Genomic DNA, 144,179 nt, shown 5'->3' with positions numbered 1-144,179 from the left:
CCCATTATTTTTGAGAGGGGAAGAAGGTTGCATACCTTTAGCCACTTCCCTAGAGGAATTGGCCTCCGAATCTGTGTTGGCGGGTTTAACCACCAACGCCGGTTCAGGAGAACTTTTAATTCCCCCAATTAACTCTTTAAGCATGTTCTTGACTTCGTTCGTCAAGGACGTCTTGAGGTGGGCCATAGCTGCATTCAAGTCGTCCCTTGTGACCGAAGTCAAGGCCATGGCCTCGGGTTGCCCATGGGGTCCTCCCTCATCATCCTCCATACTCTTCAGGTGGTGAAACCCTTAATAAAGAGACGTGGCTCTGATACCAATTGAAAGGATCGATATGGTTGACTAGAGGGGGGGGGGTGAATAGGCAACGACCACTTTTTAATTATTCTTAACAAGTTAGGGTTAGCAACATAAAGGTTCTCTAAAATGACAACTAGGTGATGAACCTATATGATGCTACCAACTATAATCGCTAAGGCAAGTAAGAAATAGTCTACAACAATAACATACACAATGTAAAGATTAGAGATAACCGCAAGTGGAACCAATGAAGACGAGGATGTGTTACCGAAGTTCCTTCCCTTTGATAGGAAGTACGTCTCCGTTGGAGCGGTGTGGAGGCACAATGCTCCCCAATAAGCCACTAGGGCCACCGTATTCTCCTCACGCCCTCACACAATGCGAGGTGTCGTGATTCCACTATAGGTGCTCTTGAAGGCGGCGACCGAACCTTTACAAACAAGGTTGGGGCAAACTCCAAACAAAGCTTGGAGGCTCCCAACAAGACCACGTAGCTTCACCACAATGGAATGTGGCTCCGAGGTGACCTCAATCGTCTTGGGTGCTCAAACACCCAAGAGTAACAAGATACTCAAGGTATTAGTGGGGGGAATCAATTTTCTCTTGGTGGAAGTGTAGATCTAGGCCTTCTCAAGCAATCCCTAGGAAATCAACAAGTTTGATTGGCTAGGGAGAGAGATGGGGCACTTTTGAGCTTAGGGAGCAACAATGGAGCTTGGGAGGGTCAAAGGTAGGGTTCTTGAGCAAGAAGAACCCTTTATATAGTGGGGGGAATCCAACCGTTTTCCCACTCACAGCACGAGCCCAGCGGTACTACCGCTGGCTGCAGCGGTACTACCCGTGAGCCCATGGTAGCGCAAAGATACTGCCGGGCCAACCACCGCCAAGAAAGTCTTTACAAAAAGTCCGACGTAGTACAGTCGCAAGGATGACGGTACTAAAGTCCTGGAGTGGTACTACCGCTGACCAGGGGCGTTATTACCACTGGGCCAGCGGTACTACCGCCAGCTCTAGCGGTACTACCGCTAGGGCCAACGGTACTACCACGAGCCTTAGCGGTACTACCGCTAGGTCCAGCGGTACTACCGCTAGGGGACCTTTTTGTAAGAGGAGAAAGACCAGAGAGGGGAAAAGCTCCATAGTTGCAGGGGAAAGGAGATGAATAAAAAGTGTGTGCGTGCAAGATTGATTCCACCCAAACCTTCCCAATACGGATCCCCTCTTAATAGAATGACGTTCCTACGACTCTAAACCACCAAATAGAATCATAGAAGACACCGTGCCTCTATTCCATGGAGGGTGTCGAATCGTCTTGTGCCTTTGTCATGCATTATCTGAAATGCTCAATGCACATGATTAGTCCACTAAGGTACTGTCATCAATCACCAAAATTACTTAGGCATAAATATGTCCTAACAAGGAGGCCTCGCCTCGTTCGATCATTGTATCTTTTGTGCTAGCCTTCTCTAAGGCATTGCCATGTTTTATGTTTGTACTAAGATATTTGTTGCTTTTGCTGACTCATGTGTTTATCGAGCTTGTGTATTGTAGCCCTCGAGGCCCGTGGCTTGTAATATGAAGCTTGTATGTTTTTATTTGTGTCTAGAGTTGTGTTGTGATATCTTCCCCTAAGTCCTTGAGCTTGGTCGTACACATTTGCATGTATTGTTAGCGTACGATCAAATCGAGGGCATCACACCCTTCCTCCTATATACAGTGGAGGCTTTGAGGGCAGCCACCACGTGAAAAGCCATGTGCTACCTCTTCTCCATAGATCGTATTCTTCCTCTAGATTAGTTCACCACCACCACCACATAGTTGTGCTGCCAAAGAACTCATCTACCTCTACACCCTCGCTTGCTGGATCAAGGAGGTGGAGATCTTCATCGAGCTGTACGCGTGCTGAACGCGGCGGTGTTGTCCGTACGACACTAGATCGTGATTGGATCGCGGAAGGCTTGCGATTTGGATGCGAATACGTTAAACTACATCTACCGCATTTCTTAATGCTTCTTGCTTAGCGATCTACAAGGGTATGTGGATCCGATCTCTCCTCTCGTAGATGGTCATCACCATGGATAGATCTTGTATGTGCGTAGGAAATTTTTTGTTTCCCATGCAACGTTCCCCAACAAGTGCTAGTACTCAATTGGAGAAGCTGCGAGCTTCAGGTGTTTGACAAAGAGGAAAAAGAAAAGTTAGGAGGGATGCACGCAAACATGACATGCAAAAGAGTGAACTCGGCAGTTCGAGGGGCTTGCCAAAGTTTGAAAAACAAGATGGAATCATTCTTCGGAGAAGAGCAACATAGGCAGAGTTGGTGTGTTTGTGTGCTTAGTTGGAGGGGATATCTCAAGATGATTCTTGTGGGGATTGGTCATGCAGAGCTCAACGACCACTCTGGGAAAGTGTCCCAGTAGTGGACATCAATGGAGTCATCGTAGAGGCAGAGTCCACGTGAGATAGGAGACGAGGTGGTGGGCCCGACTGTCATGGAAAAAAAAGGAAATATAGGAAGAGTTATGCATGACTTCTTTAGATCGGAAGGTGCTTGTGACGCCCCCAATTTTGATCGTACACTAAACATACATGCAATTTGTACGTCCAAGATTAGGGACTCACCGGAAGATATCACAACAAAATTCCAAACACAAATAAAAGCATACAAGCTTCATATTACGAGCCACGGGCCTCGAGGGCTCGAATACAAGCTCGAAAACACATGAGTTAGCGGAAGCAAAAATAGCTGAGTACAGACATAAAACAAGTTAATGCCTTAGAGAAGGCTAGCATGAAATATACATAGATAGAACGAGGCGAGGCCTCCTGCGTGGGAACCACCTGAACTACTCCTGGTCATCAACGGCCTCCACGTAGTAGTAGTTGGCACCATCGGGATAGAAGGCGTCGGCGGCGGGATACGCCATATCGTTAGCTCCATCATTTGGTCGCGGCAATCGTATCAAGGGGAAAAGGGGGAGCAAGGCAATGGTGAGTACTCATCCAAAGTACTCGCAAGACTGACATCAGAACTATGCTAAGTATGCATCATTATCAAAGAAATGGGGGTTATATCTAGACTGACAGCAGCAACACGAGAATAAAGAGAAGGGACTGGTCCTATCGAAGACTAGCTTCTTCAGTGTCTTGCAGCATTAGAAGAGTGTAGAGCAATAACGCATTTATATAGTCATATTGTTGCATCAAATTTAATTAAGTTACACCCACATATTTTTCCTCAACTCTCTGCGAGAAAGCAATCTCGGAGCCAAACATTCCAGTTAAGTAAGAGTTCTAGTTGTATTAGATCGGGATACAATTCCAAGTCGTCCTGTAACCTGGACACGACTATTCAAATGGTTAATTTGTATCCCTGCAGGGGTGCACCAAATTACCCAACAAGGTTGATAAATTCTGGCTAGACACACTTACTTAGGTCATGCACGGCCTCAGAACATCAACATGTCGCAACCCAACCTAGGCTCAATAGAGAGGCCAGCCTCCTGGTCTAAATCATAAGCGCGTAGGCGTCATGGGCCCACCACCCTTTGCACTCCTGCATGATGCGTGGGCGGCCGAGGTCAGTCCTGGCATCTCTTATACAAGATCAATGCTTACACTGACCACTCGGGCGCGCGCCGCTCCATTGCTGACGTGTGAAGAGCTTCGGCTCATACTACATTGTCGAATACCCATTACTTCTCCCACGTGAAGGTTAGTGTGAAAAGGTCTACGACCAACTCAAATCAAATACCCAAATCCCATTAGCATTTTAATTAACACTGCGGCGACAATCAGCAATCCATGATATGTGGTCTCGTCACCCCGTCCCATGATGTGTGGCAAGGGCCAAGAATGCCCGGCCAACCCTCGTCACATCCATGCGGGAATCCACCCGCAACACACCTCATCATGTACCCAGTAAAAAGGTCAAGTAGTTATGTGGTTGTAACATCAAAGGGATCCGAGGTATTACCCTCGATGGATTCTGAACAATGTATCTATGAAGGAGACCAGGGGGAATCACCCTAGATGGTCCACACTTGAGGGGTTTTACGACAGAGCCATTATCGGAAGTGGTGCAGGAGGAATCACCCTCCATGAACCACCGCCAGTTAACTACACTACAAAGCTAACATGAGGAGTACATATAGAGCTGTCACCCTCGGTACTCGATAGTAGATCTACAACTTCGTACAACAAGGGTGTGTCTGAATTGATGTGACGGGTCTTGTCTCGACGATCTGTTGATCTAGACTTGATGATAAAGCGGGGGCAACTGGGACTAAGTGGGGTCAATGGGGATCAGTGCTCCACCTATACTAAGCATTTAAAGTACAATATAGTATAACATCAGTTTATCAAAAACAGGTTATGCATCATAATAGGAGCTATCTACAACAGTAGCAAAATCTAATGCAGGCATGGGGGAGAAAGAATGGGCGATATAGGAATGATCAAGGGGGGGGGTTGCTTCCCTTGTTGCTCTGCTGGAAAAGGCTGATCATCAGTGGCATAGTCGTACCCAGGAGTACCGTCAGCTTCATCGTCTACTAGAGAAAAGAGTGGGAAGAAACTATAAATAAAAGCAGGAAGATGTAACACGATGCATGCCATGGCAATATGCAGTGCTAGGGATGAGCTAACGCAGTACTACACATTGCAAATGGAGCGGGAGAGTATCTAACAATATTTCCCGAGTCTCACGCTTCTACCGGAGAGATGATCCTAATACCAAATGTGCATGTTCATCATGCTAGGAGCATGTGACAGATGAACGAATAGCGTATTCAAATTTGTTTGATTTTTATGTGCAATGTTCTTGTATAAATTAGTTTCATCCGAGTTCTCATTATATTATATGATTTTCTAAAGTTTTAACAATATTCTGGATTTATACATTAATTTGAATTAAATCAGAAAATTCTATGTGTACCCAAGTGTGTATCTTGCACAGAGGCTTACATGTTGGTCTAGGAGGGGGTTGGTTGTTTGTTTAACTAGTCAAAGTTTGACTGGTCAATAGTGTGTGTGGGGGGACCCACATGTCATTGTCAGTGATTTTAATTAAATGTTTAGTTAGCACTAGGGCCCCACATGCAATAGACTAGTTAGCATGGGGGGTCAGCCTAATTGGGGTTAGCACCTAATCTAATCAAGGGTCGGCCCGAGCGGCAGTGGGAGAAACCGTGCCACACTAGTGGCTGGCTAGGCACGCATGACGCACGGTGGAACTGGTGGCCATGGTTCAAGGGGTGAGCATAGCAGCGGCCAAGAGGAGGTGCACGAGTGTGTGCGAGCAAGCGAACGCATGTAATGGCAGTGGCATGGGCAACAATGGGTGGAGGCGGCGCAGGCGGTAATGACAACAACACTAGCAGCGGGGGCAGCTGCGCATCAACAAGCAGCGGCGGGAGGAGAAGGGGAACACACTATAGGGTGGCGCGAGCGGCAGCAGGCGGCAGTGCGCAGCAGTGGCAGGAGCAACGCGCAGGCCACAGCCGCCGGTGGCCGGAGGGTAGCGGCGGGCGAGGCCCGGGGGGGATGCAAGCAGCGTGGAACGGCGGCACGGTGATACGTCCCAAACGTATCTATAATTTCTGCTTGTTCCATGATCTTTTGGGTGACATTGTTATATGTTTTGCTACACTTTTATATCATTTTACACATATTTGGACTAACCTACTAACTCAGTGCACCCAATGCCAGTTTCTGTTTGCTGATGTCTATTTTGCACGAACTTTTACCCAATTTCCCGAAGCCCGAAAAAATCCATAAAAAATATATATAAAATCAGCGAAACTGAAGCTTCCGGATCACCGAATCTGGGCCACAAGGGGGCCAGGGGCCTCCCAGGCAGCCCGCTGGCGGGGCAGGCCCTAGGCCGCGCCAGGAGGTCGCTTGGGTGGGTCCCACCTCCTCCGGTGCCCTCCTTTGTCCTATATTTAGAGTCCCAAGAGGAAACCTTCGCAGACTTTCTGGAATCGCGAATTTCTCCATCGTTCCGCCGCCGTAGTGCTTCCAAGATCGGGAGCGTCAGGAGACCTCTTCCCGACACCGTGCCGGAGGGAGGATTGACCTCCGGGATCTTCTCGACCGCCATGGACGCTTCCCGGACGTGTCGTGAGTAGTCCTCCTTGGACCATGAGTCCATGACCAGTAGCTATGTGATGTCTTCTCTCCAATCTTGTGCTTCAATGGTTAGTCCTTGTGAGCTGCCCTACATGATCAAGGCATCTATGTAATTCTGTTGCTATTGCTATGCTCGGTTTGTTGGGATCCGATGGATTATGAGATTATGTTCAGATTGTTATGAGTTATATATTTTATTATCCTTTTATATTATGTTCCTTAGTGATTCATGCATGTTCTCCATTGCTTTTTATTGCTTTGGCCAAGTAGTAGATTGTAACTCCAAGAGGGAGCGTTATGCATGATTGTGGGTTTATGCCCCTCGATGTCTAGCTTGAGTGACAGAAACATGAGACTAGGTGATGTGATTGTTGCCACCAGGGAGAAAACAATGGTGCTTGTGACTACGGTTGCAAGGACTGTTTACCTTACGCATAGTTTGTTAATGCAGTTGTCGTTGCTTTGAGTTTAAACTTTGGGTGGGGCTCGCAACTTAATGCCGGAGAGATGTTCCGCATAGATATCTCAAGGTGGATGATTAGTATGTAGATGCTCATGAATAAATGGTCTACTTGCCTTGGCGTACTGCCCATTACTATTGAACCTCTAACTATCAAGTATCATAATTAGCATTGCGGTGCGATCATAATTTTGTCAATTGCCCAACTGTGATTTGTTTACCCAAGCATAGTTATTTATCGTCTTTTGGGAGAGAGACATCACTAGTGAACATCATGTGACTCCGGTCCATATCACCATCATTGTTTACACCTCCATCATTTACCGCTTTCATTTACTTCTACGTTGCAATCACTATTACTTTACCGCTTGTGTTTTGATCCTTTGAAAACTACAAGGCCGGAGAGATTCACAACCTCTCTGTACTCGTTGGGAGCAAAGTTATTTGTTGTGTGTGCAGCTCCACGTCTTCTGTTGACAAGCACAGGAGACACCTACTTGTTGATCCTAGGAGTCCTCTTGGTTCGATAAACCTTACAGTCTCCATGTAAGGGAAATTTGCTGCTGACTACATCTCCACCTTCCACTTGGGGTAACCAACGAGGGGAGAGAAGTATATACATCAACTCGTCATCACACGGCGAGCGAGGGTATGGCTAGGCGGGACAGGGGGCACGAGCGGCTCAGGTGAGCGACCGCGGAAGGCACTACGGAGGGGGAGGGGGCGCGCGGTGGCACGACGCCGGACCGGTGTGCGCCGGCGAGGCACGGGGGAGCCGTGTGGGGAGGAGGTGAGGAGGTCTAGTGGGGGCGACGACGGGGCAGCGCCGGCCGACATCGGAGCGACGTGGGAGGGCGTTGGGTCGAAGGAGGCGCAGTGGGGGACGAGGCGTCGCCGGGTCTGTGGGGGAGGATGGGAGAGGGAGTGGGAAAGATCTAGGGTTAGTGAGTGGGTGGCCTTATATAGACACGGGGGAGGGGTGGTGGGCTAGCTGGGGGGGGGGGGGGCTTGGCCGCTTGGTGGCCAGGTGGGCCGAGGCCCACGAAGGGACGGGTTTTCCCTTATTATTTTATTTTATTTTATTTATTTATTTTCTATTTTTTCTAGGATTTTCAATGCAAATGACTTTGTAAAATAGGGCACTTGGTCCTTTAATTTCATGGTCATTTTAGGCACTGCCACAAAGAGTCTGGGAGTTATTTGAAAAGGTTTGGGGATTTTCCATTATTTAAAAAGGGCATTTAAATTATTGTTTGTCCTTGGTTTTAATTATATTAGGGCATTAATAGCGCTTTATAAAAATGTTGGTTCACCACCATAATTAGTTATGGATTAGTTGCAACATTATGACAATTTTTTTTATTTTATGTTTGAAGAAATAATAAATTGACTTTATATTATATTTGAAATTTGGATTTGATTTTTATCAAGTAGAAATTTAGCTTAGTTAAAATTGATGACATGGCACCATTAGTGTGTGGTTACTGTAGCTTAACTATCGGGGCGTCACAACCCTCCACCACTAAAAGAGATTCTCGCATCGAGAATTAGGAGGTATAAGTATGGGGGAATTAATTTGGTTACAAAAATCTAACGAGTCGTCTCAGTCTTGGTTGCTCTTCCTGAAGAAATTGATCCCCCACGTTGATGTCTTCAACTCTGTGTTCAGGTCATCCTGATGAAGTCATGATCCTACCTTCGGGATCTTCATCGTTCTACGAATGCAATAAGAGGAAAAACGCTAAAAGAATGTAGCTACAAAAGGTTGGGCATGTGACAATGAATTCAGAGAAGAAGACATGAATAATTGATCAAGTTGCAACCCACGTAATTCATTGAGTGCAAGATGCGATGGTACAAAGGTTTCCAAAGGGGAGGCAATCATTTGATGCCTGATCACAAGGTGAAAGGGGTTCAGGGCAACGAAAATGAATATTTTGTCTGATACAAGAATAGACCATCCCATTTGACAGTGGCTCGGGAATTTCAAACAAAGGCAAGTACATAGGATACTTTGGAGTCAAAGATGCACATGAGAGTCAAGTTTCAATCTTGTGGAACTATGGGTTATGAGCCAACCATGCGGGCCAAGAGCATGCAAAGCGGTGACATCTTGCACGGTCTTGGTAGCAATACATGTCAGAGGATAGCCTGTCAGTTATGTTGGCAACAACGTCGGTACCAAGGGCGGGGGACGAATCTAACCATTTTCATTCTCATTGGAATGAGGTGGGCCAATAGGCAAAGTTCTCGTCCTGCGGCGGTTACCGGAATGTTATCCACAATAGTAAGAGGGTCTTACTCAGAGAGTTGTACACCGTGGTTTTTACCCAAGCACGGAATTACCACTTCTCAGATAAGTTAGATTGTAACAAGGTTTGAATAGACTAATGGAAAGAGAAATGTGTTTAAACACAATTATAAGGAGTATAACCTTCCCAAGGACAAGCAGAGCATGATGTCCATGAAAGGATAGAAAGCAGACACACATCTAGGTAAAAAGGTAAGGATAATCATGATGTTTACCCTTACAACTATGTTTGGATAATTGATCAAGAACATTTTAGCATGAGCTTCCAATGTTCCTATTGAAATTTGAAGTATCACATTAATGCTTCAAGGCAACATCAACATGGTCATCATATAAAGGTCGGACTTTGGTATACAAAGGATCCATCAAGAACAACTTATAAATTAAGTCATACAATTTCCTCATGGAGAAATGGCGAATCTTGGAGAACAAGATACTATAACAACAGGTCCTCCAGCCAGATATCCTAGACAAGGCATCACCTTACATGATTACATAAGGACCCAACTTATAATTCTTGGAAAAATGTCCCAACCATCATATCTGTCTGAGATTTAGATCTGATTGGTGTTAGGATACCTCAGACTCAGGATGCGTGAGGAGAGAAGGGGTCAACAACAACTGATGAGATGATGACGCAAGATCCTTGGGATATGAACTACGGAAGTAAGCCTTGAATGATGAATTGAATTGCAATACACATGAACAAAATGCCAAGACATTCATGCCCACATGGAATTCTTACAACAAAATGCTTATGAGTTCTGATTTGAGAACCATCTGTAATGACTAAGATGTCGTCCTTTCCTATTTAGGGAACGAGGCCCCAAAATGGAAAGAAGCGCCTCTATGCGTTTCGCAAGCAAGATAAACATAACACATACATAATTTAAGAATGACAAATAGGGAATCATTTGCCATCTCACATAGATTATATCAGAGTTACATCCACACATTTACCCAGACAAGGTAGTTTCGCTACAGACTACATAACATAAGAAAAGGCTATGCTATCCCGCATGCTTGCCCACAATCACGACCACGGCCTCAGTCTTCTAGATAGTTCACGTACATGCGGTCGTTCTCCTCATCGTACTGCCACGCCAGCTGCGTGCCATCGGGATCACCTATGTCGGGCGTACCTGTACCTGTTGGGGTGTTGAAGTAATCTGTGAGCCACGAGGACTCATCAATCTATGACCTCGGTACCGAAACTAGTCAAGTTATTAGGTGATGAAGGTTCAGTGTTTAGATTGCAGCATACTAAGCATTTATGGTGGCCAACTTACGAAGAACAAGTTATTGATGTGGTGGTCTACGCGAGCGGTCGAAGACTAGGTGATCACTAAGTGATCCTGAACACCTACCTACGTCAAACATAACCCCACCGTGTTCCCGATCGAAGAGAGGTCTTCGAAGGGGACAGTCACGGTTATGCACACGGTTGGCAGTTTTATTAGATTAAGTTCAAGTTATCTATAACCAGATGTTAACAAATAATCCATGTTGCCACATAACCGCGGGCACGACTTTCCGAAAGATTAAACCCTGCAGGGGTTCTCCAACTAGTCCATCACAAACGGTCACGGGCCGCAAAGTAATCCTCTATCACAAATCTCGTGATCTCGTCGGATTCCTTAGAGGAAAACCTCAACTCTGGGGAGAACCAAAGCTTCACCACGATTCCTATATGCAAGATATATCGCTAAGGTGAGACAAGACTAGCAGGACCTCCGGTCGTGTCGACGACCCTGATAAGAGCCGCGTATCTCAGTCTCAGGACACGACGGATGAGCTAGACGTCGGGATGGCTAAACCTCTGGGTGACCAGGTGGGCCCCGGACATCACTCACGTGGGACCAACACTCATGAGGAGCACTGGCCCGGGTTTTTGATTAAAATCCTCGGGGTAGCTATTCCCTATGCAAATTATTATTAGGTGATTAGCAAATTAAAACCAATGTTGGGTCCTGTCGGACAAGTCCTAACACTACACGATTTATCAAGGGGGTCCTCATAACAACCCCGAACGTGTTAGGAGCGATCAGTTATGGAATCAAACACCTAGCCGGAAACTAAGGCGGCAATAACGAAACAAATCACCCGGCAAAGTCTAGGCCTTCCGTCATTTACCAAGTATATAGGTGCATTAATTAAATAACAGATTTAAACATAATGATATCGAAACTCATGTTATCACATGAGACATCTGGCACGTGCAACTAGCAACGCTAACATTAGAAGCTGAGCAAGCCTACTTAGCCATTCAATATTAGCTAGGAGGGGAAAGTGTTTGGGTTTCATGGCAATATCAGGAGGCAATTATTTCAGTGCTAGGCAACGAGCATATGACGAAAGAAACGTGAATCTAGGCATAACAAAGCTAGAGACGGTATCAAGGTCATGGTCATCTTGCATGTGATGTCTTTAGCTTGGAACTGCTCTTGTTCGTCCACCACGTACTCGCTCTCCGATCCCGGTGCTACCCAATATAAAAACAACATCCAATGAACAACAACACAACATGATGCAACAAACACGTGATGCATGAGATGCATCTCTATTCTAGTCACTTGCATATGCATGAGAAGAAAAGACAAACTTCTGGACATAACTTCACCCTAAGCTATCTTGACATGCATGAAGATGACATGAACAGGTGCATCACGTGAAAATGATGCAAACACATATAAAGAACATTGAGAACGGAGCTACGGATCAACCGGAAACTATGAAACAAGAAATGGAGTCCTACGGATCAAATCTACCACAAGCACCATCCAATGGCATACTTCTGGTATTACCAGGTTGCCACATGACCAAACAAACAAGTATATGTGGGGTGGTGCAAAGAAACTCACCACACCACCAACTATGCACTCACAAGCTTCAAAACAACAAAACTATGGACTCTGTCCTAAACAACATCATAGCAGTTTGAGAGCTACATGCAAAGCACCTACAACCACCCAAATGTGCCAAACAAGATATGTGGAAAAAGCTATTCAAAAGCTCTACAAGCATGAGAAAAAAGATAATACAAAGGAGTTACACATAGAAAGATCTACAGGTGCTAACTTGGCCAAAAATAACAGATTTCAGGGACTTAGTGAAAATCTCAGATTCTCACCAGCTGTTTATGCTCTGAAGCATTTTGACAGCCCCCAAATCAACATCTACAGGAAGTCAAAGTGAATGAAAATTGGCAGAGAGCTAGACAAACACAAAATCTCCAACTCTCTAGTTGATTGCAAGGGCTGATTCCCAACACATGAACTTTTGCAGCCACAACTACAAGGGAAGAAAATAACAACAGTTTCTCAGACTTAGTGAAAATCACACATTTTCACTAAACTGACAATTTTAGCCACATGCCTACTTTGACAAGGCACAACTTGCACATACAAACTCCTAAGCATAAAACAAAACCACCATGCTGTAGAGGGGCTCACCCACTACTGCCACATCAAGGAATCATCCACTTAGGCTCATCACACCACATGGCACCAAGCTCTAAACATAGATCAAAACAGAAAAAATTACATCTCCGGAAAGTGTCCAAAAGGGAAATCTGATTTCACCAATGGATTCCTGGGATGATTCTACCCCAAAAACATGTATAATACCTAGGTACTTGCATAGAACAAATAGGCAAAAAGATGAAGGGAAAAATCTACATGGAATCACATAGATGCAAATAGTGCCATATCACATGTTGTCGTGGTTTTGTCACGGCAGATTTCCTAGTGAAATGACTTAATGATGGAGCAATCGCACCTTGGTGGCGACTCAAAGGGGTTGAACGGGAGCGGGACTCAGATTTACCCAGGTTCGGCCCCTCGTGAGGAGGTAAAAGCCTACGTCCTGCTTTGTGTTGTATTGATGATGTTTCGATTACAAGGAGGGCGTAACTCGCCTGACCTAGCTCTCGATGATTTCTAACCTGCCCTATCCTCCCCGGGGACTCGCCTTTATATACAGGTCGAGGCCTTAGGGTTTACAAGAGTCCCCACCACGATATAGATCGTAGTTTCCTTTTTCTCTAAGTCGCCGTGCTTTCCAAGACTGAAACCTCCTCGATGGCCTATCCTCTGTGTAGATATTGAACCACCATCCGGCTCCTGGGCCCTCTGGGCCAAAGCTTGAATCGCCAAAGGATGAGTCGCCCACTTGGTGACCCGGCCCAACTAGGGCGGGTCATGTCGCAGATAATATCCCCAACACATGTGTTACACACTAGCTCATCACCTACACATGCACTTGCACACACTCACAACTCTAATGGTGCACATGAGGGGTAGACCTCATGTTCATGTGGCTTAGCACACCACCACACACACACACATACATCAAGCATACATAAACTAGCACCTACACATGCTATTCTAAAACACACACACTTACTTACACGCACATCAACTACCACTAGCACACACACATATATGCTTGCACCCAAGTGCTCACTAAGGAAAACCATGCCTTGGCATGTGGGTGTCACACACACACTTTCACCACATGGATACATACACACTCACACAATACATGGGTGCTTGCACACTCACAAGCACACATCTCATGCACAAGCACTAGTGCACATATACACAAGCACACACACACACACATGGGCACATACACCTACACAAGCTCTTGGGTGCTTGCACCACACAAGCACACATACACATGGAAGCTTGCACATACACATACATCCTACACACATACACTAGCATCACTAACTACACATGCACACTAACTAAAACAAATGGAAAGACCCACTGGTCAGAAATATTAGGCAACAGAATTTGCTGCCCAAGCAACACAACTAACAAACAAAACAAAACAGCAAAAGAAAATAACAAAAATAAAAATAAAAGGGTGGCTTGGGGGATCGAACCCTCAACCTACTGTCACCACACACACATGCACAGCCACTGGCTATCACCTCTGGCTCGACAGAACAGAGGGAGTATACAGGATATGCTTCCCCCTGTTGCTACTGTGCCAGAAAATAAAATCAACAAAAGGGGTGGCGCTGCGGGGCTCAAACCCACGACCTGCCGATAAGCAAAACCCACTGCTACCGCTGCTCTGTGCTATCGAGTGTTAACAGAGAGGGGGGCTTTTCTCTTTTGAGAAACCCCCTCTGGATCTACTACAACCCGATGGTGGTCGGAACATGGGAGGCTCACCGCCGGCGATCCACTACAAATTGAGCATGTGCTCGTTGCTGGAAGGGAGAGGGGACTCTCATGAACCCATTTCAACTCTAAGCTCGACGAGAGAAGCCCTACATCTACTGCTCCACGAGCACGCGGCGGCGCCGGCGACAGAGAGATGCACGCGTCGTAGATATGGCCTAGGCAGGGACCTACACACCGGAATCAGGATGGGACTGCGGGCTAGCTCACCTAGGGAGCGTCAAGGAGGACGAGCTTGACGTGGAGGAAGAAGATGTCGACGAGGAGGAAGAAGCCGCAACAGAACTTGTCGGAGCAGAGGAGAAAGATGACGTCGTGGACGTCGTGGAAGCAGTGGCGATCAGCGCTTCCTTGAAGCGGGGATGGAACCTCCTGAGGTCCCACGTGCTCCTGGGCTGCTCGGAGAGGATGGAGATGCACGGCAACGACGGCGACGAGATCTTCATGGATCGGCCATGGTGAAGGAGGAGTTCGACCCGCCTAGTGTCGATCTGGGGAGAGGGAGGAGGAAGAGGAAGGAGGTGGCAGCGCTGCGAAGGAACCCTAGCCCACTGCCCGGACGCCAATGGTTAAATAGGGGGCGAGGGAGCTGCCTTGACGTCCATGAGCACGGCGTCTCCTCTCTGTCTTGTTGTCTCTGAAGGAACTGACGGTAAGGTGAGGGAAGAAGGAGATGACGTCTACAGGAGAGGCTGCCGCGCTGCGGGGGTTACTCGGCCAGCGAGGGGGAGGAGGCCCACTCGGAGGCGCCAGGTAAGAAAAGAAAAACCCACTGGGGTTTTTCTATTTAAAAACAAACAGAGGCAAATAAAAACACACAACCCTCACTGTTGACTCTAAAATAAAACAAAAATGCCCCTGGTCCTAAGGGAATTATGACCCAACAGAATAAAATGAAAAGAGGATTTTTGGAGCATTTAAATATTTACAAAACAGAATTAAGTAACCTGTTTTGTGAATATTTACCCCACTTAAACAAAGTTTAAAAACGCATTAAACCTAGCACCGCATCCACCACAAATCACTTTAAAATATAAACATTTTTGAATAAGGGATAGAGCAAGTAAAACTTGAGCTTTGAGAAATAGAGAAGGGGGGTTTTAAAACCTAGTTGAAACCCCACATAGTTGCAACCCAATTATCAAACACCACTTCAACAACTCATAGCACATCAACATCACAACCACATACATGGATCCACAACAACAACAATCACAATGAAGGCATGGATGATATGGATGCATGAATGCAAAAGGGGAGACAAGGTAATATCACATGAAATAACACATGCATAAATCTCACAAGGCAATGACAAGATGGACCCACATACATGAAGGTTCCAATATGGCAAGTTACACTCTGGGGCATTACACCATCATCGAGGATATCAAGGTCCTTGTGTAAGCTCGGATTAGCTCTTATGAAGGAACTTATTTTACTTGATCAAATCCGTCAGTGGCTTGGGGTTCTAAGAGAAGTTATGTGGAGTGAAGATAGCAAATCTTCAAAACATATAACACCTCACACATGCGTGAATGATTTGGGATGACCCCAGAGGAAGCGAAACAAAACTTTCTCATATTCACGACGGCAAGAATGCACGTGAACTCTGGGAAAACACTTCTTCTATCAAAACACATTCTTCATGAGCTAGTCACAAGGATAATGCCTTCAAAAGCCTCATCACGAACCATGGAGAAGTTGAGGGTGTGACCGATGGGCTCAGCAACAATCCCTCAAGATTTTGATAGGGATGAATTTCAAAAATGAAAAAGAACAAGGAGATAGCATTTGTCAGATCAAATGATATAATGACGTATGCTCGAGGAAACATCAACAATTAAACATTGATTGAAGGGTGCACTCGGAAATACGGACTGAGTAGCATGACCAATGTTAAAACGGTGATCCAACAACCAACACACTAAGAGTAAAACAATTCGTTATTAACTTCAAAGCAATAGGGTTGGTAGAAGTATTGGAATCACACATCAGAATTAAGTATTGGAATCAAACAACACCGGGAACAAGAAATGAATGGTGATGGCGAGAAGTATCACTATGTAAAAGAATTCTTAAGATGTGTGTAATCCTCACGACATTCTTGACATAAAAGACAGTAATACTCCAAGGTGGAACATAACATAAGCTGGATAACAAGCAACTCAAGGGACAACACAAAACATGATCAAGTTTGTGTTGGAGGGAAGGCAACGAGGTTGCCAATGATGACACAAATCATCGAGGGGAAAGATGGCATTTCTCATCATGAATTCGATCGATATCCTGGAAGAGCTCAGAAAGTTGGTGATGATCACGACACATTTGTCGAGAAGTTACATGAACATGTAATAGATCAGCAACGACATCATGCAAAGGAATGGTGAAATGAAAGGTTTTTGGAACCATCTATAAGACTGCTAGTTTAGAATCGAAATTGCCTTTCAAGACAACCAACATGACGTTGAAAGTACGATACAAACTTAGTGCACTCTGGGAATTGTGTTCCAGAGATAAAGGACATAGATATCATTGTGAAGCTTTAGTGTGACGATGATGATGTCGCCATTCAGCTAGGAATGTCATGATCAAGTACAGACTCATAAGCAGAGCAAATTACTAATAGTTGTTGAATCGCAATGCATACTCGATTCAATTATCGGTTTCCTGAGTGTCCAACAACTCAAAACACGATGAAACTGGAATCAGCGAAATATCATAGTTGATGAGGAGCTCATAAGAATTTATATAGCTCCGTGATATTCTTGATATACCAGGGATAATACTCAGAGGTAGATCAACATTAAAGCTTGGACCGATGTATTGATCTAAAGAAGACAAGTGCTTTAACTTGCCTACATATGGGATCAAAGAAGAACAATCATGGTTGGAACAACGGTTGCAAAGTATCAGATCACATATAGAAGATCAAATCATACAATGAATGATTATTGATACGAGAAGCTTCTATGATAGGATCAACATTGTTTCCATGGGCATGAACACAACGTTCAAGGTCAAATCCCACTTCATCAATGCTTCACCTACCATTTACTCCTCACCTTTGATGAAGTTGTTGCTTGGAAAGATTCTGTGGCAAAACACCAAAAGGGTAAGACTCGTGAAAACACTTGGGATCACACGGATTTAGGAAGTCATAGGTTCAACCCATCAGGGCATCTTAGGAACATATACCACAAACTTCGAGAGTAATTAACACATGCTTGACAACAAAGCATGTCTGACAAAAGCATAGGATACAACTTATCAGAGGGAGAAGACACAGTTTACCAATGGCATCATGTACGAGGGAACGAATATCACAAGAATTTTTAAAAGTAAAGGATGTCATTCGATAATAACCCAACAATGGTTCTGTCAGTCCACAAGGGACATGATGTGAGCATCAGTACCCAATCAAAGGAAGGAAGAATGCAAGGGCATCGAGCTATAGAACATTAGAATAATTCGATGCTTTAACGCAAAGGAATTATGATTCCTAGATCAATGTATCAGATTGAGATGCTCCGATTAAGGATGGGTAAGTTGAATATAAATAAGATTCTTTAATTATACTTTAATTAAAGAATCATAATCTAATCAATCAAGATTAAGGATGCTTTAATTATACTGAATAATGATTAAGGATTAAAGCTCCGATTAAGGATGGGTAAGTTGAATATAATTATACTTTAATTATACTGAATATACTTTGGGTAAGAGGGACAATCAATCAAGATTGATTTCTTGAGAACGAGCTCATGTTTGGAAAGACGTCTAAGCTACACAGTTAATTTAAGAGGATCAATTGATGGTTGTGTGCCTTCACACACATGTTGAACCAATAAGATCAAAGGACAATCACAAAGGATTTTAATGAATGTTGTTAGACATATGCAATTAACCATAATGCAAGAAGGTGAGGAAGGTCAAGAGGAATAGGCTATTGAGGATTTCAGAAGATCGAATAGCAATTCGAAGGACCCACGAAACCCATGACAACTGAGGGTGAACGAAACCCCAGTAACATAATTCGTTGTACCTTGTAAAAACAAGAGGAACTGGAAAGGAAAGTATGGACGAAATTTGTATGTAGTCGTCCATAGGGGTTGATAGAGGAAGGGAATCGCAAATGCGATGAGCACATGTTCTCGGGAGAACATCACAGTGTATCTTCGGAGTCTTCTGACGAATCAAACCACTGTCTCGATTGAGGGGCTCTCTGGGGGGAAATATTTATGAGAACCTAGAGTTAGAGTTAGCAAAATCTTTAACCGGAAAGAGAAGAGAGTTCAGAACCCAAAGTACAGAAGAGGAGTATAAGATTCTAATACAACCCGATTGAGAAGTGGGCCCGCAAGTCACACAACAACGTTAGAAAGTTTTTGAAGTAGTAGACTCAACTTCGGACAAGGAGTTGGAAAGGGGCTACCTATAGGCCCCTGATTTTCAATGTACGCTAAACATACACGCAATGCGTACGACCAAGATTAGGGACTCATGGGAAGATATCGCAACAAAACTCTAGACACAAATAAAAGCATACAAGCTTCATATTACAAGCTAGTGGCTGATATGTCTCCACCGTATCTACTTTTCCAAACTCTTTTGCCCTTGTTTTGGACTCTAATTTGCATGATTTGAATGGAACTAACCCGGACTCACGCTGTTTTCAGCAGAATTGTCATGGTGTTGTTTTTGTGCAGAAATAAAAGTTCTGGGAATGTCCTGAAAACTTACACAGATTTTTTCTAGAATAAAAGAAAAATACCTGCGCAAAGATCCACCGAAGGAGGTGGACCAGTGGGCCACAAGCCCACAGGTCGCGGCCACCCCCCTGGCCGCGCTGTGAGGGCTTGTGGGGCCCACGTGGCTCCACCGCCCCCAAACTCAGCTCTATATCTTCCGTCTCGTCCGGAAAAAAAATCAGAGAGAAGGTTTCATCGCGTTTTACGATACGGAGGCGCCGCCACATCCTGTTCTTCATCTGGAGGGCAGATCTGGAGTCCGTTTCGGGCTCCGAAGAGGGGAAATCGTCACCATCGTTATCATCAACCTTTCTCCATCGACAATTCCATGATGCTCTTCATCGTTCGTGAGTAATATCATCGTAGGCTTGCTGGACGGTGATAAGTTGGATGAGATCTATCATGTAATCGAGTTAGTTCTTGACGGGGATTGATCCCTAGTATCCACTATGTTCTAGATTGATGTTGCTAGTACTTGGCTCTGCTTAATGCTTGTCACTAGGGCCCGAGTACCATGATTTCAGATCTGAACCTATTATGTTGTCGCCAATATATGTGTGTTTTAGATCCTATCTTGCAAGTTGTAGTCACCTACTATGTGTTATGACCCGGAAACCCCGGAGTGACAATAGCCGGAACCTATCCCGTAGATGACCATAGTATGAGGAGTTCATGTATTCACCGCGTGTTAATGCGTTGGTCCTGTTATTTATTAAAAGGAGAACCTCAATATCCTGTAGTTTCCATTAGGACCCCAATGCCACGGGAGGGATGGACAATAGATGTCATGCAAGTTATTTTCCCTAAGCACGTATGAATACATACGGAATACATGCCTACATTAGATTGATGAACGGGGGCTAGTTACATATCTCTCCGTGTTATAGTTGTTACATGATGAATCATATCCGTCACACTCATGCATCACCAATCCACTGCCTACGAGTCTTTTACTACTGGTCCTCGCTATGTTACTTTGTCTAGGCTTGTCCCTTGCTACAAAAGGGATTGGACCACTCTGTTGCTGCTGCTGTCACTTTGCTCTACTGTTGCTACTGCTGTTACTCTGCTGCTGCTGCTACTTCTGTTCCTTGCTACTTTGTTGTTACTTGTTGCAAGATCTTTTTCTGACACCGTTGTCGGGGAAGAATAGTTATTCGCCCACGTGCAACCTACTGGCGCCACTGATACAACAGTTAGGAATAGTCTGCCGTCAAGAGATCGTTTCTGGCACCGTTGCTATCATACTACTTTGCTACTGATACTTTGCTTGTAGACACTAATCTTTTAGGTGTGGTGGAATCTGACACACTCAGCTGCTAATACTTGAGAATATTCTTTCGCTTCTCCTTTGGAAAACCAAGAAATTTGGGTTGAATACTCTACCCTCGAAAACTGTTGCGATCCCCTACACCTGTGGGTTATCAAGGCTTTTTCTGGCGCCGTTGCCGGGGAAGCACAACTATATTCTCTGAGTCACTTGGGATTCACGTCTGCTAATCACTATGAGGAATCCGAAAGATCCAAGAACTATAATCCTACCTTCCAGTATGAGGAGAGGTAAGGAACTACCATCTAGCTCTGCACTTGATTCACCTTCAGTTTTGAGTAAGTTTGCAACATCACCTCCTGCTAGAAATCTGGATATGTCGCCTGTGCTTGATGATGCTACTTCCGCTGCCCATGATGCTTATGATGATGCTATGCTTGATACTATGCCTGATGATGCTATGCTTGATACTGCTTTGCCACTTGGTGCATTCCTTGACGCAAATATTGCTAGAGTTGCTGCTAGATGTGATGATACCTCTGAAACCGCTGATACTATTGAAGTAGAACCTACTATTTTTCCTGCTAGAACTAGCTCTCCTATGCTTGAATTGCCTGATATGCCTCATACGCGCTATGTTATGGAGGGAGAGATAGCTGAGGATTTTCTTGCGTGTAAGGATAGCTATGATGTTGAGAAATTTTTGCGCAAGTGGAAAGAAAAATCTCTGAATGCTAGGATGAAATACGACCCGAAGTTTGCTACTTCGCCTATCTTTGTGACCGATAAGGATTATGAATTCTCTGTCGACCCTGAGTTAATCACTCTAGACTAATCTGATCCTTTTCACGGTTATGAGTCTGAAACGGTTGTAGCCCATCTTACCAAACTGCACGATATAGCCACCCTATTCACTAGTGAGGAAAAGATCCGCCACTACTACATGCTCAAGTTGTTTCCTTTCTCGCTAAAGGATGATGCTAAGACCTGGTTCACTTCTCTTGCTCCTGGTTATGTGCGTAGCCCCCGGGATATGGTCTACTACTTCTCTGAAAAATATTTGCATGCCCATAAGAAGCAAGCTGCCTTGCAGGAAATATACAACTTTGCTCAAGCTGAAGAAGAGAGTCTCCCACAAGCTTGGGGGAGGCTCATCCAGCTACTGAATGCTTTGCCTAATCACCCTCTTGTGAAGAATGAAATACTTGATATCTTCTATAATGGACTTACCGATGCTTCCAAAGACCACCTAGATAGTTGTGCCGGTAGTGTTTTTAGGGAACGAACCGTAGAACAAGCTGAGATTCTACTGAATAACATCTTGTGCAATGAGAATGCTTGGACTATTCCCGAACCACCTCCCAAGCCAACTCCGAAGAAAAGAGGTATTATATTCCTCAGTCCTGAAGATATGCAAGAAGCCAAGAAATCTATGCGAGAGAAAGGCATTAAATCTGAAGATGTCAAAAATCTACCACCTATCGAAGAGATCCATGGTCTCGATAACCCGATACAGGTAGTACAAGTAAATTCTGTGCGTAGGTTGGATGAGAGTGATATTACTTTTCATAAACCTGCTAGCCTATGCCTGGATGAATTTGATAACTTCGTTGCTAAACAACAAAGTTTCAATGATTATGTTAGCAGACAATTGGAAAAGAATGCTCGTATGCTTAGTCATTTAAGTGCTTGTGTGGACAGAAACGTCAATGATCTTAAGCTTATGAGTAAACATGCCTCTATGGTTACTACTCAAGTAGAACAAGTACTTAAAGCTGAGAATAACTTGCTCAATGAGTTGAATGAAAATTCTGTCAGAGTCGTCACTAGAGGCGGTAGAATGACCGATGAACCTTTGTATCCTGAGGGTCATCCGAAGAGAGTTGAACAAGATTCTCAAGGAGTTAGCACTAATGCACCTAGTGTGACAGCCCGATGCCGACGTTCCAGAAGATTCCCCTTCTATTCCGTTTTTGTCGTGTGACTATTTTCTTTTGTCGCGTCATCATCGCATCATGCGCATCATCTGCATTGCATCGGCATCTCCGTTGCCGCCAGTTTTCAAACTTGCATCCGTTGTTAGTTGTCGGTTCTCGTCGTTGTCCGTTGTGAGCCCGACCACACACGCACGCGCCCGCGGCATCGTTTGAAACCCTGTTTTAAAAGTGTGCGTAAAACTTTATCTGATCGGGTTGAGATTTGACGAGCGGTCTTATTTTAATATGGCTAGGCCGCCAGTCGAATTTCGTCGCGATCGGAGACCGTCTGGTACCTGAACGGTCGACCGTAGCAGCACCGTATTCGGTCTACCGTCTGACGTCTGTCGGTGTTTTTAAATACGTTGCCGGGTCGCCCGTTTTCCCTCTCATCTTCGCGTAGCCCCTCTGCACAGTCCATCAACCCTACGCGCGGCCCAGTCCGAAAACCTCCCGAAACCCGAACCGGGCGGTCGTGACCGTTGGGTCCGGATCAACCCCGTTTGACCGCAAACCGTCTTCGGTTTGTCTAGTGGACTTACTAACCTATTTATCTCGACCACTCGATCTAAATCGGAGGGTCGAGATGAACCTACAACTAGCATGCTAGCTATATATTTGGACCGTAGACTATCCACCCAAAACCTAGTATCTAGGGATCCATCCCCTAGCCCCACCTTGTTTTCCCCACCAGGCCAACCAGCAGCAAGAGCCCGAGGCGAACCCTGTAGCCAGCTCACCCGCAGCCCCCTCCTCTCTCGATCTGAGAGCAGGCCCGATCCTAGCCGCAGCGAGGAGTCCTGTGACCGAGTGCCTCTCAAGCCAGCCAGCTGCCGGTAGTTTATTTTCCCGTGTATAGGTTATTTTCTCGCATTTTCGTGTGGCATTATAATGTTGTGCAACCCCACATATTTTATATGTTTTCGGGGTAGAAAAATCCCAACCCCACTAATTGCATGGATTTTTCTATGCAATTAGTTTTAGCTTTTGAGTAAGTTAGATTGCGTGATATTTTGCCGTGATGCCCTTTTGTTTATTTCGTAGGATTTATTCCGTGCTTCGTTTGATGGAGTTGTCAACTAGGAAGTTGTTCTTGGGTGTTTAGACTAGCCCGTGGTATTTTTGGTTGCAATAGAAATGCATGTTTAGGTGTGGTTTGATTGCCCTCAAGTTGCTAGAAATAGTGCCGATTTGGAGGTGCTGAAATATTTCTAAGTCTGAGATCTGTTATATTTTGTTGTTGTCTTGTCTTGCTTGTAACTTGTGATCTGTAGCTCTTTTGAGGTTGGTGCAATGGAGTTAGTTGTACCCCTTGTGTTTCTCTAGCATGCTGTGTGTTTTCATGTCATTTGGAGTCCTGTAGCTATAGGTTTTGTTGCTGTCAATATGGCTTCAGATCGAAAACCACACTTTCATGAGGTGTAATTTCCACCAAGTCTGAAATAGTGTGTGAGATGTCATTTTGTGTCTTCTTTTCCTAGTGTTCCTTGCAGCCATGCTAGTTGTTGTTAGTTGTTTGTAGTAGTGCTTCTTGCCCTCTTCCGTGTCATGCCTTGCTTGAGTTTATCGGAGCTGTGTAGCCCATAGTTGTGGGGCATAGAAGGTGCTATGTGACTGATTTTGGCAGATTGTAGTCAATCATTGTTTTGCTTGTAGTTTCTGAACCGTAGCTCCGATTTGATCGTGTCCTATATGAAACTTGCTTAGAATCTCGTGTAGTTTCATTTTCTCTTGCTGGTTGTATGTTTTGAGGTGCTCACGACCGCCGTTGCTGAAAGTGCGTTATATCGACTAGAGGGGGTGAATAGGAGATTTTTAGAATTTCATCACTGAGGAAATTCCTTTTGAGGAAATTCCTCACTGGTGACTAACTTACAGCGGAAACAGTAAAGGATCAGAAGTGCAACGTTTCACAACAGCAGTTTTTCAGAGTGAAGAATGTGAAAACAGATTGCATAGTGAGCAGGCACGCAGAATACAGATGAGGATTAACTGACGTGAAGAATTTGGGGTTGAGGAAATTCAGAGAAAGTCTTCAACAAATTCTTCAAACAGTCACAGTGAAAGTCATCAACACATAATACGAGGAAAGTAAGGAGTTGAGGAATTAGAACCCGTTTCTCAGAGAAGACAGTCGTTGATGACCCAGTTCCAACTGCTGTGACAGTCGTACATCTGGTTTGGAGCGGCTTAGTATTGAAACCAAAGGACACCCAGTCCCGGGACACACAGTCCCTACCGTATTCTCCTTGAGCTAAGGACACACAGTCCTCGCCCAACACTCGTGGTAAGTCTTCAGGGCAGACTTCCAAACCCTCACAAACTTGGTCACCCGGCGATCCACAATTGACTGCTGGAAAGCTCTAGACCATGACGCCTAACCGTCTGGAGGATGCACAGTCCTCAAAGTTACAAGGCTTCAGTCCCACACAGGAACAACTTCTTCAGTGATGCTCAATCACTAGGTTTGGTTTCTGGTTTCTGTGGGTGGTGTATTTCTTCACTGATGAATTACTCTCGAAGACTCTGGGGAATTTGGGTTGCTCTTATGACAAGTGTCAGTTTCTAACAGAGCAGCCAATCAGCTAGTGGTTGTGGGGGGTGGCTATTTATAGCCTGGGAGCATCCCGACATGATTTGACACTAATGCCCTTAAATAATATGACCGTTGGAGTTGATAAGACCAGTGACTTGGCGTGACTATCGAAACGGTCGGAACCCTCAACTGTGAGAGTCCTCATGTCACTCATATTCCTCACTTGAGGCTTTTGGTAGGATTAGGCTTGGGTTGAGCATCATGAGGAAATTCATTCCATAGTGTAACTTCGACCCCCTTTAACAGTACGGTGTTCCTATTACTCAGATGCGAAGAAAGTAAAACAGAAAGTGTAAACCTTCATGCTTCAAATTCTTCAGAATGATTTTCTTCAGGAACCACCGGACTTCTCAATATCAGTATCTTCATGAGGAAGATCAATTTCATCGCAGATTCCTCGCGATTCATTTCTTCAGCTTCATATCAATTTCTTCAACTGAAGACATATATTTTTAGGGGTCGATATTCTTCAAATATCTCAAACTCCTCAATGACTTATAGATCCTGTGTACACTCACAAACACATTAGATACTTAACCTATAAGTCTTCAAACCACCAAAATCACTAAGGGGCACTAGATGCACTTACAATCTCCCCCTTTTTGGTGGTTGATGACAATTATGTTAAGTCTTCAACAGGGATCAAAAATATGAAGTGTAAATACTCATTTTGAGGAATTTAAAATCAAGATTCAGAGAGACTCCCCCTGAAGATGTGCATATCTTGAGGATTTTGCTTTTATAGCAAATGCACATTGATGATTTATATCAAGGAGATCTCCCCCTGAGTCTTGTAAATCATGCATACATGTAACATATCATATGAAGAAAATGAAGATGCATGATGACAAATGGTATATGACGAATTCCAGCATGCGTGCATTAAAACTTGAGGAATAAGCATGCGAAGAAAAACGTTCAAAAGCGTCAGAGTACCATCGGGCTTAAGTTACAACTCATTACATAAAAACTTCAGAAGAGCCAAGAGTTTGTAACTTAAATTTAGTTCATAAGCCCCAAAAATATCCCGCTTGAAGACTAACTCTCGAGTTTCTCCCCCTTTGTCATCAAGTGACAAAAAGGGACAAACTGAGGACTAACGCCCGTGAAGACTTCACTCCTTGGCAGTTGAGGAAGAGCCGTGATGCTTCTTGGGAGTAGTCTTCTTCCTTGGACCGGTGGTAGTGTCGAGTTGTTCTTCATCAGTCTCAGCAGTGCGGAATGAAGAAAAGGAGCTGTCTTCAAGGTCTGCACTCGAATGGGCTTGAACTTCTTCTTGGGAGGCCACGACCAGTCAAAGTCTCGCTCAAAGTCCATTTCTTCAAGCTCAGTCTGAGTCTTCAGATGTGCAAGTGTAGCCCAGGTGCGATCAAAAACCTCATGCAGATAGTGATGGTTAAGCTTCACAGAGTTCTGTGTTTCAGTGAGGGTTTTCACAATGGCACCAAACTGGCGTTTGACCCATTTTTGGTTGCGATCCACCTTCTGGTGAAGACTGAGGAGGAGCTCTCTGGTATTCAGCACGCGAGGAGGAACGGGGCTTGCTGGACGAGTCTCAGTATCATCCCACGAAGAATAAGCTTCTGGCTCTCTGAACTGGCCATCAAGGGGCCTACTGCCTTCTTCAATCACTGATTTGCCTTTTCCTTCAATGGGCTCGAAAGTCTTCTTGTTGACCCGGATATGAGGCATATAACCAACATGGTTTTGGCAATCAGCGTGAAAGTTGATGCCTGTCCTTGTCCTGATGAATCTCATGATCCATGGGGCATATATCTTGTGATCAAAAGGGCACATAGCATTGTCGGCCAAAGTCCTCAAGAAGAAATCATGGATATTGATAGGAATACCATGAATGATGTTGAAGAGGATATTCTTCATGAGGCCTACAACATCTTCTTCATCGTCATGGCCTTTGATCGGTGTGAGCACACTGCAGAGGATTCTTTAGACAGACCTGGGTGTGTACTTGAGCTCGTGGACGAGGAAGGTTGTTCTTGAAGATTTTCCTTCAGCCAAAGGCTTCATGAGGACTTCCATCATTCCATTTGGCAGCTCACGCTCGCCATAAAGCTTCACAGCCTCATCTGAGGGAATTGGTACGGGCAGTTCTCTGAGGAGTTCAGTAGCAGGAGCCCTGTAGTGAGTGTTTTGTGACATCCAGTCAAAACTTCAGAGGACTGGCTCTGAAGTGTTGATGTCTTCAGGGTTGCCAGATATGTGAAGAGTGGCCTAGAACTGAAGAATTAACTCGATGTTCCAGTCAGATATGTCTGAGCACATTGGGAGTAAACCTGCATCATGGAGTACACTGAGGACTGACTCCAGGCACGGTATTGCTTCAAGCTCAACATGAGGAATATGCCTGTGCTGGAATATCTTGTTTCGTCCATAGAGCACAGAGGCATAGTAGTTCATCTGAGTCCTAGTCCAAAACTTCAGATGCCTCATTTGAGGCTTGTCATAGGGGTTCTCTCCGACGAAGTACATGCGTTCTTCAAAGAAATTTTCCTTTTGAAACTTTGGACGCTTGGAGAATGGCTGACGCTGAACTGGCTCAAGATTTTGCTGAGGAATAGGAGGGGAGACAACAATGGCAGTATCTGGGTTGAGCACGACGAATGCATTTTCCTCAGCATTTTCCTTAGGGTGAGGAATTTCAGCAGCTGGTACTTCAGGCTGACGAGATAGTGCTTGTTGGGCGTCAGGCTGAGGAGCTTGCTCTGGCTGTGCTTCAGGCTGAGGAATTTCTGCTTCTTTCTCAGTTGGAGGAGTTGGATCAGCCTGTTCCTCATCTTGAGGAGTCTGCTCAGAGTGTTTAATTTCGTCAGCTTGAGGATTTTCAGCTTGTTTATCCTCAGCTGGCTTTGTGGCAGAGGCAGTCTCATCAGCTGGTGCAGCTGATGCTTGAACATTTTCTTTCCGAGGAACCAAAGGTTAAGGACTGTCGTCTATCTGAATTTCCTCGTCAGTGTGTTCCTCAGGGGCGACATCCTTCATTTCCTCATATGCCTTTTTCGCTGGATCATCAATGATGACCATCTCATAGGAAGGAGCGACATTCAGGGGCACACGGTCCAGAGGAGCAGATTCTTCAAGTGCTTTGAGGCGCTTCGCCTCTGTTTGTTCTTCTGCTGAGGAGGCCTTTCTCTTTTTGGCTTCCTTTTCAGCAGCCCTGGCTTTCTTCACGTCTGATGCAGACGGAATCATCTTCTTCACCTTTGAAGCTTTTGGTGAAGGGGTTCTCTCTACAGATTCTTCAGTTGGTATTGAGGAACCAGTTGGAACAGAGTCATCGGCCTGCTTTGATGAAGCAGCTGGGTCAGGAGCAGTCTCATCAGCTGCAGCAAATTCATCAGTTGGAGTTTCCATGATGATTTCTTCAATAGCCGGTTCATCAACACGGTGTTCTTTGTGTACTTCCTCAGCTTGAGGAGTTTCCTCATCCTGAGGAGATTCATCTGCTGGCTCCTCAATTAGGGGCTGAGGAGTTGGTGCTGGGGGTGCGGCCTTCTTGTTGTAATCATCAACAACACTAGTGGCCAGCTTGATGAAATTTCTCTCGAGGCTTTTGCGATCTGACAGCTTGGCGTACTTGTCAGTCAATGTCTTCAGCTCTGCCTGTGTTGTCACCAGTGCATCAGGAGTCAATTTGAGGAGATTCTGCCTGAGGAATTTCTCCTTTTTGATCTTTGCAACTTTGGCCTGCCTGGCCTGCTGTTCTTTCCACTTGGCTTCATTGATGAAAGTGGTCACCATGTGACTGATGCCAGGCGAAAGCTTCAAGTCATCAATTGGAGTGTTTGGGTCCTCATAACATATGTTGATGTAGTCAAGGAGGATCTTGGGGTCCATGGCCAGAGGAATGGCACTGCCTAATGCTTGAGCTACTCTTTCTTGCTTGTTTCTGATGATTGCTTGCAGGGTTTCATCATCAAATTCATCACTTCCCTCTGATGCGGATGGGACTGTGATGATTTTGCTGGGGCTTGGCAGAGTTGCACGTTCAGTAGTTACCAAAGTCTTCGCAGGAGGTGTTGAAGACTTTGTCTCCGAGCTGGTTGCAGCTGGGAGTGAGGAGCTGGAGCTGGCAGTCATAGGCTTCATGACTTGCTTCTGTACTGGTTTCTCTTGAGGCTTTGGAGGTGGAGCTGAGGATTTTGGTGCTGAGGAGATTGGTACTGAGGGCTTTGGCGCTGATGGTTTGGTGTTGAAGGTTTTGGTACTGAGGGTTTTGGTGCTGAGGGTTTTGTGACAGAAGCCTGAGCAGACTTCTCTTGAGGCTTTGGAGCCCGTGGCTTTGATGGCACAGACTGCATTTGAGGAATTTCTGAGCCTGAGGTTTCTGCGGCAGAGGAAGTAGCAGCACCTGAGGCAGCAGCTGAGGATTCATTGAATTTCCTCACTGCAACTTCTGCCTGCTTCTTGAACTTGGCCAGATGCTTTTCTTTCTCATCTGGATAGTCATCAATGGTCATGAGGCTTGAGGGATGTGCTACTTGATGATCCTCAAGTGGGGCCCTTCTGCCAGGAGGCTTCAGAGCGAATTTCTTCGCATATTTGGGAGTCACAAACCTGTACTCCTTCCATTCCTTCGCCCATCGGCGTTCTATCTTCTGCAGCCGTATCTTTCTCTTGGCCATTGTCTCATTTTCATCAGGCGTGCAATAGTCCAAGTAAATGTCCTCAGGGATATCCGCAGCTGTGTTCTGCTCAAGTTTCTTTCCTCCCTTCTGTTTTCTGTCTTCCTCCATTTTCTTCATTTGAGGATTTTGCTGATGAGTTTGAACTCTTGAGAATTCTGATGAGCCTTCAAGAGTTTCTTCCAGAAACGCTGCAAATGAGTTAATGTGATGAGAACCGAGAGATTGATCAACTGACATGTGTGTACCTATGAACAGAGTATAGTTGCGAGGAATTTCGAGAGGTCATATGCGTTCTCAGATTTGAAGAAAATGAAAAAGTTTGACAGTTTGAGGAATATAACCAGTGGTTGAGGAATTTGCCTAAGCATACTGTTCTTGGGTTCCAGAGTTGTACAGATCCGAAAATTTGCACAATTGAGGAATCTCGTGAAAATCTTAGATGCTTAGCATAGTTCATCAATGATGTGGTGATAGGCAGTGATTGAGGAATCAAGTGCGTATCGTATCTTGAGGAAAAACAGATTTCACATAGAGGATGTAAAATTTTAGATCTAACTTGTTGTAAAAATGAGATATATTTACCTTGGAAGGTGCGCACGAAGAACACAGAAAGTTATGTGTGGAGAGGCTCTTCGTTCGAGTATCCAATGCACCCTAACCCGGCGACAGAGGACGTCTACGGTGGCGGCGAACGAAGATGGTCCGACTCCAGCGTGGTTCCGGCGATGGAGAAGTCGAGGCAGTGAAGCTCTTCCTCACCGGCGACAAGACTACCAGCGATGGCGCTAGGGTTCGGTGGTGTATGCTCTGGCAGGAGAGTGATGGGGCGACGAAGAGGATGCCGAGGGGGATAAGGACATATTTATACCCAAAAGTTACCGTTGGCGCGAGAATGTCGGACCAAATAGCCCCTGCCTCTACGTCTCCGCAGGACACGTGTAGCTCCCGTACGATGCGGTGGAGATAGTGGAGATCGTGGTTATCCGATTGTGGGAAGTGGGGGTTCAGTTACTGTGTCTTAAAGAAACAATTTTTTTGAAGATATGAGGATTTTCGTTACAAAATCATCAGCTGACAAGGACGCAGTGAGGATTTTGAACAAAGTTTCAAGTAGAACGCATATGAAGAATTGAATAGACTGGATGAGTATAGCATAGAGGGAAAGTAGGGTCCGATCACATTCACTTAGCAGAAATATCAACTTGAAGAAATAGCAATAAGTGAATGCTGTTGAGGACTTGAAATCACAGTCTATCTAGTCAAATGAAAGTCATCAAGTATTTTTGAAGATTTTGTGATAAATCATCACAATGAAGAACAACTATTTTGAAGAAAAACACACTGTGAGGAAATTGATCATTTGAAGAAAATCAACTTGAGGAATTTCACATTGGGCGGTGGCGTGACCCACCATATAAGAATGTTGATTACAAACACCGCATACAATTGTCGTAGGGCCCTGAGAATCAATTTCTTTGTTAATTTCTTCACATTCAGAGTGACATTCTTCATCAGTTGAAGAAAATCGATTCATCATGTGTTGCACATCTAAGTCATCAATCTTTGCATAAGTGTTAGGGTGTGTGCATGTTTTTACAAAACATTTGAAGATTCTAAGATATTTAGCTCACACCGCAACTTGCAAAACCTTTTCTCATCCAAGGGCTTAGTGAAGATATCTGCCAGTTGATCATCAGTCTTCACATGGTCGATGAGGATATTGCCCTTGAGGACATGGTCCCGAAGAAAATGATGACGAATCTGGATGTGCTTGGTCTTCGAGTGCTGTACTGGGTTGTATGCAATCTTGATAGCACTCTCATTGTCATAGTAGAGAGGCACATTCTTCATGTTGATGCCGTAGTCCTTGAGGGTTTGCTTCATCCATAGCAATTGAGCACAGCAAGAACCAGCAGCAATGTACTCAGCTTCGACAGTGGAGAGTGATACGCAGTTCTGCTTCTTTGAGGACCAGCAAACCAGTGATCTTCCGAGGAAATGGCATGTGTCAGAAGTTGACTTGCGACCCACACGCTCACGAGCATAGTCAGAATCAGAATACCCTACCAGATGAAGATTGAAGCCCTTGGGATACCATAATCCTAGTGTTGGTGTGTGAGCTAAGTATCGAAGAATATGTTTCACAGCCTTATGGTGTGATTCCTTCGGTTTTGCTTGAAAACGTGCACACATGAACACACTAAGCATTATATCTGGCCTAGATGCACATAGATACAATAAAGAGCCAATCATAGAATGATATACCTGCTGATCGAAATCTTTACCATTTTCATCAGTGCCGAGGTGGCCGTTGGTAGGCATTGGAGTCTTGGCACCTTTGCATTCGTGCATGTCGAATTTCCTCAGAAAATCCTTGAGGTATTTCTCCTGTGATATGAAGATTCCATTGCTTTGTTGACGAATTTGAAGACCTAAGAAGAATTTCAGCTCCCCCATCATGGACATCTGATATTCTTCACTCATCATGTAGGAAAATTCATCAGTGTATCGTTTGTCAGTACAGCCAAATATGATATCATCGACATATATTTGACATACAAATAGCTCATTATCATAGGATTTTGTGAAAAGAGTTGGATCGAGTGAACCAGGTTTGAAGCCTTTCTTCACAAGGAATTCCTTCAATGTATCATACCATGCCCGAGGGGCTTGCTTGAGGCCATAAAGAGCCTTTTTGAGTCTGAAGACTTTGTCTGGATTCTTTGGATCCTCAAAACCTGGGGGCTGAGCAACATATACTTCTTCCTCAAGCTTACCATTGAGGAATGCACTTTTCACATCCATTTGATATAAGGTGATGTTATGATGATTAGCATAAGCAAGTAGTATTCGAATAGCTTCAAGTCTAGCAACAGGTGCAAAAGTTTCATCGAAATCTATTCCTTCAACCTGGGTGTAGCCTTGGGCTACAAGTCGTGCCTTGTTCCTCACCACTTGACCGTCCTCATCTTGCTTGTTTCAGAAAATCCACTTGGTGCCGATGATGTTGTGCTTGCGAGGATCTGGTCGTTTGACGAGCTCCCATACGTCATTCAGCTTGAATTGAAGAAGTTCGTCTTGCATAGCTTGGATCCACTCCGGTTCCAGAAAAGCCTCAGCAACTTTTGAGGGTTCTGTGATGGATACAAAAGAAAAATGCCCACAAAATTTAACTAAGTGTGAAGCTTTTGAGCGAGTGAGAGGACCTGGCGCGTTGATGTCGTTGAGGATTTTGTCAAGTTCTACTTCATTTGCAATCCTCGGATGAGCTGGTTGAGGATTTTGTCTGGGCTGAGGAAGTGGTGCTGGTGCAATTTCCTCAGGAGCATTTTCTTGGTTTTTATCAGTGATGGGGATCGTTTCTTCACCAATTTCCTCAGTGGGGACAATGTCTTCAGTAGGCTTGAGCTTTATTGCTTCCTCAGGAGACAGTTTATCTGGATCAGAAGGCAGTTGCTCTCTTTGCGAGGCATTAGTTTCATCGAACCGCACATCTACAGTCTCAACAACTTTGTTGTGATAGTTGTTGAAGACTCTGTAAGTGTGCGAGTCCATTCCATAACCGAGCATAAAACCTTCATGTGCCTTAGGTGCAAATTTTGAGCTATGGTGAGGATCTCTAATCCAGCATTTTGCACCGAAGACTTTGAAATAACTTACATTGGGTTTCTTGTCAGCGAGGAGTTCATATGAGGTTTTCTTGAGGAATTTGTGAAGATATACCCTGTTGATGATATGGCATGTAGTGTTGATTGCTTCAGGCCAAAAGCGACGAGGAGTCTGATATTCTTCAAGCATAGTTGTTGCCATTTCAACCAGAGTCCCGTTCTTCCTTTCGACGACACCATTCTGCTGAGGAGTATAAGGAGCAGACAATTCGTGAGTAATACCAAGTTCATCAAGATAATCATCAAGACCAGTGTTTTTGAACTCGGTTCCATTATCACTCTTGATATGTTTGATCTTGATGCCAAAGTTCGTCGAGGCCCTTGAAGAAAATCGTTTGAAGATTTCCTGCACTTCAGTTTTATACACTATGATATGCACCCAAGTATATCTGGAATAATCATCAACTATGACGAAGCCATATAAAGATGTTGCATTGGTTAGTGTGGCATAGTGAGTAGGTCCAAATAAATCCATATGAAGCAATTCGAATAGACGTGTAGTGGTCATGATAGTCTTAGAGGGATGCTTGGATCTGGTCATTTTCCTAGATTCACAAGCACCACAGAGATGATCCTTGAGGAATTTGACTGATTCGATGCCGATGACATGCTTCTTCTTCGCGAGCGTGTGCAAATTCCTCATGCCTGCATGACCTAGTCTTCGGTGCCACAACCATCCTTCTGAGGTTTTTGCTAGTAAGCAAGTGGCTGGTTGAGGACCTGTAGAGAAATCAACAATGTACAAATCCCCTCTTCTTACACCTTCGAAGACTTTGGATCTGTCGGATTCCATGATGACTACACATCTATATCTACCAAAGATAACAATCATATCAAGATCACAAAGCATCGAGACTGACATAAGGTTAAAACCAAGGGATTCAACAAGCATCACTTTGTCCATATGCCTATCCTTGGAAATAGCCACTTTGCCAAGTCCCTATACCTTGCTTTTACCTTTGTCAGCATATGTGATTTGCTTCCAGGTGATGGAGTTAGTGGCATATTCATCAGTAAGCTTTTATCACCAGTCATGTGATGTGTGCAGCCACTATCAAGAACCCACTCAGTATTCTTGGGTTTGTCATCCTGCAGATAAATTAGTACAGCTTACCAGCTCATATGCTTCAGATTTGAAGAATATGATACTAATTTCATCAGATCATTAATTTCATCAAAACAGAAATGTAAGGACGTGTGAAATATTTCTATTTCATCAATCATTAGCTTGCGTCCTATCAAGCATTTCTCAGGTCTCCAGCAAATTTTTCAGAAGATGATTTTCATCTGGAGACCTGACCTGCAGAAGTGATTAGTTCGATTTCTTCACCACCCACATCTGAAGGGGTGGCAAAGCGTTCATCATCCTGCGAGCACCATATGAGAAAGGTGGCATTGAAGCCAATGCACTTCTCTTAACAGTAGGGGGATTAAAGTACTCATATGAATATGCAGAGAACTGGTTTGAGGATTTATGAACATAATGATTTGAGGAGTAACGCTCATATTCATATTCCTTGTAGTTTCCCTACATGTTAGATGCATAAGCACGGGTACGAGCATAGTTTTGACCAGTTGAGAATTTTGATCCTCTTGAAGACTTTGGTCCTCCTGAGGAATTTGATCTGGGGTTCAGATTCTTCAGTGGTGGTGTCATGAGGATATTCACCTGAAGATTTTCAAGACAGTTTTTGGGAACCCAGATTTTTCCTCACAGGAGGGCCATTCCTGCAGTTAGTTCCAACATATCGAGCAAATACTTCACCAGATTGATTTTTGAACAATTTATAGTTGGAGTCAAATGACTCATCTGGGGAATAGGATAATTCACATGAAAAGCCAGTTAGATTAGATGGATCAAAAGGAGGCCCAGTAGCAGCAACCCATGAGGTTTTGGGATACTGCTCAGGTTTCCAATAAGATCCATCAGCATTTAATTTCCTCTCAAAGGAAATTCCTTCTTTCCTCGGGTTCCTGTTCAAGATCTGCTTTTTGAGCACATCACAAAGGGTTTGATGTCCTTTGAGGCTTTTGTACATGCCTGTCACGTACAATTCCTTCAACCTGCATTTTCATCAGTAACATTTGTGTTTTCCTCAAGTGAGGAAATAGACACAGCAGGTGCAGTTGAAGAATTTGTAGCAATGGTAGCATTTGATGATTCTGGTGAGGAATTAGCAGTTTCGCGTTCAATGCATTTAAGACATGGAGGAATAAATTCAACTTGACTAGCGCTGATCTGTTGAGCTAGTAATGAATCATTTTCCATACGAAGATCATCATGAGACATCCTCAGCTTCTCAAGATCAAGCTTCCTTTGAAGAAATTCATAGGAAAGCTTCTCATGATCAGTGAGGAGTGTATCATAATGATCCTGAAGATTATCAAATCTAGACTGAAGACTTTTCATGTCATCAGTGAGGATTTGGGTAAGGTTCATTTCGTCATTCAACAGATCATCACTTTTGTCTAGCAGTTTCTGAAGTTTTTCCAGAGCAGTTTGTTGTTTAGTGGCAATGATAGCAAGTTTACTGTAACTGGGTTTCTTATAATCATTAGGCTCACAGTCACTTGAATCAGAGGAGGAGGCATTATTTGGTACCTTCGAACCCTTTGCCATGAAGCAATTGGTTGGAGCGAAGTCATCAGCATAGTCATCAGTATGGATGGTGCAATCATTTTCTTCAAGATTGAAGATTGACTTGCTGACGAAAGTGGTTGCTAGTGCAAGACTAGCCTGTCCGGATTCTGAGTCTTCTTCAGAACCCTCTTCATCATCACATTCCTCTGATTCTGCCTCGGAGTCCATTTCCTTGCCAATAAGTGCCCGAGCCTTTCTGAAACTAGTCTTTTTGTGTGATGAGGGCTTTGAAGATGAGGATTTTGAAGATTTCTTCTTCTTCTTCGAGTCATCAGAACTGTCATCCTTGTATTTCTTCTTCTTTGATTCCTTTCCCCAACAGGGACAATCAGCAATGTAATGACCTGATTTCTTGCACTTGTGATAGGTTCGTTTCTTGTAGTCCTCAGATGAAGATTCTGATTTCCTCATGTCTCTTCTTGAAGATTTACCGAACTGGCCACGTCGTGTAAATCTTTGGAATTTCCTCACGAGCATTGCAAGCTCCTGTCCACATTCTTTAGGGTCACAAATGTTGTCATCTGTGTCTTCTTCTTCAGATGAGGAAATTGCTCTAGCCTTCAGTGCACGTGGTCTGGAATAGCTTTGTCCATATAGATCTCTCTTTTCTTCTAGCTGGAATTCATGAGTATTTAGCCTTTCAAGTATATCAGCTGGATCCAGCATCTTGTAGTCTGGTCTTTCTTGAATCATCAGAACTAAAGTGTCAAATGAAGAATCCAAACATCTCAACAGTTTCATCACAACTTCGTGATCAGTGATGTCTCGAGCTCCCAGTGCTTGCAGTTCATCTGATATGTCAGTGAGGCGATCAAAGGTGTCTTGGCAGCTTTCATTGTCATGTCTCTTGAAGCGATTGAAGAGATTGCGAAGAATATCAACACGAGAGTCATGCTGGGTTGATACTCCTTCATTTACCTTGCACAGTCTCTCCCAGATCAGTGTTGCAGAACCCAAAGCACTTACTCTTCCAAACTGGCCTGGGCTCAGATGGCCACAGATGATGTTCTTCGCTTGAGAATCGAGTTGCTTGAATTTCTTCACATCAGCCGCAGTGACACTGGCAGAGCTGATGGGGACGCCATTTTCCACAATATACCAGAGATCATTATCAATAGCTTGTAGATGCATTTGCATTTTGTTCTTCCAAAATGGAAAGTTCTTTCCTTCGTAGGTAGGACATGTTGTAGTCACCTTAAACATGCCTGCAGTCGACATAACTAAAACTCCAGGTGGTTAAACCAAAATCACACAGAACAAGGGAGTACCTTGCTCTGATACCAATTGAAAGTGTGTTATATCGACTAGAGGGGGGTGAATAGGAGATTTTTAGAATTTCATCACTAAGGAAATTCCTTTTGAGGAAATTCCTCACTGATGACTAACTTACAGCAGAAACAGTAAAGGATCAGAAGTGCAACGTTTCACAACAACAGTTTTTCAGAGTGAAGAATGTGAAAACAGATTGCACAGTGAGCAGGCACGCAGAATAGAGACGAGGATTAACTGACGTGAAGAATTTGGGGTTGAGGAAATTCAGAGAAATTCTTCAACAAATTCTTCAAACAGTCACAGTGAAAGTCATCAACACATAATACGAGGAAAGTAAGGAGTTGAGGAATTAGAACCCGTTTCTCAGAGAAGATAGTCGTTGATGACCCAGTTCTAACTGTTGTGACGTACATCTGGTTTGTTTATGCTTGGTATTGAAACCAAAGGACACACAGTCCCTACCGTATTCTCCTTGAGCAAAGGACACACAGTCCTCGCCCAACACTTGTGGTAAGTCTTCACGGCAGACTTCCAAACCCTCACAAACTTGGTCACCCGGCGATCCACAATTGACTGCTGGAAAGCTCTAGACCATGATGCCTAACCGTCTGGAGGATGCACAGTCCTCAAAGGTAAAAGGCTTCAGTCCCACACAGGAACAACTTCTTCAGTGATGCTCAATCACTAGGTTTGGTTTGTGGTTTCGCTGGGTGGTGTATTTCCTCACTGATGAATTACTCTCGAAGACTCTGAGGAATTTGGGTTGCTCTTATGACAAGTGTCAGTTTCCAATGAGCAGCCAACCAGCTAGTGGTTGTGGGGGGTGGCTATTTATAGCCTAGGAGCATCCCGACATGATTTGACACTAATGCCCTTAAATAATATGACCGTTGGAGTGGATAAGACCAGTGACTTGGTGTGACTATCGAAACGGTCGGAACCCTCAACTATGAGAGTCCTTATGTCACTCATATTCCTCACTTGAGGCTTTTGGTAGGATTAGGCCTGGGTTGAGCATCATGAGGAAATTCATTCCATAGTGTAACTTCGACCCCCTTTAACAGTACGGTGTTCCTATTACTCACATGAGAAGAAAGTAAAACAGAAAGTGTAAATCTTCATGCTTCAAATTCTTCAGAATGATTTTCTTCAGCAACCACCAGACTTCTCAATATCAGTATCTTCATCAGGAATATCAATTTCATCGCAGATTCCTCGCGATTCATTTCTTCAGCTTCAGATCAATTTCTTCAACTGAAGACATATATTTTTAGGGGTCGATATTCTTCAAATATCTCAAACTCCTGAATGACTTATAGATCATGTGTACACTCACAAACACATTAGATACTTAACCTATAAGTCTTCAAACCACCAAAATCACTAAGGGGCACTAGATGCACTTAAAGTTGCACACATATTGCATTCATGCCATCATATCTTGCGGTGCTTGTATCTTTTGATCCGTAGCTCCGTTGGAGATGTTCTTTATGTGTAGATTGCTTGAAATGACGCGTAGAATCACGTGAACCTATTTGTTTTGCTGTTTAACAACTAATTAAATGTGTTAATTCAGATCTGGACAGAATTGTAAATTAACATGTGAGGTCGTCTCGGAGATGCTATATGTCATTTCCGACCTCATTTAAAAGGTCTAGATAGGTAGTTTAATTTCTGCTTCACCTCTTGCCATGTTTAACCACATTTAATATTGTCTTGTGTCTAATCGGGATAGAACTAAATAATTAACGTAGAGTTTCATCGATATGCAACTCGTTGCAAATTGAACTTCACTTAATGTGTAGTATTTGGTTGTTGTGAATTGTCAATACGTGACTTGCATATATTCAGCTGCTCATGCATCATATGTGTTGTGCATTGTGTGGTGAATTCCGTGTGATGATTTGTGTTTCCGTTTTGCTTCGTCTTGATAGAGTTCCGCAGCGTGCCGGATTGTGAGGAACCGTTCGACTACGTCGGTTCATCTGCTTCACGGAGGCATTCTTCTTCCAAGCGGGATCTCAGGCAAGATGTCCATTTCCCCAGATACCATTACTATCATTGCCATGCTAGATTACCGTTTCTATCGAGTATGTCTCGTTGCCTACCCCATGTTAAATATCGGCCTCTCAACAATGCCATGAAAACCTTCAACCTGTTCAACCTAGCAAACCACTGGTTGGCTATGTTACCGCTTGCTTAACCCTGTGTTAGTGTTGCTAGTTGCAGGTGCAGTTGCTTCCATGTGAAAACATGGGTCCCTTGTCATATCACCATATTAATTCTATTTAATTTAATGCACCTATATACTTGGTAAAAGGTGGAAGGCTCGACCTTTCTAGCCTGGTGTTTTGTTCCACCTTTGCCCCCTTAGTTTCGGCTACCGGTGTTATGTTCCATAATTGAGCGCTCCTAACACGATCGGGGTTGTTATGGGGACCCCCTTGATAATTCGTTTTAGGTTAAAGCTGGTCTGGCAAGGTCCAACATTGGTTCTACATTTGCCCAACATAATATTTTTATAACACTGAAATGCATAGGGAGTTAGCGCTACCCAGGAGTAATTTTACATAAACAGGGGGGCCAGTGCTGATGGTGTTGGTCCCAAAAGGACAGACTGCGGGGCCACCATGGGGTAACTCGAGGTTTGGTACCTGTAGGCTTTTCCATCCGTCGTGTCCTAAGAACGAGATACCCGGCTCCTATCGGGTTCGTCGACACGTCGGGCGGCCTTGCTGGATTAGTTTTACCTTTAACGAGATATCTTGTGCATCGGGATTCCGGTGATGCTTTGGGTAATCTCAGAGTTGAGGTTTTCCACTAGGGAATCCGACGAGATCGCAAGCTTCGTGATTGAGGATTTCTATGCGGCTTGTGGTAATTTGTGATGGACTAGCTGGAGCACCCCTGCAGGGTTAAATATTTTCAGAAAGCCGTGCCCGTGGTTATGTGGCAACATGGAAACTTTGTTTAACACTAGTTCTAGATAACTTGAAGTTAACTTAATTAAAATATGCCAACTGTGTGCGTAGCCATGATTGTCTCTTTTGCGAGTTCTTACTCCGATCGTGGGGACACGATGGGGTTATGTCTGACGTAGGTAGGTGTTCAGGATCATTCATTTGATCATCAGTAGCTCACGTCCGTTATGCGTAGATCTTCCCCTTCTTACTTCTTGTACTCGTAAGTTTAGCCACCAAATATATGCTTAGCCGCTGCTGCAACCTCACCACTTAACCTTGCCTCACCCATTAAGCTTTGCTAGTCTTGATACCAATGGAAATGACATTGCTGAGTCCCCTGTGGCTCACGGATTACTACAACACCAGTTGCAGGTACATGTAAAGGTTACTTGACGCGAGCGCATTGATTGTTCATTTGGAGTTGCTTCTTCTTCCTCTTCTTCATCGATCTAGGATGGGTTCCAGGCCGGCAGCCTGGGATAGCAAGGATGGACGTCATTCTTCTTTTCTCGTTTGTTTCCGTCTGTAGTCGGACCCTGCTCTTACTCTCGATGATTATGTATTGTACTGATGTGACTCTGATGTAGCTTGTGGCGAGTGTAAGCCAATTCTATTATATATCTCTTCTTTTCAGTACATGTACTAGTAACGATATCCATTCTTGCGAGACGGCGAGATGCGCTTCTATCCCTGACGAGGCCTTCGTGCCAAATTGAGGATAGGGTTGCATCTTGGGCGTGACAAGTTGGTATCAGAGCAGTATCGACCTAGGAGCCCCCTTGATTGATCGAACTTGGCCGAGTCGAGTCTAGTGAAAAACTGCTTTGAGTCTAGTTATATATCGGAGAGTAGGATTCTTTTTTCTCCTCTTCTATGCTCTGGTGAGGAATCTTGATGTAATATTTAATTCTACTCCTCTTCTCACTCAAAAAAAATTTTAGGATCACGCGGATATTTTTGAGATCTATATGATGTCGATGTGACGGAGTTCTGTCTTGGTGCCTCCTATCTGCTCTAAGTCTCAGGGGAGTTGAGCTCCAGGGGATTCTTGAGCACATCGTTATCATTCAGATTTCTTAATATCTCAGAACGAAGGATGTTCGTAATTGCTTCAATACTAGTAGTGGCAAGATAACCCCGATCTCCCCATTACTGGTGCAGATTGTTCGGGAGTACTGCCATACTTTGTATCGTTGTAGATGAAGGTCCGAGATTCTGGTTGTGTGTTGACGGATGTGATACAGGTGACGGGTTAGTATAGGAGTTGTGTGATATTACTCCTTGTATCCGTGTACCAGATTGCATGACCAGATATTTCGGGAATTCGTAGGTGGGAATTCAAGTTGTTGCTTATAGGACAATCTTCCAACAAATACATGATGTTAGGTTGGGGTTCGACATCTAGTGGATTCCTGTCCATGAAAATATCGGACGAAATCTTTCTCATGAGTTTGTTCTGGCTTGTTTCATAAGCCTCACCCTTTGTTTGTTGGAATATGGTAATTCGCGTTGCTTTGATGTCAAGTGGTGATTTCAGATCTTTCCTAAGAGGTGTTCTCATATTTTTTATGTGAATGCAAATTCTTTGCTCAATCAATCGTCTTAGCAATTCTTGTCAACCGGAGTCGTCATGTCAATTCTTTTTCAACCGGTGTGTTTCTCTTCAAGTGAATTCCATCCTCTCCTATTTTGCAAGATCATTCTCTCTTTATTCCGAAGTTCATCTCATCTGTCCCAAGCTGTCTTTGTTTTTCCCCACCCTCCCGCCCTTTTTCTCAGTGATTCAATTTTCATCCAAGAGTTTTCTTTCATGTGCTTCCGTTATCTGTTCTTTTCTCTCTCACCCGGTGATTCATTGTGAAGATTCTCAGGACCTTCGTGTTCATATTTATTCATTCTTGTCATCCTTACTGGTGAATTTAATTCAGTGTCCGTGTTCATTATATCCTATTCATCCTTGTAATTCTTTCCTATGTTGGAAATTCTGATCAGCCTATCTTGTTTATTAATTCCTCTCTCTTTCTATCCGGAGTGTTAAAGATATTTCAGTAGTTTCTTGTTTTCAATTCTTTTAATTATTTCGAGGTTCTCAACCTCATCTACTTCTCTTCATACCGGTGCAATATCTCTCGCTCTAGCAATCTTTTCTAACGGTGGTTTCTTTGAGTGGGCCCATAACCCACAGGTTTTCCCAGGATCTTTCCTGGCTCTTTTAATCTTTTCCCGGAGATCATTAAATCTTTTCAGCTATGACGTGAGTATGGATTTCATCAGTCATATTCCTTCTTCAGGATGAATTAGAATTAATTCTCTTATTTGGCTCAACCTTTCATTCTTCTCCCAATCATGAGTAATCCCTTTCTTGCTATCCGGTGCATTTCTGTGTTGTTTTCATTCTCGTTCCTCCGAAGGCCATCATTTCAGAAGATTCTTCGTTCTCAGCTTTCAGCTTCATCCTCAATTCTTCTCAATTGTTGTCTCTTTGTTCGTCTCTCGATTATCCGGTGCCTTGTTCTAGTTTTCTCTCAGGTGGCTCATGATCTCTTCATTCTCATGTATCTCCAGTCATTCATGGTTGCCTCATTCATTTCAATTCTCACCGGTGCCTCTTTCAAGATTTCTTCTAGTTTGTGCTCATATCTCTCCTTAATCATTTCAAGAAGAATAAGTTGTATGCTAGATCCGTTGCTTGTCATCAATTTAGCTTGATGAAGGATAAGCATAACATAATTCTTATTCTTGTTAATAGTAATCTGAATTCTTCTTACGGAGTGGCTCATGATATCAATTCTTTTCTCAAGTGCTTATCTTTCTTTTCCGAAGTTCCAAGTCTATCAGTATCTCTTTGTGAAGCTTCATCTAAATCTTGGCAAGGCCATAATCTTATTCTTTTCTACCTTCATGTCGTTGCGTCATTCATTTTGATACGGAGGCTCGCCATGCTGGTTCTTCAAGGATGTGATTCATTCTCATGTGTTCTTCAAGATTCCTCTTGGAGTACCTCAAGTATTCTTTCTCTTCCATTCTATGTGCAATTGTTCTCCGTTATCCTTTGAGGTGGTATTATAGCATTCTTGTTAGTGTAGGAGTCTCGAAGAGATTTTCTTTCAGGAATGTTATAATTAAAGCCACCAATTCTATGATCATGAGATATTTTCAACCCATGATTCCTTCATTGAGCTATCTTGGTTTGGATTTCACCTAAAGCTTTTCCTATAGGTTGTTGCTATCATGGTGCTTGTCATTAATCCAACTTCTCAATGTATCCTCTTGGTGTAAGAATTGTTCATATCTTGTTTCTCCCAATCAATCCTTGTTCTGTTAGTGGCTGGTTGTCACTTCATTAGTTTGAAAAGGTTTCCATAAGCCCACTACTATCTTGTTATTTTCGTTGTTGTTTCCAACAACTCCGTCCAATTCTTCTTGCAAGGATGCTTGCCAAGTTCATTGGAGTTAGTAGTTGTCATTCTTTTCTTCATTCTCTTCTTCCGTATGAGCTAGTTCCTATTCTATTGTTCCGGAGGCATTGTGATGTTGCTCTTTTCGGTCTATTATGCTGTTCTATCAAGATCATGGTGTTTCCTTGCTCTACTTAGTTGTTTGTCGTGCATATTGTCTATTTCTTCTACCTTTTTGATTTTTTGTCCCATTTTCCTCCCGAAGTGCTGCCGAAATTTTCCATGAATTCTTGCTTCTTTCTATTTTCATTCCTCATCGCCTTGCAACTTTCAAGGATCATTGGGTTCACTTGTTTGTCAAAGAAGCGACTAAGTTTTTACCTCTTGTTCTTTCTCATCCTCTCCCCCTTTCATTCTTGGATCTCGGGGCGAGACCCTCTTGTAGTGTAGGAGAGTTGTGACAGCCCAATGCCGATGTTCCAGAAGATTCCCCTTCTATTCCGTTTTCGCCATGTGACTATTTTCTTTTGTTGCATCATCAGCGCATCATGCGCATCATCTGCATTGCATCGGCATCTCCGTTGCCGCCAGTTTTCAAACTTGCATCCGTTGTTAGTTGCCGGTTCTCGTCGTTGTCCGTTCTAAGCCCGACCACACACGCACGCGCCCGCGGCATCATTCGAACCCCTGTTTTAAAAGTGTGCATAAAACTTTCTCTAGTCGGGTTGAGGTTTGACGTGCGGTCTTATTTTAATATTGCTAGGCCGCCTGTCGAATTTCGTCGCGATCGGAGACCGTCTGGTACCTGAACGGTCGACCATAGCGGCACCGTATTCGGTCTACCGTCTGACGTCTGTCGGTGTTTTTAAATACGTTGCTGGGTCGCCCGTTTTCCCTCTCATCTTCGCCTAGCCCCTCTGCACAGTGCGTCGACCCTACGCGCGGCCCAGTCCGAAAACCTCCCGAAACCCGAACCGGGCGGTCGTGACCGTTGGGTCCAGATCAACCCCGTTTGACCGCAAACCGTCTTCGGTTTGTCTAGTGGACTTCCTAACCTATTTATCTCGACCACTCGATCTAAATCGGAGGGTCGAGATGAACCTACAACTAGCATGCTAGCTATATATTTGGACCGTAGACTATCCACCCAAAACCTAGTATCTAGGGATCCATCCCCTAGCCCCACCTTGTTTTCCCCACCAGGCCAACCAGCAGCGAGAGCCTGAGGCGAACCCTGTAGCCAGCTCACCCGCAGCCCCCTCCTCTCTCGATCTGAGAGCTGGCCCGATCCTGGCCGCAGCAAGGAGTCCTGTGACTGAGTGCCTCCCAAGCCAGCCAGCTGCCCGTGCTTTCAGCACCGCCCCCTACCGCCAGTCAGCGCCGCGCTTGCCTCCTCCCCGCGATCTGGATCAGGGATCCAGATCGGGAGCCATTCACCGCGCCGCCCGAGGCTGCGCTTGCCTCGCCTCCGCTCGCCAGCTCCCGCGCAGCGGCGCTAGGCCGGCTCAGATCCAGCGTTGCCCCGTGGGCCCCGTGCCGGCCCAGCGTCCGCGCCGCAGCGGTCCCAGGCCGCCTCCCCTCTGCTCTGCCAGATCCCGGCCGAGTCGGCCTCCTTCCCCGCCGCCAGGCCTGCCTCCTCCCGAGATCCGGCCCAGCCCGCGAAGGTAACCCCCAAATCCCTATGTTGCGCCCTCAGCGTGATTTAGTTGTTCAGCGCTGCCCAGTTTCGGCCCGGTAGAACAGATAAGGCGCGTTACCTATTTTTATTAGGATTTCGAATTTATTTAATTCCAGGTTTTGCTAGATATTAGAATGCCCGTAGATTATTATCTGTATGTCGGATCGCGATGCATTAAATATGTATTTCGTGTAGAATTTCGCATAGATTACGAATTTACAACTTGCATATTTGTTTGATGTAGTTTTGCATGCCGAATGCCTAGATATGTGTGCTGTTTATATTGTTTTGGTCCCGTGTTATTTTCTCGTGCGTGTCCGGGTTGCTCGTATGCCTTAGATAAAATGCCCATGTTTTAGGAACCTATTTTCCATGTATTTTAGAGCGGTCATTGGTATTTTTGCGTGAAGGGTTTGCCGGTAGTTTATTTTCCCGTGTATAGGTTATTTTCTTGGATTTTCGTGTGGCATTATAATGTTGTGCAACCCCACATATTTTATATGTTTTCGGGGTAGAAAAATCCCATGGATTTTATGTGCAATTAGTTTTAGCTCTTGAGTAAGTTAGATCGTGCGATATTTTGCCGTGATGCCCTTTTGTTTATTTCGTAGGATTTATTCCGTGCTTCGTTTGACGGAGTTGTCAACTAGGGAGTTGTTCTTGGGTGTTTAGACTAGCCGCTGGTATTTTTGGTTGCAATAGAAATGCATGTTTAGGTGTGGTTTGATTGCCCTCAAGTTGCTAGAAATAGTGCTGATTTGGAGGTGCTGAAATATTTCTAAGTCTGCGATCTGTTATATTTTGTTGCTGTCTTGTCTTGCTTGTAACTTGTGATTTGTAGCTCTTTTGAGGTTGGTGCAATGGAGTTAGTTGTACCCCTTGTGTTTCTCTAGCATGCTGTGAATTTTCATGCCATTTGGAATCCTGTAGCTATAGGTTTTGTTGCTGTCAATATGGCTTCAGATCGAAACCTGCATTTTCATGAGGTGTAATTTTCACTAAGTCTGAAATAGTGTGTGAGATGCCATTTTGTGTCTTCTTTTCCTAGTGTTCCTTGCTTCCATGCTAGTTATTGTTAGTTGTTTGTAGTAGTGCTTCTTGCCCTTTTCCGTGTCATGCCTTGCTTGAGTTTATCGGACTTGTGTAGCCCGTAGTTGTGGGGCGTAGAAGATGCTATGTGGCTGATTTTGGCAGATTGTAGTGAGTCATTGTTTTGCTCGTACTTGTTGAACCGTAGCTCCGATTTGATCTTGTACTATATGAAACTTGCTTAGAATCTCGTGTAATTTCATTTTCTCTTGCTGTTTGTATGTTTTGAGGTGCTCATGACCGCCGTTGCACACATATTGCATTCATGCCATCATATCTTGCGGTGCTTGTATCTTTTGATCCGTAGCTCCGTTGGAGATGTTCTTTATGTGTAGATTGCTTAAAATGATGCATAGAATCACGTGAACCTATTTGTCTTGCTGTTGAACAACTAATTAAATGTGTTAATTCAGATCTGGACAGAATTGTAAATTAACATGTGAGGTCGTCTCGGAGATGCTATATGTCATTTCCGACCTCATTTAAAAGGTCTAGATAGGTAGTTTAATTTCCGCTTCACCTCTTGCCATGTTTAACCACATTTAATATTGTCTTGTGTCTAATCGGGATAGAACTAAATAATTAACGTGGAGTTTCGTCGATATGCAACTCGTTACAAATTGAACTTCACTTAATGTGTAGTATTTGGTTGTTGTGAATTGTCATGCCGTGACTTGCATATATACAGGTGCTCATGCATCATATTTGTTGTGCATCGTGTGGTGAATTCTGTGTGATGATTTGTGTTTCCGTTTTGCTTCGTCTCGATAGAGTTCCGCAGCGTGCCGGATTGTGAGGACCCGTTCGACTATGTCGGTTCGTCTGCTTCACCTGCATTCTTCTTCCAAGCGGGATCTCAGGCAAGATGTCCATTTCCCCAGATACCATTACTATCATTGCCATGCTAGATTACCGTTTCTATCGAGTTTGTCTCGTTGCCTACCACATGTTAAATATCAGCCTCTCAACAATGCCATGAAAACCTTCAACCTGTTCAACCTAGCAAACCACTGATTGGCATGTGTTACGGCTTGCTTAACCCTGTGTTAGCATTGCTAGTTGCAGGTGCAGTTGCTTCCATGTGAAAACATGGGTCCCTTGTCATATCACCATATTAATGCTATTTAATTTAATGCACCTATATACTTGGTAAAAGGTGGAAGGCTCGGCCTTTCTAGCCTGGTGTTTTGTTCCACCTTTGCCCCCTTAGTTTCGGCTACTGGTGTTATGTTCCATAATTGAGCGCTCCTAACACGGTCGGGGTTGTTATGGGGACCCCCTTGATAATTCTTTTTAGTTTAAAGCTGGTTTGGCAAGGCCCAACATTGGTTCTACATTTGCCCAACATAATAATTTTTATAACACTGAAATGCATAGGGAGTTAGCGCTACCCGAGGAGTTATTTTACATAAACAGGGGGGCCAGTGCTGATGGTGTTGGTCCCAAAAGGACAGACTGCGGGGCCACCACGGGGCAACTCGAGGATTGGTACCTGTAGGCTTTTCCATCCGTCGTGTCCTAAGAACGAGATACGCGGCTCCTATCGGGTTCGTCGACACGTCGGGCGGCCTTGCTGGATTAGTTTTACCTTTAACGAGATATCTTGTGCATCGGGATTCCAGTGATGCTTTGGGTAATCTCAGAGTAGAGGTTTTCGACTAGGGAATCCAACGAGATCGCGAGCTTCGTGATTGAGGATTTCTATGCGGCTTGTGGTAATTTGTGATGGACTAGCTGGAGCACCCCTGCAGGGTTAAATCTTTTCGGAAAGCCGTGCTCGTGGTTATGTGGCAACGTGGAAACTTTGTTTAACACTGGTTCTAGATAACTTGAAGTTAACTTAATTAAAATATGCCAACTGTGTGCGTAACCGTGAGTGTCTCTTTCGCGAGTTCTTACTCCGATCGAGGACACGGTGGGGTTATGTCTGACGTAGGTAGGTGTTCAGGATCATTCATTTGATCATCAGTAGCTCACGTCCGTTATGCGTAGATCTTCCCCTTCTTACTTCTTGTACTCGTAAGTTTAGCCACCAAATATATGCTTAGCCGTTGCTGCAACCTCACCACTTAACCTTGCCTCACCCATTAAGCTTTGCTAGTCTTGATACCTTTGGAAATGAGATTGTTGAGTCCCTTGTGGCTCACAGATAACTACAACACCAGTTGCAGGTACAGGTAAAGGTTACTTGACGCGAGCGCGTTTATTGTTCATTTGGAGTTGCTTCTTCTTCCTCTTCTTCATCGATCTAGGGTGGGTTTCACGCCGGCAGCCTGGGATAGCAAGGATGGACGTCGTTCTTCTTTTCTCGTTTGTTTTTGTCTGTAGTCGGAGCCTGCTCTTACTCTTGATGATTATGTAATGAACTGATGTGACTCTGATGTAGCTTGTGGCGAGTGTAAGCCAATTCTATTATATCTCTCTTCTTTTCAGTACATGTACTTTTAACGATATCCATTCTTGCGACACGGCGAGATGCGCTTCTATCCCTGACGAGGCCTTCGTGCCAAATTGAGGATAGGGTCGCATCTTGGGCGTGACACCTAGTCATCCTAGAAAGAAGAAGAAAGATGATAGGAACCTGCACGCTAGCAACCCTGTTGCTGCTACACCTGAGAGTCCAAACGATGCCTCTGTCTCTGATGCTGAAACACAATCTGGTGATGAACATGAGCCTAATGATAATATCAATAGTGATGTTCATGTTGATGCTCAACCTAGCAACGATAAGGATGTGGAGATTGAACCCGATCTTGATAACCCACAGCTTAAGAATAGAAGATACGATAAGAATGACTTCGCTGCTAGGAAGCATGGTAAAGAAAGGGAACCATGGGTTCAGAAACCTATGCCCTTTCCTCCCAAACCATCCAAGAAAAAGGATGATGAGGATTTTGAGCGATTCATTGAAATGATTAGACATGTCTTTCTGCAAATGCGTTTGACGGATATGCTCAAGATGTCTCCGTATGCTAAGTACATGAAAGATATTGTGACTAATAAGAGGAGGATACCTGAGGTTGAGATTTCCACCATGCTTGCTAACTATACCTTGCTCCCAAGAAACTAGGTCATCCCGGTGTGCCCACTATACCTTGCTCCATTAAAGGCAACTGCGTTATGCGATCTTGGAGCCGGTGTTAGTGTTATGCCTCTCTCTCTCTTTATCGTAGACTTGAACTGGATAAGTTGACACCCACTGAAATCTCTCTGCAAATGGCCGACAAATCAACTGCTTCCCCTATCGGCATTTGCGAGGATGTGCCTGTTGTGGTTGCTAACACCACTATCTTAACAGACTTGGTTATCTTGGATATTCCCGAGGACGATGCCATGGCTGTCATCCTCGGAAGACCCTTTTTAAACACTGCAGGGGCTGTTATAGATTGCAACAAAGGCAATGCCATTTTCCATGTCAACGGTAATGAGCATACGGTGCACTTTCCGAAGAAACAATATCGAGTACATTGCATCAATGCAATCGAAAAAACTTCATCAATTCTTATTGGGAGCTTTGAATGCCCTATTCCTCGTGTCAAGATGAAGTATGATTTGCTTGTTGGGGATATACACATCCCCATTGAGGTGACCTAGTGACTATTCGAAAATTCTCTGTCTTCTTTTGCGATTCGAGAAAGTTTTGTCGAGGGGATTTGATCAACCACATTGATGGATTTCTTTCAATGACCATGAGATGGATGAATCGAGGAGTCACAAACTTCTGTTCCAAGCTTTCACTTTAGGTTGCTTAGAAGAAAAATGATAGATTTAGTTTAGTTTTCCCTGTTTTCTGTTTTAGCGTCCGGTAGAAAAGTACCCCGAAAATAAAAGTTCTCCGAACGCTGTGAAAATCAAGTATGATTTTTCTGGATTTTTTGAAAAATACTGGGAAAAAGAGTCTGTCTGGGGGCCACACCAGTGGACCACAAGCCCTAGGGGCGCGGGCACCCCCCTGGCCGTGCCACCCAGGCTTGTGGGGCCCACAGGCACCCCCTCCACTCATTCTTGCTCTCATCCGCTTCTCCTACCTCCAGAAAAAACCGTTTCATAGCTCAAACCCGTGTTCTTGCTCCTCTTGCTGGGATTTTCGATCTCTTTGCTCGAATCACCATTCTCCGAACTGTTTTGGGGAAATTACTCCTTGGTAAGTGACTCCTCTATTGGTCCAGTTAGTTTTTGTTCTAGTGCCATATACTCCGCGTGTTTTTGCTGCATTGGTGACCATGTTCTTGAGCTTTGCATGCTAATTCTAGATGGTCCCAAGTAGTTTTGATGCGTAATATGGACTCTAGGCACTTGTTGGAGTAGTTGCTACGAGTTTCGTTGAGCCTTATTCACTTTTCCTTAGAATCACTAAAAATTTCAGAAATTTTCAGAGATAGAAAAGGGAAAAGATGAGGAGGTTCTTAAGAGGCTCTTCAAGCCGTGACCCCAAGGATGATGGGAGTGAGAAGAAGCCCAAGTATTTGGTCCCTCGAGTCGCGGATGTTCGAGCGTGCGAGTGGCCAAGCGTGGTGTTCTTACGCGCCGCTGGAATTTATGAGGACTTTTATCACATGGTGGAGAACGCAGGCCTTACCGCCTTCGTTGAAGATAAGAGTCCACAATACCTCCTCCTCACTAATATCTTCATACAAAGCTTTAACTTCTATACGAGGAAGAATCCTCCTATGATTGAGTTCAAACTTTATGATATCCCCCAGCGCATGTCACTCCAGGATTTTTGCACTGTTTGCAAATTACCTTACGTTGGGGATATTCATGAACCTCGTCCACGAGACTTGGAAGCTTTCATCGATACAATTGTTGTAGGAGAGGAGAAAGGAGTGTCTTGCGCTAGAGCTGCTAGCATACATTTTCCCGTGCTTCGGTACTTCTCACTATTTGTGGGGAAATGTTTGATTGGCCGTGGGAAAGCTGGGTCACTTAGTTCCCCAGATCTTGCGGTATTGCGCGAAGCCCTTTATAATAATAAAACTTATAGCTTGGGCGCTATAGTAGCTCAACGGTTGAACCTGAACCGTTCTAAAGGTGTTGTCTATGGAGGTATCTATGCTACCCGTCTTGCGAGACACTTTGAGATACCTATTAGACTAGAGGAGGAAGAAGAGATTCTTCTTCCCGAGAGATATCTAGATTACGATAGCATGGTTCGCCATGACTTTCTTGATAGAGATATAAATAGAAGGATGATTTATAACCTGGTATTTAGTTAGGGTACTCGTGAGACTATTACTTTGCCTGCTCCTTCTTTGTTCAATCTTCATGTAGGCAGGTGATACGTCTGAAACGTATCTATAATTTTGATGTTTTCACGCTGTTATCTTGTCTTCTTTGCTTGTTTTATGTACCTTTTATATCTTTTTTGGGACTAACTTATTAATTCAGTGCCAAGTGCCAGTTCCTGTTTTTTCCGTGTTTTTGACTCTTTTCAGATCTGATTTTGGAACGGAGTCCAAACGGAATAAAAACCCCAAAATGTTTTTTCCCGAACGGAAGAAGACCAGGGGGCCTTTGGGCCAAGCCAGGTGGGCTCCAGGGAGCCCACAAGCTCCCACCACGCCACCAGGGGGGAGGCGGCGGTGGGCAAGCTTGTGGCCTCCCTGGCCGCCCCCTGACCTAGGTCTTTGGCCTAAAATTCCCAAATATTCCGCAAAAAATCAGGGGAGCCTCAAAAATACTTTTCCGCCGCCGCAAGCTTCCGTTTCCGCGAGATCTCATCTGAAGACCCTTCCCGACACCCTGCCGGAGGGGACTTTGGAGTTGGAGGGCTTCTTCATCATCATCATCGCCCCTCCAATGACTCGTGAGTAGTTCACTTCAGACCTACGGGTCCGTAGTTAGTAGCTAGATGGCTTCTTCTCTCTCTTGGATCTTCAATACAAAGTTCTCCGTGATCTTCATGGAGATCTATCCGATGTAATCTTCTTTGGCGGTGTGTTTGTCGAGATCCGATGAAATGTGGACTTCTGATAAGATTATCTATGATATATATTTGAGTCTTTGCTGATTTCTTATATGCATGATTTGATATCCTTGTAAGTCTATCCGAGTCTTGGGTTTTGTTTGGCCAACTAGATCTATGATTCTTGCAATGGGAGAAGTGCTTGGTTTTGGGTTCTGCCATGTGGTGACCTTTCCCAGTGACAGTAGGGGCAGCAAGGCACACATCAAGCAGTTGCCATCAAGGGTAAAAAGATGGGGTTTTATCATTGGTTTGAGATTATCCCTCTAAATCATGTGATCTAGCTTAAGGCGTTACTCTGTTCTTATGGACTTAATACACTAGATGCATGCTGGATAGCGGTCGACGTGTGGAGTAATAGTAGTAGATGCAGAAAGTATCTGTCTACTTGTTTCGGACGTGATGCCTATAGAAATAATCATTGCATAGATATTGTCACGACTCTGCACAGTTCTATCAATTGCTCGACAGTGATTTGTTCACCCACCGTCTACTTGCTTTCATGAGAGAAACCACTAGTAAAAACTACGGCTCCCGGGTCTATTCACATCCATCGTTTACATCTCCGCTTTTACTTTGCTTTGTTACTTTGTTGCTTTCAGTTCTCACTTGGCAAACAATCTATAAGGGATTGACAACCCCTTCATAGAGTTGGGTGCAAGCTTTTGTGTTTGTGCAGGATCTTGAGATACTCTTCCACCGGATTGATACCTTGGTTCTCAAACTGAGGGAAATACTTACCGTCACTGTGCTACATCACACTTTCCGCTTCGAGGGAACACCAAAGCAAGGCTCGAAGGCCACGGGGGAAATCCTTTGCATACTTGCCTAGGAAGTCCCTTAAGGCGTAGCCGTAGCTGAAGGATTCATGGTGCCGTCGACATAACTATTTCTGGTGCCGTTGCAAGGGATATACAACAGAAGTATTTCTGGCGCCGTTGCCGAGGAAGAGAAATCAAGATCTATCCAAGTAGGTCTCACAAACTCTTCTCTTGCATTTACTTTTTTTGCCAGTTGCCTCCTGTTTTCTTCTCCCCCACTTCACATTTTCCGTTTTCATTTGTGTTTCTCCTTTGCCGTTTTCTTTTGCCTTTGTCGTTTCCCTTTGCCAGTTTTCTCGCTCGCTTGTGTGCCATGTGCCTTCAATATGCTTGCATCTTCGCTTGCTGAAAATCTATTGATATGGATCCTCATCCACTAGCTAGTCTCTTTAAGAGACCCACTCATGTGGAACAAATTGCTAGTGAGTTGAGGGAAATTGACTATTTCTTTGGAGTTTTGCGTAAGATGCGTGAATCTGAAAATTGTGAGGAAGAAATTCATGGAGTGATTCACGAGGGCTCCTTGGATGAAAAGCATGATTGCAATGATTTCACTATAAATCCTATTAGTGACAATCATGCTAAAAATATGCAAAATCCTAAGCTTGGGGATGCTAGTCTTGCTATGACCACTACTTGTTGCAAAGATCATGATCGGGGTGATGATTTTTCTTTTGATCTTGAAAATTTGTTGAAGCCTCAAGATGAATATGATATTTGCAATATTATTGAAAGTGGGTTTGGAGAAGTCATGACTTTAGATGATAATCCCACTATTTTTGAAGAGCGTCAACTTTGCATGCATGTGGATCATGAAAAGAATAATCTATGTGATAGTTACATTGTTGAATTCGAATATGATCCCACATGTAATTGCTATGAGAGAGGAAAATATTTTGGTAGAAACTTTCATGTTACCAAATTACCCCTCGTTATGTGGAGATTGCTATTGTCTCTTTCTTCTTCCTTGCATATGGCAACTATTGGTTGTCTTGACAATCTGTTTTCCTATAGAATTCCTATGCATAGGAAGTATGTTAGACTTAGATGTGATTTTCACATGCCTTAGGATGCTCTCATTGTGCTTCAATTCTTGTCTTTTGTGTGAGCATCATTGAATGCCTAGCTAAGGGCATTAAACAATAGCGCTTGTTGGGAGGCAACCCAACGAATCTATCCTTTTTGTTTCTGTTTTGTGTTTTCCACACTTTCATAATTCTGTTATGATTGTTTTTTTGTGTGTTTCTTTTTGCGTTTGTGCCAAGCAAAACCGTTATGATTAGTCTTGAGGATGATCCTTTGGTCACGCTGGAAAAGATAGAAACTTTCTGCTCACGAAAAGAATTTGCATTTTTTTTCTGTAAGAGATTTTGAGTTGATTCTTTTTGCTTCTGATTGCTACGCAAATTCTTCAGACTTTGGTAATGTTTCAGAATTTTTTAAGTACCAGAGGTATACGAAACATACAGATTGCTACAGACTGGTCTGCTGTTAACAGATTTTGTTTTTGTTGTGTTGGTTGCTTATTTTGATGGAACTATGTATAGTATCGGGGGGTATTAGCCATGGAAGATTGAAAGTACAGTAACCCAACATCAGCACAAGTAGAATTTAAGTTTGCTACAGTATCTAAGGAAGTGGTGGTTTGCTTTCTTGTACTAATGTTATCACGAGTTTCTGTTTAAGTTTCGTGTTGTGAAGTTTTCAAGTTTTGGGTGAAGTTCTTATGGACAAAAAGATAAAGAGTGGCAAGAGCTCAATCTTGGGGATGCCCAAGGCACCCCAAGATATTCAAGGATGCCGTAAAATCCTAAGCTTGGGGATGCCCCGGGAGGGCATCCCCTCTCTTGTCTTCAATCCATCGGTAATGTTACTTGGGGCTATATTTTTATTCACCACATGTTATGCATTTTTGCTTGGGGCGTCTTGTATCGTAGGAGTCTATTTTTGTTGCTGTGTCACAATCATCCTTGCTGCACACCTAGAGAGAGAGACATGCACACACCGTGATTTTGTCGAGCTTCACTTATATCTTTTGGTAGACAATTCAGCTCACATGTGCTTCACTTATTTCTTTTGAGCTAGATACTTTTGCTCTGTGTGCTTCACTTATATCTTTTAGAGCACAGCGGTGCATGGATTGGTAGTTGATCTATGCTTCGAAAGTAGTCTCAAAAGGGGTAGTTATCCAAAGGGATACGAAAACTTCCACCTTCATGTGCATTGAATAGTTAGAGAAGTTTGATTCATCTCAATTAGTTTTGAGTTGTGGTTATGGTAATATTAAAGTCATGATAGTAAAGTGTTGTGGATCTAGAAATACTTGTGTTGAAGTTAGTGATTCCCGTAGCATGCACGTATGGTGAACCGCTATGTGATGAAGTCTGAGCATGATTAGTATATTGATTGTCATCCTTTGCGTGGCGGTCGGGATCGCGCGAAGGTTTATACCTACCAACCCTTCCCCTAGGAGTATGCGTCGAATGCTTTGTTTTGATTACTAATAAAACTTTTGCAACAAGTATATGAGTTCTTCATGACTAATGTTGATTCCATGGTTTAGATGCACTTTCACCTTCCACCATCACTATCTTCTTAGTGTCGCGCAACTTTCGCCGGTGCACAAAACCCACCATTAGCCTCCCTCAAAACAGCCACCATACCTACCTACTATGGCTTTTTCAAAGTCATTCCGAGATATATTGCCATGCAACTACCACCATGATATGTTTCACCACGTCTACATTGCCATTGCATGATCGTAAGATAGCTAGCATGATGTTTCGATTGATGTCTATGCCATGCTAGATCATTGCCATGGTACACTACCGAAGGCATTCCATATAGAGTCATAGTTGCTCTAAGTTTTGAGTTGAAAGTGTGATGATCATCATTATTGGAGCATTGTCCCATGTGAGGAAATAAAAGAGGCCAAATAAGCCCATAAAAAAAAGCCAAAGAGCCCAACAAAATAAAAGAAAATAAAAAAAATGAGAGAAAAAAGAGAGAAGGGACAATGCTACCACTTTTTCCACACTTGTGCATTTTGAGCACCATGATCTTCATGATTGAGAGTCTCTCATTTTGTCACCACCATATAGCTAGTGGGAAATTTTCATTATTTAACTTGGCTTGTATATTCCAATGATAGGCTTCCTCAAAATTGCCTTAGGTCTTCGTGAGCAAGCAAGTTGGATGCACACCCACTAGTTTTCTTTAAGAGTTGTCACATACTTGTAGCTCTAGTGCATCATTTGTATGGCAATCCCTACTCATTCACATTGATATATATTGATGAGCATCTCCACAGCTCATTGATATGCCTAGTTAATGTGACTATCTTCTCCTTTTTGTCTTGCAACCTCCACCACATTCCACACCATCTATAGTGCTATAACCATGGCTCACGCTCATGTATTGCGTGAGAGTTGAAAATGTTTGAGAAAGTAAAGATGTGAAACAATTACTTGGCCAATACCGGGGTTGTGCCTGATTTAAACTCGTTGTGCAATGATGATAGAGCATAGCCAGACTATATGCTTTTATAGGGATAACTTTCTTTTGGCCTTGTTATTTTGAAAGTTCATGATTACTTTGCTAGTTTGCTTGAATTATTATTGTTTCCACATCAATAGCAAACTACTGTTTTGAATCTAATGGATCTGAACATTCACGTCACATAAGAGGAATTACAAAGGACACCTATGCTAGGTAGCATGAAAGCATCAAAAATTCATTCTTATCACTTCCCTACTCGAGGACGAGCAGGAGTTAAGCTTGGGGATGCTTGATACGTCTCAAACGTATCTATAATTTTTGATGTTTTCACGCTGTTATCTTGTCTTCTTTGGTTGTTTTATGTACCTTTTATATCTTTTCTGGGACTACTTATTAATTTAGTGCCAAGTGCCAGTTCCTATTTTTTCGTGTTTTTGACTCTTTTCAGATCTGATTTTGGAACGGAGTCCAAACGGAATAAAAAATCCGAAATGATTTTTTCCCGAACGGAAGAAGACAAGGGGGCCTTTGGGCCAAGCCAGGTGGGCTCTAGGGAGCACACAAGCTCCCACAACGCCACCAGGGGGAGGCGGTGGTGGGCAAGCTTGTGGCCTCCCTGGTCGCCCCCTGACCTAGGTCTTTGGCCTATAAATTCCCAAATATTCCGCAAAAAATCAGGGGATCCTCGAAAATACTTTTCCGCCGCCGCAATCTTCCGTTTCCGTGAGATCTCATCTGGAGACCCTTCCCGGCACCCTGCCGGAGGGGACTTTGGAGTTGGAGGGCTTCTTCATCATCATCATCGCCCCTCCAATGACTCGTGAGTAGTTCACTTCAGACCTACGGGTCCGTAGTTAGTAGCTAGATGGCTTCTTCTCTCTCTTGGATCTTCAATACAAAGTTCTCCATGATCTTCATGGAGATCTATCCGATGTAATCTTCTTTGGCGGTGTGTTTGTCGAGACCCGATGAATTGTGGACTTGTGATCAGATTATCTATGATATATATTTGAGTCTTTGTTGATTTCTTATATGCATGATTTGATATCCTTGTAAGTCTCTCCAAGTCTTGGGTTTTGTTTGGCCAACTAGATCTATGATTCTTGCAATGGGAGAAGTGCTTGGTTTTGGGTTATGCCATGTGTTGACCTTTCCCAGTGACCATAGGGGCAGCAAGGCACACATCAAGCAGTTGCCATCAAGGGTAAAAAGATGGGGTTTTTATCATTGATTTGAGATTATCCCTCTACATCATGTCATCTTGCTTAAGGCGTTACTCTATTCTTATGGACTTCATACACTAGATGCATGCTAGATAGCGGTCGACGTGTGGAGTAATAGTAGTAGATGCAGAAAGTATCGGTCTACTTGTTTCGGACGTGATGCCTATAGAAATAATTATTGCATAGATATCGTCACGGCTCTGCACAGTTCTATCAATTGCTCGACAGTAATTTGTTCACCCACCGTCTACTTGCTTTCATGACAGAAGCCACTAGTAAATACTACGGCCCCGGGTCTATCCACATCAATCGTTTACATCTCCGCTTTTACTTTGCTTTGTTACTTTGTTGCTTTCAGTTCTCACTTAGCAAACAATCTATAAGGGATTGACAACCCTTTCATAGCGTTGGGTGTAAGATTTTGTGTTTGTGCAGGATCTTGAGATACTCTTCCGCCCGATTGATACCTTGGTTCTCAAACTGAGGGAAATACTTATCGTCGATGTGCTACATCACCCTTTCCGCTTCGAGGGAACACCAAGCAAGGCTCCAAGGCCACGGGGGAAATCCTTTGCATACTTGCCTAGGAAGTCCCTTAAGGCGTAGCCGTAGCTGAAGGATTCCTGGTGCCGTCGACACAACTATTCCTGGCGCCGTTGCAAGGGATACACAGCAACCATCAGCAGGTACACTATTATGCCCTCGGACATCTACGCATATTGGGGCTTAGCCCAACCACAGATGCCCGTGCCCGAGCCGCCAGTCGAGTACCAGACGACAGTTTATCAGTGGAGCCAGAGGAGCTCACACAGCAGTGGCATCCTCAGTCCACTCCGGAGTACCCAGGATCTGGTTATTTCCCTCCTTGGGAGTAGACCAACTTAGGCCAAAAGCCTAAGCTTGGGGGAGTACGTGTTCTCACCGACTTTACATTCTTGCTTGTGCTTTCACTTTGTTCATCGGTGTTCACACTTTGCCACTGTATCATCCATGCTAGTTTATTTTCTTTTTCTCGTTTTCTTTTCATGTGTCTGTCTAGTTTGATAAAACCCAAAAAAGATTTTCTTTTCTTCTTTTGCTTGTTGGGAGCTTTCCCGTGTAGATAGTTTTCTTTTTCTTTGGGTCAAGGTAGAAGATATTGGTTACAATGTTTAGTGGCTCTTGCATGCATATCTGTTTAGCTTTCAAAGAGCCATATTACTTTGTCTTCTCCTTTGTGTTTGCCTGCAGATTCCAGCTTTAGTCCAATGCACGAGCACTCTTATTATTGTTCACATCATTCGGTCGTGCAAGTGAAAGGCAATAATGACGATATATGATGAAGTGACTGAGCCTCGAAAAGCTGGTATGAACTCGATCTATTTTGTTTTTGTAAATATGACTAGCTCATCATTCCTAGTTCACCTTTGTTGTGAGAGAAACATGTTTGCAATGACAACTTAGAGATCATAGTTGCTTATGCCATGCTTATTTAACTAGGAGCTTATAATGGTCTGTCTTGGTTGCCAACATTAATGTTGAGATAACTATGATGTAGTATGATAGGATGGTATCCTGCTTTGAATGTTTCAAGTGGCTTGACTTGGCGCATGTTCACGCATGTAGTTGAAACAAAATCAACATAGCCTCTATGATGTTCATGTTCATGGTGATTTATGTTCTACTCATGCTTGCACTCAATGTTAGTTACTCTCAATGCATTTTGATGACTGTTGTCTCTCTCTAGTTGGTCGCTTCCCAGTCTTTTGCTAGCCTTCACTTGTACTAAGCGGGAATACTGCTTGTGCATCCACCTCCATAAACCCAAAGTTGTGCCATATGAGTCCACCATACCTACCTATGTGTGGTATCTACCTGCCGTTCCAAGTAAATTTGCATGTGCCACTCTCTAAATCTTCAAGAAATAATCTGTTTTGCATGCCCGAACCGCTCATGTGGTGACAGGGGGCTATTGGTATCTTCCATGCTAGGCGTGTTATCCTCGATATGTGTTTATTCACTATCATTCACGAGAAAGGGGCCGGTAATTGGAATTCCCAGTTCCATGCTCAAATCGAAAAGAAAATTGCAAACAAAACTCCCCAAGATTGATGTTGGTATGGACGATACCCGAGGATTCGGCTAGCCGTGGAGTGTGATTGATTGGTGGTGGGGGAGTCAAAACTTTACTTTTCTATTTGGGAACCGCCTATAGCATGTGTAGCATGGAAGATGTTGAGAACTCTTAGTCATTGCATTGACAATGAAAGCATGCCACCCAAAATTATTATCTCTGTTTTCAAAGCTTGAGCTCTGGCACCTCTGCAAATCAATGCTTCCCTCTGTGAAGGGTCTGTCTATTTATGTTCCTCTTGAGTCATCCTCCTCTTACAAAAGCACCAATTAGAGAGCACCTTTGTCATTTTTATGCTTTGCTTTTAACTGTGTTGAGTATCACTATGACTGGATCTTCATTGCCATGAATTACAATATTTAGTCAGCCCTTGGTCTTTGAAGGTGCTTTGCATTTATGTTTTGCGGTCTCAGAAAGAGCTAGCGAGATACCATCTATTCGTACTGCTTCATGTTGTTTTGATTGAAGTGTTGACATTTGAGGCTTATTATTATTTACTTGCTAGTTGATTATGCCATTGATATGAGTTTACCGTGAGACCTGGATGTCATTTGCTTATGTGGTTTGCTCGTGATCTTGCTTAAATTCTGGTTATGAGTTAGACATAATTGCAACAACAAGATCAAACAGAGTTCGTCAAAGTTTTTCTTTTGTCTCTTTCAGTTTGTCAACTGAATTGCTTGAGGACAAGCAAGGCTTTAAGCTTGGGGGAGTTGATACGTCTCCGTCGTATCTACTTTTTCGAACTCTTTTGCCCTTGTTTTGGACTCTAATTTGCATGATTTGAATGGAACTAACCCGGACTGACGCTGTTTTGAGCAGAATTGCCATGGTGTTGTTTTTGTGCACAAATAAAAGTTCTCGGAATGTCCTGAAAATTTACGGAGATTTTTTCTTGAATAAAAGAAAAATACCTGCGCAAAGATCCACCGGAGGAGGTGGCCTAGTGGGCCACAAGCCCACAGGCTGCGACCACCCCCCTGGCCACGCCGTGAGGGCTTGTGGGGCCCATGTGGCTCCACCGCCCCCAAACTCAGCTCTATATCTTTTGTCTCGCCCGAAAAAAATCAGAGAGAAGGTTTCATCGCGTTTTACGATATGGAGGCGCCGCCACATCATGTTCTTCATCTCGAGGGCAGATCTGGAGTCCGTTTCGGGCTCCGAAGAGGGGAAATCGTCGCCATCGTCATCATCAACCTTTCTCCATCGACAATTCCATGATGCTCTTCATCGTTCGTGAGTAATCTCATCGTAGGCTTGCTGGACGGTGATGAGTTGGATGAGATCTATCATGTAATCGAGTTAGTTCTTAACGGGGATTGATCCCTAGTATCCACTATTTTCTAGATTGATGTTGCTACTACTTGGCTATGCTTAATGCTTGTCACTAGGGCCCGAGTGCCATGATTTCAGATCTAAACCTATTATGTTGTCGCCAATATATGTGTGTTTTAGATCCTATCTTGCAAGTTGTAGTCATCTACAATGTGTTATGACCCGGCAACCCCGGAGTGACAATAGCCGGAACCACTCCCGGAGATGACCATAGTATGAGGAGTTCATGTCTTCACCGTGTGTTAATGCATTGGTACGGTTCTTTATTAAAAGGAGAACCTTAATATCCCGTGGTTTCCATTAGGACCCCGCTGCCACGGGAGGGATGGACAATAGATGTCATGCAAGTTCTTTTCCCTAAGCACGTATGACTACATACGGAATACATGCCTACATTAGATTGATGAACGGGAGCTAGTCACATATCTCTTCGTGTTATAGTTGTTACATGATGAATCATATCCGTCACACTCATCCATCACCGATCCACTGCCTACGAGTCTTTTACTACTGGTCCTCGCTACGTTACTTTGTCTAGGCTTGTCCCTTCCTACAAAAGGGATTGGGCCACTCTGTTGCTGCTCCTGTCACTTTGCTGCTACTGTTGCTACTGCTGTTACTCTGCTGCTGCTGCTACTGCTGTTCCTTGCTACTTCGCTGTTACTTGTTGCAAGATCCTTTTCCGACACTGTTGTCGGGGAAGAATAGTTATTCGCCCACGTGCAACCTACTGGCACCATTGATACAACAGTTAGGAATAGTTTGCCATCAACAGATCGTTTCTGGCACCGTTGCTATCATACTACTTTGCTACTGATACTTTGCTTGCAGACACTAATCTATCAGGTGTGGTTGAATCTGACACACTCAGCTGCTAATACTTGAGAATATTCTTTCGCTTCTCCTTTGGCGAACCAACAAATTTGGGTTGAATACTCTACCCTCGAAAACTGTTGCGATCCCCTACACCTGTGGGTTATCAGTGGCCTCGAGGGCTCGAATACAAGCTCAGAAACACACGAGTTAGCGGAAGCAAAGATATATGAGTACAAACATAAAACAAGTTAATGTCTTAGAGAAGGCTAACACAAAAGATATATAGATCGAACGAGGCGAGGCCTCCTTCCTGGGAACCTACTGAACTACTCCTTGTCGTCAGCGGCCTCCACGTAGTGGTAGGCACCGTTGGGGTAGAAGACTTTGTTGGTGGGATATGCTATCTCCTTGGCTCCATCATCTGGTCACGACAATCGTATCAAGGGGAAAAGGGGGAGCAAAGCAATAGTGATTACTCATCCAAAGTACTCGCAAGACTGACATCAGAACTATGCTAAGTATGCTTCAGTATCAAAGAAATGGGTGTTATATCCGGAGTGACTGCAGCAATGCGAGAATAGAGAGATGGGACTAGTACTATCAAAAACTAGGATCTTGAGTGTCTTGCACACTAGAAGAGTGTAGAGCAATAACACATTCATATAGTCATATTGTTGCAACAAATTTAATTAAGTCACGCCGAGAAATTCTTCCTCGATTCCCTGCGAGAAAGCAATCTTGGAGCCAAACATTCCAGTTAAGTAAGAGTTCTAGTTGTATTAGATCTGGATAGAATTCCAAGTAGTCCTATAACCGTGGACACGACTATTCAAATAGTTAATTTTCATCCCTCCACGGGCGCACCGAATTACCCAACACGCTTGATAAACTCTGGCCGGACACAGTTTCCTCGGTCATGCCCGGCCTCCAAACATCAACACGTCGCAGCCCTACCTAGGATCAACAAAGAGGCTAGCCCGCCGGTCTCAATCCTAAGCGCGCAGGGGTCATGGCCCCATCACCCTTTGCACCCCTGCATGATGCATGGGCGGCTGAGGTTAGTCCGGCGGGCTACTAAATCCTAAATCCTAAGAACAATGCTTACGCGGAACACTCGGGCACGCGCCGCTCCATTGCTAATGTCTAAAGAGCTTCGGCTGATACTACGACATCGAGCACCTATAAATTCTCCCACATGAAGGTTAGTGCGAAAAGGTCTACAACCAACTTAGATCAAATACCCAAATCCCATTAGCATTTTATTTAACATTGTAGCGACGATCAACAATCCATGATATGTGGTCTCGTCGCTCCGTCTCGAGGATGTGTGGCAAGGGCTAAGAATGCCCGACCACGCCTCATCACATCCATGCGAGAATCCAGCTGCAACACACCTCATCATGCACCCAGTAGTAAGGTCAAGTAGCTGTGTGGTCGCAACATCAGAGGGATCCGAGGTATCACCCTCGATGGATTCCGAACGATGTATCCATCAAGGAGACTAGGCGGAATCACCTTCGATGGTCGACGCTTGATGAGTGTACGATAGAGCCGTTATCGAAAGTGGTGTAGGAGGAATCACCCTCCGTGAACCACCGCCAGTTAACTACACTACAGAGCTAACATCACGAGTACGTATCGAAGTGTCACCCTCGGTACTCGATAGTAGCTCTGCAGCGTCGTACAACAAGGGTGTGTGTGAAGTGATGTGACGGGTCTTGGCTCATCGATCAGTTGATCGAGAGTTGATGATAAAGCGGGGGCAAGTGGGTTTAAGGGGGGTGTCAATGGGGATCACTGCTCCACTATACTAAGCATTTAAAGTACAATAGAGTATAACAACAGTTTATCAAAAACATGTTATGCATCACAATAGGTGCTATCTACAACAGTAGCAAAATCTAATGCAAGCATGGGGGAGAAAGAATGGGCGATATAGGAACTATCGATGGGGTTGGTTGCCTTGTTGCTCTGCTGAAAAAGGCTGATCATCAGTGGCGTAGTCGTACCCGGGAGCTGCGTCAGCTTCGGCGTCTACCGGAGAGAACAGGGGAAGAAATAATAAATAAAAGCAGGCATACGTAACATGATGCATGGCATAGCAATACGCAGTGCTAGGGATGAGCTAACACGGTACTACACGTTACAAATGGAGCGGCATAATATTTGGCGATATTTTCCGGGTCTCAAGCTTCTACTTGACAGATGATCCTAATGCCAAATGTGCATGTTCATAATGCTAGGAGCACGTGACAGATGAACGAATAGCGTATCATGTATAAATTAATTTTATCGGAGTTATGGATTATTTTATATGGGTTTCTAAAGTTTTAACAATATTCTGGATTTATATATTAATTCGAATTAAATCAGAAAATGCTATGTTTACCCAAGTGTGTATCTTGCACACAGGCTTACATGTGGGTCCACGAGGGGTTTGTCGAATGTTTAACAAGTCATAGTTTGACTGGTCAATAGTGTGGGGGACCCACATGTCATTGTCACCGATTTTAATTAAATGTTTAGTTAGCACTAGGGCCCCACATGTAATAGACTAGTTAGCATGGGGGCTCAGCCTAATGGGGGTTAGCACCTAATCTAATCAAGGGCTCACCCTAGCGGCAGTGGTACAAGTTGTGCCACACTAGTGGCTGGTTGGGCACGCACGGCACGTAGGGGAACCGGCAGCCATGGCTCGAGGGGCGAGCACGACAGCGGCCAAGAGGAGGCGCGTGAGTGCGCAACGACAGTGGCACGTGCCACAACGGGTGGAGGCGGTGCAGGCGGCAGCGACAGTAGTACTAGCAACAGGGGCGGCGGCGCATCAACATGCATCGGCGGGAGGAGCAGGGTAACGCGGTAGGGGGCGACGCGAGAGGCAGCACGCGGCGGTGCGCAGGAGCAGCAGGAGCAACAAGCGGGGCACGGCAGCCGTAGGCTGGAGGGTAGCGGCAGGCGAGGCCTGGGGCGACGCAAGCGACGTGGAACGGCGGCACGTCGGGCGGGGGCATAGCCAGACAGGGCCGGGGGGGCACAAGGCGGCTCAGGTGAGCGACCGCGGCGGGGAGAGCGAGCACCGGGGGCACAACGGCTCCGGGGAAGCTCGTCGGAGGAGGAGGGGGCACACAGCGGTGTGACATCAGACCGGGACGGGAGGGTGGTTGTTGCAGCAGTTCTCTCACTCTCAGCTCGGCGACGAACGCCCCGACCGCACGTACAGGCGTTTCGACTACAAAGACGTAACAGCCATGCTTCTCGTGCATGATCTGCATGCGGCGATCCGTCCAGCAGTGCCCGCGACGCGCACAACGAGCATGACCTGGCTAGCTCCATGCCCGCTGCTAACGGCCTACTCCTACCACCACGAGCACGACCTGGCCAGCTCCACGATTCCACAAGCACACACACGCCACACATACATGCACATACACGTACGCCGTGTTGCCGTGACCCAGCCTACGGATCCGACCCAACACACCGACGTCGGTCGCACCGCCACGGACCCGACCTGGCGTATCGATGCCGGTCGCACCGTGCTCTGTCATGACTTATTTCCAACAATCACCCCCTAAGCCGTGACCTAAGTCGTGACCTAGAGGAGCGCCGGCCCGACGTCGTCGTCGACCGCCGCGACAAGCGTGTGCTCCGCCGCCTCCGCCTGACGCGGCTTCGGGCACTCCCGTCGGAAGTGTCCACGCTGGCCGCAGTTGTAGCAGCGCCCGCGGCTTCCTCGCCGCTTTCCTAGGCCGCCCGACGTCGTGCTGCCCACGCCGTCATCATCGTGGTCTAAGCCGCCGCCGTGCTGACGTTGCCTTGCCGCCCATTGAGCCGCCATGAGTAGGAGCTGGTCGCCGCCACGTCCACCGTTGTCTTGAGTGCGCCGCCTCGTCCGCTCCTCGAACGCCTTCAGCCGGTCGAGCGCCTCCTCGAACGGCATCTTGTCGACGTCGCAGAACTGCTCAATTCCGGCCACCGCTGCGTACAGCCGGTCCGGCGCGGTGTCGAGCACTTTCTTCACCATTGCCACGTCATCGAGCGTCGCTCCGAGGGCCGCATACCTTGCTGCCATGCTGCTGATCCTCCCGGCATACGCGTCCAGCTCGTCACCGTCCTCCATGCGTAGGCGATCGAACTCACCGCGGAGAGTGGAGAGCCGCGCCGCCCTCACCCGGTCCGCACCGACGAACCGCGTCTTCAGGCTCGCCCACAGCTCCGCCGCCGTCTTCTTCAACGACACCTGCAGCAAGATGTCTTTGGAGAGCGCTTCGAGGAGGTATGCCCTCGCCGGCTTGTCCTTCTTCGCGATGACCGCCGTCGCCGAGTCCTCCGCCGGAACCACCGCTTCCCACAGCCCTTGCGCGTCGAGGTTCGCCTCCACCTTGATCGCCCACACGGTGTAGTTGTCACCGGTGAGCATCGAGACGGGGAGCGACACCGTGCTCCCTCCGGCGCCGTACGGGGCGATGGACATGGTCGACGTAGTGGATCGTAATGAAGCTCTATATACCAAATGTTGGAGCAGTTCTCTCACTCTCAGCTGGACGGAGGTAGAAGAACGAGCTGAACACAGAGAGTTTCGGCGACGAACGCCCCGGCCGCACGTACAGCCGTTTCAGTTCTTCGGTGCTCAAACTGGCTCAGCTAACACATGCATCTTGCTGTAGCTTTATAGGACTACAAAGACGCAACATCCACGCTTCTCCTGCATGATCTGCATGCGGCGATCCGTCCGGCCGTGCCCGCGACGCGCACAACGAGCATGACCTGGCCAGCTCCATGCCCGCTGCTAACGGCCTACTCCTACCACCACGAGCACGACCGGGCCAGCTCCACGATTCCACAAGCACACACACGCCACACATACATGCACATACACGTACGCCGTGTTGCCGTGACCCAGCCTACGGATTTGACCCAAGGCACCGACGTCGGTCGCACCGCCACGGACCCGACCTGGCGTATCGACACCGGTCGCACCGTGCTCCGTCACAACTTATTCCCAACACTGGTGAGGAGGGAAAGAGGGGGGGACCTCACCCCCGTGGCCGATGTGCGCCAGCGAGGCGCGGGGGAGCCGCGTGGGGAGGAGGTGAGGAGGTCCGGTGGGGGCGACGGCGGGGTGACGCCGGAGTGGCGCGGGAGGGCGTCAAGTCTAAGAAGGCACGGTGGGGGCCGAGGCATCGCCGGTTCCATGGGGAGGAGGGGAGAGGGAGTGGGGAAAGAGCTAGGGTTAGTGGATGGGTGGCCATATATAGGCCTGGGGGAAGAGGGGTACTAAGCGAGCTAGGGGGTGGCCGGTTGGTTGCCACCTAGTCCGAGGCCTAGGAAGGGAAGGGTTTTCCCTTTTTATTTTATTTTTATTTTTTTCCTTTCCATTTTTCTAGTATTTTAATGCAAATGACTTTGTAAAATATGGCACTTGATCTTTTAATTACATGGCCATTTTAGGCACTACCAAAAAAAGTTTGGAAGTTATTTGAAAAGGTTCGGGGATTTTTCATAGTTTAAAAAGGGCATTTAAATTATTGCTTGCGTCGGTTCTAGTTATATTAGGGCATTAAAAGCACTTTATAAAATGTTGGTTCACAACCATAATTAGTTATGAATTAATTGCAACATTATGAACACTTTTGTTTTTTATGTTTGAAGAAATAATAAATTTAATTTAATTTAAATTTGAAATTTGACTTTGATTTTTATCAAGTAGAAATTTAGCTTAGTTAAACTTGATGACGTGGCATCATTAATGTGTGATTACTGTAGCTTAATAATCGGGGCATCACACTGCTCTTCGTGCACACCGCTTTGAGGTTTATATGGGCCATGGGCCACGTGCAGTCATGTTAGGCTGGTGTGTTATTTCTGGGTTTGGCCCATTATCGTTCAATTCTTTGAATTTGGAAATCATTGCAAAGCAATTTGAAAAAATCAAGAAATTCTCTGAAAAGAAAACACATTATTTAGACTGTAGGAATGATATTTCAAAACCATAATTAAAATAACAAAATATTCTTTGGAAAATAATATGCAGGTCTTTTAAATAGTTTATGGAAATAGTTTTATGTTATATAATTCCAAAAGAAAATTCAGGTCCAAATCACTCAAACTAACAATATATGAAACATTTCCAATCCTTTAATATTGGAAATAGTTGGATATGATTTTCAAACATGAAATAAACAATCAATTAAAGATCCAATTAAATATTCAAGCATGTCATGCATTCTTATTCAAAGAAGACATGCTATCATCTCTCTTGTTTTTTTTGTAGATATCATCTCTCATGTTTAATTTGGGGTTGGATTTTTTGAATACCTAAAGAAGCAAAGAAATTCTCAAATTGAATATTTGAAAACGTCATTTTATTTTCTCTCGTTAAAATATTCAATTCAAAAAGCTTTAAATCCTCCTCATATTCAAGAAATGAAGCAATCATACATATTTTATCAATATTTCAATACTTGAAAGTTTTTATCATGTTACACATGCAGACGAGCTTATTTTTCTTGCAGGCACATGCAAGCGAGCCTATATCTAATTTTATTTTCGCATGCGAGCTTCTACTAATTAATTAAGCCAAACAGTTGCTGACAACACTAGCATTTTTTTTAAGCACAAACTGTAAAACAACATTATATAAAAAACAAATAAATAAAGTACAAATACAAGGATCAGAGTGATCCAGAAAAGGAATATTTAACCAGTGCCTGTTTTAGTAAACATAGAAACTAAGAAATTAGAAGTTACTACCTCCGTCTCAAAATTCATGTCTTAGATTTGTCTAAAGATAAATGTACCTAGTTACGTTTTAGTATTTAGATACCTTCACTTTTAGACAAACGTAAGACAAAAACTTTAGGACGGGGGAGTATTATTCAACCACTGATTGAATTTCTCTGAATGCTTTTTTTGATCTTGTATTGAAGAAACTTTAGATCTTTTTTGGAATGAAATCTCCAAGATTAAAGTGTGTGTTGAACTCCTCTTAAAATTCTGTCATTTCTCTGATTCCAAGTGATGATGTGATGCCATTCCGTCCGTTCAACATATCTTTCTGAGCGCTGCCCAGTGAATAGTACTTATACACTAGAAGAACAGGAATTCAGTGGGAATTTATGGGAGACAAGCAAAGGAAATGCATTAAACGTGCTGGACAAAAAACTAATCAATCTCAACCCCACAATGAAAATACAGGCGTTGGCTTCTGAACCTACATGCCACTTCCTTCCCTTTAGCAGCTCATTTCTTCACTCACTTGATGATTCATAGCTAAATACGAACCGCAAAAACGTCTTATATTTAAGCTAATGTGTAGAGTTGCGGTGTGGGAAAATTACTTATCTTGTACTCATACCTTATCCCTCACGTATTCCATATGCACCTGATGTCAAGGTAGAACAACAGCAGAAATATTCAGACATTTGCGAACTAAATGCAGTTTAGATGGTTATACCGTATTCATTATGATGGAACCAACCAATCGAAGTTTAAGTTCTAGATTTGACTTTGATGATCACATTTTCTCAAATTTATTTCAGATCTTTTGACAATGTGTGTTTAGTGAAAGGAGATCTTTTCATCAACTCCGGCTTCTTCAATTTTAAGATATTCCTGTCGTCTCAGTATTTTGAAGGTGCCGAATGTACAGACATGTGTTGATAGGGTTGAATATACGTGTATATATGTGAGTATCTGTGTGTTTGACAAAATATTCAGCCGTCCTGTATTCTGTACACAGTGTGCCCTCTTGCTCTCTTTCTGCCTCGAAATCAAGTTGAGCTGTTCTCCTCGTTTTTAGCAAACCGAGTAGAGTTGTCACTTGCTGTGTCACCCACGACTGACCGCGACTCGACTCACTACCGACGTAAATATGACGTCTCTACTACTAATAACATCTCTTATCAACGCTTTGATCATGCATATCTCTACCTAATATTAAAGTAAGGATTGTTTCTCATTTTTTTGGTTCACGATGGGACCAAAATGATTATCGTCCGTCTGCACATAGACCTTTTTTTGCTTCGGGCGTGTACTCCTTCTCCCGATTTGTTGCTGCCAAGAAAACGTAGTTCAAAAAAATAAAAAATGCGCCTTGCTGGAATCGACCAAGGGAGCTCACGTTGGACAACTGGAAATCCTAGCCATTGAATTACACGGTCACTATACTTTAAATGGAACGCTCCGATACTGAAAACAAAAGTAAAACATTTTGCTTGGACAAAATGAATATATTTTAGAACGTGAAATTTTTAGAAAGGTGTCGAAAAGAAAATTAGGCTCGAATATTTTTTGCATTTTATTTTTTTGGAACCTGAATATTTTTTTAAAACATCAACAATTTTTGGAAACTAGGAGGTAGTGTAGTGAGTGTTTTTTCTGAATTTGCGAACATGTTTTAATAACATAAGCCTTTTAAAACTTTGGATATGAAAAGGCAAATATTTTTTTAAAACATGAACTATTTTTCTAAACGGGGGGTATTGTAGGTACCATTTTTTAAATCCATATCTACTAACAAAATTGGATGAATTTTTGAAATATGCCCACATATGCATTGTTTAGTTCGATTTATTAAACAAGGGATATGGAAGGAACCTTTTTCTCCAACACGTCTTCATGTACGACCAACATCACTTGGTCAAGTGACACCCGTCACAATGTGTGAAGAATCCAACTAAGCTTTCATGGTCTATCTCAGAAAAACTACTCAATTTACATGATATACATGCATATATTATGTGCATTGGTTTTTCCTATTATATTAGCCGGATGATAAAAGAAACTTTGCTCAACGCTCTTGATCTCCCGTACACACTGAGGAGGCTCATTGATCCAGCTATTGAACCTAATCAACCTTGGTTACTGACAACTAGTACGGTGACTACCGGAACGAGGACGACAAAGAGGACAAATATAAACATGAATATGATGTCATATTGAAATGAAGTATGTAACCTGAGGATGAGGTATTACTTAAGTTTATTATGTTTGGGGCATGATGATGAGGTATTTAGCTATGTTCAGTGGGTAAAGATTTGTGATGGTTGATTTCTCCCGTTGCAATGCATGCGCATGTTTACTAGTAACGGAGAACCGATGGAATTAGAGAAACACAACGGACCATCGTACTATCAACGTCACTGCTAAATAAACGTTTCCTACATCTGTGTGTCAGCTATTTTGTATTGTATGTTATTTTGAAAACTCTCGCATGGTTCGTATATAGTCGTTACTTCGCGTTTGGACGCACAGAGGCACGTGGCCTTTGCACGAAAGTTGAATATGATGTCATATTGAAATGAAGTATGTAACCCGAGGATGAGGTATTACTTAAGTTTATTATGTTCGGGGCATGATGATGAGGTATTTAGCTATGTTTAGTGGGTACATATTTGTGAGGGTTGATTTCTTCTGTTACAATGCATGGGCATGTTTGCTAGCAATGGAGAACCGATGGAATTAGAGAAACACAACGGACCATCGTACTATCAACATCACTGCTAAATGAACGTTTGCTACATCTATGTGTCAGCTATTTTGTATTGTATGTTATTTTGAAAACTGTCGCATGGTTCGTATATAGTCATTACTTCGCGTTCGGACGCTTCAATTGATTTGGCTAGCGTGTCATTAATAATAAATTGATTTCTACTTTGGAATGAATTACTGAAAACCAGCATATTGAAGAGTAGGTTTGCAGAAAAGACTCCTATACAAATTCGGGAAAAAAGACTACTTCTCGGTCTAATCTTTTGCAGGAAACACTGATAATCACTTTAGGTATTTTAACCACGATTATGACATGTGCCCCCATTTAATGACATGACGTAACGGTTCACAATAGACGATGCTAGAGGAGGAATTTCTAGATTTACAAAACAGTCTCTTTAATTTTACACGGACAACCTTCAAGCAAAAAAACAAAAAGCAACCTTCAAGCGTGCAGCTGCTACGAGCTCACCTCGTCGAAGCTCTTAGGCGGCTACGAGCTCACCTCACATGGATCAACGCACCACCGCTGCTACGCGCTGCCGTCTCTGCTTGCACCGTTCACGGCCGCGCCGCCGCTGGTGCTCGTGGCCGTGCCGTCGCCGCGCGTCGTTGCCTCTGCTCGCAATGCTCGCGGTCGCACTATCGCTGCTGCTCGTGGCCGCACTGCCACCGCTGCTTGCATTGCTCGCTCAGGCCGTGGTGGCGGTGGCGTCCGATCCTGATTGGACTAGGTGGGGGTTGGGGGATTTGTTTTTTCTTGAAGGGAAGCTGCGAACCGTTATGCCATGTCATCAAAACCGGGCCCCATCTATCATAATAGCGCGTAAAATGCCCGAACAGACGGTTCAGTGTTTGTTTTACAAATGATTAGGTCCAAAATCAGTGTTTTTTATAACATATTTGTACAAAAGTCTTTTTTGTAAACCTACATTTTAATGTGATGATTTTCTGCAATTCACTTTCTATTTTGTGATCGGCTGTTGTCCTTTTTTCTATTTGCATTTTTATGTAAGCTTGTGGAACATCTAAACTTTTTTAATAAAGATGTATGTATGCATCACAATAATGCATATGTTAGGATTATTATTTTTTAAAAGAAAAGATATCTATGTACTGTCTCTGCAATGCTTAACCATAATGGGCTTTTCATCATAGATAAAAAAAGACGACTGCTAGACATCATGCAAATGTATAAAATAAAACAACATCCGTCTTCCGAGCCATAGGACAAAATCGCGAGCGATCGGATAAAGTTGCTCCCAACCACTACTTGTTGAATGGAAGTCAATGCATCATGCTCTTTTCTCTGGTGTCTTCCATCGCAGAACGCCGCATACATATCACGCACGTTTGCTCAAACTCCACCACAACCATATCACTATCTTATTTCTACGATCTCAAAGCAACTTCGCCCGTCGCAGCAACTCTGGATGGCCTCATAGCAACGCTGACGTTGTAGCAACTCTATCGCCCTCGAAGCATCGGGTCGTAACATGGCAACTCTATCGCAGCACCGGTTGCCCTGTCACAAAATGCCACCGCAGCACACCTTGCAGCACGAGGGCCCCCGTTGCAGCACGACACCCCCCTCACGGCACTAGCAGCCCGATTCTCAAAACATCGTTGCAGCACCACTCACAACACAACGCCCCATCGAACCACCCGCTCGCATCACAGTGGCGCCGACTCAACACCAACTCACAGCACCGGCGACCTGATCCGTGGAACACCGTCGCATCACCGCTCGCATCACGACGGCGCTGATGCAGCACCGGCTTGCACCGACAGAACAACCCAGCCACCGTCCTAGCTCAGGCACGCAGTTGAGCCGTTGTTGCGGCACTAGCTCATAGCACAAGGAGCTGACACGGCATCGTCAGAGCAACCGAGTTGTCATCGCAGCAGTTGATCCGTCGTCACAGCAAACGTCGGTCCATCATTGGCCGCAACACGTCGTCGCATCACACCGGAGCAGCTAGGGACACCGTCACAACACTCCTCAAAACAGCTCTCCGATGAGATCCTGCTGGACAGAGGACAAGAATGACAGAGAAAGTACGGTACAGGTGCAACCACGGAGATGTGGGATCGACGTGATGCGTGTCCAGCGAAGGATGCGGCTGCGCAGGAGGTTGTTTACATTTAGGTGTTTATAAGCAGTTTCGATTAAAATATCTTAATGTACCTAATTCATAGGAAATTCCCTGTTCAAAAAAAAATTCATAGGAAATTCAGGCACATAGTTTGTTGGAGGAAAAATCTAAAGAAAATGATATACACTAAGGCTCTGATTGGATTAATGTTTCACAATGCCATACACGTGTAAATTATACAGACCTACATCATCGTTTCTTTTTAAAGACGAAAATCAACTAAAACCGATATAGTACCTCTGTAAATACATATAGGTGTATAAAAGTACAAATGATGCCAAGCGGGACCTAAGCGGCAATGCATGGGATCTGAGTTGCTCAACTTTCTTTCCGTTTGTGTACAATCACCCGAGGAGAAAGGGAAGACGCTAGCGAACTTCTCCTCGCAGAGAAGGAAAAGGAAAACACCCCTGTCCGTTAGCTTCTGCGTAGTGATGTCCGTTTCAGCCGGAGCTGGGTTCCTTTGGTTGGGCTACCCGCCTACCCCTACTCGTGCACAACTTCTTGAGGCAACCAGAAAGTACAAAAGATATGCTTTGCTCGATATCTGTCTTTCCATTCCCATGGCTTGCAAAATGTGCTCGTCTCGGTGCGGCGGCGCCGCCTAAACTCATCACCGCAACCAAAAACAAAATGTGCACATAGACAACATGTTTTTTTTTTTTTGCGAAGAGACAACATGCATTGCATGCGAAGCAAAATGACACGACTAATTTATTGATGCAAAGCTACCGAATCTGAGATCGACGGTCGGAGGAAATTCAACAATCGTACATACGCTTTTCTCGACGACATGTGTTGTCATCTTCTTTTATACTACTACCTGTACTTGAGAATAAGATGCGGTGGTTAGAATATCTACAATCACACTCCTTAAATCCGTCTCAAATGTCCAGGCAAAATGACCCATCATTGTCCGGTTACGAAAATTCAACTCAAACCGGACTCAAACGCACGGACTGACCGACATCCCTTATTTTCAGCTTAAATATGAGACGGGTAAGGAAAAGCCTGAACGGTCAGACCCGACATCCCAACCCTACTGCAAATTGCAACAATTTCACCCCGTAAAACTGCAGGATCCATTTCTTGCTATCTTCTCTTCCTCCTCCTCGCGTCGTTCGTCTCGCAGCTCCACCGCCGCGCGCGCTCCGTCACCTAGTAGCCTCTGCCCCGTGAGGCGCTCGGTCAGAGGGATCATCTCTCCCGACCTCGCCACGCAGGACGTCGTCGCCGGCCCGGAAGACACCGTGGTATGTCCGACAACTCTCTGGCTCTACCTTTCGCCGGATGTGTTCGACAGAATGTCTGACCGGATTTGTTGGTCAAATTTCTAAAGAAAACAATGAATTCCGATGATTCATCCAGCCAGGAGTATGGACGGACGGAAGTTGATCAAATGATCGAAGGTCAATTCTTGGACGAGTGTGATGAGGGCATGGCTACCTTGGATACGACCAAAAATATTTTCATATTTACATATTTGTGAGGCGATTTCTTATAATAATTATGCAATAATTTATTTATGTTATCCGAAACAAAAATACGTCATCTATTTTTACTTCATGCCTAAGTGCAGAATTGTAGAACGCTTGCACGAACCACGTGTGAAGATAAAGAAAGAGAAAATAATTAAGTGTTGTTCAAGAAGTTGTCTCACATCAAAGAAAATGATTATGTGCTGTTTAAGAAGTCCTCTCACATCAAAGGAAATGATTATGTGCTGAGAATAAGATGTAGTGGTTAGAACATCTACTATCATACTTCTCAAACCCGTCTTTAACGTCCGGACAGGACGACTGATCATTGTCCGGTCATGAAAATACAACCCAGACGGAACTTTCAAATATGCCTCAAACGTCCGGACTAACCGACATTCCTCATTTGCAACCCAAATATGAAGCGAATATGGGAAGGCCCGAATGCGCCCGGGCACGCCCGCCACGTCGGACCCGACATCCTGACCCTGTCACAAATTGCAATAAATTCACCCTGCAAAACTGTGGGACCCATTTGTTGTTATCCTCTCTTCTTCCTCCTCGCGTCGTTCGTCTCCTAGCTCCATCATCGCACGCTCTCCGTCGCCTAGTAGCCTCTGCCTCCCGGGCCGCTCGGTTAGAGGAATCATCTCTCCCGACCTCGCCGCAGTGGACGTTGTCGCCGGCCCGGAAGACACCGTGGTACGTCCGACAACTCTCTGGCTCTGCCTTGCGCCAGATGTGTTCGACAGAATGTCTAACCGGATTTGTTGATCAAATTTTTAAGGGAAATGATGGATTCCGATGCTTCGTCCGGCGAGGATTATGGACAGACGGAGGTTGATCAAATGATTGAAGAGCAATTCTTCGATTCATCGGATTTTGACAAAGAAGTGGACATGATCATGCTTATGAGCATGTAAGAGGAAATGGACGACAAGTGCAGCATATTCTCAATTTCAAGGGCCCAATCAAAGGGAGAAGAGTCATTGATGAGGATAGGGTATTCAGAGCAAAGCTACTGCAGAGGGATTACTTTGATCCGAACCCAACTTTCTAGGATGATCCATTGTTACGTCGTCGTGTTTTTGCACATTGTGGAGGGAGTGGAGGCACACAATGACTACTTCAATCTCACAAGGGATTGTTACGGTCAACTATCTTTCTCTGTCAAGCAAAAGGGCACGGCTGCTATGAGAATGTTTGCACTTGGTACTACGGCAGATGCCGTTGGTGAGATGGTCGGGATGGGGAAGAGCACATGTCTGAAAACTACTGTCAAGTTTGCCCGTGTTGTGGTGGAGGTGTTTAGAGCAGAGTATCTGAGAGAGACAAATGCATAGGACACAAAGAATTGGGGAGTCCATAGGGTTTCCAGGAATACTCGGATCAATCGATTGCATAGGACACAAAGAGGAAATGCCCGTGTTGTTGGCTATTGGGGAGTCCATAGGGTTTCCAGGAATGCTGGGATCAATCGATTGCATGCATTGACAATGAAAAAATGTCCCAAATGTTTGCGAGAAATGTACCAAGGTCACACAAGAGAGGACACCATCATTCTAGGGGCGGTGACATCACATGACTTACGGATTTCTCATGCTTTATTTGGAATGCCAGGTTCTCACAACGACATCGACGTGCTTCAACGATCTCCGGTGTTCAAGAGGCTTTGCAATAGGGAATCACCTCTGTGCAACTACACTATCAACGACCTAGACTACGACATGTGATACTATCTTGCCGATGACATATATTCTCAGTGGGCTGTATTTGTAAAGACCATATCCTAACCACATGGCAACAAAGAAACCACTTCGAGAGGGCATTCAGAGTGATGCAAGCGCGTTGGGAAATTGTTCGTGGGGCTGCAATGATGTGAGAATCAGAAACTTTGTGGCAGCTGATGACTTGTTGTCTTATTTTGCAAAATATGATCGTTGAGAATGTGGGTGATGGTGTAGCCGAAACCAATGATTTTGAAGCACTTGGAGAACAAGTTGAAATCTCCGAAGATCCAGATGCAGTTCAACTTATGAACTTTCCGCAAATGCCTCAGAATCTTCGAGATTATCACGTGTACGCGGAACTACTTAATGATCTGGTGAAGTATATGTGAACCCACAATGGAAATCAAAGAACATATGATTGATTGTGCACTTCAAATAAATTTGATGTAAACACTTCTTATGTTCGGTACCAACATTTGTTCTACGTGCGACATTTAGTTTCTGCGATCGACGTGCATGGCTTTGTATGGATTCGAAAATGCAGATATGAGGTATGTGGATGCACGGAGCAAAATACGAGGGGTCATCCGGATGCGTTCGCGGGCGTGTCCGGGCGCGTACGCGGGCGTATGGGGTGGGGGGATTTGCCCAGTCCGGCTGTAGATGCTTGTAGAGAGACTGTGGTATTCTTTGTTCACCAGGGTTTAAGTCCTCGTGCTCGTATTTATTTCTGAATTTATTTCAGGATTTTTGTCAACACGCATTCAGTGCGAGGAGACGTTCCCATCGACGACGAGTCGCCTATGATGACTTCGTAAATTTCAAGATGATATGCCGTCTTAGTATCTCGGAGGTGCTCATAAGGCCAACTCCACCGCATGACCCCAAATGGACGTCCGGTTTGGCCGGATTTTGTCCGTTTGGGGCGGCAATGGTTTCGCCCATGTCCTCTTCTGTCTGTTGGGTCGTGCGTGCGCCCACCGCGCGGCCGCACCCCAAATCATGTTTGTGTTGGACGTGATTAAAAAAATAGAAAAACTTAAATAAAAAATAAATAAACGCAGTTAAAAAAACTTAAAACATAAAATTAAGGGTCACGACCATCAAACGGCCCAGTTTCACCGTCGTTGACATAATTAACATAAAAAATAAATTAAAAAACACCCGTCGATGACGTGGCCGTCACCGTCTTCAGTGGCCGCCAGTGTCGTCGTCGTCGCTGACGCGGTCGACGTAGGCCGGTGGCGTCTAGAGGTGGGCCGGTGGTCCGTGGTGCGCAGGGGCGGGATGGAAGCTGGCAAGTGCCTGCAGCACGTCCTCCCGTGGCAAGGCATCCCGCTCCGGTGACCTCGGCGGCGTGGGGCACCAGTTCACGCCCCCCCCACTACGTGCGCCATCGCCGGAGCCGTGCACGACCAGCTCCACTGCTGGCCCACCAGATCCGGGTGGAACGTGGCCACCGGGGCGTCCTCCATCACCTCCTCTGCCTCCATCAGCTCAGGGATGGCGATGTCGCCGACCGCAGAGAGGGCCATCGCGTCCTCTAGGCCCGGCCATTGGCGTTCATCATGCGTGATCATGGAGTCTTCCATGACACGCTGCATGAGCCGGGCCTCCTCCTGCGCTGTCATGCGAGGAGGTGGAGGTGGTGACGGAGACGGGGAAGGCAACAGTGTGGGCGTGAGGCCGAGCACCCGTGTACGCCCGCGCACCTTCCGACGTGGCCGCCACGTCCCCGACACCGTGTCGGCGAAGTACAAGGCGCGCCGCACGTCGTGCTCGTCCCCTAAGCCATGTGTCCCAGAGCACGGAATCGGGGGCGTACCTGTCGTCGTAGTAGAGGTCGTCGGGGAGGAGGCGGCGGCGGCGCTCGATCTCGTCGTGGCGCGCACGGCCGCTTGTCGGCACCTGCGGGATCGGGACCCGGTCGACGGAGAGATGCCAGTTGTTCGGGAGGTGCACGTCGCTCCACGAGACCGGCGTCCTCGTCTCCCAGTAGCGCCGGCATACCTAGGGCCGATGGTGAAGGGAGCAGGCGCGGAGGCCCGACGCGATGGCGATGCGGCCTCCTCCTTCACGGAGCCGCGGCGGCGTCCCGACGAGGAGCCAGCTTCGCGACCGTAGTTCCAGAGCCCCATGGCCGTGAGGCGGCCGGCCAACGAGTTCGAGGCTAGGGTTTGGGGTGTCGGGTTTCGAGGAGGCCGCGGGGTGTAGTGGGAAGTGTGGACGACGACCGGTCCACAGCTTCCCCATTTAAGAAGGGCCGCGACCGTTCCCTGGGCGGATGATAGGCGGGCCCGGCCGCTCGTGTGCATTGATGTGGGCGAATGGGAGGTAGGTGGCCGCCTGTCACGCGGTCCCGACGCGGGCGAGCGCCGTTTGCTGTCCGCCGCGACCCAAACCCCGCGCAAGTTTGCGCTCGAAATGGATCGCCCCGGACACAAAACAGACAAGATGGGTGCGGGCCGTCTCGCGCTCAGCCGACCGGTTTGTCATTTTTACCCTAAACGGACGGGGCCGGACATGATGGGGTCGCGCGATGGAATTGGCCTAAGTATAGTCTATGTGTTTTTACGTATATAGTGATAAATGTATACGAGTGTATATGAATTCTTACATCTGTACTGTATTAAAAAAATGCAGGTCCAGTTGTTTCCCCCGCCCTGCGTGTCTCTTTACCATTGGGTACTGCAGGTCCAGTTGTTTCCCCTGCCCTGCGTGTCTCCTTACCATTGGGTACTACAGGTCCAGTATCATTTATACTAGTATATCAGGTGATTCTGAGTTCTGGCTGAGACGCCGTGCAATGGTTTTCGTCAGGTAAACCTTGTCTTTCTTTGCCCTTCTCCAACCGCAGAATACTCCAACGCCCAAAGAAAGACTGCAGTGCGAATTTCTGTGGCAAATCAAAGGCCTTTTAAACGTGCGTGCTGCGACTCCCATGAATCAAGATGTGATAGTACTAAAATGCGGCTGGCGTGCTGTCCTCAGTTCATGTCTGAACTTGCATTTGTTTTCCCTTCCTTCTTCGCAGCGCCGCCTTTATGTTGCCATGTTTCAAACCTCCTTGTACCAACAATCCTATGGAACACGTTTCCTTCTTCCATGTTCCATCACGTCCGTAAGGGTAATGGCCAGTCATGTAGCGTTTGTAGCTCAAATTTTAAAAGTTGGGAGGTGATCGAGCTGGTGCTCTTTGTTTAGTAGCTTGTCCTCTGTTACCTGCTGCGTCACTCACCACTCACCCCTCCAGTCATCAGTCATCGCCTACGCAAACTACCACATTACATAGTACTAGCTCCCGCATGACGACTAACCGATGGCACTAGAGGAGCACACAACGGGCGCATCACGTCAATATGAAACATATGTTTATTCCGGAAGATGTCCAAATCAAAACCTGTTTTAGATAACGCATCCAAAGAAACCGATGGTTATAAATATACATATACTAGCCGCATAATATGTGATGTGTACGCATGTGTATGCCGGTTGGTTGATCGAGCTTCTTTCCTCTTGTGCCCAGTCACTCATGCTAGCTCAAAATAAAGAAAGTTCCAGCTAGCAGGAGGGGAACGTTTGGAACCTCGAGTAGGTGAATCAGTTTTTTGCTAATAGCAATTGCAAAATAAAAGGTCAAAAAATCATGAAACTTTTTGGAAACAATCTTGATCAAGCGTTACACTATTGTAAATATTTTTGCAAAGAAATGACTTTCATGGTATTGTGGGCGAAAAAAAAATTCAGCACTATGATAGAGTTACTGTCACTCTTTTTTTGCCCCGAATTTTTAGGGGAAATTTTCGTTCCCTTAATTTTTGTACGAATGTGCTAGTTGGTCAAGTTTGTTGGAATTTTTTTTCGAAATGTTTTGACTTTTTTCTTTTCTGAATTGCTATTTCCTTCCCCTATGTCAGGTTCATCTACCCACATGTTACGAGGGGTATTTCCCTGACTAGCACTTCTATCTACAACTAGTGTTTCAGTTGGAGAGGCCTAAGAGTTGGATATTTGGGCCAGGAGTTTCTACTCCCGGGTGCTTGTGTACCCAGATGAAGAGCTAAAGTTAATTTATAAAATGAAAAAAATATTTTTATTTTGATAAATGGTGAGTGTTTATCTGTATCTGAAATTTGTAATCGAATGGCATTCCTGATGGTCTGGGAAAAAAAATCAATACTCTAAAATAACTCCCCCCTCCTCCCCCACAAACACATCCATGGATGTCACTTCATCGCCACAATTTACATGTAGGTCAAAAACTAATCAATGTTTGTTGTCCAAAAAAATCATAATGTTTTGAATGTTTTCATTATTTCAGATTTTACAGTTTATAGCAAGTGCTTATGAACTCGACACTAGAATGTCAATTCAATTTGTTCACAACTACTTCACGCGTATATATTTTGGTTCCAAAACAAAGAAAATTACAAGTTATAATTTGTTTTCATATATTTAATCCAATTAAAACTCAAACAAATTAGCAAGCTAAACCATTTTGATACCAAAACGGACATCACAAGCCCACATCAGTGCAAAATAGACTATATTTAGCGCTTCAAAACCCCTTTTATGACAGTTTTCTAACCATTACATCCCAAGCCATACTATTAAACTTCTCGGGTTCCCCTAAAAAAGGAGGTTTTAAAATCCAGGTCTGCATCATTGCGATGCACAAAACAAATCTAATTAATTATTAAGAAAAATATAGAACAAAAGTAACCATAATTAACCAATATGAAATTAACACGTATGGCTAAACCAACTTCTTTCATAGCAACACCATCAACAAAGGATAAACGTCCTCGCGCCATCTCACCATGTTCTACTAGAGATGGCTTAGACAAAGATTTTTCATCTTGATTGACGAGACCATCCAATTAAGATTAACACAGCAAGTAAACTACACCTTAAACAAGGTAATGACACAAGCTCATCGCGAGTGAGCCCGACCAAAAAAGACAGGAGTTTTCACCATGATATGAATCGATTTTCAATTAACATCTTGATGAATGATTATGTAAAAGTTGCAATCGCACCTACTAGTACTCACCCAAAGCAAAAGAGACACTAGCAGACCAATGAGATGTTTTCTCACCTTAGTACATCAGTGATGTCTACTACGCAACTTTATTCGTATAGACGTTGTTGGGCCTCCAAGTGCGGAGTTTTATAGGACAACAACAAATTTTCCTCAAGTGGATGACCTAAGGTTTATCAATCCGTTGGAGGTGTAGGATGAAGATGGTCTCTCTCAAATAGCAATCCAATATAAGAAATCACTTGTGTCCCCAACACACCCAATGCAATGGCAAATTATATAGGTGCACTAGTTCGACGAAGAGATGGTGATATAAATGCAATATGGATGATAGATATAGGTTTTTGCAATCTGAAGATATAAAAACAACAAGGTAGCAAATGGAAAATAGCGAGCAAACCATTTTATAAATGCTTGGAAATAAGGCCTAGGGTTCATACTTTCACTAGTGCAATCTTTCAATAATGCTAACATAGTAGAATCATACGACCATCCCTCAACGTGCAACAAAGAATCACTTCAAAGTTCATATCTAGAGAAGAACATAAGATGAAATTATTGTAGGTAGTAGAACCACCTCAAAGTTATTATTTTCGATCAATCTTTTGGTCTATTCATATAAGTGTCACAAACAGCCCTAGAGTTCGCACTAGAATAACACCCATGATACATATCAATCAACCATAATGTCACCTAGATACTCCAATATCACCTCAAGTATCCATGGGTTAATTATAAGATATGCAACAAACAATTTCAGATTCATCATATTCAATCCGACATAAAGAACTTCAAAGAGTACCCCAAGATTTCTGTCGGAGAACGTAATATGAAAACATTCAATCAACCCTTATGCATAGATCCCAAGGTCACCGAAATTCGCAAGTTGGTGCCATAATATATATCAAGTGAATCAATAGAATACCCCATTGTCACCACGTGTATCCACATGCAAGACATACATCAAGTGTTCTCAAATCCAAATATTCAATCCAACATAACGAGATCTCAAAGGAAAAGATTCAATTCATCACAACAAGATAGCAAGGGACAAACACCATATGATCCAACTAAATTAACAAAGCCCGTGATACATCAATATCGTGACATTTCAAGAACACGAGAGAGAGAGAGAGAGAGATTGAACACATAGCTACTGATACATACCCTCACCCCCGAGGGTGAATTAGTCGCTTGTCGTCATGGCCTTCGACGGGACGATGAACATGGCCACTAGAGCTGAATTCCCCCTCCGTCAGGGTACTTGAAAGGCTCCAGATGGGGGTTTCATCAATATAGAGAGTTACAGCGGTGGAGTGGAAGTTATGTGTTTGTTTCTAAGGATTTATGTATATATAGGATTTTTAATGTTGGAATCACGCTAAATGAAGCCACATGGGCCCCACAAGTGAGCAGGGCGTGCCCTTTTGGCTTGTGGCCCGCATGTGGCTCCCCTCCGGTGGTTCTTTGCTCTGTTATTTCTTATTTTCTCTAAAAAATCATAAAATAGTTTTGGGCGATTCTGAGAACCTTTATTTTATGCACAAAAACAACACCATGATTATTCTACTGAAAACAACGTCACTCTGGGTTCGTTCTAAATAAATCATATAAAGTGCATCAAAACCATATAAAAGTATTGTAAACATAGGCAAATATGGCATGCATACTTCATAAATTATCGATACGTTAGAGACATATCAACAACCACGACCGTGAGGTGGCCGCCCAGGTCTCGTGCTGGATCTGGACGGTGTCACTCCGTGCAAGACACGAGTCACACTAGAAAGTTCACCAAAACACCAGAGGTGTTTCCCTAGTGGTAGATGCCGGTAAGGAAATATCGGTGTGTCCTAGAAGATATGTCAGTTATATTGCATTAAATGTGCTAAAAATCTAACACAACGCCTCCTCCTCAAAATGTTAGACATGCTTGACTTTGCATGGTCTCTGAATGGGACCAACCACACACGCACGTGCCCACAACATAGCTAAAATATAATTTTTAAAAGTGTTCTTAAAAATTTCACGAATGGGTTGAAAGTTGGCATGCGGTCTGAATATAATTTAAATACACCGCGTGTTAAATTTTATCACATTAGGAGTCGTTTGATACCCAAACCGTTAAACATATAACGACACTATAGTAGGTTTAATTCGCACACGATTTCGGTTTCTAAAACTTTGTCACGAGCCACAAACCTCCCTCTCTTCTTGGCCCAACCCCCTCTACCTAGACCACTAGCCCAGCTAGCCCCCTCTCCGCTTTTGGACCGTCCGATTGAGATTAAACGGTCCGAATTCAGACAAAAACTGCTAACCCTAGCCCCATTGGCTGTAAATAGACCCTGATACGCCTCCGTCGTATATACTTTTCCAAACTCTTTTGCCCTTGTTTTGGACTCTAATTTGCATGATTTGAATGGAACTAACCCGGACTAACGCTGTTTTCAGCAGAATTGCCATGGTGTTGTTTTTGTGCGGAAATAAAAGTTCTCGGAATGACCTGGAAATTTACGAGGATTTTTTGTGGAATATATAAAAAATACTGGCACAAGAATCAACCGGAGAAGTGGAGCGTGGAGCCCACAAGCCCACCAGGCACGGCCCCCCTGGCCGCGCCTAGCAGGCTTGTGGGGCCCACGTAGCTCCACCGCCTCCAATTCCAGCTCTATTTAGTCCCTTTCGTCCGAAAAAAAATCAAGGAGAAGAGTTCATTGCGTTTTACGATACGGAGGCGCCGCCACCTCCTGTTCTTCCTCTGAAGGGCAGATCTCGAGTCCGTTCTGGGCTCCGGAGAGGGGAGATCATCGCCATCGTCACCACCAACCTTCCTTCATCGCTAATTCCATGATGCTCTTCATCGTTCGTGAGTAATCTCATCGTAGGCTTGCTGGATGGTGATGGGTTGGATGAGATCTATCATGTAATCGAGTTAGTTTTGATGGGGATTGATCCCTAGTATCCACCTGTTCTGAGATTGATGTTGATACTACTTTGCCATGCTTAATGCTTGTCACTAGGGCCCGAGTGCCATGATTTCAGATCTGAACCTATTATGTTCTCGTCAATATATGTCTGTTCTAGATCCTATCTTGCAAGTTGTAGTCACCTACTATGTGTTATGACCCGACAGCCCCGGAGTGACAATAGCCGGAACCACTCTCGGAGATGACCATAGTATGAGGAGTTCATGTATTCACCAAGTGTTAATGCGTTGGCCCGGTTCTCTATTAAAAGGAGAACCTTAATATCCCGTAGTTTCCATTAGGACCCCGCTGCCACGGGAGGGATGGACAATAGATGTCATGCAAGTTCTTTTCCCTAAGCACGTATGACTACATACGGAATACATGCCTACATTACATTGACGAACTGGAGCTAGTTACATATCTCTCCGTGTTATAACTGTTGCATGATGAATATCATCCGGCATAATTATCCATCACCGATACAATGCCTATGAGTCTTTTCCTACTGGTCCTTGCTACGTTACTTTGCCGCTACTGCTGTCACTGCTGCTACTGTTACTCTGTCGCTACTGCTGTCACTGCTGCTACTGTTACTCTATCGTTACTGCTGTCACTATTGCTACTGGTTACTGTTGCTACTGTTGCTATCACACTACTCTGCTACTAATACCTTGCTGCAGATACTAAGTCTTTCAGGTGTGGTTGAATTGACAACTCAACTGCTAATACTCGAGAATATTCTTTGTCTTCCCCTTGCGTCGAATCAACAAATTTGGGTTGAATACTCTACCCTCGAAAACTGTTGCGATCCTCTATACTTGTGGGTTATCAATACTATTTTTTGGCGCCGTTGTCGGGGAGGCATAGCTCTATTCTCTGAGTCACTTGGGATTTACGTCTGCTGATCACTATGAGGAATCCGAAAGATCCAAGAACTAAAGTCTTGCCCTCAACTACGAGGATAGGTAAGGAACTGCCATCTAGCTCTGCACTTGATTCACCTTCAGTTATGAGTAACTTTGCAACACCACCTCCTGCTAGAAATTTTGATGTGTCGCCTGTGCTTGATGATGCTACTTCTGCTGTCCATGATGCTTGTGATGAAGCTATGCTTGATACTGCTTTACCACTAGGTGCATTCCTAGATGCACAAATTGCTAGAGTTGCTGCTAGATGTGATGATACTTCTGAAACTGCCGAGATTATTGAAGTAGAACCTGCTATTTCACCTGTTAGAACTAGCTCTCCTAGATATGAATTGCCTGATATGCCTGAGGGTTATGTTATGGAGGGAGAGATAGCTGAGGACTTTCTTGCTTGTAAGGATAGCTATGATGTTGAGAAATTACTGCGCAAGTGGAATGAAAAATCTTTGAACGCTAGGATGAAATACGACCCGAAGTTTGCTGCTTCGCCTATATTTGTGACCACTAAGGATTATGAATTCTCTGTCGACCCTGAGTTAATCAGTCTGGTCGAATCTGATCCTTTTCATGGTTATGAGTCTGAAACGGTTGTAGCACATCTTACCAAACTGCACGATATAGCCACCCTATTCACGAGTGAGGAAAAGATCCGCCACTACTATATTCTTAAGCTGTTTCCTTTCTCGCTAAAGGATGATGCTAACACTTGGTTCACTTCTCTTGCTACTGGTTGTGTGCATAGCCCCGAGGATATGATCTACTACTTCTCTGGAAAATATTTCCCTGCCCATAAGAAGCAAGCTGCCTTGCAGGAAATATTCAACTTTGCGCAAGTTGAAGAAGAGAGTCTCCCACAAGCTTGGGGAGGCTCGTCCAGCTGCTGAATGCTTTGCCTGATCACCCTCTTGAAAAGAATGAAATACTTGATATCTTCTATAATGGACTAACCGATGCTTCTAAGGACCACCTAGATAGTTGTGTCGGTTGTGTTTTGAGGGAACCAACCGTAGAACAAGCTGAGATCCTATTGAATAATATCTTGTGCAATGAGAATGCTTGGACTATTCCCGAACCACCTCCGAAGCCAACTCCAAAGAAAAGAGGTATTCTATTCCTCAGTCCTGAAGATATGCAAGAAGCTAAGAAATCTATGAAAGAGAAATGCATTAAATCTGAAGGTGTCAAAAATCTACCACCTATCAAAGAGATCCATGGTCTTGATAACCCGATACAGGTAGTAGAGGTAAATTCTCTTCGTAGATTCAATGAGAGCGATATTCCTTTTGATAAACCTACTAGCTTATGCCTGGATGAATTTGATAACTTTGTTGCCAAACAACAAAGTTTCAATGATTATGTTAGCAAACAGTTGGAATAGAATGCTCGTATGCTTAGTCATTTAAGTGCTTGTGTGGACAGACACGTCAATGATCTTAAGCTCTTGAGTAAACATGCTTCTATGGTTACTACTCAGGTAGAACAAGTACTTAAGGCTCAGAATGACTTGCTCAATGAGTTGAATGACAATTCTGTTAGAGTCGTCACTAGAGGCGGTAGAATGACCCATGAACTTTGTATCCCGAGGGTCATCCTAAGAGAATTGAACACGATTCTGAAGGAGTTAGCACTGATGCACCTAGTCATCCTAGGAAGAAGAAGAAAGATGATAGGAACTTGCATGCTAGAAACCCTGTTGCTGTTACACCCGAGAGTCCAAACGATGTCTCTGTTTCTAATGCTGAAACACAATATGGTGATGAACATGAGCCTAATGAAAATATCGATAGTGGTGTTCATGATGCTGCTCAACTTTGCAATGATAAGGATGTGGAGATTGAACCTGTTGATCTTGATAACCCACAACCTAATAATAGAAAATACGATAAGAACGATTTCCTTGCTAGGAAGCATGGTAAAGAAAGGGAACCAGGGGTTCAGAAACCCATGCCCTTTCCTCCCAAACCATCCAAGAAAAAGGATGATGAGGATTTTGAGCGATTTCTTGAAATGATTAGACCTGTCTTTCTGCAAATGTGTTTGATAGATATGCTCAAAATGTCTCTGTATGCTAAGTACATGAGGGATATTGTGACTAATAAGAGGAGGATACCCGAGGTTGAGATTTCCACCATGCTTGCCAATTATACCTTCAAGGGTGGAACTCCTAAGAAACTAGGTGATCCCGGAGTGCCCACTATACCTTGCTCCATTAAAGGCAACTACGTTAGAACTGCTTTATGCGACCTTGGAGCCGGTGTTAGTGTTATGCCTATCTCTCTTTATCGTATACTTGAATTGGACAAGTTGACACCCACTTAAATCTCTCTGCAAATGACCGACAAATCAACTTCTTTCCCTATCAGCATTTGCGAGGATGTGCCTGTTGTGGTTGCTAACGTTATTATCTTAACGGACTTTGTTATCCCGGATATTCCCGAGGATTATGCCATGGCGGTCATCCTTGGAAGACCCTTTTTAAACACTACAGGGGCTGTTATTGATTGCAACAAAGGCAATGTCACTTTCCATGTCAATGGTAATGAGCATACGGTGCACTTTCCGAAGAAACAATATCGAGTACATTGCATCAATGCTATTGAAAAAACTTCATCGATTCTTATTGGGAGCTTTGAATGCCCTATACCTACTGTTAAGATGAAGTATGATTTACTTGTTGGGGATATGCACATCCCCATTGAGGTTACCTAGTGACTATTCGAAAATTCTCCATTCCTTTTTATGCGATTCGAAAAAGTTTGTTAAGGAGACTTGATCAACCTCATTGACGGATTTCTTTTGATGACCATGGGATGGATGAATCGAGGAGTTACAACCCTCTGTTCCAAGCTTTCACCTTCGGTTGCTTAGAAGGAAAATGATAGATTTAGCTTTAGTTTTCCCTGTTTTCTGCTTTTTGCGTCCCGTAGAAAAGTGTCCCGAAAATAAAAGTTCTCCGAATGCCGTGAAAATCAAGTATGATTTTTTCTGGAATTTTTGAAAAATTCTGAGACGGAGAGCTAGTCAGGGGGATGCACCAATGGGCCACAAGCCCTGGAGGCGCGGGCACCCCCTGGCCGCGCCTACAAGGCTTGTGGGGCCCACGTGTCCCCCCTTCACTTATTCTAGCTCCCATCTCCTTCTCCTACCTCAAGAAAAAATCGTTTCACAGCTCAAACCCGTGTTCTTGCTCTTCTTGCTGCGATTTTCGATCTCCTTGTGCAAAGCCCCATTCACCAAACTGTTTTGGGGGAATTGTTCCTTGGTATGTGACTCCTCCATTGGTCCATTTAGTTTTTGCTCTAGTGCCTTATTCGTTGCGTATTATTGCTGCCTTGGTGACCTTGTTCTTGAGCTTTGCATGCTAATTTTAGCTGGTCCCAAGTAGTTTTGATGTCTGATATGACCTCTAGGCACTTGTCGGAGTAGTTGCTACGAGTTTCGTTGGGCCTTGTTCACTTTTCCTTAGAGTCACTAAAAATTTCAGAAACTTTCATAGATAGGAAAAGGAAAGGATGAGGAGGTTCTTAAGAGGCTCTTCAAGCCGTGACCCCAAGGATGATGGAAATGAGAAGAAGAAACCCAAGTATCCAGTCCCCCGAGTTGCAGAAGTTTGAGCGTGCGAGTGGCCAAGCGATGTGTTCTTACGCGCCGCCGGGCTTTATGAGGACTTTTATTACTTGGTGGAGAACGCAGGCCTTACCGCCTTCGTTGAAGATAAGTGTCCACAATACCTCCTCCTCACTAATATTTTCATGCAAAGCTTTAAATTCTATCCAAGGAAGAGTCCTCCTATGGTTGAGTTCAAATTATATGATATCCCCCAGCGCATGTCACTTCAGGATTTTTGCAATGTTTGCAAATTACTTTATGTTGGGGATATTCATGAACCTCGTTCACGAGACTTGGAGGCTTTCATAGATACTATTGCTGTAGGAGAGGAGAGAGGAGTGTCTTGTGCTAGAGCTGCTAGCATACATTTTCCCTTGCTTCGGTACTTCTCATTATTCGTGGGAAAATGTTTGATTGGCCGTGGGAAAGTTGGGGCCCTTAGCTCCCTAGATCTTGCGGTTTTGCGCAAAGCCCTTTATAATGATAAAACTTATAGCTTGCGTGCTATAGTGGCTCAACGGTTGAACACGAACCGTTCTAAAGGCGTTGTTTATGGAGGTATCTATGCTACCCGTCTTGCGAGACATTTTGAGATACCTATTAGACGGCACGAGGAAGAAGAGATTCTTCTTCCTGAGAGATATCTAGATTATGATAGCATGGTTCGCCATGACTTTCTTGATAAAGATATAAATAAGAGGATGATTTATAACCTCGTATTTTGTCAGGGTACTCGTGAGACTATTACTTTGCCTGCTCCTTCTTTGTTCAATCTTCATCTAGGCAGGTACATTATTATGCCCTCGAATATCTACGCATATTGGGGTATAGCACCACCACAGACGCCCGTGCCCGAGCTACCAGTCAAGTACCAGACGCCAGTTTATTAGTGGGAGCCAGAGGAGCTCACACAGCAGTGGCACCCTCAGTACACTCCGGAGTACCCCGGAGACGGTTACTTCCCACCTTGGGAGTAGACCAACTTAGGTCAAAAGCCTAAGCTTGGGGGAGTACGTGTTTCTCATCGACTTTACATTCATGCTTACACTTTCACTTTGATAGTCGGTGTTCACACTTTGCCACTGTATCATCCATGCTAGTTTATTTCTTTTTCTCGTTTTCTTCTCGTGTGTTTGTCTAGTTTGAGAAAACCCAAAAATATTTCTCGTTCTTCTTTTGCTTGTTGGGAGCTTTCCCATGTAAATAGTTTTCTTTTTCTTTGGGTCAAGGTAGAAGACCATGGTTACAATGTTTAGTGGCTCTCGCATGCATATCTGTTTATCTGTCAAAGAGCCATATTACTTTGTCTTCTCCTTTGTGTTTGCGTGCAGATTCTAGCTTAGTCCAATGCACGAGCACTCTTATTATTGTTCACATCATTCGGTCGTGCAAGTGAAAGGCAATAATGACGATATATGATGAAGTGACTGAGCCTGGAAATGCTGGTATGAACTCGATCTATTTTGTTTTTGTAAATATGACTAGCTCATCGTTCCAGATTCAGCTTTGTTGTGAGAGAAACATGTTTGCAATGACAACTTAGAGATCATAGTTTCTCATGCCATGCTTAATTAGCTAGGAGCTTATAATGGTTTGTCTTGGATGCCAACATGAATTTTGAGATGATTATGATGTAGTATGATAGGATGGTATCCTCCTTTGAATGATTCAAGTGGCTTGACTTGGCGCATGTTCACGCATGTAGTTGAAACAAAATCAACATAGCCTCTATGATATTCATGTTTATGGTGACTTATGTCCTACTCATGCTTGCACTCAATGTTGGTTAACCTCAATGCATTTTGATGACTATTGTCGCTTCCCAGTCTTTTGCTAGCCTTCACTTGTACTAAGCGGGAATACTGCTTGTGCATCCACTTCCATAAACCCAAAGTTGTTCCATGTGAGTCCACCATACCTACCTATATGCGGTATCTACCTGCCGTTCCAAGTAAATTTGCATGTGCCAATCTCTAAATCTTCAAGAAATAGTCTGCTTTGCATGCCCGAACCGCTCATGTGGTGATAAGGGGCGATCAGGATCTTCCATGCTAGGCGTGTTATCCTTGATATGTGTTTATTCACTATCATTCATGACAAAGGGGCCGGTAATTGGAATGCCTAGTTCCATGCTAAAATCGAAAAGATAATTGCAAACAAAACTCCCCTGGATTGTTGTTGGTATGGACGACACCCGACTATTCGGCTAGTCGTGGAGTGTGATTGATTGGTGGTGGGGGAGCCAAAACTTTACTTTTCTGTTTGGGAACCACCTATAGTATGTGTAGCATGGAATATGGTGAAAACTCTTGGTCATTGCGTTGACAATGAAAGCATGCCACCCAAAATTATTTATCTCTGTCTTCAAAGCTTGAGCTTTGGCACCTCTGCAAATCAATGCTTCCCACTGCGAAGGGCCTATCTATTTATGTTTCTGTTGAGTCATCCTCTTCTTATAAAAGCACCAATTAGAGAGCACCTGTGTCATTTTTATGCTTTGCTTTTAATTGTTATTGAGTATGACTGTGACTGGATCTTCTTTGCCATGAATTACAATGTTCAGTCAGCCCTTGCTCTTTGAAGGTGCTCTGCATTTATGTTTTGCGGTCTCAGAAAGAGCTAGTGAGATACCATCTGTTCATATTGCTTCATGATTGTTTTGATTGAAGTGTTGACGTTTGAAACTTGTTATTATTGCTCGTTAGTTGATTATGCCATTGATATGAGTTTACCTTGAGACCTAGATGTCATTGCTTATGTGGTTTGCTTATGATCTTGCTGAAAATCTGAATATGAGTTAGACATAATTGCAACAACAAGATCAAACAGAGTTCATAAAAGTTTTTATTTTTGTCTCTTTCAGTTTGTCAACTGAATTGCTTGAGGACAAGCAAGGCTTTAAGCTTGGGGGAGTTGATACGTCTCCGTCGTATCTAGTTTTCCAAACTCTTTTGCCCTTGTTTTGGACTCTAATTTGCTTGATTTGAATGGAACTAACCCGGACTAACGTTGTTTTCAGCAGAATTGCCATGGTGTTGTTTTTGTGCAGAAATAAAAGTTCTCGGAATGACCTGGAAATTTACGAGGATTTTTTGTGGAATATATAAAAAATACTGGCGCAAGAATCAACCGGAGAAATGGAGCGTGGAGCCCACAAGCCTACCAGGCGCGCCCCCCTGGCCGCGCCTAGCAGGCTTGTGGGGCCCACGTAGCTCCACCGCCTCCAATTCCAGCTCTATTTAGTCCCTTTCGTCCAGAAAAAAAATCAAGGAGAAGAGTTCATCGCGTTTTACGATACGGAGGCGCCGCCACCTCCTGTTCTTCCTCTAGAGGGCAGATCTCGAGTCCGTTCTGGGCTCCGGAGAGGGGAGATCGTCGCCATCGTCATCACCAACCTTCCTTCATCGCCAATTCCATGATGCTCTTCATCGTTCGTGAGTAATCTCATCGTAGGCTTGCTGGACGGTGATGGGTTGGATGAGATCTATCATGTAATCGAGTTAGTTTTGATGGGGATTGATCCCTAGTATCCACTATGTTCTGAGATTGATGTTGCTACTACTTTGCCATGCTTAATGCTTGTCACTAGGGCCCGAGTGCCATGATTTCAGAGCTGAACCTATTATGTTCTCGTCAATATATGTGTGTTCTAGATCCTATCTTGCAAGTTGTAGTCACCTACTATGTGCTATGACCCGGCAACCCCGGAGTGACAATAGCCGGAAACACTCCCGGAGATGACCATAGTATGAGGAGTTCATGTATTCACCAAGTATTAATGCGTTGGTCCGGTTCTCTATTAAAACGAGAACCTTAATATCCCGTAGTTTCCATTAGGACCCCACTGCCACGGGAGGGATGGACAATAGATGTCATGCATGTTCTTTTCCCTAAGCACATATGACTACATACGGAATACATGCCTACATTACATTGACGAACTAGTGCTAGTTACATATCTCTCCGTGTTATAACTGTTGCATGATGAATATCATCGGCATAATTATCCATCACCGATACAATGCGTGCGAGTCTTTTTCTACTAGTCCTTGCTATGTTACTTTGCCGGTACTGCTGTCACTGCTGCTACTGTTACTCTGTCGCTACTGGTGTCGGTGCTGCTACTGTTACTCTGTCGCTACTGCTGTCACTATTGCTACTGGTTACTGTTGCTACTGTTGCTATCACACTACTCTGCTACTGATACCTTGCTGCAGATACTAAGTCTATCAGGTGTGGTTGAATTGACAACTCAACTGCTAATACTCGAGAATATTCTTTGGCTTCCCCTTGTGTCAAATCAACAAATTTGGGTTGAATACTCTACCCTCGAAAACTGTTGCGATCGCCTATACTTGTGGGTTATCAACCCCTCGCGTGACATTTTGGAAACGCTAGCCTAGCCTCCTCCAAATCCGCGCTGGATCAACCCCAGCCGCCACGTGTTACGAAACCCCTCCTCCCACCCCCTGACCACAGCACGCCTGAGGCCATGTGCGGCCCTTGCGAAGCTTGCTTGGGCCAAGCAGCCGACTTCCATGCCAAAACGCGTCGTCGCCAGCCTCCTGCCGCCACTGTTGTTCACTGTCGAGGAGGGATACGACGAGCAGAGCCTTAAATGGCATCCCCGCCATGTGGGCCTTGGCTCGCCATCGCCAGCCCAGCCTTGAGCCGGCATGATGTGCGTGTGGTGAGCGAACTGATACGTCTTCGTCGTATCTAGTTTCCCGAATTCTTTTGCCCTTGTTTTGGACTCTAATTTGCATGATTCGAATGGAACTAACCCGGACGGACGCTGTTTTCAGCAGAATTGCCATGGTGTTGTTTTTGTGCAGAAATAAAAGTTCTCGGAATGTCCTGAAAAATTACGGAGATTTTTTTTGGAATAAAATAAAAATACATGCGCAAAGATCCACCGGAGGAGGTGGACCAGTGGGCCACAAGACCACAGGCCGCAGCCACCCCGCTGGCCGCACCGTGAGGGCTTGTGAGGCCCACGTGGCTCCTTCGCCCCCAAACTCAGCTTTATATCTGCTGTCTCGCCCGGAAAAAAAAAATCAGAGGGAAGGTTTCATCGCGTTTTGCGATACGGAGGCGCCGCCACATCCTGTTCTTCATCTGGAGGGCAGATCTGGAGTCCGTTGCGGGCTCCGGAGAGGGGAAATCGTCGCCATCGTCATCATCAACCTTTCTCCATCGACAATTCCATGATGCTCTTCATCGTTCGTGAGTAATCTCATCGTAGGCTTGCTGGACAGTGATGAGTTGGATGAGATCTATCATGTAATCGAGTTAGTTCTTGACGGGGATTGATCCCTAGTATCCACTATGTTCTAGATTGATGTTGCTACTACTTGGCTATGCTTAATGCTTGTCACTAGGGCCCGAGTGCCATGATTTCAGATCTGAACCTATTATGTTGTCGCCAATATATGTGTGTTTTAAATCCTATCTTGCAAGTTGTAGTCACCTACTATGTGTTATGACCCGGCAACCCCGGAGTGACAATAGCCGGAACCACTCCCGGAGATGACCATAGTATGAGGAGTTCATGTATTCACCGCATGTTAATGCGTTGGTCCAGTTCTTTATTAAAAGGAGAACCTTAATATCCCATAGTTTCCATTAGGACCGCGCTGCCACAGGAGGGATGGACAATAGATGTCATGCAAGTTCTTTTCCCTAAGCACGTATGACTACATACGGAATACATGCCTACATTAGATTGACGAACGGGAGCTAGTTACATATCTCTCCGTGTTATAGCTGTTACATGATGAATGACATCCTCATACTCATCCATCACCGATCCACTGCCTACGAGTCTTTTACTAGTGGTCCTCGCTATGTTACTTTGTCTAGGCTTGTCCCTTGCTACAAAAGGGATTGGGCCACTTTGTTGCTACTGTTGCTACTGCTGTTACTCTGCTGCTACTGCTACTGTTTTTCTTTGCTACTTAGGTGTTACTTGTTGCAAGACCTTTTCCGACACCGTTGCCAGGGAAGATTATTTCCCGTCCACGTGCAACCTACTGGCGCCATTAATACAACAGTTAGGAATAGTGTGCCGTCAACATATCGTTTCTGGCACTGTTGCCATCATACTACTTTGCTACTGACACTTTGCTTGCAGACACTAATCTTTCAGGTGTGGTTGAATCTGACAAACTCAGCTGCTAATACTTGAGAATATTATTTCGCTTCTTCTTTGGCGAACCAACAAATTTGGGTTGAATACTCTACCCTCGAAAACTGTTGCGATCCCCTACACGTGTGGGTTATCAAGGCTTTTTGTGGCGCCGTTGCCTGGGAAGAATAGCTATATTCTCTGAGTCACTTGGGATTGACGTCTGCTGGTCACTATGAGGAATCCGAAAGATCCAAGAACTAAAATCTTGCCTTCCACTACGAGAGAGGTAAGGAACTGTCATCTAGCTCTTCACTTGATTCACCTTCAGTTTTGAGTTAGTTTGCGACTTCGCCTCCTAATAGAAATCTTCATATGTCGCCTGTGCTTGATGATGCTACTTCTACTGCTTATGATGCTATGCTTGATACTATGCCTGCTGATGCTATGCCTGATACTGCTTTGCCACTTGGTGCATTCCTTGATGCACATATTGCTAGAGTTGCTGCTAGATGTGATGATACTTCTGAAACTGCTGATACTATTTAAGTGGAACCTGCTATTTTGCCTACTAGAACTAGATCTCCTATGCCTGAATTGCCTGCTATGCTTGATACTGCTTTGCCACTTGGTGCATTCCTTAATGCACATATTTCTAGAGCTGCTGCTAGATGTGATGATACTTCTGAAACTGCTGATACTATTGAAGTAGAACCTGCTACTATGCCTGAATTGCCTGTTATGCCTGATACGTGTTATGTTATGGAGGGAGAGATAGCTGAGGAATTTCTTGCGTGTAAGGATAGCTATGATGTTGAGAAATTACTGCGCAAGTGGAAAGAAAAATCTTTCAACGCTAGGATGAAATACGACCCGAAGTTTGCTACTTTGCCTATCTTTGTGACCGATAAGGATTATGAATTCTCTGTCGACCCTGAGTTAATCAGTCTAGTCAAATCTGATCCTTTTCACGGTTATGAGTCTGAAATGGTTGTAGCCCATCTTACCAAACTGCACGATATAGCCACCCTATTCACTAGTGAGGAAAACATCCGCCACTACTATATCCTCAAGTTGTTTCCTTTCTCGCTAAATGATGATGCTAAGGCCTGGTTCACTTCTCTTGCTCCTGGTTGTGTGCGTAGCCCCGAGGATATGGTCTACTACTTCTCTGAAAAATAATTCCCCGCCCATAAGAAGAAAGCTGCCTTGCAGGAAATATACAACTTTGCTCAAGCTGAGGAAGAGAGTCTCCCACAAGCTTGGGGGAGGCTCATCCAGCTACTGAATGCTTTGCCTGATCACCCTCTCGAGAAGAATGAAGTACTTGATATCTTCTATAATGGACTTACCAATGCTTCCAAGGACCACCTAGATAGTTGTACCGGTAGTGTTTTTAGGGAACGAACCGTAGAACAAGCTGAGATTCTACTGAATAACATCTTGTGCAATGAGAATGCTTGGACTATTCCCGAACCACCTCCTAAGACAACTCCGAAGAAAAGAGGTATTCTATTCCTCAGTCCTGAAGATATGCAAGAAGCCAAGAAATCTATGCGAGAAAAAGGCATTAAATCTGAAGATGTCAAAAATCTACCACCTATAGAAGAGATCCATGGTCTCGATAACCTGATAGAGGTAGTAGAAGTAAACTCTCTGCGTAGGTTTGATGAGAGTGATATTCCTTTTGATAAACCTGCTAGCTTATGCATGGATGAATTTGATAACTTCGCTGCCAAACAACAGTCAATGATTATGTTAGCAGACAATTGGAACAGAATGCTCGTATGCTCAGTCATTTAAGTGCTTGTGTGGACAGAAATGTCAATGATCTTAAGCTTCTGAGTAAACATGCCTCTATGGTTACTACACAGGTAGAACAAGTACTTAAAGCTGAAAATGACTTGCTCAATTAGTTGAATGACAATTCCGTCAGAGTCGTCACTAGAGGCGGTAGAATGACCCAGGAACCTTCGTATCCTGAGGGTCATCCGAAGAGAGTTGAACAAGATTCTCAAGGAGTTAGCACTGATGCACCTAGTCATCCTAGAAAGAAGAAGAAAGATGACACAAACCTGCACGCTAGCAATCCTGTTGCTGCTACACCTAAGAGTCCAAACGATGCCTCTGTCTGTGATGCTGAAACTCAATCTGGTGATGAACATTAGCCTAATGATAATATCAATAGTGATGTTCATGAAGATGCTCACCTAGCAATGAAAAGGATGTGGAGATTTAACCTAGTGTTGATCTTGATAACCCACAACCTAAGAATAGAAGATACGGTAAGAATGACTTCGCTGCTAGGAAGCACGGTAAAGAAAGGGAACCATGGGTTCAGAAACCTATGCCCTTTCCTCCCAAACCATCCAAGAAAAGGATGATGAGGATTTTGAGCACTTCGCTGAAATGATCAGACCTGTCTTTCTGCAAATGCGTTTCACGATATGCTCAAGATGCCTCCGTATGCTAAGTACATGAAAGATATTGTGACTAATAAGAGGAGGATACCTGAGGTTGAGATTTCCACCATGCTCGCTAATTATACCTTCAAGGGTGGAACTCCTAAGAAAGTAGGTGATCCCGGTGTGCCCACTATACCTTGCTCCATTAAAGGTAACTACGTTAGAATTGCTTTATGCGACCTTGGAGCCGGTGTTAGTATTATGCCTCTCTCTCTTTATTGTAGACTTGAATTGGATAAGTTGATACCCACTGAAATCTCTCTGCAAATGGCCGACAAATCAACTGCTTTCCCTATCGGCATTTGCGAGGATGTGCATGTTGTGATTGCTAACACCACTATCTTAACAGACTTTGTTATTCTGGATATTCCCGAGGACGATGCCATGGCTGTCATCCTCGGAAGACCCTTTTTAAACACTGCAGGGGCTGTTATAGATTGCAACAAAGGCAATGTCACTTTCCATGTCAACGGTAATGAGCATACGGTGCACTTTCCGAATAAACAATATCGAGTACATTGCATCAATGCTATCGAAAAGACTTCATCGATTCTTATTGGGAGCTTTGAATGCCCTATTCCTCATGTCAAGATGAAGTATGATTTGCTTGTTGGGGAGATACACATCCCCATTGAGGTGACCTAGTGACTATTCGAAAATTCTCCGTCTTCTTTTGCGTTTCGAGAAAGTTTTGTCGAGGGGATTTGATCAATCCCATTGACGGATTTCTTTCGATGACCATGAGATGGATGAATCAAGGAGTCACAAACCTCTGTTTTAAGCTTTCACCTTCGGTTGCTTTAGAACAAAAATGATAGATTTAGTTTAGTTTTCCTTGTTTTCTGTTTTAGCGTCTAGTAGAAAAGTACCCCAAAAATAAAAGTTCTCCGAACGTCCTGAAAATCAAGTATGATTTTTCTGGATTTTTTGAAAAATTCTGGGACAAAGAGTTTGTCTGGGCCCCACACCAGTGGGCCACATGCCCTAGGGGCGCGGGCACCCCCCTGTCCGCGCCACCCAGGCTTATGGGGCCCACAGACACCCCCACTCATTCTTGCTCTCATCTGGTTCTCCTACCTCCAGAAAAAATCGTTTCGCAGCTCAAACCCGTGTTCTTGCTCCTCTTGCTGGGATTTTCGATCTCTTTGCTCAAATCACCATTCTCCGAATTGTTTTGGGGAAATTACTCCTTGGTAAGTGACTCCTCCATTGGTCCAATTTGTTTTTGCTGTAGTGCCTTATACTCCGCGTATTTTTGCTGCCTTGGTGACCATGTTCTTGAGCTTTGCATCCTGATTTTAGCTGGTCCCAAGTAGTTTTGATGCGTAATATGGCCTCTAGGCACTTATTGGAGTAGTTGCTATGAGTTTTGTTGAGCCTTATTCACTTTTCCTTAGAATCACTAAAAATTTCAGAAATTTTCAGAGATAGGAAAGGGAAAAGATGAAGAGGTTTTTAAGAGGCCCGTCAAGGCGTGACCCCAAGGATGATGGGCGTGAGAATAAGCCCAAGTATCCGGTCCCTCGAGTCGCAGAAGTTCGAGCGTGTGAGTGGCCAAGCGACGTGTTCTTACGCGCCGTTGGAATTTATGAGGACTTTTATGACTTGGTGGAGAACGCAGGCCTTACCGTCTTCGTTGAAGATAAGTGTCCGCAATACCTCCTCCTCACTAATATCTTCGTACAAAGCTTTAACTTCTATCCGAGGAAGATTCCTCCTATGGTTGAGTTCAAACTTTATGATATCCCCCAGCGCATGTCACTCCAGGATTTTTGCAATGTTTGCAAATTGCCTTTTGCTGGGGATATTCATGAACCTCGTCCACGGGACTTGGAAGCTTTCATCGGTACAATTGTTGTAGGAGAGGAGAGAGGAGTGTCTTGCGCTAGAGCTGCTAGCATTCATTTTCCCGTGCTTCGGTACTTCTCATTATTTGTGGGAAAATGTTTGATTGGCCGTGGGAAAGCTGGGTCACTTAGTTCCCCAGATCTTGAGGTCTTGTGCGAAGCCCTTTATAACGATAAAACTTATAGCTTGGGCGCTATAGTAGCTCAACGGTTGAACCTGAACCATTCTAAAGGTGTTGTCTATGGAGGTATCTATGCTACCCGTCTTGCCAGACACTTTGAGATACCTATTATACTGGACGAGGAGGAAGAGGTCCTTCTTCCCGAGAGATATCTAGATTACGATAGCATGGTTCTCCATGACTTTCTTGATAGAGATATAAATAGAAGGATGATTTATAACCTGGTATTTAGTCAGGGTACTCGTGAGACTTTTACTTCGCCTGCTCCTTCTTTGTTAAATCTTCATGCATGCAGGTACACTATTATGCCCTCGGACATCTACGCATATTGGGGCCTAGCCCAACCACAGGTGCTCGTGCCCGAGCCACTAGTCGAGTACCAGACGCCATTTTATCACTGGGAGCCGGAGGAGCTCACACAGCAGTGGCATCCTCAATCCACTCCGGAGTACCTCGGAGCTGGTTATTTCCCTCCTTGGGAGTAGACCAAGTTAGGCCAAAAGCCTAAGCTTGGGGGAGTATGTGTTCTCACCAACTTTACATTCTTGCTTATGCTTTCACCTTGTTAGCCGGTGTTCACACTTTGCCACTGTATCATCCATGCTAGTTTATTTTCTTTTTCTCGTTTTCTTTTCGTGTGTCTGTCTAGTTTGAGAAAAACAAAAAAGATTTATTTTTCTTCTTTTGCTTGTTGGGAGCTTCCTGTGTAGATAGTTTTATTTTTCTTTGGGTCAAGGTAGAATATATTGGTTACAATGTTTAGTGGCTCTTGCATGCATATCTGTTTATCTATCAAAGAGCGATGTTACTTTGTCTTCTCCTTTATGTTTGCCTGCAGATTCCAGGTTTATTCCAATGCACGAGCATGCTTATTATTGTTCACAACATTCGGTCGTGCAAGTGAAAGACAATAATGACGATATATGATGAAGTGAGTGAGCCTGGAAAAGCTGGTATGAACTTGATCTATTTTGTTTTTGTAAATATGACTAGCTCATCGTGCCCGATTCAGCTTTGTTGTGAGAGAAACATGTTTGCAATGACAATTTAGATATCATAGTTGCTTATGCCATGCTTACTTAGCTAGGAGCTTATAATGGTTTGACTTGGATACCCACATGAATGTTGAGATGACTATGATGTAGTATGAAAGGATGGTATCCTCCTTTGAATGTTTCAAGTGGCTTGACTTTGCGCATGTTTATGCATGTAGTTGAAACAAAATCAACATAGCCTCTATGATGTTCATGTTCATGGTGATTTATGTCCTACTCATGCTTGCACTCAATGTTAGTTAATCTCAATGCATTTTGATGACTATTATCGCTCTCTAGTTGGTCGCTTCCCAGCCTTCTGCTAGTCTTCACTTGTACTAAGCGGGAATACTGCTTGTGCATCCACTCCCATAAACTCAAAGTTGTGCCATATGAGTCCACCATACCTACCTATGTGCGGTATCTACCTGCCGTTCCAAGTAAATTTGCATGTGCCACTCTCTAAACCTTCAAGAAATGATCTGTTTTGCATGCCCGAACCGCTCATGTGGTGACAGGGGGCTATTGGTATCTTCCATGCTAGGCGTGTTATCCTTGATATGTGTTTATTCACTATCATTCACGAGAAAGGGGCCGGTAATTGGAATTCCCAGTTCCATGCTCAAATCGAAAAGATAATTGCAAACAAAACTCCCCCAGGATTGATGTTGGTATGGACGGTACCCGAGGATTCAGCTAGCCGTGGAGTGTGATTGATTGGTGGTGGGGGAGTCAAAACTTTACTTTTCTGTTTGGGAACCGCCTATAGCATGTGTAGCATGGAAGATGTTGAGAACTCTTAGTCATTGCGTTGACAATGAAAGCATGCCACCCAAAATTATTATCTCTCTTTTCAAAGCTTGAGCTCTATCACCTCTGCAAATCAATGCTTCCCTCTGCGAAGGGCATGTCTACTTATGTTCATGTTGAGTCATCCTCCTCTTACAAAAGCACCAATTAGAAAGCACCTCTGTCATTTTTATGCTTTGCTTTTAACTGTGTTGAGTATGACTATGACTGGATCTTCATTGCCTTGAGTTACAATGTTTAGTCAGCCCTTGGTCTTTGAAAGTGCTCTGCATTTATGTTTTGCGGTCTCAGAAAGAGCTAGCGAGATACCATCTATTCGTACTGCTTCATGTTGTTTTGATTGAAGTGTTGACGTTTGAGACTTATTATTATTTACTCGCTAGTTGATTATGCCATTGATATGAGTTTACCGTGAGACCTAGATGTGATTTCCTTATGTGGTTTCCTTGTGATCTTGCTGAAACTCTGGATATGAGTTAGACATAGTTGCAACAACAAGATCGAACAGAGTTCGTCAAAGTTTTTATTTTGTCTCTTTCAGTTTGGCAACTGAATTTCTTGAGGATAAGAAAGGCTTTAAGCTTTGGGGAGTTGATACGTCTCCTTTGTATCTACTTTTCCGAACTCTTTTGCCCTTGTTTTGGACTCTAATTTGCATGATTTGAATGGAACTAACCCGGACTGACGCTGTTTTCAGCAGAATTGCCATGGTGTTGTTTTTGTGCAGAAATAAAAGTTCTCAGAATGACCTGAAAATTTATGGAGATTTTTTCTGGAATAAAAGAAAAATACCTGCACAAAGATCCACCGGAGGAGGTGGACTAGTGGGCCACAAGCCCACAGGCCGTGGCCACCCCCCTGCCCGCGTCGTGAGGGCTTGTGGGGCCCATGTGGCTCCACCGCCCCCAAACTCAGCTCTATATCTACCGTCTCGCCCAGAAAAAAAAATCAGAGAGAAGGTTTCATCGCATTTTGCGATACGGAGGCGCCGCCACATCCTGTTCTTCATCTGCAGGGCAGATCTGGAGTCCGCTCCGGGCTCCGGAGAGGGGAAATCGTCGCCATCGTCATCATCAACCTTTCTCCATCGACAATTCCATGATGCTCTTCATCGTTCGTGAGTAATATCATCATAGGCTTGCTAGACGGTGATGAGTTGGATGAGATCTATCATGTAATCGAGTTAGTTCTTGATGGGGATTGATCCCTAGTATCCACTATGTTCTAGATTGATGTTGCTACTACTTGGCTATGCTTAATGCTTGTCACTAGGGCCCGAGTGCCATGATTTCAGATCTGAACCTATTATGTTGTCACCAATATATGTGTGTTTTAGATCCTATCTTGCAAGTTGTAGTCACCTACTATGTGTTATGACCAGGCAACCCTGGAGTGACAATAGCCGGAACCACTCCCGGAGATGACCATAGTATGAGGAGTTCATGTATTCACCGCGTGTTAATGCGTTGGTCCGGTTCTTTATTAAAAGGAGAACCTTAATATCCCGTAGTTTCCATTAGGACCCCGCTTCCATGGGAGGGATGGACAGTAGATGTCATGCAAGTTCTTTTCCCTAAGCACGTATGACTACATACGGAATACATGCCTACATTAGATTGACGAACGAGATCTAGTTACACATCTCTCCATGTTATAGCTGTTACATGATGAATCACATCCTCATACTCATCCATCACCGATCCACTGCCTACGAGTCTTTTACTACTGGTCCTCGCTACGTTACTTTGTCTAGGCTTGTCCCTTGCTACAAAAGGGATTGGGCCACTTTGTTGCTACTGCTGTTACTCTGCTGCTGCTGCTGCTACTGCTGTTCCTTGCTGCTTCCCTGTTACTTGTTGCAAGACCTTTTTCCGACACTGTTGCCGGGGAAGAATATTTCCCGTCCACGTGCAATCTACTGGCGCCATTGATACAACAGTTAGGAATAGTCTGCCGTCAACAGATCGTTTCTGGCACCGTTGCTATCTTACTACTTTGCTACTGATACTTTGCTTGCAGACACTAATATTTCAGGTGTGGTTGAATCTGACAAACTCAGCTGCTAACACTTGAGAATATTCTTTCGCTTCTTCTTTGGCGAACCAACAAATTTGGGTTGAATACTCTACCCTCGAAACCTGTTGCGGTCCCCTACACCTGTGGGTTATCACGAACCCACTATCCCGCGCCCGTTCGTCGTTTAAGACTATTTTGCGCACGTGCTCAGTTTGACTATCCTGTGAACATTCGCTATTTTAGCTAACTAACAAAGAGTTCGAAAATGACTAATTCCCCGATAACTCCATGTTTTAACAAGATCATGGCATTTTGTGTTTCTTGTTCCTCATAAAGTGTGCATCACATTGTAATGAGTTATATATGAAAAATGATCTGCACAACATGCTCTACATTATAGCATTGTTTGCACGCATATTAGAATTTATATAAGTGCTCAAATCTGCGTTGCAAAAGTGCTTCACATCGTACTCGTCAAAATTGATATTTTATTCAAACTTGTGTGGATGCTTGCATCTAATCCGTAGGTATTTTGCATATGGCTCCCTCATGAGATTTGTTCTATGTGATGTCTACTTTGATGCCATGCCTCTAGTTGCCATGGACACCATCTCTATCATGTCAATATGTTGTTCTAAAGGTTCTATCATGTTAAAACTGCCAATCTGTTAATGTTATGTTCCATTTTGTGAAGCTCGAATTAAGCAAACCGTGCCTCTTTTGAATGTGTGCGAATGGAGTGATTTGCAGTATGCCATGTGTTAGAGCATATTTCATCATATGTGATTTTGGTAATTGAGGACAATTCCTTTGGACTAATGGTTGCCTTGAGTTATATTCAAAGGATTTGTCCATATGCACTTCTTGAAGTCCATCTCTTGGTTTCAAGGAGTTTATATGATGACCAAGGTGGTGCTCAAGGTTTTCTTCAAATATTGGTCATAAAAACACAAGGTTGATCAAGACTAAGTCAAAGAGTGAATCAAGTTGATCAACACACAAAGCATACAAGATGTATCGAGAGGGATCAAGTGATCCCATGGTATGTAAGCATTGTCCATTACTCTTAGAGCATATTTCTCCATGTGTGGTTTTGGTAATTGATGAAAATCCGTATGGACTAATTGGTGTCTTAAGTTATATTTGTAGGATTTGTCCATAGGCATTTCTTGTACTCCATTTGTCGGTTTCAAGGAGTTTATATGATGACCAAGGTGGCATTCAAACTTTTATCCAAAGATTGGTCATAAAGACACAAGGTTGATCAAGACTAAGTCAAAGAGTGAATCAAGTTGATCAACACACAAAAGAGTACAAGATGTACCAAGAGGTATCCAGTGATCCCATGATATGGTAAGCATTGTCCATTACGCTCTGTGTACTAACCCATGGTCTTTGTGAGAGTTCTGTGTGGGGTTGTGCGTGTTTTGATGGGCTTGCGTCAAGAGAAATATCTCATACAACACATGGAGGATGACGACAAGTGGTGATTGTCATCAAGTTTGCAGTGTGCAAGTTCAAGTGGAGCATCACGAAGATATCATGCTTGAAGCTTGTCGTCCATTTGGTGGCAATGGACTTGTGAAGATGTGTTGAAGAATGGCTCACCCATAGTGGAGTATGGGGAGCAGTTTACAAGTCTTCATCGAGCCAGCGCAATCAAGAAAGGTGGTCCATCCTGAGGATGAAAACATAGTCATCATCTAGCTCAAGTGGATGATGCACAAGGTATAGGTTAGGTTTTCTATTTTAGGATAGATTGTTGTACTATCAAGGGGACCTCTCAAGTGAGTAGCTTGATCGTATCGCTCGCTGAGAGCTCAAACCATTTGCATCCTTGCATCATATTTCTTGGTTCTTGTTTGTGGTTCTCTTTGTGAGGTGTATAGCTTATGGTCATCTTTATGACAAGCTCGAGTTCATCGAAAACGGAGTTCATGTGCATCTTATATGATGTTTTCGATGTTGGAGTTTTTATCGGTTCTTCATTCATAGAGGTTTCACATCTCTATATCATTGGAATTTTTCTACTACCTCTTCTTTCTATAAACATTCATTGTTTGGATAGTACTTGTCGTCTGCTATCCAACAAGCTTGAGTTTGCTCAATTCGGAGCTTGTATGTGAAAGTTATGGCGGTTTTTGTCTTGTTTTTCACTCACAGGTTGTACCGCCCCTAACACAGGTTGTATCGCTCAACCGGTACAATCGGTGTTTGTAGCGGTCGTACCGCTCCAGAATTGGTCCGGAGGTTATATCGACCATGTACCGCTCTACCACCGGACTAGGTTCTGCTATGGAGCGGTTCTTGGGCGGTTGTGGGCCGGTTGTACCGTTATATTACATTGACCAGTTGCACCGCCCACATCACAAGAAAATTTGTGGGGACCTATTTAAGGGGATATTCTTCCCAAATGGTTCCTCAACTCTTGAGCTCGTTTCCCCCCATTGTTGACCTTCTTAGAGTTTGCTAACTCTCAATCCCTCCAATGATTCTTGCTCCTTTTTGAGGGAAAAGAGAGAGGAGATCTAGATCCACATTTCCACCAATCACCTTCTCCTCTATGTGAGGGGGACCCCTTGGATCTAGTTCTTAGAGTTCTTGGTGTTCTTCTTCGTTCTTCCTCTCATTATCCACCATAGCATTAGTTATTGTGGTGGGATTTGGGAGAGAAGGACTTGGGCACTCCTTGTGCCCCTGCCATTGCATTTGGTGCATAGGTTTGAGTTCTCCACTGTGATACGTGGAAGTGAAGTTTGACAAGCCTATTACTCTTGGGTGCTTGGTACCCTAATACTTGTTCTTCTTGGGTGCTTTGGCATCCTAGAAACTTGGTGGTGCCTGAGAGCTCAATCATTGTGGTGCTAAGCTCCAGGCAAGCGTCGAGGTCTCCAATTAGGTTGTGGAGATTGCCCTGAGCATTTGAGGTTACCTCGAAGCCATATTCCATTGTGGTGAAGCTTCGGGGTGTTGTTGGGACCCTCCAATTAAGTTGTGGAGATTGCCCCAACCTTGTTTGTACGGGTTCGGTGACCGCCTTCAAGGGTCCCTTAGTGAAATCACGACATCTTGCATTGTGTGAGGGCGTGAGGTGATTACGGTGGCCCTAGTGGCTTCTTGGAGAGCATTGTGCCTACACACTGCTCCAAACAAAGATTAGCATCCGCAAGGGTGTGAACTTGGCGATACATCATCGTCTTTGCGTGCCTCGGTTATCTCTTACCCGAGACCTTTACTTATGCACTTTACTTTGTGATAGCCATTTTGTTTCTTGTTATATATCTTGCTATCACTTAGTTGTTTATCTTGCTTAGCATATGTGTTTGGTGCAGATAGGTGAGCCTAGTTGTTTTAGGTTTTGTGCTTGATAAATTAAACGTTAGTTTTATTCTGCATTTGTTCAAGCCTAAACCGTAACTATTTTAAAGCGCCTATTCACCCCCTTGCTACCTCTTGAGCTTGCGTTGGTTTTCCCTTGAAGAGGAAAGGGTGATGCAGAGAACTAGATTACTATTTCCCTCAATTTGTTGAGAACCAAGGTATCAATCTAGTAGGAGGAACAAGCAACACTCCAATAGTAGTACCTACACAAATAATCAAACACTTGCACCCAACGCTATAAAGCAGTTGTCAATCCTTTCAGAATTATTTTCAAGGATAAGATCTGATAGAGATAGATATAAAATATTGATAGATCTGAAAGTAAAACTAAAGTAAATAAATTACAACAAAGTATTTTATGTATTTTTGGTTTATAGATATGAAAATATGATATGGAAATAGACCTGGGGGCATAGGTTTCACTAGAGGCTTCTCTCATAAAGGAAAATAATACGGCGGGTGAACAAATTACTGTCGAGCAATTGATAGAAAAACAAATTATTATGACGATATCCAAGGCAATGATTATGCATATAGGCATCACATCCGTATCAAGTAGACCGAAACGATTCTGCATCTACTATTATTACTCCACACATCGACCGACTGCTGCGTGCATCTAGAGTATTAAGTTCATGAAGAACAGAGTAACGCATTAAGTAATATGACATGATGTAGAGAGATAAACTCAAGCAATATGATGAAACCCCCATCTTTTTACCCTTGATGGCAACAATACAATACGTGCCTCACTACCTCTACTGTCAGTGTGTGAGGACACCGCAAGATTGAAACCAAAACTAAGCACTGCTCCCATTGCAAGAATTACCCATCTAGTTGGCCAAACCAAACAAATAATTCAAAGAGACTTGTGAAGATATGAAAGCATGCATATAAAAATTCAGAAGAGACTCAAATAATATTCATAGATAACCTGAACATAAACTCACAATTAATCAGATCTCGATAAACACACCGCAATAGAGCATTACATCGGATAGATCTCCATGAAGATCATGAAGAATATGGTATTGAAGATCAAAGAGAGAGAAGAAGCCATCTAACTACTAGCTATGGACCCGTAGGTGTGTGGTGAACTACTCACACATAATCGGAGGGGCAATTGAGTTGATGTAGATGCCCTCCGTGATTAATCCCCACTCCGGCAGATTACCGAAAAAGGCTCCCAAATTGGATCTCTCAGGAACAGAGGCTCCCGGTGGCGTAAAAGTATTTTCGTGGCTCTCTCCGGCGTTTCTAGAACATTTGGGATTTTATAGGCCAAGAATTAGGGTTAGGAGACCTGCATGGGGCCCACAAGCCAGGGGGCGCGGCCACCCCCAGGGCGCGCCCTGCAGCCTTGTGGCCTCCTGGCAACTGCCTTGCCCCCTACTCCAACTCTGTTGCATGTCTTCTGGTCCAAGAAAAATCTTTCCGGAGATTTTATTCTGTTTGGACTCCGTTTAATATTCCTTATCTGCAATATTCAAAAATGTGGAAAAAACAGAAATTGGCACTAGGCTTTAGATTAGTAGGTTAGTCCCAAAATAATATAAAACAACATATAAATGCACATAAAACATCCAAAACATATAATATAATAGCATGGAACAATCAAAAACTATAGATACGTTGGAGACGTATCAACACCCCCAAGCCTAATTCCTGCTCATCCTCGAGTAGGTAAATGATAAAAATAGATTTTTTGATGTTGAATGCTACATAACATATTTATCCATGTAATATTCTCTAATGTGGCATGAATATTCAGATCCATAAGACTCAAAACAAAAGTCTATATTGACATAAAAACAATAATACTTCAAGCATACTAATAAGGTAATTGCTTCCTTTCGAAATAACATGGTCTTAGAAATTTATCCCTACAAAATCATATGGTCTGGCTATGCTCCATCTTCACCACACAAAGTATCTAAATCATGCACAACCCCGGTGAAAATCAAGCAATTGTTTCACACATTTTATGTTCTCAAATCTTTTCAACTCTCACGCAATACATGAGCATGAGCCATGGATATAACATTATAGGTGGAATAGAATGTGGTGGAGGTTGCAATCAACGGAAGAAGATAGTCTCGCATCTACTAGGCATATCAACGGGCTATGGAGATGCCCATCAATAGATATTAATGTGAGTGAGTAGGGATTGCCATGCAACAAATGCACTAGAGCTATAAGTGTATGAAAGATCCAAAATAAAACTAAGTGGTTGTGCCAAAGATGTATACCACTAGTTATATGAAAGTGAAAACATAGGAGACTCTCTATGAAGAACATGGTGCTACTTTGAAGAACAAGTGTGGAAAAAGATAGTAGCATTGTCCCTTCTCTCTTTCTCTCATTTTTTTGTGGGCTTCTATGGCCTCTTTGGCCTCTTTTTTTAAAAGTTCGGAGACTCATCCCAACTTGTGAGGGAATCATAGCTTCCATCATCCATTTTCTCACACGGGACAATGCTCTAATAATGCAAATCATCACACTTTTATTTACTTACAACTCAAAAGATTACAACTTAATATCTAGAAGAAAGTATGACTCTACAAGCAATATGGAAGTGATGGTGCGTGTCATAAAAACGGGACGGTGGTCTTTCATGGCAATATATCTCGGAATGGCTATGAAAATGCCATAATAGGTAGGTATGGTGGCTGTTTTGAGGAAAATATATGGTGGCTGTTTTGAGGAAGGTGGGTTTAATAAAACGAAAGTTGTGCGGTACTACATAGGCTAGCAAATGTGGAAGGGTGAGAGTGTTATAACCCATGAACTCAACATTAGTCATAAAGAACTCACAAACTTATAGCAAAATCCTATTAGTTATCGAAGCAAAGTGTTAGACGCGTGCTCCTAGGAGAAGGGTTGGTAGGAGTAAACTGTCACATGATCCTGACCTTCACACAAAGGTTGACAATCATTAAACAAGTCATGCTCCGACTTCATCACACAACGGTTCACCATATGTGCATGCTATGAGAATCACAATCTTCAACACAAGTATTTTTTATAATTCACTATTACTTACTAGCATGACTCTCATATCACCATCCTCATATGTCAAAACTATATGAAAGGAATCAAACTTCTCATCATATTCAATGCACCTAATATGAAAGTTTTTATTATATCCCTCTTGGATGCCTATTATATTAGGACTACATTCATAACCTAAACTAATTATCATGCTGTTTAAAGAACTCTCAAAATAATATAAGTGAAGTAAGAGAGTTTAATAATTCCACAACACCGCCGTACTCTAAAAGATATAAGTGAAGTACTAGAGCAACATTGCCTAGCTCAAAAGGTATAAGTGAAGCATAAAGAGTATTCTAATAAATTCATGATTTAGTGTGTCTCTCTGTCTCAAAAGATGTTTGCAGCAAGGATTATTGTGGCAAACTAAAAAGTAAAGACTCATATCATACAAGACGCTCCAAGCAAAACACATATCATGTGGTGAATACAAATATAGCCTCAAGTAAATTTACCGATGGATTGAAGACGAAAGAGGGGATGCCTTCCGGGGCATCCCCAAGCTTAGGCTCTTTGGTATCCTTGAATATGGCTTGGGGTGCCTTGGGCATCCCCAAGCTTAGGTTCTTGCCACTCCTCATTCCATAGTCCACCAAATCTTTACCCAAAACTTGAAAATTTCACAACACAAAACTCAACAGAAAACTCATGACATCTGTTAGTATAATAAAGATAAATCACCACTTAGGTACTGTTGTGAACTCATTCTTTATTTATATTGATGTAATATTTACTGTATTCTAACTTCTCCATGGTTCATACCTGTAACGCCCAAGATGCGGTCCTATCCTTATTTTGGCGCGAGGGCCTTGACACGGATAGAAGCGCATCTCGTCGTTTCGCAAGAATGGATATCGTTACAAGTACACGTATAGAATAGATGAGTATATGGAATTGGCTTTCACTCGCCACAGGCTACATCAGAGTCACATCAATACAACAACATAATTAGTCATCATGAAGAAGAGCAGGGCCCGACTACGGACAAAAACAAACGATAAAAGAACGACGTGCATCCTTGCTATTCCAGGCTGCCGGCCTCGAACCCATCCAAGATCGCAGAAGAAGAAGAAGAAACTCCAAATAGCACAATCAAAGCACTCACATCAAAGTAACTCTTTACATGTACCTGCAACTTGTGCATAGTAATCTGTGAGCCACAGGGACTCATCAAACTCATTTCCAAAGGTATCAAGTCTAGCAAAGCTTAATGGGTGAGGTATGGTTAAGTGGTGAGGCTGCAGCAAGCGACTAAGCATTTATTTGAGATGGCTAACTTACGAGTACAAGAATAAAAGAGGGGGATGATCTACGCATAGCGGACATGAACTACTGATGATCAAATGAATGATCCTAAACACCTACCTACGTCAGACATAACCCCACCGTGTCCTCGATTGGAGAAGGAGCTCACGAAAGAGACAATCACAGTTACGCACTCAGTTGGCAAGTTTTAATTTAGTTAACTTCAAGTTATCTAGAATCGGATGTTAAACAAAGTTTCCACGTTGCCACATAACCGCGGGCACGACTCTTCAAAAGATTTAAGCTGCAGGGGTGCTCCAACTAGTCCATCACAAACTACCACACACTGCGACGGAATGACCTCGATTAGGAAAACCTGTTATCTCCTCGGGTTCCTATTGGAAAACCTCAACCTCGAGATAGCCCAAAGCATCCTCAGAATCCCTCGTACAATACGCTAGAATAAGGTAAAAACAAGTCCAGCAAGGCCGCCCAGCGTGTCGACAAGCCTGATAGGAGTCGCGTATCTCGTTCTGAGGACACGACGGATAAGCACAATGTACGGTGGCCTGATAGACATCTCCCGAGTTGCCCCAGGTTGGCCCCGCAAACGGCTCTAGTTTGGACCAGCACCAGCAGCACTGGCCCCCTTGTATTATGTTGAATTACTCCTCGGGTTCATGACGCCCTATGTTTTCAGTATTATCAGGATTATTATGTTGGGCAAATATAGTACCAATGTTGGGCCTTGCCAGACAAGCTTTATCCCGAAATGAAAGTCAAGGGGGTCCTCATAACAACCCCAAGCATGTTAGGAGCGCTCATTTATGGAACATAACACCGGCAGCCGAAACTAAGGCGGAAAAGGTGGAACAAAACACCAGGCTATAAAGGCCGAGAGTTCCACCTTTTACCAAGGATATAGGTGCATTAAATTAATTAGCAATAATATGGTGATATAACAAGTAACCCATGTAATCACATGGAAGCGATTGCATCTGCAACTAGCAATGCTAACACATGGTTAAGCAAGCGATAACATAGCCAATCAGTTTTTTGCTAGGTTGTAGAAAGGTTGACGGTTTTCATGGCAACGTTTGGAGGCTGATACTTAATAGGTGGTAGGCAGCGATACATAATGATAGAAACGAAACAACTAGCATGGCAATGATAGTAATGGTATCTAGGGAAATGATCATCTTGCATGAGATCCTTCTTGGAAGAAGAACGACTCCTTGAAGCACACGAACCGACGTACTCGAATGGATCCTCGCATTCCGACACGCTCGCGGAACCAAAGTTGTTAGAATTGCGATTCTGAATCGGATCAGAACTGTTTTGCTAGGATCATGAATTGTAGAATCATACCTATTAGGATCGTAAAATCTTAGATTCTATGAGCAAAATCATAGAATCGAAGAGCCTAGTTTGGATCGTAAGATCGTAAGATACTAAGACTTGAGTCGCGATTCTGACAACTTTGTACGGAACTCTATCGAGACGAAGCAAACTGGAAACATGAATCAACACACGATATTCACCATAGCACATGCATGACATGATGCTATTCACATATGATGCATGAACAATTTCAAATATGCAAGGCCGGGCATGGCAATTCACACAGTCAAACACTACACATTAAGTGAAGCTCAATATGCAACGAGTTGCATATTGACCGAACTCCACATTTAATTTTTAGTTCACTCCCGTTTATTTCCGTGGCAATATTAAATGTTGTTAAACATGGCAAGGGGTGAAGCACAAATTAAACTACCTATCTAGGCATTTTAAATGAGGCCGAAAATGACATATAGCATTTCCGAAAGGACCCCATGTGTTAACTTTGTAATCTGTTCAGATATGTCCTAACCACATTTTATGTTTGTTAAACGGCAAAACAAAGTGGTTCACGTGATTCTAATCGTCATTATAGTTCATTTACATATATGGATCATCTCCAACGGAGCTATGACTAAATAACTACGAACTAAACTGTTTTAACCCGTTGTCACGCAAACCAATGCAAAGAAAACATCTAACAGTTTTGAAAATGCACGAGAGCCGAAAAATATTATTCTACGTGAAATTCTACACGTTCTACAGATGTAATTTGTTGCGATCCGATGCACGCTTTAAAAAATACACGCGTTTGAAAATATGTTTTTCTTCATGAAATTCCTCATAATAGCTAAAATCGCAGAACTGAAAAAAGGGCATGGGTCGAATCTGTACATGGGCCTAGCAGGTCATGGGTGCAACATTAAAAAAACACACATGGCGCGGTTAGTGGGGCTCCTCACCTCGGGCCTGGCCCGGTTCGGTGGAGAGGTGGAGCTGGGCCGCGGTGAAGCTGGGCCGGTCTTGGGGAGCACGGGAAACTAGGTGGATTAGGGTTTTGTTCCGAATTGCGCAGGGATGGGTGTCTATATATAGCCATGTGGCTAGGGTAGCAGATGTTTTTCGAATTCGGGCTGCAGGATCGCGATCGGATGGCACCGGCGATAGCTAGGGGTTTGGCTAGGTTATTAGGCTATGTAGAGTGTTAGTGGCTAAGGAGAGAGGGAAGTTTGCGGCCCGGCACAATATTTTAAAACACAAAAAAACGTCCGACGATAAATCGATGACCGTGCCGCTACGATTGACCGTTCGGGTATCAAACGGTATCCGGTTGCGACAAAATTTGGCACACGGTCTACCTACCCTAAAATAAGACCGCATGCCAAGTTTCAATCCAATCCGAAAAAGTTCTATACACACTTTTAAAAACAAGAATTTAACGATGCCACGGACGCGTGTGTGTGGTCGGGCTCAACATGGTCAACGACGAACATGGAGAGAACCGGCAACTAATAACGGATGCAAGTTTTTGAAAAACTGGCGGCAACGGAGTACCGATGCAATGCAGATGATGCGCATGATGCGATGATGAATGCGACAGACAATCTAATCACACACTGGCAATGGAATCAGAGGGGCATCTTCTGGAGCTTCGGTCTCGGGCTGTCACAATACCCCCCAATACAACCCATAGATTCGTCAAAATAAGCAAACAACACAAAGAAAACAGAATCTGTCAAAAACAGAACAATGTGTAGCAATCTGTTTACTTCGAATACTTGTGTAAGTCCAAACATTCAGAAAAATTAGTACTATCTCGCAAATTTTTAAACCAATCTTGTGTAAAAAAATTAGATCAAAATCACGTTCCAGCCAATTTATAAAGTTCATGGACTAAGAGCAAAAGTTTCTGTTTTTCAGCAAAATCAACTTGCAAGCACCATAGACCATCCCAAAGGTTTTACTTGGCTCAAACACTAATTGAAACAATAAAACACAATTATTAGAGAGGTAATAATATGTGCAGCACAAAAAAATAGAAACAAAGACGAAAGCAAAACAAATAATATGGGGTTGCCTCCCAACAAGCGGTATTGTTTAACGCCCCTAGCTAGGCATATTGCAATAGATCTAGGTACTATCATCTTTGGTATGCAATCCATAAGTATCTATCATTATAGATTCATAAGGTAATCTTATTTTCTTTCTAGGAAAGTGCTCCATGCCTTTCCTTCCGTGGGAATTGGAATCTAATATTATCTTCCTTCATGTCAATAATTGTACAAATCGTTCTAAGGAAGGGTCTACCAAGAATAATATGACATGTAGGATTGCATTGTATATCAAGAACAATGAAATATACGGGCACATAATTCCTATTAGCAACAACAAGAACATCATTAATCCTTCCCACATGTTTCTTAATTGTGGAATCCGCTAGATGCAAATTTAGAGAACAATCATCAAATTCATGGAATCCTAACACATCACATAAAGTATTTGGAATTGTGGAAACGCTAGCACCTAAATCTCACAAAGCATGGCACTCATAATCTTTAATTTTAATTTTAATAGTAGGTTCCCACTCATCATAAAGTTTTCTAGGTAGAGAGACCTCCAACTCAAGTTTCTCTTCAAAAGATTTCATCATGGCATCCACAATATGTTTAGTAAAAGCTTTATTTTGACTATAAGCATGTGAAGAATTTAACATGGATGTCAACAAGGAAACACAATCAATTAAAGAGCAACTATCATAATTAAAATCCTTGAAATCCGAAAGAGTGGGCTCGTTGCTATTTAAAGTTTTGACCTCTTCCATCCCACTTTTATCAATCTTATAACTAAGATCTATGAACTTCGAATCATTGGGACGCCTCTTAGATAAATTTGACTCATCTACAGTCCCATTTTTTCAGGTTTTATGCTAGAAAACAAAGATTCAATAGGTGCCACACCAATCACTTTTAGATCTTCATGAATATCATCTCGAGAAAACACCTTTTCAAGCCATTCACGCTTAGCACATATTCTAGCGGTTCTTTCTTTACACCCATCAATAGAAATTCTCGTAGCTTTTAAAGACTCATTAATATCATGCTTGGGTGGAATAGATCTAATTTTTAAAGAATCAATATCAAGAGAAATTCTATCAACATTCCTAGCCAAATCATCAATCTTGAGCAATTTTTCTTCCTTCATAGCATTGCAACCTTTTTTGAGCTAATGCATTCTTTAATATTATTCTCAAGATAAGAGGGCATCTTATTATAATTTCCATAAGAATTGTTGTAGGAATTACCATAATTATTAGAGGAATTACTAGGAAACGGACTAGGATTATAACTACCTCTATATGCATTATTGCCAAAATTGTTCCTACCAACAAAATTCACATCCATAGATTCATTATTATTTGCAATAAAAAAAGACAAAGGCATGTCATTGGGATCAATAGGAGCACTCTTACTAGCAAAAAATTTCATTAATTCATCCATTTTTCCACTCAAAGTATTTATTTCTTTCATAGCATGCACTTTTTTACTAGTAGGAGATCTTTTGGTATGCCATTGAGTGTAATTTGCCATAATATTATATAGGACTTTAGTAGATTCTCTTAATGTGATTTCCATAAAAGTACCACCCGCGGCTAAATCTAAAAGATTTCTAGAAGGAAAATTCAATCTCGTATAACAAATTTGTTTAATCATCCATAAGCTCAAACCATGCGCGGGGCAATTTCTAACCATTAGTTTCGTTCTCTCCCAAGATTGTGCAACAAGCTCATGATCAAGTTGCTCAAAATTCATTATATCATTCCTAAGGGAGATAATCTTAGCGGGAGTAAAGTACTTGGAAATAAAATAATATTTACAATTATTCCATGAATCAATACTATTTTCAGGGAAAGATGAAAACCAAGTTTTGGCACGATCTCGTAGTGAGAAAGGAAATAGCTATAGTTTAACAATTTCATTATCCACATATTTATTCTTTTGCATATCACACAACTCTACGGAAGTATTTAGATGGGATGTGACATCTTCACTAGGAAGGACGGAAAATTGTTCTTTCATAACAAGATTGAGCAAAGCGGCAATAGTTTCACAAGATTCCGCACTAGTGGCAGGAGCAATCAGAGTACTAATAAAATCATTATTATTAGTAGTGGAAAAATCACATAACTTGGTATTCTCTTTAGCCATTGTGACAAAGCAAGCAATCTAGCACACAAGCAAGCAAACAAAAAGACGAACAAAAAAGGGAAAACTAAAAAGGCAAATCTTTTTGGTATTTTCTGAAAATATTTTTATAAGTGGGGGAGAGGAAAACGAGAGGCAAACGTCAAATAAAGTAAATGCAAGATATGAGTTTGTGATGGATACTTGGTGATCTTGCTATGTATCCTCCCCAGCAACGGCGCCAGAAATCATTCTTGCTACCTCTTGAGCTTGCGTTGGTTTTCCCTTGAAGAGGAAAGGGTGATGCAGCGAAGTAGATAAGTATTTCCCTCAGTTTGTTGAGAACCAAGGTATCAATCCAGTAGGATGAACAAGCGAGACTCCAATAGTAGTACCTACACAAATAATCAAACACTTGCACCCAACGCTATAAAGCGGTTGTCAATCCCTCCATAGTTATTTGCAAGGATGGGATCTGATAGAGATACATATAAAATATTGATAGAACCGACAGTAAAACTAAAGTAAATAAATTGCAGCAAAGTATTTTATATATTTTTGGTTTATTGATCTGAAAATATGATATGGAAAATAGACCTGGGGGCCATAGGTTTCACTAGACGCTTCTCTCATAAAGGAAAATAATACGGTGGGTGAACAAATTACTGTCGAGCAAGTGATAGAAAAGCAAATAGTTATGAAGATATCAAAGGCAACGATTATGCATATAGACATCACATCCGTATCAAGTAGACCGAAACGATTCTGCATCTACTATTATTACTCCACACATCGACCGACTCCCGCCTGCATCTAGAGTATTAAGTTCATGAAGAACAGAGTAATGCATTAAGTAAGATGACATGATGTAGAGGGATAAACTCAAGCAATATGATGGAAACCCCATCTTTTTACCCTTGATGGAAACAATACAATACGTGCCTCGCTACCCCTACTATCAATGGGTGAGGACACCGCAAGATTAGACCCAAAACTAAGCAGTTCTCCCATTGCAAGAATTACCTATCTAGTTGACCAAACCAAACAAATAATTCAAAGAGACTTGCAAAGATATGAAATCATGCATATAAGAATTCAGAAGAGACTCAAATAATATTCATGGATAATCTGAACATAAACTCACAATTCATTGGATCTCGACAAACACACCGTAAAAGAGCATTACATTGGATAGATCTCCATGAAGATCATGAAGAACATGGTATTGAAGATCAAAGAGAGAGAAGAAACCATCTAGCTACTAGATATGGACCCGCAGGTCTGTGGTGAACTACTCACACATCATCGGAGTGGCAATGGAGTTGATGTAGATGCCCTCTGTGATCAATTCCCTCTCCAACATATTACTAGAAAAGTCTCCCAGATTGGTTCTCTCGGGAATAGAGGCTCCCAGCGGCGTAAAAGTATTTTCGTGGCTCTCTGTGGTGTTTTTGGAATATTTGGGATTTATAGGATAAGAATTAGGGTTAGGAGACCTACACGGGGCCCACAAGACATAGGGGCGCGACCACCCCCGAGGGTGTGCCGTGCAGGCTTGTGGCCTCCCGGCAACTGCCTTGCCCCCTACTCCAAGTGTGTTGCGTGTCTTCTGGTCCAAGAAAAATCTTTCCGGAGATTTTATTCCGTTTGGACTCCGTTTAATATTCCTTATCTGCAAGATTCAAAAATGTGGAAAAAAACAAAAACTCGCACTAGGCTCTAGATTCGTAGGTTAGTCCCAAAAATAATATAAAACATCATATAAATGCATATAAAACATCCAAAACATATAATATAATAGCATGGAACAATCAAAAATGATAGATACGTTGGAGATGTATCACCCCTCTAGGCGACATCCACATCCTTTCCATTGGTATCACAACTAGGTCTCTCATTATTAGGTTTAACCACCTAGAGAGTAAGGATGTCGACTAGGGGATTAGGATTGTCCGACACTCTTAGTTTCGATGGCATAAATTTTGATGTTTGGGTAATTCACATGCTTAATCTCCTTAGGGTCATGGACCCAAATTTAGAGTGAATTGTAGATATGGGGTTTTCTCCTCCAAAGGATTCTCAAGATATATGTTTAGAGGATGAGTAAAACTCTTGTCTCAATACTCAAGATTCTAATGTGATTTTTGATGCGGTTGAGCAATGTAGTTATATTTAAACTCATGCCATTCCGGGATGCTCATGAGTTGTGGACAAAGCTTCAAGATAAATATGGCATGTCCCAGATTTGTGGGAATGATTGTTCTCCCTCCACCTCCGGTCGTGTGGTCTTCTCAACTTAATCTACTTCACCTACATGTGGATTGCCACAAGGTAATGATATGGTCAGTAGTGGTGATCGTTGCAGTGATGATAGTGGGTTTCTTGTTGATAATCCTTAATCATGATCTTGTTGTAATGCTTCATCTTTGGGCATTAACACTTCGAGCACTCTAAATGTTTTACATGCTTGTGTTGATAGTCATTGCATATCATGTAAAAAAATGCTTGACTAAATCTCATGATGATATGCTTTCTATATCTTGTTGTCATGATAAAAATGTATCTATTTCCTCGAGTTGTTGTGCTAACAATGTAAAGGAAATCCATCACTCCATGGAACAAGATGTGGCCTTGAATGATGCTTCAAGGGATCCAACATCATCATCTATTGTTTCTCACTATTGTCTTATGGCTAAGGCTTCAAAGGTATCTGCTACTTTGAATCACAATATATCTCATGATGATGAGGATGATGATAATGATGAAGAGAGTGAAAATGATTTTTAAAGCTCTTCATAAGAATAATATTGCTCGTTGCAACTTCATGGAAATCATGTCTATTGACATTGAGGGCAAGAAATATATTGAAGAGTTGGAAGCTCATCTAGAGGAGCATGAGGCCACCATTGAGACAATGGAAGGTCATGGGTGTGATTACACTGATGAGATCGTGGAGCTATCTCAAGCTCTTGAAAATGAACAAACCACCAAGGAATCTATTGAGGAGACCTTTGCTCTAGAATTATCTAGATTAAAGGAATCCCATGATAGAGCGCTCGAGGTGGCTAATGATTTCGAGCTAAAAATGATAAGCTTGGAGTTGCACATGCTAAACTCCTCGAGGACTATGTGACAGGGTTATAGCCCTACGGTAGGGTCATAGGCCTGACCTATAAGTCCTACCCAAGGGCACCTCATTATTAGCTTGAAGACCACGAGAGACCTACCGACTGGATGAAGAAAACCTCTTGTCCACTCGGTAGGAAAGAACTCGGAGAATGATCATGCACTGGACGACTGGATTCCACTCGGTGAAGACCAGAAGCCAGTCGACATCGAAGGCCCGGAGCCACCCCGGGGAGGCCAACGGGCATACATTAGACTACCGTAGTTATTGTCATTAATAGCATACGTTACCTAAAACGTATACATTTATCCTCACTTATTGCACCCTCGTATGCTGGACACTTATGAGGGGCAGCCCACTCTATATAAGCCACCCCTCCCCTCTGGCACAAGGGTTCGCATTCTGTAACACCTATATTCCACTCGACACTAAACTCCAGAGCACTGAGACGTAGAGCTATTACCTCCACCGCAGAGGGGCCTGAACTCATACAACCTTGCCGTAGCTAGGACTCTGCCCTCTACTTTCATACCCTATTCATCTACTGTCAGGCTTATTCCCACGACAGTTGGCGCCCACCATGGGGAGTCGTCTAGGCGACTTCCGGCAAGTTTGCGTTTTCAGTCCTTCACCATGTCTTCGGGCGGTGATTTGTGCTTGAGCAATGAGATCTTCTTCGACACACTCGTTTTTCGCAGACGATTCGGCATGGCTTCAGGAGGCGCTTCCGATTTGCAGAGCAACACACTTTCGTGCTAGTTCCCGAGGAGTTTTTCTCCACCATCCATCGACTACGCTCCCCATCGCGCGTCACAACAAGCGATCTGGTTGCTCGCGGCTCTAGCGCTCGGTGGGTCATGCACTCGCGCGGCAGGCATCTTCGCCACAGGTGGCAGCCATCGAGCCTGCTACTCCCTCGCGCGCTGCCCCCCACTCGTTGTCAGATCTGTCTGGCTCCTCTTTTGAGTGTGAGAGCTGCAGCCCGGTTGCGGAGATCTTCATGACCGGCTCACACGAGAGCCCGCCAAAGTCCAGTCGGGGCAAGCGGGAAACCGGAGAGGCATCGGGCGGATGTCCTTATCAGCGCCCTCCTGCTTCTGGTCGGCGTTCTCATCAGAACAACGTTGAGGTATTTTGCACGCCCGTCCCCAACTTAGCTACAGCCGCAAGGATAACAGACTCCATCCAGCCAACGAATTCAGAAGCAGGCAGAGGTTTGGAGCAGATCCGCGCGTTGCTATAGGCGGCGCAGTAGCAGAATTCTTCTGTTTCTCAGTCTCAGAACAGACTGCACAACAATTCCGTCCGAGCAGATACAGTTCGGTCGGTTTATAGTCCGGTTCTCCTCAGGATCGCAGAGGAGGGGATTGCCAAGAAGATCGATACAGAGAACAGAGGTGGACTCCGCTTCCCTCCCGGTTCAATCACGATAACCGCCATCGTTCCCGCTCTCCTCCGCGGAGTGGTTCGTACATGCCCCGACACTACGACGAAAAGCGATCGGTGGGTGATGAACGCGACCAGAGGCGTGATGCAAGGGACTATCTCACTCAGAAGAGAGTTGATAGAGGCCGACCCACCGTGACAGTTACGACTGAGATCGTCCGAGTGGAAGTGGCTTTGTCATCTCCGGCCCCGAGTGTTTCAGCCGAGCAATCTGCTCCGCTGATATTCCCCCAACTTTTGGTTGGCGGCCGAAATAAGCAAGTTCACCGGAGAGTCCAAGCAGGAAACATGGCTGGACGATTACCGAGTGGCGGTTCAGATCGGCGGCGGCAACGACAACGTCGCAATGAAGCACTTGCCCCTGATGCTGGATGGTTCGGCCCGGGCTTGGCTGAATCAACTAGCTCCTTCAAGCATATACTGCTGGGCAGACTTGGCCCGACTATTCATCAAGACCTTCGAGGGCACCTGCAAGCGCCCTGTTGGTCTCACCGAGCTGCAGCATTGTATCCAGAAGTCGAGTAAGTCTTTGTGCGATTTTATCCAGCGCTGGACCACTCTCCATCACACGGTGGAAAACATCACCGAGCATCAAGTAGTCTGCGCTTTCAAAGCAGGCGTAAGGTATCGAGAGTTGTACTTTAAATTTGGTGGACGGGAGACATGTCCATGAGCAAGATGATGGAGATAGCAACCCGCTATGCCAATGGAGAAGAAGAAGACCGCCTCCGCAACGGCAAAGGCAAGGCTGTCGACGGAGATGCCAACTCCAACCGAAAGCAGAAGCAGAAGGCGTAGCGCACACCGCCGGTAGAAGCAGCCGCTTTGGCGGGAGGAAAGTTCAAAGGAAAGGCCAAGGGTCAATTCCCTCCCAAGAAATCCAAAAAAGCAGACAGGACCAAATGTCCTTGATTTGGCGTGTGCAATCCACACGAAAACGGATGAAAAAGGCAACACTATATTGCCAAAGCATACCACTCGACAATGCAGGCTGTTGATCCAGAGAATCATAGAGGAACAATCGAGTGAGAAAGAACCTGAAAAGGTGGACGAAGAGATAGAACACCCTTTCCCAGAAATCCACGCCACTCTGATGATCTTCGCTGACGTCGAAAGCAAGAGTAGACTGAAGGTGGTCAACCAAGAGTTCAACATGACAGCTCCTTCCGCTCCAACATATCTCAAGTGGTCGCAGACTGCCATCACTTTCGACTAGTCGGATCACCCACCCCATGTACCCACCCCGGGACGTCAGGCTCTCATCGTTGATCCGGTGGTTGAAGGAATTCGGCTCCGCAAGGTGCTGATGGACGGAGGGAGCGGCTTGAATATCATGTACGCCGACACTCTCAAGGGGATGGGCATTCCGATGTCCAAGCTCAGCGAGAGCAATATGCAGTTCCACAAAGTGATCCCTGGGAAGAAGGCCAAGTCACTCGGCAGGATTGCGTTAGATGTCGTCTTGATCTCTAACAAGAACTTCCGTAAAGAGAAACTCACGTTCGAGGTGGCAGACTTCTAGAGTGCCTACCACGTCATCCTTGGTCGTCCAGCTTATGTACGTTTCATGGCCCGACCATGTTATGTATATCTAAAGATGAAGATTCCAGGGCCAAAGGGAGTCATCACCGTCACCGGCAATCGGAAGAGAGCACAAGAGTGTTTGCAGCAGGGCTCCAAGATTGCCGACCAGCAGATGGCAATGGTGGAGCTCGACGAGTACCGGAAGACAACAAACCCCGCCGAACTGATGCGCTCAAAGAAGCCAGCTTCCGAGTCCGCATTCCAGTCGGCAGGGGAAATCAAGAAAGTCATCATCCACCGATGGATCCCACCGCTGCCCCAACCAACATCTCAACAACTCTTGATCATAAATAGGAAGTCGAGCTCATCCAGATCCTCTGTGAGAACTGGGACATGATGACCCACAAGTATAGGGGATCTATCGTAGTCCTTTCGATAAGTAAGAGTGTCGAACCCAACGAGGAGCAGAAGGATCTGACAAGTGGTTTTCAGCAAGGTAATCTCTGCAAGCACTGAAATTGTCGGTAACAAGTAGTTGTGTGACAAGATGATTTGTAGCAACTAGCAAGTAACAAAAGTAACCACGGTGTAGCAAAGTGGCCCAATCCCTTTTGTAGCAAGGGACAAGCCTGAATAAAGTCTTATAGGAGGTAAAGCACTCCCGAGGACACATGGGAATTTCTGTCGAGCTAGTTTTCATCATGATCATATGATTCACGTTCGCTACTTTGATAGTTTGATATGTGGGTGGACCGGTGCTTGGGTACTGCCCTTACTTGGACAAGCATCCCACTTATGATTAACCCGTCTCGCAAGCATCCGCAACTACGAAAGAAGAATTAAGACAAAGTCTAACCATAGCATTGAACTAGTGGATCCAAATCAGCCCCTTACGAAGCAACGCATAAACTAGGGTTTAAGCTTCTGTCACTCTAGCAACCCATCATCTACTTACTACTTCCCAATGTCTTCCTCTAGGCCCAAATAATGGTGAAGAGTTATGTAGTCGATGTTCACATAATACCACTAGAGGAAAAACAACATACAACACATCAAAATATCGAACGAATACCAAATTCACATGACTACTTATAGAAAGACTTATCCCATGTCCTCAGGAACAAAAGTAACTACTCACAAAGCATAATCATATTCATGATCAGAGAGGTAATGCGTAGCATCAAGGATCTGAACATATAATCTTCCACCAAGTAATCCAACTAGCATCAACTACACAGAGTAATCAACAGTACTAGCAACCTTACAAGTACTAATCGGAGTCGTGAGACAAAGATTGGTTACAAGAGATGAACTAGGGTTTGGAGATGAGATGGTGCTGATGAAGATGTTGATGGTGATGAGTCCCCTCCGATGAGAGGAATGTTGGTGATGACGATGGCGACGATTTCCCCCTCCGGGAGGGAAGTTTCCCTGGAAGGATTGTCGTGCCGGAGCTCTAGATTGGTTCTGCTCAAGTTCCGCCTCGTGGCGGCGGCGATTCCTCCCAAAAGCCTCCTCTTTATTTTTTCTGGAACGAAACCCTTCTTGTAGAAAAAGAGGGGGACACAGGGCCAGCTGGGAGCCCACAAGCCCCCTAGGCGCGGCCAGGGGGGCAGGCCGCACCTAGCAGGCTTGTGGCTTCCTGCTGGCGCCCCTCTGGTACTTCTTTGGCCCAATATTTTTTATAAATTCTAAAATAAATCCTCGTTTATTTTCACGGCTTTTGGAGTTGCGCAGAATAGGTATCTCAAACTTGCTCCTTTTTCAGGCCAGAATTCCAGCTGCCCGCATTTTCCCTCTTCATGTAAACCTTGCAAAATAAGAGAGAAAAGGCATAAGTATTGTACCGTGAAGTGTAATAACATCCCATAAAGCGATAAATATCAACATGAAAGCATGATGCAAAATGGACGTATCAACTCCCCCAAGCTTAGACCTCGCTTGTCCTCAAGCGAAAGCCGAGATCAATAAACATGCCCACATGTCTAGAGAAAGAGGTGTCGACAAAACAAAATACGAACATGCAGGCATCATGATCATAGTCAGAACAACAATACCATCATATAATCTCTTATGCTAAAGTGATAATTCCTGCACAAAGTAAAGTATGGATCAAGAGCCTTACCGAGAATTAACAACCGATAGCCTTTAGTCATTGAAGCAATTGCAATTTATCGCAACATCGGAAAGAGTAAAGTAAGAGCTTGTAAAGCAAATCCACATACTCAATCATCCTTTTGTCTTCTACAATTTCTACAACTCACGTGGTACTCATGAGATCAAAGTTTCAGTCGGACACAGAGAAAGATAGGGGCTTATAGTTTCGCCTCCCAACCACTTACCGCAAGGGTAATGTCAACAATAATAATTCATGAACACTCACTTCCAAGTTGACATATGAATATAGATCTTTCCCTAGCATATGATGTGAGCCAAGATAAAGGCGAAATAAGTAATTGGTGTAGATCACCATGACTCTTTCAAGGGCAAAAAGTAAAGGTACAAGATAGGCCCTTCGCAGAGGGAAGCAGAGGTTGTCATGCGCTTTTGAGGTTTGGATGTGTGTCCTCTTAGTGTGAAGGAACGCCACTTTATATTGCCTCCTGCGATAAAGAACTTTATTATGCAGTCCGTCGCTTTTATGTCTTCCTCATCACAGGTTCGTACAAAGCTTATTTTCCACACACTAATAGATCATACATATTTAGGGAGCAATTTTTATTGCTTGCACCGACAACAACTTACTTGAGGGATCTTATTCAATCCATAGGTAGGTATGGTGGACTCTCATGGCAAAACTGGGTTGAAGGTTTATGGATGCACAAGTAGTATCTCTACTTGGTGCGGGAGTTTTGGCTAATATGAGGTGGAAGCAATCGTCACATGCTAAGGGATCTCTAGTCATATAACATTGTTCAGAACCAAGCAAACACAATTCATTATGTTGTCTTCCTTGTCCAACATCTACTTCTAAGCATGTAATATTTAGTGACTGTTCACAATCATAGATGGTGTCCAAGATGATATGTTTATATGTGAACCTCTCCTTATTTATTACTTCCTATTAATTGCAACAATGACCAAGGTCTACATTTGTCCACCCTCAACAAGTTTCAATCAACATTCTTTTTATATGTGAAGCCATCACTTCCCATAAGAACATTACATGATCTTTCATGCTTTTGTTCTTTTCTCATCCTTTTGATCATGGCAGGAGGCAAGGCCCTTAACTAAGACACTCTTTATTATATGGCTCACGAGCTCGAATACATCGGGGGTGACACAAAGCAAAACTCAAGCCTAAAACACTAAGAACTTTATTCTACTAGAGAAAGATAAAACCAAAAAAGATCGAACTAAGAAAAGGTAAAGGCAAAAGATGTGATGGTGATATGATACCGGGGCAACTCCCCCAAGCTTGGCACAAGCCAAGGGAATTGCCCATACCCGTTCTTAGTTGTCTTCCTTTTGAGGTGATGGTGGTGGAGTTGTTTTGTCTTTTGATTCCAAGAGGGCCATCAATCTTTGATTTATACCTTGGAGCTCTGTGATATGTTTCTCCAACAAAACAACTTCACGAGTGAGATAAGTATTGTGAGCATGAGTTGTTTCACAAAACCTCAAGAGTTCAATCAAGGATGGAGACAGTAGGTGGATGTAGGGTTGAAGGAAATCCACTTCTTCAACTTCTTCCTTGTTGAACACAGATTGCACTTCATCCCACGCCTGATTCTTCTCCTTAGTTTTGCCCTTGGCTTCTGTGACTTCCACTCTTTTCAGATCAGCATCTACTTCTTCATAGACTTGAGGGAAATTGTTCTCCCCGACAGATTCCTGAGACGACATCCTTGCTCTAAATCTACGGCAGAAAACAGGCTCGAAATGAAAACAAAGGAAATTTGCGTGATACGAGCGTCAGACCTTTCAGGAGAATATATAATGATTTTTTTCCGACCAGAAGGAGTACTCCGCAAGAAAACGGGATTTACGAGTGAGACAAATCAAGTCGTTAGCACAGTCCTGACAGTCGAGCGAGAGCAGGAAGGCAAAGCTTATAAGATCCAGCGCCCAGTGTATTATGTTTCTCAGGTATTGACTCCTTCCAAGCAGATATATCCCCATTATCAGAAGCTTCTCGATGGGATTTACATGACTGCAAAGAAGGTGGCTCATTATTTTCAAGATCACTCGGTGTCTGTTGTCAGCGATGCCACATTGTAAGAAATCTTTCACAATCGGGGTGCATCATGCCGAGTGGCGAAATGGGCAATGTAGCTGCTATATTGCGACATAAAGTTTGAAGCCTAGAAAACCATCAAATCTCAAGCTCTTGTTGATTTCATGGCCGAATGGGTAGAACAACAACAACCAGCTCCGATCCACTCGCCACACTGGATCATGTTTTTTGACGGCTCAAAGATGTTGAATGGTTCTGGCGCACGCGTAGTTCTAATATCCCCGAAGGGTGACAAGCTCAGTTATGTACTGCAGATTCACTTTGATTCTTCTAACAACGAGGCGGAGTATGAAGTTCTCCTCTACGGGTTGCGTATGGCCATCTCGCTCGGTGTCCGACGCTTGATGGTATACGGTGACTCGGATCTGGTGGTTAATCAAGTGATGAAAGAGTGGGATGTGAGGAACCCTGCCATGACTGGGTACTGCAACATAGTGAGAAAGCTTGAGAAAAGATTTGAAGGTTTAGAACTCCATCATGTTCCTCGATTGAAGAATCAAGCTGCTGAGGAGTTGGCGAAAATCGGGTCCACTCGAAAGCGTGTGCCTAGTGATGTTTGTTTGGAACACATACACGCCCCTTCGGTGTAGGAAGATCCATTCACTGAAGAATCCCCTCAGCCTACAAGTACTTCGGATCCGATTGAAGTTGAAATCCTAGTAGTTGTCGATCTGATCATGGAGATTTTGGTGGTCACACCCGAGTGGACAGTACCCTACATCGCATACATCCTGAGGCGAGAGCTACCAGAGGACAAAGTCGAAGCCAGACAGATCATCCAGAGATCGAAGGCCTTCACGGTCATGGGAGATCAGCTTTATAGGGAAAGTGTGACTGGCGTAGCTCTGCGGTGCATCTCCCGTGAGGAAGGCCGACTGATTTAGGAAGAAATCCACTCGGGGACCTGTGGTCATCATGCGTCCTCTAGGGCCATTGTTGCCAAAGCATACCGAGCTGGATTCTTCTGGCCACGAGCGAATGAAATATCCAAGGAAATCGTGGATCACTGTGAAGGCTGATGGTATTACTCCAACAAATCGCACAAGCCAGCGTCTGCTCTGAAGACAATTCCCCTCATATGGCCATTCGCTGTCTGGGGCCTGGACATGGTCGGACCGTTCCAAACAGGACAGGGTGGATTCACTCATTTGCTAGTCGATGTCGACAAATTCACCAAGTGGATAGATGCCAAGCCAATCAAAAAGCTAGATGCACGTACCGCAATCAAGTTCATGAGAGAAATCACTTCCACATATGGGGTCACACACAACATCATCACAAACAATGGGTCGAACTTCAACTCGGATGAATTCAAGAGTTTTTGGTCCAACCAAGGAACCCGAGTGGATTACGCATCCGTTGCTCATCCTCAAACCAACGACCAGGCAAAACGGGCGAATGGACTCATACTTCAAGGACTAAAACCTCGTCTCATGCGGGAAATTGGACATGCTACACGCGCCTTTTATGCTCTAGGGTCTTAGGACGACCCCGAACAGGTCGACTGGGCGGTCTCCGTTCTTTCTCCTATACGGAGCTGAAGTTGTCCTTCCATGTGATCTACTCCACAATTCTCCCCGAGTCGAACTCTTCTCAGAAGCTAAAGCTGAACAAGCCCGACAAGACAGAGTCGATCGTTTGGAGGAGGAACGCGAGATGGCCTTGATTCAATCGACGATCTACCAGCAGGACTTACGGTGATTCCATTCAAGACACGTCAGGAGTCGGATGTTCCAAGCAGGTGATTTGGTGCTCCTAGTACATCAGCAGAGGCCGCACAAGTTAGCTCCCACCTGGAAAGGATCCTTCATCGTCTCCAAGGTGCTGAAGAACGAAGCCTACCGACTCTACAATCTCGAGAAAAGTATCGACGAGCTGCGGGCGTGGAACGGAGATCTACTTAAGCATTTTTATGCTTGATGAGCGACTGTTTTGATGTAACAAACAAGATTCCCCAGAGCAATATACTTGCCAAAGTTACAACAATATATCGGTGTACTCCAGTCTAAAGAATCTTCTCTGAGTGAAGAGCTACCCTCTCACTCGGGGGCTTAGCCGCGAACCAGATTCGCCTAAGTTAAAAACTTTTCCGAGTGAAGAGCTACCCTCTCACTCGGGGGCGTAGCCGCGAACCACATTCGCCTAAGTTAAAAACTTCTCCTAGTGAAGACCTACCCTCTCACTCGGAGGCTTAGCCGCGAACTAGATTATCCTAAGTTAAAAACTTCTTCGAGTGAATAGCTACCCTCTCATTCGGGGGCTTAGCCGCGAACCAGATTCGCCTAAGTTAAAAACTTCTATGAGTGAAGAGCTACCCTCTCACTCGGGGGCTTAGCCGCGAACCACATTCACCTAATTTCAAAACTACTCCGAGTGAAGAGCTACCCTCTCACTCATGGGCTTAGCCACGAACCAGATTCGCCTAAGTTACAAACTTCTCCGAGTGAAGAGCTACCCTCTCACTCGGGGGCTTAGTCGCGAACCCGCTTAGCCTAAGTAACAAACTACTCCGAGTGAAGAGCTACCCTCTCACTCGGGGGCTTAGCCGCGAATTGGATTCGCCTACGTCAAAAAACCTCTCCAAGTGAAGAATAACCCTCTCACTCGGGGACTTAGGCACGAACCAAATTCGCGTAAGTGATAAAATCCAGCCGAACTGCGAACCAGACTTCGCCTAGTTAACCCCAACCCAACTACGAATCAAGTTTTGCTTAGGTGGGAGACTTTGCGTATGCCCAGAGCATTCCCAAAAAGAAAAATCCAGTCGAAAAGGATAAATTCAAATTCAGTCGAAACGGGCAAATTCACGATACCCAGCGCAGATCAAGGTTATCTGCAGAACAAAAGCACTCGGATTCAGTACCCGAAGGAAGTTTAAAGTGTTTACTGGACCACTCGGCATACCGAGGCAAATCAAAGTCTTTCTAACGAATGTTTGTCTTCCTCACTGCTCACCTGGGCTGGCCGGTTCCACGAAGGTGTCGTGGTCGATGCCGTCGGCGATGCGCGTTGCAGTATCGATGAAGGTCTCAATGAAGTCTTCAAAAAGCTTCTTTTTGTTTGCAACTTGCAGCATCTTCACCTTCTCCTCCCAAGCCTCCTTACAATGGACCCTCACGAGTGACAGAGCCACGTTAGCCCCACACCGAGCGGCCGACTTCTTCCACGCCTGAACTCGCTGAGGAATCTGCTCCATACGGGTCATCATGGCCTCCAGATCATGCTGGAGATCATCCTCCGGCCACAACTCCTTGTCGATCTTGCTTACAGCCACCCTCAATCGCGTGATGTACTTGTCCACCTTGATGAGGCGGGAGTTCACACGGAACATATCTAGAGACGGGTCGTCACCGACTGGAACATTGATAGGGTCGAGCAAGGGATCCACCTCCTTAGTTTCCTTCTCCAAGTCCTGGCAGAACTCTGTGAGGGAGAAAATTTCAAGGTCAACATCGAAACAGCAAACAATCAGTCACAACATTCACTCGACAAGAAACTTACCAGTGAGTAACCCCAGCATCTTGGTGAAAAAATCCCCCACATATTTCTCTTGAGCATACGCCCTCCTATTCATGTCCTTCAACTGGTTCATCCACTTGTACCGCTCCTTCTGCATCTTCTCCACCTCCGTGTGCAAGTCCTTACTGGTTGCCTGGGCCTCCACCAACGCCTTGTCCTTCTCCTTCAGTGCTTTCTTCAAAGCAGCTACATCATTCGTAGCTACCTCCAGGTTCACGGCCAGTTGGTTCTTCTCTGCGGTCAAGGCAGCATATGCGGAACCTACTTCACAAGCTTTTTGAAAAGATGAGAAGACCAAAATCAGTCGACGCATAACTCACTTACCAGTGATATGTGGCCAAGTTTATTTCCCTTCCGAGTGATAAAGGCATAATTCGATTGAATAAAAATATATGATTCTGATCAGACCCCTGCCGATGCAAGCACTCGATAGCGGTCTCGGGGAATACACCCAGTGGGTTCACTCGGCGTGACCCCACTGGTTTATCACTCGACAAGGTCTGTCGTGACGAGCCACAAAGATTATGCATTCAAGTGATTAAGACTATTATCATTCACTAGCGATTAATAATAGTCTCGGGGACTACACCCAGTGGGTGCACTTAGCGTTCCCCCATTGGATTCAACACTCAACCAGATCCGCTCTGGCCGAGTGCAATAAAAAAAAGATATCTCTACTAATTAAGACCCCTGCCAGTGTAAGCACTCGACAGCGGTCTCGGGGACTACACCCGGTGAGTTCACTCGGAGTGACCCCACTGGAACAAAGACAACAAAAGTGTTGGAAATATTCTCTACAGGAAATAATAAATTAGTTATTATTATATATCTTTGTTTGTGATAATCGTTTATTATCCATTTTATAATTGTATTGATTGGAAACACAAATACATGTGTGGATACATAGACAAAACACAGTCCCTAGTAAGTCTGTAGTTGACTAGCTCGTTGATCAAAGATGGTTAAGGTTTCCTAACCATAGGCAAGTGTTGTCACTTGATGACGGGATCACATCATTAGGAGAATGATGTGATGGACAAGACCCACACTATAAACGTAGTGTATGATCGTGTCAGTTTATTGCTACTGTTTTCCGCATGTCAATGTATCTGGTCCCAGACACTGGAGGAATACCTTGTGAGTTATCAAACGTCGCAACCTAACAGGGTGACCATAAAGGTGCTCTACAGGTATCTCCAAAGGTGTATGTTGGGTTGGCATGGATCGAGACTGGGATCTGTCACTCCGTGTAACAGAGAGGTATCTCGGGGCCCAGTAGGTAATACAACATCACAACAAGCCTTGCAAGCAATGTGACTAAGTAGGTAGTTACGGGATCTTGTATTACGGAACGAGTAAAGAGACTTGTCGGTAACGAGATTGAACTAGGTATGGGGATACCAACGATCGAATCTCGGGCAAGTAACATACCGAAGGACAAAGGGAATAGTATACGAGATTATATGAATCCTTGACATAGAGGTTCAACCGATAGAGATCTTCGTAGAATATGTAGGAGCCAGTATGGACATTCAGGTCCCGTTGTTAGTTATTGACTGGAGAGTGTCTCAGGTCATGTCTGCATAGTTCTCGAACCCGCGGGGTCTGCACACTTAAGGTTCGGTGACATTTCAGTATAGTTGAGTTATATGTGTTGGTGACCGAAGATTGTTCGGAATCTCGTATGATATCCCGTACGTCACGAGGGTTTCCGGAATGGTCGAGAAACGAAGATTGATATATAGGAAGTCCTGTTTTGGTCACCGAAAAAGTTTTGGGCTCATCGGTAGTGTACCAGGAGTACCGGGAGGGGTGCCGGGGACCATTGGGAGGGGTGTCACGCCCCAAGATGTCTCATGGGCTGTGGGAAGAGATAAACCAGCCCCTAGTGGGCTGGAATAAGTTCCCACTAAGGCCCATAAGGTTTGAGAAGGAAAAAAACAAGGTGGAAAGAGTTTCCTAGTGGGAAGGAGGAATCCTACTCCAAATAGGATTGGAGTAGGACTCCTCCTCCTCTCCCTTGCACAAGGGAAGAGAAGGTTGCGCTAGGGCGTAGCCCTCTCCCTCCTATCCTCCTATATACACTAAGGGTTTTGAGGGTTTGTGCACAACAGAAAATAGCCATGCGCCGCCCTCTCTCTCTCTAGATCTATTTATCCTCTAGTTTCAGCGGTTCTTAGGCAAAGCCCTGCTGGAATAGCACCACCACCACCACCATGCCGCCGTGCTGGAGAACTCATCTAGCTCTCCGCCCCTCTTGCTGGATCAATAAGGTGGAGATAAACATCGAGCTGTACGTGTGCTGAACGCGGAGGTGCTGTTCGTTCGGCACTAGATCGGGAAGGATCGTGATGAAGATCACGGGACAGACCGTGATGAAGTTCGCGGGACGGAACGTGATGAGATCGTGGGACGGATCGTGGGACTACGCCGATTTGAATCGCGGAAACATTCCAATACATCAACCGCATTATATACGCTTCCGCTTAGCGATCTACAAGGGTATGTAGATTCACTCTCCCGTCTCGTAGATGATCATCAACATGGATAGGTATTGCGTGTGCGTAGGAAAAAAATTGTTTCCCATGCTACGTTCCCCAACAGTGGTATCAGAGCTAGGTTCATGCGTAGATGATATCTCGAGTAGAACACAAAATAGTTTTTGGGCGTTGATGTTCTTTTTGCTGCCCTCCATAGTCTTTTCTCGATTCGGTGGTATTGTTGGATTGAAGCGTCCCAGACCAACCTTACTCGTACGCTTACGAGAGACCGGTTTCATCGACTAACATGCAACTTGTTGCATAAATATGACCGGCGGGTGCCTGTTTCTTCAACTTTAGTTGAAACCGATTTGACCGAAGTGGTCCTTGGAGAAGGTTAAATAGAAAATTGCATATCATTGTTGTGGCTTTGCGTAAGTAAGATGCGATCATACTAGATACCCATAGCAGCCACGTAAAACATGCAACAACAAATTAGAGCACGTCTAACTTGTTTTTGCAGGGTATGCATGTGATGTGATATGGCCAAAGACATGATGTGATATATTGGATGTATGAGATGATCATGTTTTAATAGTTAAATATCGACTTGCACGTCGATGCTACGACAACCGGCAGGAGCCATAAGGTTGTCTTTAAACTAATGGTTGTGCTTGCAGATGCGTTTACTATATTGCTAGGTTGTAGCTTTGGTAGTAATAGCATAGATAGCACGACAACCTCGATGGCGACACGATGATGGAGATCATGGTGTGGCGCCGGTGACGATGAAGATCATGCCGGTGCTTTGGTGATGGAGATCAAGAAGCACAAGATCATGGCCATATCATGTCACTTATGAATTGCATATGATGTTAATCCTTTTTATGCACCTTATTTTTCTTAGAAGGACGGTAGCATTATAAGGTGATCCCTCACTAAAATTTCAAGATAAAATTGTGTTCTCCCCGACTGTGCACCGTTGCGACAGTTCGTCATTTCGAGACACCACATGATGATCAGGTGTGATAGACATACAACGGGTGGAAAACAGTTGCACATGCGGAACACTCGGGTTAAATTTGACAAGCCTAGCATGTACAGACATGGCCTCGGAACACAAGAGACCGAAAGCTCGAGCATGAATCATATAGTTGATATGATCAACATGGAGATGTTCACCACCAAAACTATACTCAACTGACGTGATGATCGGACTTGAGATAGTGGATTTGGATCATGCGCCACTCAAGTGACTAGAGGGATGTCTATTTTGAGTGGGAGTTATTAGTAATATGATTAGCTAAAGTCAATTATCATGAAAATAGTCAAAAAGGTCTTTGCAAATTATGTTGTAGGTTGCGTTGTAACTCTACTATTTTTATATGTTCCTAGAGAAAATTTAGTTGAAAGATGATAGTAGCAATTTTGCGGACTGAGTCCGTAAACTGAGGATTGTCCTCATTGCTGCGCAGAAGGCTTATGTCCTTAATGCACCGCTCGGTGTGCTAAACCTCGAGCGTCGTCTGTGGATGTTGCGAACATCTGACATACACGTTTTTGATGACTACGTGATAGTTCAGTGCGGAATGCTTGACGACTTAGAATTGGAGCGCCGAAGACGTTTTGAAACGTTACGGAACATATGAGATGTTCCAAGAGATGAAATTTGGATTTCATGCTCGTGCCCTTGTTAAGAGGTATGAGACCTCCGACAAGATTCTTTGTCTAAAAGTAAGGGAGAAAATCTCAATCGTTGAGCATGTGCTCAGATTGTCTGTGTACTACAATCGCTTGAATCGAGTGGGAGTTGATCTTTGAGATGAGATAGTGATGGTTCTCCAAAGTCACTGCCACCAAGCTACTAGAGCTTCGTGATGAACTACAACATATCAAGGATACATATGATGATCCTTGAGCTATTTTGCAAAGTTTGACACTGCGAAAGTAGAAATCAAGTAGGAGCATCAATTGTTGATGGTTAGTAAAACCACTAGTTTCAAAAAGGGCAAGGGCAAGAAGGGATACTTTATGAAACGGTAGAACAGTTGCTGCTCTAGTGAAGAAACCCGGGTTTGAACCCAAACCCGAGACTAAGTAATTCTGTTATGAGGGAAACAGTCACTGAGGCGGCTCTACCCTAGATACTTGGTAGATGAGAAGGCTGGCAAAGTCGACAAAAGTATATTGGATATACCTAATATTGATGTGTACCTTACTAGTATTTCTAGTAGCACCAGGGTATTAGATACTAGTTCAGTTGCTAAGTGTTAGTAACTCGAAGTTATAGCTACGGATTAAAAGGATACTAGCAAGGGTGAGGTGACTATGTGTGTTGGAAGTAATTATAAGGTTGATGTGATCAAACATCGCATGCTCCCTCTACCATCGGGATTGGTGTTAAACATAAATACTTGTTATTTGGTGTTTGCGTTGAGCATGAACATGATTGGATCGTGCTTATTGCAATACGATTATTCTATTTGCTTGAATAATTACCTTCAATGGTTTATTGAATCTCGATCGTAGTGCTACACATGTTCAAAATATTGATGCCAAAAGATACAAAGTAGTAATGATAGTACCACTTACTTATGGCACTGCCACTTGAGTCATGTTGGTATAAAATGCATGAAGAAGCTCCATGCAGATGGATCTTTGTACTCACTCATTTTTGAAACGTTTGAGACATGCAAACCATACCTATTGGTATAAACGCATGAAGAAACTCCATGCAGATGGATCGTTTGGACTCACTTGATTTTGAATCACTTGAGACATGCAGATCGTACCACATGGGCAAGATGACTGAAGGTTTCGTTTTCTAGTGAGATGGAACAAGAAAGTAACTTGTTGGAAGTAATACATTTTTTATGTGTGCAGTCCAATGAGAGTTGAGGCATGCAGTGGATATCGTTATGATGTTACTTCACTCACGATTTGAGTAGATACAAGAGTGTTTACTTGATGAATCACAAGTCTGAAATATTGAAAAGTTCAAAACTATTTCAGAGTGAAGATCGTCGTGACAAGAGGATAAACTGTCTACAATATGATCATAGAGTTGAATATATGAGTTGCGAGTTTTGGTACACAGTTAAGACAATGTGGAAATTGTTTCGCAATTCATGCCACCTAGAACACCATAGTGTGATGCTGTGTCCGAACGACATAGCTGCACCCTATAGTGTGATGGGACGATGACGATTTGAATTACGCAAACGTTCCACTACATCAACCGCGTTATATACGCTTCCGCTTAGCGATCTACAAGGGTATGTAGATTCACTCTCCCCTCTCGTAGATGATCATCACCATGGATAGGTATTGTGGGTGCGTAGGAATTTTTTTGTTTCCCATGCTACGTTCCCCAAGAAGAAGTACACTATTACAAAACACCCACGGGGTGTGAGTCGGAATTCAAACTTACTGTCGCACTTACTCAGATGTTTTCTCGGAGCACCACGCCGTTGTTATACACCAAGACGATGGCGTCATAGGCTCCTTTGGCTTGTTGTGTCATCAGCTCCGCCTAGATCATAGCCTCCTTTGCGGTACCAGTCTGGTCCTCGCGGATATGACGCGTGGTGCAAGCAGTCGTGGGAAGACGCAAGGTTGCAGCAGAAGCAACTGGAGTCTCCGACTGTAACCCAGTCGGCGTTGTGGTGACAAAAACCGAATTGACACGCGGGGCACTCACCACAGGCGTCTCCACCACAGGCACCTCAGACACAATAGAGGCCACCCCAGCAGCAGGCTGTCGTTGATCATCGTCATTCAGTTGGATGACCTCTGTAGGCGGCGCGACTGGCAGACAGAAACGTCGGAGATTACAGTCAGAAAACCATACACACGGAGGAATAACACAGAGCGAAAAGTCAACAATACCTCGCTATGAAGTGGCTGCCTTCGCGGTATCAACCTCCATGGGGTCCTCGCCTCCCCGCGGCGGCGATGTCACAGAGGTACCAGCTCTGTCAACGAAGTTCCACTCGGTCATCACCTACCAAAAAAGTTCACTCGGATTAAATGGGAAGATTAAATACTTACACAGAGGCGACCGACACAGTGATCCTCATTCGAGGCAAGGCCTTCCGAGGCTTGGACCCGCTGGGCTTGGATATCTTAGCAGGCTGCTCCACCGGTTCGCCAGACGCTCCTCTGACATGTTTGGCACTCCTGCCACTCGACGCCAGAGGTTTGCTTGGAGTGGCCGTCGGGTCATGACACTGCTTGGACCGGGGCTCGTAGCGGGAAGGGGACGAGCCTTCTTCTTCACTATCCTCTAACTCCTCCTCCTCAATCTCCTCACTGTCCTCGACATAGTCTCCGCTTTCCGAGCTATCCTCCATGCTCCCCTCCTCGATGTCGAGTGCATTGCCATTCGGGACCGGAGAGTGCAAATTCGTCCATGTCTGCAAAATACAACTCACAAGTTCAGTCGACAAGGAAATTGCAAACATTCGGCCGTAATGCAAAGGTATTCAACGGAGCAGGGCTAACCTCATTTGACGGCGGGTTTTGAGCAGAGAAGGGCAGGACTCGCTTCGACCCCATTGGATTGTCGCAAGGGTCGGCTATCCTGCGGATCCACTTCACAACCGTCTCCTGATCCACCTCCTTAGGATGGGCCCGGGTGGAGTCCTCTGGTCCAGTATAATGCCACATAGTGTGGTCCTGAGCCTGGAGGGGCCCGATACGCCTTCCGAGGAAAGTCTCCAACAGATCCATCCCTCTCACTCCGTTGCGGACCATACCAATCAGCGCCTTGACTAAGGGTTCCACCTGATCTTTCTCCTCCTTCGTCGACACCAACGCCCTCAGAGCACTCGGTCGTTCTAAAGTAAAGGGAGGGAGTCCACTCGACATATTTGGGCAAGCGGCGTCGTTACAATAGAACCAAGGGACTGCCAGTTGCGGACCGACTCAGGGAAGGTCATGGTAGGATAACTACTTTTGGCTCTCTTTTGGATTCCTAAACCCCCACACAACTGGATGACATGGGTCTTATTGTCAGTCGGATTACCCTTCTTCACCGACTGAGAGCGTACAGTGAAGATATATTTGGAAAGTCCCCAATGGGGAGGACACCCCAAGAAACACTCGCATAAAGTGACAAAGGCGGCAAGGTGAGCGATGGCATTTGGTGGGAAGTGATGTAGTTGCGTCGCAAAGAAATTCAAGAACCCCTGAATGAAAGGATGAGGCGGCAAGGAGAAACCTCTTTCGACGTGGGTCAAGAGGAGGACCCTCTCTCCCTCGCACGGATCGGGTTCGATCTCATCGCGGGGAAGCCTCCAAGACTTGTCCGCCAACATACCATGCTCGACGAGTTCGACGAGATCCTCCTTCCGCACGGTGTATCGGAGGAAATCCCCCTGGATCCAGCCCGGCGGCAGAGCCTGCTTACTTGGCTTGGCGGTGGCCTTCTTCTTCGCCTTATCCAGTTCACTTGTCTGCCCCTTTGTCATGGCAGCGGTGGCGAGATTGGATGTTCTGAACTTACGCGCGGGTGGCTACTGAGAAGGAAGAGCGGAGAGGAAGGAAGCGGTGTCATTCCAAACCCTAGCACCGACAGCTTTCATAACCAACCAATTGAGTCTGTAACAAGTGGCCCCTCAGCTTATCCCCTCGCCGACCACCACGAGATATGTGGCGGAGATAAAGGCGCGAGAATCAAGGAGACATGATCCACTTGATTGCGATGACGTCATCACCGTGAAGCGCGCGACAACCAAAGTTTTCAAATCCCGGAAAATCCGGAGCTGACACGGTGACTTGTCACATCAGAAGATCCCATCGGGCATGCGGATTCACAGGTTCACTCGGATCCACAAATTCACTCAGACATTTTATTCCAAACAGAATTGATCAAGGCGAATGATGAAGACTTCAATCGACATCCAGTTCAGCAAAATTTTGAAGGGCGTTCAAGTTCAGTCTGTTATATCAAGATTTACAGCTACACCTTCACCCCTCAAACCCTGATCCATTCAGGGACTAATGACAAGGTTATAGCCCTAGGGTAGGGTCATAGGCCTGACCTATAAGTCATACCCAAGGGCACCTCATTATTAGCTTGAAGACCACAAGAGACCTACCCACGGGATGAAGACAACCTCTTGTCCACTCGATAGGAAACCACTCGGAGAACGATCATGTACTCGACGACTGGATTCCACTCGGTGAAGACCAGAAGCCAGTCAACATCGAAGGCCAGAAGCCACCCCGGGGAGGCCAACGGGCATACGTTAGACTATCGTAGATATTGTCATTAATAGCTTACGTTACGTGTAACATATACATTTATCCTCACTTATTGCACCCTTGTATGCTGGACACTTATGAGGGGCAGCGCACTTTATATAAGCCACCCATCCCCTCTGGCACAAGGATTCGCATTCTGTAACACCTATATTCCACTCGACACTAAGCTCCAAAGCACTGAGATGTAGGGCGATTACCTCCACCGCAGAGGGGCCTGAACTCATACAACCTTGTCGTAGCTAGGACTCTGCTCTCTACTTTCGTACCATATTCATCTACTGTCGGGATTATTCCCATGACACTATGAGCACGTCAAAAATGGTTCAAGGGCTATTAAGATTTCGCTCATCAAACTCACAGAGTCTCATGCTCAACTTGAAGCTTAATATGCTAAAGAGCTTGCCAAGTTGCCTTCTCCTCTTGTTGTTAATGATGATGCTTGTGCTAATAACTCCATTGCTTGTGAAGCATCCCTATTAAAGGAGAATGTTGAGCTAAGGGCTCAGCTTGAGTTGCTTTGGAATGCATGGGCACACATAAGGTAGAAAGGACAAGACAAGTCATGTAAATTTTGGCTATATGTATCAAACACAAATGAATGAAGAACTTCCATGTTCAAGACTTCCTCTTGCAAACAATATGTGCAAGAAATAAGAGATCATCATGAACAAGGATATGATGCATATACTTACCTTGAGGATCTTGAGCATCTTAGCACTAGGAGTACACTTGAGAAAACAGTTGTTAGGTAACACAAGAGTATACTATTGTAAAGATGCAAAGAGCTTCAACAACAACAAGATATGGGGAACATATGAGAAAATATGATTTGATGATAGATATGTCTCCAAGAAAATTTAGAATTTTCTTCCCTTAAGAATGAATATATGATTACCTCTCCCCCTGAATCATAGTATGTAGATATTGGGAGTAGGTGGGGTGAGACCAGTTCAATCCAGAAAATATCAATAGTAAATATAACTCTCTCTCCTCCATAAAGTAGGGTTGATATGGCATGGATGTCATGTTTAGCTGTAGTTTTCATCATGTGATCATGCCATAAAATTGTAGTTGTTTTAAGGGTCCAAAATAATTCTAAGTCTAGAATCTGCTATATTTTGTTGCTATGTTTCCATCTGAATTTCCATTATTCTACAACCCTTTGTGGTTGGTCCAACGGAGTGAATTATAAAGCATGTTATCCTGTGTTAGTTGCCATTAGTTTTCAAGTATATGTTTTGCATCCTTGTTAATTTTGATGTCAAACTTGTCAATCAGATAAAACTCTTGTTCCTCGCACCATGTTAATTTTTCTAATTTTGTGAAACTCCTTAGTTCAGATTGCCATGTTGGGTGGAAGCTAGCCATGTTTCTGTGTTTGATGTTGCTCATTTGGAGTGATTTGTAGTGCATCACGCCTACTAATATATTTTAAATTTGCACGTCGTTATATGTCCTGTAGCACGTGTTCTTCTTGCTGCCAATATGCCTTCAGAATAAAACTGCTATGTTAAAAACTGTTATTTTTAAGTCTAAAACTGTGTTCAAGTAGCCATCTTGTGAGCTCATTTCCTAGCGATACATGCTTCTAATAAATTTGCTCCTGTGAAATGAATTATTGTGCATCATATAAACTACTCTCCCATGCCTTGTTTGTGCATTTTAGATTCCGAAAGCTTGGTGTTTCGGTGTGTGCAAAATGTCATGTTGTTGTTTTGGACATATTTGAGCTAGAACTTGTGTTGGTCGTATTTGTTTAACTGTTGCTCCGTTTTGAACATGTCATATAGGGATATTGCTTAGAATAGCATGTACTTTCATAATATCTTGCTGCATCCATGATTTGGAATGCTTGTGGTTGTCATTTGCATACATTTTGCCTTCATGACATATTATCTTGTGTTGGTCATATCTTTTATACCGTAGGGCCGTTTTAGATGATCTATATATGTAAACCGACTAGAATGACGTGTATAATCACATGGTGCATTTTGCTTTCTTGTTTAATAAATATAAAATATGTTTTAGGCAGATCTGGACCAATTTCGAAATTAACACATGGGGTCATTTCGGGAATACTATAAGTTGTTTCCGACCTCACTTAAAATGCCTAGATAGATTGTTTATTTATGCTTCACCTCTTACCATGTTTAATAATATTTAAACTTGTTGTGTACCTAAACGAGAGTGAACTAAATGATTCAAACGTGGAGTTTCATCAATATGCAACCCGTTTCATATTGAACTTCACTTAATGTGTAGTAATTGATTTTTGTGCTTTGCCATGCCATGCGTAATTAAATGGACATGCGTCATATTTGATTATGCATCATGTCATGAATATTTTATGGTGTTTATCGTATGTTGATTGTTTGTTTCTGGATTGTTTCTTCTAGATAGATTTCCAAAACCGATTCGGAGTGTGATAACACGTTCGACTACGTTGGTTCGCCTACTTCATGAATTCATTCTTCTTCCAAGCGGGATCACACGCAAGATGACCATTTCCCTGGATACCACTACTACCATTGTCATGCTAGCTGTCTCACTTCTATTGTTATGTCTCATTACCTACCACTTCAATGCGCCAACATTGCCATGAAAATCCTCTAACCCCTCCATGTCCCAGCAAACCACAGTTTGGCTATGTCACCGCTTGCTCAACCCTTCTTATAGTGTTGCTAGTTGCAGGTGCACGCTGTTTCCATGTGTCAACATGGATATCTTGGGATATCACAATATTATTGCTATTTAATTTAACGCACATACATACTTGAAAGAGGTGGAAAGCTCAGCCTTTTGCTCGGTGATTTGTTCCACCTTTGCCTCCCTTATTACTTGTGTACCGATGTTATGTTCAAATTGAGCGCCCCTAACATGCTTGGGGTTGTTATGGGGTCCCCCTTGATTTTTGTTTTGGGACAAAACTCTTCTGACAAGGCCCAACTTTGGTACTACATCTGCCTAATAACTAATAAACCTACATATGGAGTATTTAACTCGTGGATAAATAATCAACCCGCTCAGGCCAGTGCTCCTCATGAGTGTTGGTCCAAACTAGAGTCATCTACAGGGCCAACACGAGGCGACTCAGGAGATTTCTAACAGGCCACTGTACGCCGTGCTCATCCGATCGTGTCCTAAGAACGAGATACGCGGCTCCTATCAGTACATTGACACGTTGGGCGGCCTTGTTATATTTTTTTACCTTTCTTGAATTTCTTGTGCACCGGAATTTTGAGGATATTTTCGGCTATCTCGAGGTTGAGATTTTCCACCGAGATTCCGAGGAGACAACAGGTTTTCTGTGGTTGAGGTTTTCCATGCATCTTGTGGCTAGTTTATGATGGATGAGTTGGAGCACCCCCTGCAGGGTTAAATCTTTCGGAAAGCTATGCCCACAGTTATGTGGCAACTTGGAAACTTGTTTAACATCCGTTCGTAGCAAACTTGAACTAAACTCAATTAAAATACACCAACCATGTGCGTAATCGTGACCGTCTCTTCTTGTGACGTTTGAACCAAGAAGGGAACATAGTGGGGGTTATTATTGACCAATAAGTAGATGTTCAGAATCACTTATTGATCATTACTAGTTCATGTTCGTTTATGCATATATCACTCTTATTATTCTTGGACTCGTAAGTTAGCCACTGAAATAAAAACTTAGGGCTTGCTGCAACCTCAGCACTTAACCATACCTCATCCATTAAGCTTTCTAGTCCTAATATCCTTGGAGAAGAGATTGCTAAGTCCTAGTGGCTCACACATTACTACAACAACAGTTGCAGGTACATGTAAAGTGATGCTTTGACATGAGAGTGATTCCTGTTTGACTTGGAGTTCTTCTTCTTCTTCTTCGATCATAGGATGGGTTCTAGGCCGGCGGCCTAGGGTTAGCAAGGATGGATGTCACTTTTATCGCTTGATTTCGTCCATAGTCAGACCTTGCTCTTCTATATTGTGATTGAATATATTATTGTATTGATATGATAATGATTTAGCTTGTGGCGAGTGTAAGCCAATTTCATATACTCATCTCCTTTTTACATGTACTTGTAACGATATCTATTCTTGCGAAACATCGAGATGCGCTTCTATCCCTATGAAGGCCCTCAAGCCAAAATAAGAATAGGACCGCATCTTGGACATTACAACAATGACTTTGGTAAGCTTACTGAAATACAAGATCACATTGCATGGGACGATCTACGTAATGAAACACAAAATGCACACAATACTAATGGTAATAGCAAAAACAATAGAGGCATATCCTATTAGAGAAGAAAGTTTGTCATTTCTGAAGAAACATAACACTGTCGTACGTAGATGTTGAACAGATTGCTAGTTGCAAGGTTGATCATGCAACTTGACTTGCAAAGTT

This window comes from Hordeum vulgare, chromosome 5H, assembly GCF_904849725.1.
Source record: "Hordeum vulgare subsp. vulgare chromosome 5H, MorexV3_pseudomolecules_assembly, whole genome shotgun sequence".
In the NCBI taxonomy this organism is placed as follows: domain Eukaryota; kingdom Viridiplantae; phylum Streptophyta; class Magnoliopsida; order Poales; family Poaceae; genus Hordeum; species Hordeum vulgare.
This window is presented reverse-complemented; position numbering follows the sequence as displayed.